Consider the following 108,547-nt stretch of genomic DNA (forward strand, 5'->3'; position numbering starts at 1 on the left):
TTTTATTGTAACTCAAAGTGAGAATTTTTTCAGCTGTTTATTGTCCAATCAATTCAGCAGTGCATGGCTAAATGTTCACTACAATGGACAAAGCATAAACAAAAAGGTCTTGGAAAAAGAAATCTTAACTGACAGGGCACCAGAACAGTAACATAAAGTGACTTAAGTACCAAAGAGTTTTGTATTACGTCTTCCTGCTTTACTAATCATCATGGCATGAAGCCAAACATCACATGGAAGCCCTATTCTACTTGAGAGTTTCAGTTAACATAATCAAATAGACAATAAACAGAATAGATTAATAGACAACAAATAATTGCAACACTGAAACCACTCACAACAAATAGACAACAGGCTAGTAGACCAAAAAAAAATGTGTGTATTTCTTGCTCTAGTTACCACAGCGGCAGAGTCTGGATCATACGTCGTCTTTGAGGGTCCCCGGGCCATTCTGTAAAAACATTCCAAAGCTGTCTGTGGGATATGTCTATTCCCTGGGAACTTTTTCCCCACTCAGATAAGTCAACCCTGACAGTGTGAAACATCATCTGAAAACACTGAGGATCGGCCCAACACATGTAGGTCTCTGTGCAGGGCCACAGAGGTCCTAAGGGCAGAACACTCACCTTGTAAATGACAGGCAGATCTTAAGGAGAAAGTGTTCTTCGAGACAATAGACTTCACCTTTGTGCTTACAGGGATAGTCATCTTTCCTGGAAGAGAGTATAAAAGGCAGTTATTTTGGAAGCAGTGCAGCACAGTCTTTAGTGCAGGTACAGACAGCAACAAACTCACTTTTTGGCTGACTTCTCTGTGAAATTAACTTAGCTAAACTGAAAACTGGAAACAGGCTGTGTTTGATAACTATACCCCCTTACTGTCACATCTAAAGCTCACAAATGTCATATTTCCTTTCAACATTTGCTCATACGACAATTTGAATGATATCTAAAGAATGACCTGAATGACATTGCATACTTAATGTAAAGTTACTTACTTAAAGTTATGTAGGTTGGGTTTAGGCAGGGAAAGACACATACGTTAGGTTTAGGAGAAGAAAACATGAAGTATCTTAAAATAACTCATAAAAGTTCACTTGGGACACAAACATCCATCTCATGGGGGAATGTCCTGTGTTTTTTTTTTTTTTACTTTTGGTCTTTATCCTACTTTGTTCTTTTGTTTCAGCACATAAGTCGTGAATGACAGCCCTGCCAAGGTGATTACATGGGACACAAATTAATTACTAGCCCAGGTTTGTGTGGGTAATAAAAGTTAGGGTACATCACTTGTTGTAGGCAGCAGTCTATGCAACATGTACTGTACTTATCCCAACATGTCACATTACCGCTTTGCACTTCATCACATAGCCATTTTTCTGTGGACTTCTGCATCTATTTATTACGTTCCCCTTATCCTTCTGCATCTGCTGTTTGCGTTCTGGGATGGCGCTATCGGGATGTCAACCAATGTACTTGGTGGGATGGCGCCACATGTGGCAACAAATGCCGTAACATCAATAAATGTACATGCTGGGCATGGATGGTTAGGCTTAGGGGAAGGAGGCACATGGTAAGGTGTAGAAAAAAAACATAACATTCAGACAGGAAGCAAACACCGAACTCCACCATGAAAGTCCAGGGTTTATTGGTGCCATAATATGTCCAGTGGTATATCTTGCATACAAGAGAGGTGCCTTTTAGCGTCACAGACTTGCGCCAAAGCGCCGTCAAAGTGACACTGTTTTACGAGCAGGCTGGTCCATGAGAACAGCAAGCTCATTTGCTTAATGCATACAAATGCAAAAGTGTAAAAACAAGTCCTGCCTTATCATTGGACAGACCCATGCTATATGTCCCCCCACTGTCTCCAATCTAAATGCTAAGCTAAGCTAAAAAGCTGCTATCTGTAGCCTTATTATTAATGGACATACTGTATATATGAGACTGGTATCAACCTTCTCTTAGCTAGAGTATTTCCATAAGCATATTTCCAAAAAATGTCAAACTATTCTTTAAATATGTCACTTTTGAAAAGAAAACAAATGTAGCTGGGGAAAAAAGAAATGATTGATGACAAGTGTGTGGATTGAAGAGGCAAGCACTGGCAGAAAATGAGCTGGCGAAGGTGTTTGTCTAAACAAGGTAACACTAGCTCCCTGTTTGATGTGTATAGAGCTGAGTGAGAGGAACATCACCCTGCTGTCTCCTCTACTTGTTTACCCCAGCATGTTACCCCATCGGGCCACCCCACATGGACCCCCACACACATCGACCCACAGCCCACACAGACAAACCAGAGGGATAAAGAGAAGGATAGTGTGAAAGAGAGGAAAGACACACCTCATTAATCTTCCTGGCACTTTCCACTCCACGGCTGTCTGTTTCACCACCAAGTTTACTTTTACGTGGAGGTGAAAGTGACTGATACCCAAACGGACGCCTTAGAATGCAAAATGTTCAGCGTCACCCACAAGTAATAATTTACACAGTTTGTAATTTAAACGCTGTCCTGTTTTCTGAACTCTTCCGTGCCCTCTGCATTGCTCTTAAAATGGAATTCCTAATATGTTTGGACACATACTTTCCTCTCCTGGCTGGCATGTTAAGAAGTGAGGCTGGTCTATTATGACGTGCTGAAGAGAGCACATCAAAACTTACATGTACAGTTACTGAGTTTTCCCTGATAAGTTTTGTGGTCTAAAGATGGCTCTTGTGAAGTGTTCTGACTCACTCTCACCAAGTTATTTTACTCAATGAAAGACTTCTGTCTGCAGACACAAACCAGGCAGGCAGACTTGTCCACGATATAAAAAGGTGCAGCATGTCCATTTGTTCTATGAAAGCAGACAACAACAAATCTTTCAAGGAAGCAGTGGTCTGGTGGTGTGTTAACAGAAGTGTCCAACATTTCCGGAAAAATGCTTGCTCGCTCTCATGCAAAGAGAAAAAGATTGCAGTGACTCTTTTGAGTCTTCGCACTCCCAAAGCATCAATATAAGCCACATTGGCAGTGTCAGTGTTAAGTTTTTGTCTGTGTCTAGGCTATAAAGAAACCTATCTGTGTCATTATTCGACATTTAGAACAATGGATGTAGTTTAAAAAGCATGAAAGTCCGCTTAAGGTTGGGGGGAAGGGAGGTGGATGGGTTTGTCAAACTCACTCAAAGCTGACTGTTTTTTAGTGTATCACACTGCCTTTCTAGCTGTGTTTGTGACACCTGAAGCCAAGTGTTTTTTAGAAACATCCCCAATCTTTTCCCAGCCGTAAAGTAGTTTAGTTGTCTAAGTCGCCGTACATGAAAAACAACCACAATCTTTTTTCAACCATAACCAAGTAGTTTTATTGGCTAAATCTAACTGCTGATAACATCTTGCCACTGACCCCTTCTGGCTCAAGATACACTGCAAAAGGCTGCATTTTAACACCAGTGGAACCTGCAGTGGCTGCAAATGCATATAATGACTAGGGGTGAGATCAATGTCAGTTCTACTCATTTAAATCTCAGCAAGAAAGTAAAGTGCATTTACCAAAATGTTGCACAATCTTCCTAACATTGCTTGTACCCACTCCTCCTAAAGATTTAGGCGTCTTTTTTAAGTGTTTTTTTTAATTGTTTTTTATTCAAATGACAACAGAGAAAGCATCACAAACACAAGAACAAGAGGTCTCAACTGAAAGATCACTTTGCAATTAAAATACCATCACAAGGCTTATTATTCTTGACATTCTCTCACACAAACAAACATGAGGACAGCAGTCAGGCAGCCCAGCCCAGTCCAGGCTCCAGTGAGGAGGGATATCAGACCTGTGAAGTGTTGTGAGGAGTCTGAATGACAATGGGAGCCCTGGAGGAGATCGTTATGGGCAGCAGGACCAGGCAGCGGCTGCCTTGTACTGGAGTCAACAGCCCCAATCACCCACCTGGAACCTGGAGCCCAGACAGGCGAGGGGGGGGGGCGCTGGCCTGACCCCGGCTACAGGCTGCGGGGACGGAGGAGCCCCAGCCCAGACGGATCAACCAGGAGTGTGATGTCTCCCTGCTTTAAGTCCCACCCTGTTGGTGACCTGCATGTGCCCCTCCCTTCCATTATATTTGCCCAAAACCAGCCTTGTTAAATTCCTCTCCATTTACTCCCATCTACAACCAGCTCCTCCTCTTCAGGACACTTTTGACCACACCCAGCCATCCCCACCTAAAACTGCTGCTCCACTTTAATCACCTCTAGATGTGGTGGGTGGGGGGTTGGAGGCAAAAACCACACATTACATCATGTATTTACTTATCCAGGGTTGGGAGCGACTGACATGGAGAGTGGAGCTGGGGGTGAAAGGTGAAGGATTCGGGAGTAAATGAGTCATGACCAAAACCAAAGGGTTGGATTCTGGGGACAAGGTTGCTTAAACACCAAAAGGTACAAAACACCTTCGCACGGACGCAAACATATCTGTGGTCGGAGCGTAAACCCTTTACACGAACACCTGGAGTTCATGTGATTGCTGCAGACAAATTTCTAACCTAATCCACAGAGGCTTCCCAGATGTACACATCTTGAACATAACACCATAATGTTTCCCAGAATACGGAGTAAGCACTTTGAGATTATTTGCTATTAATGAAAACAATTAGGGGCTCAGGCTTTTGGTAGCCTGCCAACTACTGTTTCAACATTTTTTCCTTCCTTGCAAGTGGAATTTGAACTCTCTAAATTGCTTCCCTTTAGTAACAATGCCATAAACACCCTCCAATCCCCTCTAAAACATCTGCCCATGGTCAACATCACCTCAGTAACTGCTAGTGACATGTGCCGCAGATTGGCCTTGTAGTGCGTCCAACCGCCCAACCTTAGCGAGGTGGTGCAGCTCAGAGAGACCAAACAGACCCAGTGAAGTCGATCAGCAGACTGTTCCATTTAGTGTGAGTGTGGGATTTCTTTATTCCAATCCAGGGATCCTCCATCCCGAGAAAAAGGTGGCTAAGTAAGGGTGAAACAGAGGTAAAAATGAAAGATAGAGGAGGTAAAGGAAAGTAAAAAGAAAACAGAGCAAGGGTGGATGGACTTCCACTCATTCATCTCCCATGTCCCAGCAGCCTGTCTGTTGGAGCGGCAATGGCCCGCGCGGAGACATCAAGCACATTCCAAGAGTCGGCCCAATTACGGGCAGATGAGGGGCAGTTCTCTTTGTTTAAGAACAAAGCCAGAAGTGACACAACTGGTCTTTAAAGGGAGCTCTCGCAGCCGTGGCTCAGGAGAAGGGGGCCCAGTGGATGGGGGGAGGTGACCAGCTGGTTATAAATATCTATTTGGTCAGTTACTGGAAGGAAAATTTGCAGTTTGTTTGTCATCCACTCATCCAGGTGGTGGGCCTGGCGGTTGCAAAACATCAGAGCACAGAGAGAGAGAGAGGGAGGCCAACCTGTTTCAGTTTGACTGCCAGAGATGAGGAATTTGACTAATTCCTATATGAAAGCCACATGTCATCCTGAGGTGTAAACCTGCAGTGAGAGAAAGCTCTTGGCAAGATCTCATCGCATATTTAACCCAGTAATTATTTTGGCCTTTCAGATTAGATATTACTGCAATGTGAATTTGTCTTGCGCTCATAATTACGCAATGGTGGAGCTGTTTTTAATGACTATCATCTGGAAAATGAAGATATTACAACGTTCATGTTGGGATTGCAGAACATTGTCCATTGAGCAATTTATAGCTACGAGCGTCTTTGCATATGACGTCATACATCAACAGGCTGTCCAGATGGAAGGCAGGCAGCTGGAGGCGAAGATTACCAACCCCGCACAAATGTCTGTGATTTGCGCTGTTTACGGCTGTTCCAATTCATCAAATTGGAAAAAAACAGAGACTGCTTTAAACTCAAAAAGTAGTAGGACTTAAAGGGACGAAGTAAAAAACTAAATAATGTGTCAAAAACCATCTTTAGTCTGGAGGAACGGGGTCAATCAGCTAATGTCAAACTTTGATTTTAAAGTGTTAAACATTCTTTAAGTTGGATGCAGTTACAAATTGCTGCCACAACGTCTTAATGCTTTTACCCACAACCCAGATTTTTGTTTCACTAAATCTCTGAGAACGGTTGACCTTGTAGCCTAGGTTGAAAATAGTAGCTTAAGTTAGCAAATGTTAGCTAGTAGCATTAGCCGGACAGCATCGCACGTGCAGAGTTGAAATACATTTAAAAGACAGTTATAGTTGAGCACGTTGAGTCACTTGGCCATAACAAGACAGCAGTGGTTTCAGTCATGGGCTGCATTCAAATGTTGTGTTTACCGCGATCACAAGAAGATCTGAGCACACCCCCTAATGTGATATTTACGACCTCTACAATGTTTTCAGAGATGGCGCAGGCTGTGAATTTTTAATTATTGTAATTTTACTTGTATAGAATATGTAATTTTATAATATGTCTGAAGAAAATGTACACATTCCCAACAGCCTCATCATTTTCCCCTGACGCTATGCCTTTGCATTGCCTAAATTACTTGACTCGCTGTAGTTTTATAAATTGTTTGCCTTGTTGCCTAGCAGCGGTGTTCTCACGACTTGAACCCCAAGCATGACATGTACACAGCTTCCCGTGTTGTAACTATGAGTTCACCAGCGCCATTTCAACACAGCAATGGACCAACCGCACACAAAATAACGTGAGTTATAGTGCACTAGACTCTTGTGCACTTTTAACAGATTGCTGTGTATCGTTAATAACATCAGGAGGACAAGGTAATTTGTGACAGTGATCGTGTCTGCAGCAGTGGGCAAACTGGCCAAGTTGTGGAAAACATAACATCTTTGTTCTGTATGGATCACATCTAGTGTGAGTTTCAGTTTTTGGATGATTTCCTGCTCTCTGCAGGTTCGTCCAACCCTTTTATAGCTATGTTTATCTATTTCTAGTTGACATATACGTATTAATCACTTCCTGTCCTACATCTGAATTTTGCACATCATAAAAGTGACGTTTTTTCCAGGGTTTTGGCCTTAGAGTGTTCTTTTCTACTATATAAACTTTGAAGTGCAATTATAAGATTGTGTGGGCTATGGATTGTGATAATGATCCTGGGATAACTCAAGATTGTTCTGCTTTTAATTTATCTTTTGATTATCAAACACTCCCAATGGATAATAAAGGTGCCTGTAAAAGTTTTCTTTTTAGATAGTCAGGTACAATAATTTCCAAAAGTACCACCTTTTTAAGGTGTGAAAAAACATTCCTGAAACATCTCCACTTGTGTCCATCAATAATCCCAGTGTGTTTCAAACTATCATCATTTTTGTCTAAATAGGGCTACATGCTGCTTCCACATCATTCTGTTGCCCTAAAAACATCCAGACCTCCTCCATAAACTGCATCTTGTTGTGAAAGACAACATTTTTTACAACCACCTTTAAAGCCTACAGGGGGTGCGAATTCGATACTAAAAAGACTGATCTTGGGTGGAGAAACACTTTAATAACGCACATTGTGCAAGTGGTTGTTGATGGCCAGAAGCGTGGAGTATTGGACTGCAGAGGGGCGGGACGAGTTTAAAGTTTAATTCCCACTCTGCAGTAAATTAGAACACAGCAGGGTAATGTCTGTTTATCCCAAATACAGCTGCCTGGGCCTCTCTCCTATCCCTCTCCTTCTCTCCCCACAGACCACACCATGGCCCCAGGATCACCTGGACCAGCAGTACACACACAAATGGCGCTACGCAAAACACACATTATGCAAACACATGCACTTGCATAAACAAACAAAGCGGCACATGCATACATGCATGCATATGAACACAAACTGTACTCATGCACGCAAACACAGAGATGTAAACACTGGTTGTGCTCTAGAACAGATACACTACAAATAGATTTTGGAGTTCAATGACACCAGTGTGGGCTGAACTTAAACTTAGAGGCAATTACAATGTGGCTACTTGCTTCATTTTGATTTTCATTACAGAGGATGGTTGTATCTATCTAGATTTTATCTCAAAAAAAGGGACTTTTCAGTGAGACTGTCAGAACGGCAGCGGTTTTGCTTTATTTAAAATGTTGTGGCTGCAGGAAAGTTTGTATTTATTCTGTATTGGGCTCTTGTTGTTATTTTGTCCACCCTTGTGACAACAGAAGTTTTTGTAGTTTGTAAGAGTATTTTTAGACAGTCAATTCATTCCAAAAGTAACAGGCCAGCTGGGATGTTGCTTTATTATGAGTAGGTATTTGCTGTCCTCTGGTGGAAAACCAAGTTATTGCAGCCTGTAAGTATTTAACCCTTTAACGTCCTGCTCAACCATTTGGTGGAGCACATTTTTAGTCACTTTATCTAAAAAATGTGTTGAACTCCACTCAGTCTGATTAAGCTATCTCTACCATTCAGTTCAGACACGATGGCTGTGTGTGGTGGGATTTTCAAAGGTGGATTTTTTTCGACGTTAAGAGTTTCACCTGTTTTACTGAACAGATGTATGTAACTCTATACAAAAAAATAAAAGTGCAATGAGGATCAAATATTTTTTTTATAAAAAAATCTCTATAAATAACAATTTCACGAGGGAAATATGAAAAGCAAAGGCCATATACCAGTTAAGTCTACTTTAATGGGATATGCATTAAGATACATGTTTTCAGCTTGACATGCTGGTAACACCAGCATGTCCGGCTGTTGGCTGACCCCGCTATACCATCTTAAACCAACTAAAACCAGCTACCAGCATAAGCTTTGTTTTCCAGCATGGATGAGGCCACATCTTTGTTTGGTAGAAAAAAATAATACATTTTTTTTTAAATGTATAGGTAACAGAATTCTACATATATTTTTCAGGACATTTTTCCTCCTTTTTTAATGTCTGACGATTCACTAATTTTCAAATAATTTCCATGTCACCTTTTACTATTTTTTGCAGTTTGCTCACTGTTCAAAGAAATCAATTACATTTCCTCAGGTTTTAGAGGTTTAAATGCTAAAACTTCCTGAATGCAGCACAAGAAAACTGGTGTTGATAAAAATTAATAATTGTTTGTCTCCATCTAGTGCACAGTAACAAATAGTGCATCGGATGTCGTCATGTTCGCGCAATTTCTACGTGCGCGCTCCCGACAGGGTCGTGTGATCAATGCGTCAGCTGTCAAGCCATACACACGCACACCACAGTGCTGTCTCTATGCAAGATTTGTTTGGACAACGAATGAATCTGAAATTCCTCAGAGACCGGAACACACACACAAAGTATGGTGACTGCAGTACTACGCCTATCAAGCTGGACTAAAGCGTCTCGGTGACAGTAAAGTATTTTGACAAAGGTTTGTGTTAACGTTAGGGAGAAGGAGGATAAAAGAGGGGAACAGGTTTTCTCGGTTGCTACGTTGCGGACTTGCTAATAAGCTAGCATCGGAGTTCCACAGCCGGCTTCGTTAGCTTAGCTAGCTAGCAAGCTAACAAGCTGCGGGACATCTAAGGAAATGAGGTGGGATCTTGTCAGTGGGAATTTTATTTTGTTGATATTTTTCAGATTAAAACTGCCCTGTTAAATGTTATAATAGCCGTTGCGAAGTAATGCTGAGAGCTGTGTTGATGTGAGGTGGCAGCCGAGGAGGTGGTGAGGTTGCTCAGGTAGTTATGAGCAATTTCAACATTACAACCAAAACCTCCACGTTAAGATCTTCTTTGAGCACAGACAGTAAAAGCGTCGACGCTACAAACAACAACAAGGAGTGGGGTTTGGTAAGCGATGTGTTTTCCTACTGTCACAAGATGAGTCCCATGGATGACACGATGCAGGCAGGGATGTCCTCCGTCCAACCGGGACTGGACGGACACCTGCCGTTCCTACACACCCGGCACCACAGCACCCAGGACGGGTTGTTGTTCGACCTGAGCTCCCCGGCCACCTTCCTGGACAGCAGCTCTTTGGACTACAGCGACAGCGACGGGAACAACGCGGGTCCGTTGTTCGAGAGGAGGAAGAGGTCGCGGTCCAACAGCTCCAGACACCGCTTCAACGAGGTGGTCACGGAGCTCGGTCCCGAGGAGGTGCGGTGGTTTTACAAAGAGGACAAGAAAACTTGGAAGCCCTTTGTGGGACACGACTCGCTCAAAATTGAACTGATGTTTCGGAAATACTGTGAGCTGAACCCTGGTAGAGCAGGCTCCCAGATCAGCGGTGGGGAGGAAGAGTGCGGTAATAACGGGGTGGAGAGCAGAGGACTGAACGGTGCAGTGCCGGTGGAGACGAGGACCAGCAGTGTGCACGGTGGCAGGGGGTCCCTGGACACGTCCACCGTGTCCTCGGAGGAGAGAGACCCTGACAGCATTGAAATCAACATGGAGCCTGTGTGTGTCCGGGGAGGGCTGTATGAGGTGGATGTTAAAGAGAAGGAATGCAATCCTGTTTACTGGAAGCGTGAGTATCATAAAAACAGATCCATAATTCGTTTTTTTGCTTTGCATCAGTCACACCATATGTTGCATCACTGGGTGTTTTCCAACAGGCCCTGGTTCCTGTTATGTACATGTACCTCATGTATACTTTATATTCTGCAGTATAATGTCTGACAGCATGCAGATCAATGAGCCACTCACAAGCTTATTCTGAGACTCATTGTGAGCAACATCCATCCCTGCTCCCTTAACCCTTTGAAACCACAGCAAATTGCTTTCATTTCTTTCAAAAACATGATCTCAAAAAGTTGCAAGAAAGTAAGTCAATTTTATTTTTAAAGCCCAGTATAATAATAAATCACAGATTGCCTTTACAGCATCCCTTTGTCCTTGGACCCTCACAGCGGATAAGGCAAAACTCCCCCCAAAAATCCTTTAACAGGAGAAAAAATGGTAGAAATCTCAGGAAGAGCAATTTAGGGGGAGGGGGTCCTCTTCTAGGACAGACAGATGCACAATTAGTAAAAGGCTACAATAAAATAACATAAACTTGGCACTAGAGCTGCAAATTGTAAGCACCTCCCTTAATTGATACAGGTAAAGTAAACCATTATTTAAAATTTAAAAAAGCATAAAAACTTTGCTCATTTAAACAACACCAAGTAAGTTTTTCCTCAATCGAAGCTCACAGCAACACATTGCATTATTGTATAGCTTATTAATCGATTAAATGTCACCAGTGTGATTCAGTTCTTAACTGTCAATTAACTGATTAGTGATTAATTGTTATCATCCCTACTTGGCAAAAAAAGTCACGTAAGGTAAGGTATACTTTTTTGTGCCACAGGGAAATTTACCAAGAAAAAAAAAAGCCAAGTTGCTGGTTGCCTTTTTTCCAATGCTTTTGACAGATATCAAACCACTTTGCTCGCATTACAAAGGTTTAAATGATTGTCAAAGGCACCTGAATGCAGCACAAGAAAACTGATGTTGATCGGGGTGTCCGAGGGTTAAAAGAAATAAACCAGGATATAATTATCCACTCATTTGCTGAGTCCTGCATTGTTTCGCAGATCTTTCACTGGCTACAACCCAGGAAGTCAGTCGATTGGCCTCAGCTGATCTGTGCTAACTAATTCATGGATATTTCCAGGAAAAGGAGGCAGAGTACAAATGAGGGCGGTCACTACAGAGCCACTGCAAACCTGACCTCGATGAAAAGGTTCACGGGTAGCTGGTTCTTTTGAAGGTTAACACCAAGTGACATTTAGAGAAGCAGTACATTTCGTCAATGTTCATGCTGTGGATGTAAGTCCATTTGTAGTCCGCTCTGCTCACGCTGTACCATTTCAGCTTGGCCTATAGCGCTGCAAACACAATGTCATGTTTGCATTTAAGACCTTGATGCACAACACTTGAGTTGGAAACTAATGCATATCAGTTAGGAAGAGAGAGGACAGTTTATGTAATGGGAGACATGAAGAGGAGGGGATGTTGATGCACTGTAATAGGAAGTGAAGCATCTATAAAGAGACAAAGAAGGCTTTGGAAGGTGTAATAATAGCTTTATATTCTAACAAGATGAAGAGGTCACTTTTCACCTCATGAGAACCTAAAACACCATGTTATGTGAAGAGTTTGGCTTATCTTCTCTGACCAGACATGAACCACCTTAACAAATGAGTGAATAGTTTCCGCTGTGAGCCTTTATCAGTGTGTCTTATATGTCTGTCTTTGCCTTAGCATTGTGGTGGGCCTCTCTGTCTATAAGCAAGTCTCCTTGCGTGTTTTTGTCCAACTGAGCAGTTTCAGTCTGTGCAGAAAGAGCCCTGTCTTGTGCTACATTCACAGCTCTTTAACAATCTTATTCACCACCAGAGAATCAGTTAATAATGTCACTCAAGACTGTAATCAAAAGTGGCCTCGCTCCGAGAGCCACTGAGACTTGTTCCTCCTGGATTTGTCAGACTTGAGTTGAGTTAAATAGAAAGCAGTTTACGTCATCCAGAGCACATTCTGAAAGGCAAAGTGATGCACACAGTTACTTAAAAGTGACTATACCCAGCATCGTTACATCCATTTTTACAAGCTTGCAGGGCCTTTGTTGGCACATCGTTGCATGTCTTGTCTTGTCATCACCACCTTCACATCAGTGGGATAGATTTAAACCTTTGACAGGAGTGTGCACCATGTCACCTGGACCCACACGATAGAAACTATAGGTCACTCTTTTCCTCTATCTCTGTCTTACAGAACAAGACCATATTCCAGTCATGCGAGGTCAGTGGTTTATCGATGGCACCTGGCTCCCTTTAGACGAAGAGGAAAGTGACCTCATCGAACAAGAGCACCTGAACCATTTCCGAGGACAGCAAATGCAGGACACCTTCGAAACGGATCTAGTTGTGAAGACCGTCGATAGCAAAGACGGTGAGAGAACTGGGAAGGGGAAACATAGAAAAGTAAGGTTGTATGATTTTTAAGATTAATGTGGCAGAAGAATCCAGAAGAAGATTGTTTTAAACAACGCAGCACTGAAGTGTCCATTCTGGTGACTAAAGTCTGAATAAATAAACGCAGCTGATAGCTTGATTATAACTAGATTTTAGAGTGAATGTTGTCATAGAGTCAGAGCATGGTTTGTGATAGAGACATAAGGCCAAAACACATTATTGCACACTCACCAGTGTTCACTGCTGCATTCACTAACCCTGCAGTATTTTTTATTGCAGGCAGGCAGCATCTCGTAAAAGAACACCTATATAGTGCTGTGTTGGGGCAGTGTGTCTGCCAAAGGCCCTCATTAGTGATAAATTCCATGAAAAAGTGAAGTCATCATTTTCACCATAAAACCAGAAGAAAAGCATCGAAAGTCACAAATAGTGAGCCCTGCCTGCTGTAGTGTCGATGCACAGTCGAGAGAAACAAATGGAGCAGGTGCTTCCATTCATGTGAGTGCAGGTTTTGTCATGTCATCCTCCCAACGTAAAGCAGGTGCAGTTCGTACAATCCGGCACGTCTCTCTGGCTCAAGAGAAAACCTAGCAGGCTCTAGCTGCGAGGGGCAATAAGAAAGAAGTTCTTTGATTCAGCAGTCTCCTTAAGGCAGCCAGATATACAGGACCTTCACTTGTGATGAGTGTGTGGGTGTGTGAATGTGGCAGAAAGAAAAAGATGCAGCAGCAACCTGTGAGACAATATTTAGTCTGCATCCTTAAAACAGAGCAAAGATGTGTGAGAGACATTGCGAAGATAATCTGGAAGATTTATCAAAAATTTGAAATCATCAGCCTATTTTAATTAATTGCAGTTAATCGTGGAATTACACTTATTCCTCAAACTCTGATTGGTATATATTTTAATAATACCTACGTGATGACTGAAACTGTTAAATTGCTATTATTTGCACAGAGCCTCTGCAAGTTTTTTGCTTGCCTTGTTTCGAGCACACTGCACTGTAGGTCACATGTCAGGGTTCTGTCACCCCCCCACTCAAAATAAATTAAGGCCTATAAATAAAGCCATCAACAGAGCAGAAGAAAGTGACTACAGTAGGTCGATCAGCCTTGTTCACATTGTCGCTTTGTGCCATGTACTCAAAGCTACTGAAACTTTTGGTGAGCGAATCGCAATTTTACATCAGAAGCGGTAGGTCAGGATTTGTGTACATGTACACATGGACACTATATAAGCAGTCACAAAGGACAAAGAGGAAGGGCACACAAACTGGTTGTGTGACACTTAAAGGCTCCTCTATTGCACAACAGACTGATCATATGGCCTTAGCTTGTCTAGAGGTTGAGCTTCTGCTCGGGTAAATAATGCAGAAAAGACTGAGTCCCAATTTTTGTTTACAATAACTTCCACGTAGAAACTTCCCGTGTCATGTACATAAAAAGTGGCACTGAGCAAACGCTGCCTCAATTATTTACTTTTTAGCCACCAAAAAGAAGCACACCTAAAAAAGTAAATGGCAGTTCATGTGTGTGCTATATTTAAAATATTTTTTCACCGTGTCACCTTGTTGTTGGACAGCTTTTTGCAGCGGGTAACTGAAGCAGTTATCGAAAAGCCACCAGGCTCCACTGACAAAAACCAATAATCTTACTTTGCAGAACACTGTAGTTACTGGTCTTCTGCGACATTAATTGGTTAGTGTGTAAACTAAAGCAGGGAAAATATTCCAAATATAGAGTGCATTTAAATTGATACAGATTATTTTTTCAGGTGGGTAGAGTCCATTTTGCCTGAGCCCCGTCCATAGTAGCACATTGCTTAGCTTTTGAGACGATAGATTTCATTTGTCAAAGACAATAGAAAAGCAACAACAAATCAGTGTTTAAAATAAGCACAGCAGAAATGTCAGATAGGTTGTACCAACATGTTTAACTATATAGCTTTACCGTTATGGCTGTAAATGACAACAGAAGTGATTGTTGTTAGCGCAATGTCACAGTGATTTGGTCTATAATTCTCTTCACCATATCATGTGCTAGATAAATACATACTCTTACACAACATATGTTTTTTTAAAGCGTAATGCCTGCTTTATTTTTGCACAATCTTATGATATCTTTTAATGCACGGGACTTGGAAGAGCGAGCATCTGCTTGAAAGCCTCCTGCTGCCTTTGTTGGCACATTATTTTCCACTCCTATATTTAGCAGAGTGTGAAAGCACAGTGAGTGATAGATGCTGCTAATTCACCTTGTTCAGTCTTTATCACAGGGAGCCTTTAGAGTAGAGTATTTCATCTCAGAGCTAATAATCTGAAGCAGTTGGAGCCATAAGCGGGCTACCTTGAACTGCATTACAATTGAGAAATGGACCATAAAGCCAGGGAGCCGGGCTCTGACATTACTGCAGTACATACATTTCCCCTGCTATGTCTCCCCCGCCCTGTCTCAGCTCTCTTCTCCCTTCTGTCTCTTTGTGTCTGAGACTAAAGATTAGTAAAGCAGAAGACACATGGTAGACATACCAGCATGCCATGCTGGCATAACATCGTAATGTGGGCAGGAGGCTAGGTACAAAAAGTACACAGATGTCCTTTTCCCTCATGATGCATGATGCTTATTATCATGAATCGTAAAGGAGGGAAGAACCCAAATGCATGACAAATTATGTTCTACTGCAAAAAAACAGTTTTCATATGTGAACAGTGGTTGTTTTTCACAGCAGTTTTTCAGATATAAAAAGAAACAAGGATTGCTTTGATAGCTTTTGTGAATATAAAATGTTGAATTGTCCTTCAAAAATGTTTTTCTTACTCAAAAAGAGCACCAGTGACTGTTCAAAAATGGTATCCGAAAAGACGTTTTACAATTGTCTCTCTCGTTCCAAATTTGTCTTCCTTTATTAATATTACTGTGGCTAACTTTCATTAAAGAGTGACTGCTGCCATTTGACTGCAGAGGGAAGTTGACAGTTTCCACAGATCGTGAGCTTGTGGCATCAAAGTGGCACTCACAGCTCTTTTTTCAGTTATTGAGGCTGAAAATGGCCACGAGGGCATTACTGTTGATGGATTTTACAAACTGTCTTTTAATGTTTTGATTTCCATTGGCCAACTTCGATCAGCAGAATCTTTTCTTAGCATAATGATTGCAGACTTATTTTCCAAGCCACGCTGAGGCAAATGTTTTTTTTTTTACAGAGAGCTGGATATGAAATAGAATTTCTTCAAACATTTAACTAGAAGATGATGCCATGCATTCATTTTAAGTTCCTTTAGTTTGTGTGTGTGTTTTCGTGTAGAGCAGTCAGCTTGCGGTGGAAACTGTAGGGTGTGTCCCAGTCTGTCAGGCTTCTCCGACGTCAAAGGAAAAATAAAGCCAGCAGGCTGGACACAGTGTCATCTGTCAGCATAATACTTTTGGTATGTTTGAGGAGGAAGACCAGCACGTTGGTTTGTGTACATGACATATTCAGCTGCGTATTTATTTAACCTCCACGTGAGGCTCGAAACACACTGCACGATTGATATCTAACACATGCTTTAAAGAAATGGAAGTTGCTCATATAATAATGAGCTTTTAAAATGTTTTATCTAGCCTCATTATTTCCTTATTTTTGTGCCAATACCTTGAGTCAATATGAGATCATCTAAATGTGCCCTTCGGTAACCCAAAAGTCATGTAATGTAACCTAAACCTCTAGGATGATCATAAAAAGACTTGTTCCTCAGTAGATTCATATTCTGCACATTGTGGACATTCCAGTCATTAGGGAACACCTATTTATGGATGGATCCATCAGTGTTGTAATGCACAAAAGGACTTCACTGATAGCTTTTGCAGCAAACAAACTTCTTGTGCACTCAGCAGCTCTCTGCTCCTCAGCCCTTTCACCTCTGCAGAGGAAGACACTGCTGACATTTGCAAGTCCGATGTCGGCGTTATCACGGGGGTAAAGGATTTAGTCAGATAAGGGACTTTGCTGATTTGTTTAACAAATGCCGAGGAGGTCCTTTTAAATGTCAGATCAAGACATCCCTTTACACCTGATTCAGTGATTTGCTGAACATTGATCTGCTGTAAGTGAGATTCTTATTTTAACCGGTATATAATGACCAGAGGATGATCATTTGGATATTCATTTTACTTATTATTAAAATACAGCAAACATTTATCAATATCTGTCACATTTTATAAATAACGCGTTTAATCTCCATCCATTAGTGTTTATATATGTAAGTGTTGCTTTGTGTTTTATTGATATAGTACACTAACTTGTTTTGTTTGGGTATTTTAGACTTTTTTTTAAAACAAGATGATAAAATTAAGATTTATTGAATTAAAACCATGCTCACTTGTCAATATAGAAATCCAGGTAATTTAATTCAGTATTAATATAAAGTTATTTGTATTTGTGGAAAAATGCTTTACCATTGTATCTCATATAGCAGTGCCTATATTTCAGACTCTAGCTACTGCAATAATAAAGCACAATAACAGGAACTGCACATTTATAAGAACTGATAGATCAATTGTGTTTTCAAAATTATTCTACACCAGCTTTAAGACAATATAAATAAGACATTAGCAATAAAAATCATCTTTCTCTCCTCAAAGATCATATTTAAACAAGCTACATATCATTTCTAATTTGTCAGACTCTTAGAGTGACATTATACTCTTACAGATCTGTTTGTGTGTTTGTAGTCAGTTTGTTTCTTCCTCTTTGAGTTCATTCAGCATCGGTTCCTTTAAACATCCCTAATATTGAAAGTAAAACTATTTATTAACCCAAATAGAAAGATAAGTACTGCCGGATGCTGAGGGTCACTTTGCCCCAAATCAAAAATACATCTTTTTCCTGTTATCTGTAGTGATATTTATCACTTTAAATTGTTTTGGTGTGAGTTTGCCGTGCTGGAGATATCAGCTGTAGAGATGTCTGCCTTCTCTTTAATTTAATGGAACTAGTTGACACTCGGCTTTTAGTGCTCGAAGCGACAAAAACATACATTTTAAAAAAACTCAGCAGCAATGTCTCTTACCGGAAATCATGAGCCAGCTGCTCAAGGTAATCCGCAGATTTTGCTGTGAGCACTTTCATGTAGGAACTATTTTTATGTCCACTTAACTACACTCGCCAACTGTATCATCACGCTGAAGGAAGCGTGCATCTACTGCTAGCTCACCTAGCACCACTGAGCTAGCTAACATTAAAGCTCAGCTAAGGAGGACGCCTTTAATGTTTCTTGCGCTGTCAAGAGCATGAGCCTCTTGTCCAAGAGCAGAAGTATGCTGCTTTCTTCTTTGAGAGAGGGCAGACATCTTTATAACCAATATCTGCAACTCCCACCAAAACAACCTATACTGATAAACAAAACTACAGCTAAGAGAAAACGTATTTTTGAGGCTTTGGGGTTACCTGTCCCTTTAAGGGTTTTTTTTTTTTTGTTATTTGTGTTTCTTTGCAAAGGCTCTTTAAATGTTCACTTATATATTTTTTGTGCAATTTGTTGTACAATATAGATTTTTTTGTATAGAAGACTAGCAGTGTATTATACATTCACAAAAGATTTTTTAAAAGTGCTTAACTTCATGGCATTTTAAGTCTTGACAAACAAGACAAAGATTTATGATGTAATGAGTGTAAAACAGATGCTACCTCAGTCATCTTAGGCATGTGTCAAGCAGCGCTGCATTTTGAGCTGTCGGCTTACCTACCTGCAGCCTACAGGCTCTGTCAGTAAACCAGTACGGCTCAGCGTCCAGGGCCTTCATGTGGTAACCTGATAGCAGCACTACTTGATAGACTGGCCTGTTCAAGAGTGATGACAGTGGTAGCCTGTGTGACTGACACCAGGGTAAAAGCCATTACTCACTCTCTCTTGGTTGTTAGTTCTCTCCCACCTGCCCCCTTTCTACCTCCCTTTTCTGTTCAAATGGAGTGGATATCAGACGAGTGCTAAAACTACATGTCACAAGCGCAAACGCTGCCAAGGTACTGTAAAATACAAAGTTCTTTTCTTTTTTTTAACTTCTGCTAGCTTGTTTCCTTTCCTGGTAGATCCTAGGTCCTTATGGAACTAGATTTTCCTTTCTGTTGTTGTTCAGACCTGTTCGTTCTAAGATTTAGAACTAGACCTAGGCTCAGTTAGAAACGGTTGTATTAAAATGGATTTAGGCTCCCCTCCCCTCCATTGCAGCCTTAACTGGGCCTAGTCGCTAGAACTTCTCCCTTTTGTGCTGTGACCCAGAGTTTGGTACTGCTGTTGCTGCTTTTTGAGGAAACCTTTGTATGTGTCTCTCATCTCCTCGCTGAGATATAGAGCAGACAACATGATTCACTCAGCTACAGGGGCAAAAGCCCTCAAACCAGTGGATGTGAAATAAATAAGCTGGTCCTCAAAAAGCCACCCTTCTTTGCCCCTTTTTTTTCTTTCCAGCCCCGCCTTCCACTTTCTCTCTCATTGCTCCCTTTTTCTCATCCCTTCTGGCAGTATGACCGTCATTAATGAACCACCATCGCCCGCTCTCTCTCTAAGAGCTGGGAACAAAGCTCTCTGTTGAGAGCCAAACACAAGTGATGAGCCGAACAGTGGAGCCATTGTGGCTCTTTACTATAGCCTTCTAACACGTTGTGTATAGAGTCGCCCTCTCAGAGGTCCATCACCGTCCCAGTTCTGGGTGTATTGACCCTCTCGTAAATGCTGAACAGAGAGGTCTCGGGGTCTTCATCTCATGGTAAACCCAAGCGAACATTGACCTCAACAGAGACCTGTGATTTTCCTGCATAACCCATTGCCTGGGTATTGTTCAAAAAAAGTTATAGCACTACTATCATACCAGTATCCTTTAAGTGATACAGATACCTAAAGAGTACTGCATTCAGTACCTTCTTCCGCTACTTCATTTGATACCCATCATGTGAATGGAGTACATGGAGACCACAGGCATGTTGTATAGCCATACTTTTATATGTGTTGGTAGCATCTCGGCACACTGAACTGCCAACTTGTCAAATGCAACACGCTTGACTTCAGCACACTGCAGACTGCCTGAGTTGTAGTGGCTGTGGTTGTGGGACAATCACATGTCACCCAGAGTCAGAGAGCACTTGCTGTAATTGGCTATGAGCAAAACCATACGAAGAGTCATTTTTTTAGACCTGGGTCCAAAATGACTGAGTGCAGCTATCGTTTGATAAGTTTCACTGCTTCTTGGTACTTTGTTATTTCAGTCAATACTGTAAAGGTATGGAGCACCAATACCCAGCCCTACCTCTTGGGTTGAGAGTATTACAGTACTGATAGTAGTACACTTAAGTGACATTAAATTGCAGGGATAGTTTGTATTTTCTGAAGTGGAGTTTAATGAGGTACTTATCCGTAGTCAGTGTATTACTTACAGTATATGGCTGTCAGCTATGCTTTCTTCACAGCCCCTAATATCCTTCACAAAAAACTTAATTTTACCCCACAGAACATGGGAGGTGCTGGTTTACTGCTACCTCAATTGTAAAAATTGAAATTGAATAAAGTCAACCAATCGCTTAAACAAAATAACAAAATAACTCGGCAGCAGTACATCAACCAGCTTCCACACCAGCACTCCTCACTGCTTCTCCAAACTGGGGCCATGCCAACAGACATGTACTATCGGGAATACGCTGACTGAAATTCTGCCTTGTCCTTCTCTGTAAGAGGAGGGAAAACATTATGAGGGATTTGTAGGTGATATTTTTATCATGCTACTGCTAAGAAAAAGTTCTTACTGAAATATTGCCTCACATGAGATCAAAACCCAGTACCAGACCAGCATCATGGCACATTGTTCATACAGTTAGTTTGAAGAGCCCATCCTTTTCATTTCACAACTAAACTTCCTGCATATTTCCCAAACTCTCTCTTCTTTTTCTTCTTTTACTACAGCAGTTTACTCAGTTCCTCCCCACTCTGTCACATTCTCCACCCCTCATCCCTTACTTTTTAGCCCTCCTCCTCAATCGTGGTCCCTTTTGCCGTAGCAGTGTTAGAGAACTCCCTCAGTAAACTCTTTAACCGTTTTTGGTTGACTGCCAGTTCCTCTGTACACTTTGATCCCTCTGCATTTCCCTTCCTTTCGCAATGCATTGCCTTTCATTGTAAAACAGGAAGTGACCTTGTACAGCCTAAAAGTATCACTTCATTTTACTGGCTGCACTTTAACCAATATTTTGTATTGAAAGAGTTAAACTAAAATACTCTATTGTAGCTGGACTAGTATCTCCTGTTTTACATTGGACCAGGCTGCCAGTGAAGCTCAACTGTAGTGGCTTGAACAACCCTATGACCCTGTAACAGTGTGTAGTTCTCATGGCAACTGCCACAGTCCTTTTCTTGTGAGTTCATGAGGTAGATGAGGAAAGGAGGCCACTCTGAAGTGTTTAAGATGAATCCAAACCAGGTGGTGAAAAGATCTCCTCTCTGAAGAGTTGATTGTTCCCCTCCTCTGCGAGTCATTTAGTAATAGTTTGTGTGCTGATAGAGGTTAAGCCTGTGTTTGCTTTGCAGTTGAGTGGTTTCATTTTAGGATCTGCAAAGATAAATGGAAATGAGTGACAAAGGAGACTCTATCTTTCACCTGAGGTTCCTCGGGACATCAGCTTTATTGTTTTATGTGGTTCGGGAAAACAATTTCCTTACCTTTCTTATTCCAAATGAATGCCCTTTACTCCATCACTTTTGTTCCTTGTGGCAAACTCTTCCTCCAAACCCAGCTTGTCCTTCTCCTTTAGAGGCAGCCCTTCCAGCTCAAACTGGTTGCCCTCAGAGTGAATAGCTAAGGTGCAATTACTGCTTGGCCTTGAATTACCCACCGGTCATGCTTTTCCAATAAAGAAATTAGCCTGCTGGGCTACAGAGGCCCAGCTTAAGTCCACCATGTGACTCACGAACACATAGGCTCTGATTATATATCCTATTTAATAATTCATATGGGTAATAGAAAGAGAGAGATGGCTAAATTTTTGAGCTTCTTACCTCATCCCTGTAGAACTAGCACTAAGGAATGAGTCATAAATGTCCAAATATTAAAGGATGAGTGAGAAGAAATTAAAAGGATGCACAGGTCTGACATACGACAAAAACAAGTCATCTCTTTGAAGGATATTCAGTATGCTGAAGCACCATAGTAGGACAGTGATTATATTTCTTGAAGAACTTCATTTTGCATTATTTGTGGGTCTGTATATCTACAAGTTTAGCAAGTTAATTAAAAAAGCATTCTGGAGCGTTTTATTTCTCCAAGTACTTTACGCTGTTCTTCAGGGTTTTAATCTCCAGATTGGTTCAGAGCAGTACACAAAGCAGTGACTGTGCACTGGACCTACGCCAAAGTCTGCCACCAGTCTCATCCAAATGAACTTGACTGCACGGTACATTTAAAGGACATGCTGCAGAGACATAAATAACTCTCTCAAGTCAACCAGTTTCATTTATTGCTCTTAGCTTCTGTAGCAAATGTCTCCTCCCTCGCCATAAGTCTGCTCTTACTTGCCCTTGTCACTGCATTATAGTGTGAAACAACATTACAGAGAGAAATTGAACTGAAAGTGACTTGAATTTAGAAATATATTCACTGATGACACACAAGCAGGACAGACAAGCAAGAGCTGAAATATGCAATCATGGTGTGTGGTAGTTTGGTGTGTTTTTCTTTCCAACTGCAGATCAATGCTCCAGACTGCATTTGATTGAGCTCTGTGAATAGATTGATCCTATATCTTTGCTTTTTTTTCACTGTGTTTGCGATGATCACAATTCATAATGTCTTCAATCTCTCTCCCTCCCTCTGTGCTCATCTTGAAAATTGTAACAACAAACCTTTGTACTGTTGGACCTTTTTCCTTCACCCTTTTCCCTGATCTTCCCCTCTCTTTGCCCAATTTCCCACACTGTCCTCCAATGCTCTTCTCTCTCTCCTCTGTCCATTCATTCACTCACTCACCTCTCACTGCCAACCCCTCAAACAGCCATCCACAGTCTGAAGCTGAGTCGGACCCACGTGGATTGGCACAGCGTGGATGAAGTATACCTCTACAGCGATGCCACAACCTCCAAAATTGCACGCACAGTCACCCAGAAACTGGGCTTCTCCAAAGGTCTGTAACTCACACTTTAATTATTTTTCCAAATAATAAGGCGGACAAACAGTTCCTTGAATATATTGTATATGTGTATTTGTACGTGTACTAAAACTGAATCAGTTTTAAGCCACTATTGGGACATTTAATGGTTTAAATAATTTACTCAAACTGTGTTTACTCAAAATTACATTACTGAACACATCAACTACAACTTAAACATATGGATGAGGAAACCAGAAATGTAAGGAATTTTTATTGAACCAAGTTAATGCTACATGTTTTGAAATATAAACTATTTGTTTTGTTTTAGTTTGAAGCCAAATATTGAACATTGGGTCAAACAAGACTAAGTCTGCAGCCACACTCTTGGTGAGGCTTTACTTCTGGTGATGGTTGAAGCTTAATGCTAATGTCAGCATGCAAACATGCTCACAATGACAATGTTAACATGCGGCTGTTTGGCATGTAGTTATAAGAAGGTCACCATCTTAGCATGCTAACACATGTGCAGATTAGCAGTACAGCTGAGACACATGGCAATGTCATTAGGGATGTCCTGACTGAGTTTTTTTTTTTTTTTACCCTGTTACCGATCTGAGTCATTTAATACTGAGTGTCAGCCATCACCGAATCCTGATCAGATACTTATTTTCCGAGAAACTGCAGTTGCACAGTGCACATTTCAAGTGTATTTAAGTTATTAATTAATCTAATGTACGTTATGTACAGCTGAATAGCTCTGCTATCCCTGCATCCAAGCAGGCATTTTTAATTTAACTTAATTTTATCTTATTATTTTGACAAAATAACAAAGTAAATAAATAAGAATTTTTATGGCTCTTATCACAATTCCAAATCCAATTTTTTTTTTTTTTTTTTACAAAATAACCAAATAAACAAATTAAAAGTCAATTAAAATGTCTTTACAAATAGCTCTTATCAATTCCACTAAGTTAGAGCAGTTGCAGCAGTTACTTAAATGTAGCATTGAGAGAAAAGGGCATAACCATGGCTCTGAAAGCTCCAAAAGACGCAAAAACCTGTATTCTCTACGACAGGCTGGTCATCTTTTTGGCCATTTCACTGTCTGGAGGAAAATTCTCTCCCCTTGTAAAAGTGTCCTCCAGTGTTTGTTTCCTTTGTGAATCTGTATTTCAGTGATCGTTTATTCTTAAGGTGCTGTGTAGGTGTAAAGGTGTTGAATGCTTACTGAAGCTCTGTTACTGCCACCTCACAAAATGTACACATTGCAGACATTACAAGTGGCTGTTGGACTGCTTTTGTATTCCTATTTAAAATGTTTCCGCGCTGTAGACATTTTATCCACATCCTGCCATAAATTGTGCTTTCAGTTTATGACACCTGTGTAACAGCTGACATTTAAAAAAAAAAGATCAAGCGCAATGTAGTCGACACTGATCAATTAAAAAAAATACCTTGATGAGCCCCGATACTGAAATTCAAGATTGGATCAGAACATTCCTAAATGTCATTAGTTTAGCAGGTATTTGGTCATTAACCAATGTATTCAACAAAGAGAAATTTTGACCTGATAATGATGCTAGATGAACAGCCAGAGAAAGTTAGAGCAATCAGAATCTGGTTTTTACATACATTTACATATAGAAGGAATATGACTTGGTGTTTTGGTGCAAAACAATTAACATAAAGGAGAGAATAAAAATAGAATAGAACATACGATAAAAAATATAGAAGCAACCTTAATGTATAAAATGACAAAATAGAATATAAAGGACACAAAATGTATGTACAAAAGGTGTAATGGAGGGTCTGTACTATTTCAGACTGGACCAAAGTGGTGGCCCAGCTGACCAAAGAGCAACATTTCCATCTATAGAGCTATAAGCTTCAAACCTTTGCACCTGTTCCCACTTTTCTGCCCATCTAATGCAGACATGATATAGCTGCATTCACACTGTCCCACCATCTGCTATTATTAAACAGTAGTTTAAACATGGCTGGGTACAGTTCAGTCTCTTAACTGGATTAGCGCGGAGAATCACGCAGCGTCCATCTGTTGTTCTCAGGGTCTAGTTTTGATCAGATGGCCCAAGTGTAACAGAAAAGACGGCAACTGCAGTTTGACCCCGTGTCCGATGTTTGATCTTTATGGACGACTTTAATCTGATCTACAGTCTCCCAGCCCTACGGTGCATTTTCATCTCCTGCTCCCAGATTATAAGAGGAGGGGGTGGCACCGGCTATGTCAATCTCTCTTGACACACAAATGCTCAGTGATGGGAAATCTCCTTAGTGCTATCCAGACAGCAGCAAATTCCACTGGCTCCGATCACCTTGCTGCACAGCACATGGCAGGACCAGACTATAGACTCTAAATAAGGACACACACTCAACCCTCCAGTCACATTTCAAGTGCTGGCACAGTCTCAAGCCAGATTCGTAGCTAGACTTTGTGTCTCACCTACTGGCCTCTTTGGACTCAGAACAGCATGTTTCTTTAAATGCAGTCACACAGATATTTATAGCTTTCTAGTGAACAGTGTGGGAATTTCTGTCTTGAGCAATACGGCGCATAAAAATACTGTGAAAATGATTTTCGTAGTGTGCAAAAATCACAAGCTAGATAGTTATCATCCAACCCTGTCCTCTGTCATCTTCCAGCCTCCAGCAGTGGAACGAGGCTCCATCGCGGTTATGTTGAGGAGGCCTCACCTGAGGACAGACCCCCTCAGACTACGCACATCGTCTTTGTGGTCCATGGGATTGGGCAGAAGATGGACCAGGGACGAATCATTAAAAACACTGGAATGTGAGTTTTTAAAAAAAAGGATTATTGAAATTAACATTTGTTGATGTGCATGTTTCTTGTGGAATATAAAACACAGAGTTGTTCACTTTTGTTCCGTTAGAATTTGTAAAGGCTCTAAAGCAGGTTTTCATTCATCTGCACACCAACCGAATCCAGTCGAAGTTAAGAAAAAAAGTCTCCCTTTGATGATGTGATGTTTGTATTGCCATGTTTGTTTGCTGTTCCCTTTCTCTTCTTTACGAGACACGGTCTGTCTCTCACACTTCTCTTTCTGTCTTTGTGTTTGTTCTGTGGCTTTTAGAAAGACAGCTCACTTCTTCTTTCTTTTTACTTTGTTTCTCTGTTTGTCACAACAAATCGTGATTATGTCTTGCTCTTTGAAGAAGCTCTAAACTGTGCTATAGCATTTTCTGTGTGTTCTTTGGCCTTCTGATAAAGGTTTTGTTACATGTTGTGATTTTTTTAACTGACAAAGGGTTTTAGATAGCAACCTGTGTGACCAGTTCTTGTGTTTCCAGAAAGCTTCTTCTTTAAGCATCATTGCCAAGTATGTAACTAAGTGTACTAATGGAATGCACAACTACAGTCCTCACAGAAAAATGTAGGCACAACTCATTACATAACCACAGCTATTGTTTAAGCTTTGCCCTGGTTCTGCTGACAAAAAGCCAATGAAAGTTTTCTATTGGATTTTGAATTATTACAGAATATAAGATCTGTGACAAACAACTGCTCATGATACTTAAATATTTTGATATCACAAGTGAAAGCCGCTTTTATTATTTTTATCGGTAAATGCAATTGCTAGAAGTAAAAGGCTAATGTTGGGCCGAAACGAACTTCATTATGGTCACATGACTTCAACATAACCACCACAACGAGCCTGTGAAGCCGTGTTCATGAGAGCGGTATTTACTGATGTATTTTATGCCGTAGAAGAAAATGTGAAAATTCATTAAGCTGGGTATTACCACAGACTTTATTTCAGGCATCTAACCGAAAACAAAAAAGAACATTAAAAAAACATTGACTTGATGAGGGAACTGTAAGTGCAAAAATGCAAACTCATTTCAGGGTTTTAGGACTTTTTCCTGAGGCACTCTATAAACCCAAGAACATTGATTCAGTGTTAATACAGACTGTATTAATCACTGCCCATTAATAATTATCATATTTTCCTTCTTCTGGGAATAAATGTAGGGTGAAATATGTACGAATATTTTCACCACAGTTAGTGTGGCCAGAGGGGAGTCCAGGTTTAATATTACAAGCACTGCCGCCCCGCCTTAGAGCCGCTGTTGAATGTCTCACACTTTTTCCCTCTGCTTTGTACATCCAAGGCCACCTATAGTGGAAGTTATTTCCAGCATTCCTTTTGATAACACTGCACCTGCAGCTTTTGTATTTTGTTCCCCTCACCAACGCCCCTCTCTTTCCATCTTTCTCACCCTCTTTGTCTTCTCCTGCTGTTCTCTTACAATATACGTTGGATCGTTAAATTTCCTTCTGTGCGGTTGCCAAGAAAGCACAAAGAAATTTAAGGAAACACAAGGGAACAAGGACACATAAATATGAGTGATACATTACTGGAGTGAGGCTCTGCAGCATGAGCAAATGCAGAATCAGTGGAATACGATGCAACAAAGGCACTTTCCAAAAACTTTTTGAATCACCAGCTAAGGGGACAAGTACATGAAAAAAATCCACCAGCAGGCATGTTTTTTACTGGTCAAAAATTACTATTCAGTTTACTGTGTGTGCACCAGCCAGGACTGATGGGCGCAAGCTACCTGCAGTTACCGCTAGTAACACCAACCCTTTGAATGACAGGGCCAGCTGCTGCAGAAGCAAACTTTTTTACTTTTACTGCACCTAGCGATCCACTGCTTAGTGCTCTGAGAGTGGAACAATCAGTAATCAGACGGTATATTCCAATTGTGCTCCTGATGAATGGTCCAGCTGCAAAAATATAAATTGCCAAAAAGAAATTATGTGTGGGGAAACCCTGCTGTAAACCTTCAGCTATAGATTAGCATGGTTGAATTTGTGTGTGTGTGTGTGTGTGTGTGTGTGTGTGTGTGCGCGAGCATGTGTGTCAGACTCTGACACAGACAGTAGAGGACAGAAGCAGGGTGCCTATAAATGACACCAGAAAGTGATAGACACTCTCAGCATAGTTTATTCAATTTCTATCTCTGCACAAAAATGTATCCGCCAATGTGATGAATAGCCTCCCGAGAATTGCTAAATGGAAAAACCTACAGAAGGGAAACATTATTTGAATCTAAATGAGTTGTCCGTACAGCTGGCCGTTATGCTATATTAGCATTAAACATAAGTAAAGTTATACCAACATCATGAATTCACATTACAATCTTTGCTGCCATGTGTGACAAATTAAAGTATTGAAAGCTTTGAGAAGTGCAAACAAAAATGTGTTTCCTCTCATTTTATTGGGGTGCTGGCACAACTTACAGAGATGGATATCTCACAACCTTGGCACACAAAACCAAAATTCAGCCAGTCAGCTTGATACCGCTGGCAGATCCTGCCGAGTTCCCTTTGTCTTTAAAAAGCTTGATGTTTTGATGAGGAACTTGTCAATAGTAGATATTTGTCCAGAGGCCACAGTGGAAAATAACAGGCAACAATAATCACTGTAAGAGACCTGATGGAGAAAATCATTACAATGTTCTTATGTTTTTAAAAATGAAACACCATTGTGTCGCTGCAGCTCATCAGTGAATTGATATCTAAGCCGGGAACAGTCCTTTTCTTTGTGTCTTTGTGTTGTGTACTGTAGACAGAGAGCTCTACAGGCAGTAGTACTGAACATGTGGACTCGAGCCATGTGTGTCTCTGTGTCACAAAGTTAGCGTCAGTCCACTGACTGCAGCTTAGGCCGGCTAAGCAGGTAAAGTAGACCAAGTCAAGCTGCGGAGCACTTTAAGCCTCGCTCCCAGCTCCCTGTAGATTACAGCATACACACTCTTCCCAGCCAAGAGGAAAGCTCAACCTGACACGTCTAGCCAGTTCCTTGTTTGGTTTTTATTTTTCTAACCTAAATAAGTTCAGCTGTGTCTTTTTGAGTGTCATCACTGGCTGTGAAAAAGGAAATTGTGGCGTATTCTTATGCACTAAAACAAAAACAGAGTATCTATTCGCTACGTTTTTTTTAGCTAAAACTATTATGTCAAAGCTCACTTCCCAATTAATGCCAACATAAGAGCGAGGGACTCCTTGTGCGGGTGCAGCACAGAGAGCTCTGTAATGCAGCGTTCAACCCTGTGAGCATTTCTTTCCCCTGCTGACACACTAGCCTGCAGATAGTCCTGTCAAAACCTGCATTAGGTACTCCATTTACAGACCAGCCACCTAAAAGCCTCTCTCAGCCTCCATTTGCCCGTGTAAACACCCAACCTCACCCTCTCTCTCTCTCTCTCTCTGTGTATTTAGAGTTTCTTGTGAGCTAATGCTGCCCCATATAGGACGAGCAGCATTGCAGCCACTCTGTGTGTGTGCGTTTGTGTGTGTGTGTGCATGTGCTGCATCAGGATATGCAAAACTGGTGTCATTCTTCTCCTCCTGACAGTCATTAAAGTACATAAGAGAACAAGTACAACCCCAGACTCCTTAGTCTGTCTGATAGAGCATGTTACTCATTCACTCTCCAGCTGTCATTATAATACGCTGCTGCCCACAACACGGGGTGACGGCGTTGTTCCTGAACGAACCACCTTCTCTAAATTTCCTACCTGAATGTTTTAGCATATCAACCAACCTGTGCCCTCTAAACAGTCTCAGCGTGCATTTGTTCTTACATACTGTATTGTTTTTATCGTTGTGTGTCTGTTCAGGCTGAGGGAGGGTGTGAGGAAGATGGAGGAGAAGCACTTTTCAGAGCACAATGACGAGCATGTGGAGTTCCTGCCCGTCGAGTGGCGTTCCAAACTTGCACTGGATGGAGGTAAGTGTGTGTCTTACAGACTGCTCATGCCTGTGTGCATGTGTTTATTTAGTGTGTTTGCTTTGTGCTTCAAGTGAGAGCAGTTAGTGTGTGTGTGTGTGTGTGTGTGTGTGTGTGTGTGTGTGTGTGTGTGTGTGTGTGTGTGTTGTATTTGAGTTGTTCAGTCTTTCCTGTTCTGTTAAAAAAGATGATGATGCATAGCCAGAGTCAGAGTGTGGACCCGCTTCAGAATCAGAACTGCAGCATGTAATAGCGCTGCAGCCCCGCGGCCCGCACATACGACCAGTTAGTCCCACAACATGCAAATACTGTAACAAGTATGAGCTGTTCAAATATTTGCTAAGGCAGCACATTTAAAGTACTCCCTTTGGGACATTTCAAACATTTGACACTTAGATAATATATTTAAACAAAGGTAATTCACAAAATACATTTTCAGTAATATTCAATAATATTCAATATTAATATTGAGCAGCACAACTCCACAGTTAACCTGCCTGATTGAAGCAGCTCTCATATTCCAGCTGGCACAGAAGACTAAAAAAATCTGCAGTCAGAGGATCAATACATGAAAAATGAAATTAAATAATTATTATTATAATTTCATTCAAAATATTTATCATTGAACACTTGGATCTGACCCACACATTCTTTTTTTTACCCAGAACCAAACCCAAAAATAAAATTACAACAAAATCTCACCTGCCAATCACCTTTTTGTCGGTCACCTGCAACACAACTGCAAACTAAATAATCAACATATAGTTAAATTCATATTTCCTTGATGGTATCAATACAATTTAAACATTATTATCTTTGTAAAGGTACAATTTATGGCTTAGCTGTTGTATTGGATTGCATCAGCAGTTACAGGTGTCGTTAATAGAGTGGCCGCTGAGCGTATGAATTCTGTCTCCATCATGTGGCCCTAAAACTCTTTTGTTTGATGATGTCGGTGCTTTGTTTCTGTAGATACGGTAGATTCAATAACCCCAGACAAAGTGAGAGGACTCAGAGATCTACTCAACAGCAGTGCCATGGACATCATGTACTACAACAGCCCCCTTTACCGGGATGAGGTGAGTCACACTCCTCCAGACATCAGAGTTCTCCCTGGACCAATATTTCTACCAAACGCTTATCTACTCGCCTGTCTCTGTCCAGATTACCAAGGGCCTAACGCAGGAGCTAAACAGACTCTACACACTCTTCTGCTCCCGGAACCCCGAGTTTGAGGAGAGGGACGGCAAAGTGTCCATCGTGTCTCACTCCCTCGGCTGCGTCATCACCTACGACATCATGACTGGATGGGATCCCGTGCGCTTCTGTCAGCAGGAGCATCATGCTGTGGAGGAGGAGCTGGACCTGCGCTGGATGTCCTATGAGGAGAGACACGTTTTAGAGCAGCTACGGATCACAAGGAACAGGTAGAGAATCCTAATGTGGATCCTCAGTGACTCATAGTTTGGCCTCTGACATTTACGGCTGTAAGGACACTCGAGAGACATTTGGGGAGACAGTGGTCAAGATCTCAGGGAGGCTTGAGATATAACTTTTGATATACAATAACATAATTTGAGGAAGTGGTTAATGTAAGTTTCCTTAGCACAGTGTTTTCATGGTCATGGAAAACTTTGAGAAGTCATGGAATATCACAGTCACATTTTCCAGGCATGGAAAAGTACAAGTACAAATTTAATTAGTTTAATACAACATAATGGTGAATTTATTTTCTGTAGCTGACTGCGTAATGATGATGGGGTCCTTGAAAAGTCATGGAAAAGTTTTAAAATGTTGTCCATGAGAATGTGTGGGATCCCTGTGAGCACAAAATAGCAACCAGTGAACAAAAATTACCTCCAGATTACCTCAATTTCTCTTGATATTATCAAGAAAACAAGCTGTTCCTACCTTTCAAAGCACTGTCTCCTAGATTCAATATTAAAACTTGCAATTGTCTCTTTTTTATGAGCATCACATCTCATTTATGTGTGCTGCTCATCAAATGCCCCATTTTCAGATGGCAGGTTGTGTTTCCTGTTTATTTTGTGAGGCATCAGGGTATTGTGATATCTCATTATCAAATGAAAGGGAAGAGACTTTTAATATATCTCCTCTGCACCACCCATTGTGCCGTGTGTGCAGTATCTTTTAGTGTACGCACCATTACCTCAGTGAGATAAGAAACTGCTGGAAAAGAGGTTGTTGATCTGAGTGATACTTTTCTGCTGGGAAAATGGGTATATGTGTCTTGGTAGTTAGAGGTTTTAAAAAAGCATACAGGGATGTTAAAATCAGTGTTTTCAAGCTATGGCTTCAGAGAAGTTTTTCCTTTATTAACACTTTCCCTTTCTGCCTCTAACAGGTTACAAGAGCTGGAAGATAAACTCCTCACACTGGAGGCCTCAAAACCCCCGGCACGCCCAGCTCTCAAATTTAAGGTCAGATGCTCAATTATTTTGAAAATACTTAATGCGTACCATTACAATGTGATATTACTCAAAATCGATAAATGATCTTGTTGTGAAGGTACTTGCATAGAAAGACTAAACAACTCTGTTCGACAGCACACCACCAAACGCTACGGCTAAAGTTTTGACTTCCTCGCATAATGTAAATATTTGTGCAACCTTTAAACGTGTGTTAGTTTCATGTGTTCATTTTCTATAAGAAGACAAAACAGAAATGGTTACTGTTCAAAGCATCGCTCAAATGCTATCTGTGACAAACCCAAAGACCCCACTTAACACATTTCTATCATCTGCGCACCTTTCGTTTCCCAGGTGGAAAACTTCTTCTGCATGGGTTCTCCTCTGGCGGTGTTCTTGGCTCTGAGAGGGATCCGTCCTGGTACCAGCTGCCACCAGGACCACATCCTGCCCACCTCCATCTGCAGCAGGCTCTTCAACGTCTTCCATCCCACAGACCCTGTGGTCAGTCTCTCCTGAATTCCCCGTCGCATACAGATGCTCTCTCTCACTCAGGGTTTTACACCAAATCTAGATTTCCGCTTCTTAATTTGATTATTCTTACTTTTAATTTCAACTTTACTCACACACACCAGTTAAAATTTAAGACGTGCACAGTATGTATTTGACAACTTGAAGGAGTGAAGGCATTTGTCTGTACTATAAGCTAATTGAAGTTTTATTGCTCTGTTCAGGCCTACAGACTGGAGCCCCTCATCCTCAAACATTACAGCAATATTGCTCCTGTTCAGATACACTGGTAAGACTTTTTGGGGGGTTTGTTTGGGGTAACACTAACAGAAGCAACTTACAATCAATATGCATACTTCAAAAGAAAGCAATCAGGATAGTGCATAATGTGGGATATTTGGAGCACACGAATACGCTGTTTTTAAAGTCACATGCATTGAAATTCATAGATCTGGTCAAATGTAAGACTGCAATACTCATGTTTAGAGCAAGAAATAATTTTCTTCTGGTCAACACCCAAAAAATATTTTGTGACATGGAGGCGGGGTTATAATTTAAGTGGAGAATTTGATTTTAAAAAACAATGCGCTTGTGCTTGAAACATTTCTTTTTGTGTTATTTGTGCACATTAAGCCGCTGAAAAAGCTGTGCATTCTTTTTATGTATTTGCCTAAGAATGTTTTCAGAGTATGTTTGTGCGTATTGTTTTGGGTTTCTTTTCTTATCAGGTGTAGCGCCACTAACCCCACACCCTACGATGAGATCCGGCCTACCTTCCTGAACCCAGTCAAAGACCCGACGTCCGACACTGAGAGCATCCCCAGTCCGAGCACTTCTCCCGTACTTAGTCGCAGGCATTATGGCGAGTCCATCACCAATCTGGGGAAGGCCAGCATACTGGGTAAGACACGACCACAACTCTTCAAATTATGGTGTAGACTTCACTCTGATCGTGTACATAAATGACACAGCCTTTAAAAGTTACCTCATGGGGAAGAATTCAGTAAAATACAGTATTAAGGATCTTAAAACTGTTTTCTGTTTGTCATCAGTATGATTACTCTTGAAGAGTTGTTAAAATGTTGATTAAAACCAACCACCTTATTTAGCTACTTAAAGGAATAGTGTGTAAGATTTAGGGAGATTTACTGGCGTCTAGCGTGTTTGGATTCCTCAGGGTTCATTGTTACAAACAGACCTTGTAATTAAAATGCAGTAAAAACACTGTATAAAGCAGTTTCATGTTACAGGATGACTTCATGTTACAGTTACTCCTCTCCAAAACAGACTTTGTGATTTAAACAGCCAAAAACACTGAATTAGCAGTTTCTTGTTTAAAAAAAATCAATGTTTTAGCAACACTGCTCGTTGCAGAAGGGCTTCTAAATACAGTAACCAATCAAAAACACGCATGGCCTTATCTAGCTCCATCATTTGTCAGTGGTTTGTTAGTGGTTAGGACCTGCTATGGAGATTAAAACGGCTCATTCCAAGTTAAGGAAAACACAGTGATTCTTATTTTCAGGTGATTATACACTAAAGAACCATACTTAATATATTATGATGTCCTCCAATAAATTCCCATAAATCCCACACACTGGACCTTTAAAATTGTAGAATAGACTGCTATGATTGTAAGTGTCTTGGGTGGAAAATAAAGGAGATTTTCTTTTTTTAATGCACATCATTTTTCTACAGCTGACAAAGGGAAATCATTTTCTAGTTCTGATAGCAATGAGACACCCAGAGAGAGAGCTGAGCTAGTCAAATTTCACACTGGAGATTGTCCATATTGCAGAGGTAAAGTCTGTTCTCTCCTGTGAGGTGCGATATTTGGAATAATAATGCGCATGTCAACAGTGCCACCATGTGGACAGATAGAGAATGAGCCTCATACACTTTGCTTGCCCTATCCTTTGAAGAAAAGAAAAGGAATTAAAAAATAAAGAAATAAGAACAGAAAGAAAGGTGTTAGTAGCATTACTTGTGTCTTGTTCTGAACCCCATCCCACTCAGCATTTCTCTTTTGTTTTTCTCTTTTTTCCGCATTCATTGTAGGAGCTGCGAGCATCGGGAAGGGCATCGGAGGCATCCTCTTCTCACGTTTTTCCCGCTCCAACAGTCAGCCCTCGGTTTCTTTAGGACTGGACGGAGGGGCGAACGCAGAGGACGAGGAACAGAAGCGCACAGAAAGCCAGTCAGCATACGGCCTTTCCACCATGATTCGGCCCAGCATACCCATCAGTGACACGTCACGTTAGTTCACTCACTTTTTTCAGCACAAAACAATCATAAAAAGTCAAACATTTGTCATTTGGTTGGGAGGATAAAAAGCAGTTGTAACGTCTCTATTTCTGTCTTACAGTGGAGCTGGAGCGGCGCATCGACTTTGAGCTCAGAGAAGGTCTGGTGGAGAGCCGCTATTGGTCGGCAGTGACCTCCCACACAGGTTACTGGTGCTCACACGACATAGCACTCTTCCTGTTGACCTTCATATACAAGCAGAAGACGACGCCTTCTGACCCAGAGGAAGATGCTCCGGACCCAGACTGAGGCAGCACATTTGTGACAACACATACTTGACACTTGAATGGTGTCTTAAAACCCAAAAGTGGGTGTGTCGCCTTCTTGACGAGACACGAAAATAAACCTCATGCATTTATTTTTCATGCACACAAACTGCTCAGTCACACTAACATTCTTCGCCCCCGATATCTCCCTGTGATCCAGCTCTTTTAACTCTTGGGAATCGTCATCTACAAACTGACTTCATTCCAAGATGTGCATTTTTTTTGTCTCTTTTTGTGTAGTTTGTACGCACTTGCACACCCTAAGGGTGACAATTTTGGACAAGGAACCCCTAAGGAGGTGCACCCTTTGCCAGTATAACTACGAGCTACATATAAACATGGAACAAGATGCAGGAGAGTTGATCGTTCACCCTCAAGTCCTCAACCTTAAACAGCTGCAGCCTGTTGATAAAGTGTCCATACGTTTCCTGTTCAATGCTTAAATCCCGCTCGCAGACTCATCATGGAGCCTTGTGACACTCTTGCCTGACCCTCGGTCACTGAAGTTTCGAGTTCTGTGTCTGATCTCTTTAACTTTTTTTTTTTTTTTTGTCTTAGATGAAGCAGAGAGAAATAGAACTGTCAAAAAATTTAGTTTTATCTTTAAAATAAACCTTTAGCTACTACATCTGAAAAACTTAATGCAATGCCTTTCAAAATTAGCCAAATAATATTACTCATGTAGAATATTTCTCTTTAGTTTTTCGGAACAAAAACTCCGGGCATTATCCCTTTAATAATGTTTTGGAAGTGTGAAAAAAGACATAGCAAACATCACATTTTTAGTTAGTTTTCCTTCTCTTATTTTTACGTTTGCCTCTTTTTAACATGACTCTTGAAATAGATATGTACCAAATATAACAAAAAGCACCACTTTTATACACAGTCAACTGAAACAGAATTTCCGTTTGGTTTCCTGCAACTAAACTGTGCAATTTTTGTCAATATACCAGGCACAAAATGTCTCTTTACGAACAGTTACAGCTCAACATCCTGCAGGACATCATCAGTTCCCATGTGACATTACTGTACATACAGAGGTTTACAGCCACATGAGGCTTGTGTCATGACGTTCTTTATCTAAGCTCTTAAACAGGAGTCATACATGTATAGTTATTTTCTTACACCCGGCTTCATTTTTTAAAATCTCTTGGTGATGTCATTTTCCAGACAAGAGGTCTCACCCGCAACAGTCATTACAACAATGCTTCTTTATTAAGGATAAATCTTGGAGATAATTTTCTGTGCTATATCTTTATATTGATATCCAAATGAAAAAAGTGGCACTAGATGTATTTTTTCTTAAAAAAAACAGAAATATTTTTCCAAGTGATTTTCAGGCCCTTGCAGATATAAACCTGGATCTCATCTCTTGGAAAATGGGATTCAAACTGGCGGCCATATGACGTTTATGTGTCTAGCTTATTAGCTGTTCGGCAATAGTAATTCTAAGGCAACCTCCAAGAAAAAAATATGTCTAGGGTAAAAAAAAGCTTCTTTTTAATTTTCGTGTATTTGTGATACACTTTAAGCAAAAGTTAATAGTATCTCTTTTGCCTTTTCTTGTGACCAATTCACACATTTCCTCATTTGAGCTTTGAATATGTCAGCGTGACTTTTTTTTAATGTGCGAAAGAAGAAAGAAGAGTTTCTTTAATCTTAAAAAATAGTGTATTCTTAAGCTACTAGACATGTGTCATTGCTTAATTGGCACTACTTGCAAATTTCCTCCAAAATGACAATTGGAGACGGCAAATCATGACTTTTGTTTTCTAAATATAACTTTTGCTGCCTTTGCTTTGTCAGAGCAGTTACTTTTAAAAATAATACTCCTGTAATGATGGATCGTACGAATGTCGTCCTTCAAAAAAAAAAAAAACACACCAGTCATGATTCTGCAGAAGTTCGAACACGTACTCACTTTGCATGGGGTCATATTAATGGTGTCATATTAATAGTAGATGGATGTTGGAACAAGAAGACATTGCAGAGAGTGCCAACACACATTTAACAAACTGCTCTGTGTTCTTTATTGATTGTTTAATGACTAATAATGAAATAATTTGTTAAACATTTTGCAAGGGATAAAGAAATGGAATCACGGCCAGATTGGAATTAGACACACATAATTATTGCCAGTGTCAAATTTTCTTGTGACAATATTGTGGTTATCAAAGAGCTTATTTTTGATTTTCTATGGTGCAAGCTGCTGCTTTACTGTTCCACACAATCAAGGGCTGTTGTTGACTAGTCCACCACTGAATGGAATCCATTTATTGGCATTTAATGTCTATGTTATTTATGCAAAGGCCTACTGACTGAAACCAGGCTGCCTCTCAGATGACCGGAGAAAGCTGGGAAGTGGAAGTAGGGACAAATAAGGGAGTGGAGTAGCAAAGTGTTTCTATATTTGACCTGGTGGATCTTGTCCATTCATCAGCCATGAATTGCACAGAAATTCTGCAGAAAACGGCCCATTGTTGATGTTTGTTTTCGTTGAGCATGTGTAACTCTGCAGCAATGGATGCAGAAAGCGATTTTAACGTGTCACATGGGCAGTTGGCATGCAATTTCCCTTGGGGACCTGAGACACGTAATGCAAAATACAAGGACGTTGTTGCCTCTGCATCTTGTGTGGGTTCAGACACTGGAAATATGTAAGAGTGCGGACAGACTATAGTAACACTAACAACAATGTTTTTGCTAGTGTTTCTGATTTGGTTGAGTTTCCAAAATGTACACGAACTTTGCACATTTTCCATTATAGCAATTCAAGCACAGATTTTTCAACTGTGTTCACGCTGCTTACAAAAAAAACAGCAACTAAACTGGAGAGCATTCAAAAAATATTGAAGATACATTGTACTTTTGACCATATGAGCATTTAATGCACAGCATTTTGAATGATGACAGTATATTTTTCTTGTTAAAAGCACCACAAGCATCAGGGAAACGTCTACTGTTATGTGTTTTGTCGATTCAACATTGCTGTTGACACCAGTTTGAAGCCATTATTGAGTAAAAGAATTTGACGCAAATGAGGAAGGGCCTACAGCCATATGTAATCAGTCAGTGGGTGAGAAAAAGAAATGAGCAGTGAAATTAATCGTCAGTGTGTTGAATGAAATGTGTTTAATTTGTGCTCTAACTTTGAATGGATGTCTGGAAAAGTGTTTTTGTCTGTCCTTAGAGCTGTGCAATAACCCATGCCTGTAATGGACTCTAACTGCCATCCAAAGCACTCTATTTATTTCCTTTTATTAAAGCGTTTCCTTTTTTTTTGGATACGATGACTACTTTTTTTCAAAGTGGAGACACCCCAGGTGTATAGGGTAAAATGAACATATAGATATCACCATGACAATTCCCCAGTTGATTACTTACAACAAGACAATTATTTTTATGCTACAAGTTTTCTGAAATGTTCTGTTTATATATGCAAATTATATATGATCTAATAAAGTATGTGCTGATTTGCATACATCTCCAGAACAAAAATCTGAAAAGGTCAGGTTCAGTATAATTGTTTTATTTTATTGACACATAAGAAAGTCCCTGCAGGATTTTGCAAGCTGATTTTGGGATTGTTGCGACCTGAAATGAGTGATTTCCATTTTGCCATGCATGTTGCAGCATTTGTAGGTGGGCGGTTTTTGCGATGAAATTGCAAGGGCAAGTGAAAATTGCAAAAATAGCTACAATGCTTTCCTGGATTTGGAGCTTATTATTATGGACATTCAGTCTGAATGCTCATTATAGTTTAAATACGCTGAAATTAGATTTTACCTGTTTTAAATGTGTTAAATTTGCAGATAAGTTGATGGACACTGTTTTTTTAACTGTTTAACTGTTGCAATTGCAGCATCCCGGACAAACTAATTAGAGACAAAGGTTTTTATAGAGGGGATGTGGGATATCTTTTTCTATCACTCCATAAATCAGAAAATACTGTCAACAACCCCCCCCCAAAAAAAATAATTTATCACCATGTTGTTAGCAATAAAATGTCTTATAAATCAGGCTATAAATGATACATTAATAAAAGCACTCTTATAAAAGCTTTAGATTATGGAAGTTTGGTGTATGTAAGTGCTACTGAACTGGAGATTTTTGTATTGTAAAATTCCACATATTTTTAGAACAAAAACAAGATACTACAGACGTATAGGGTACTTTTTTTTTTTTTTTAATTAAATTTATTGAATTAGGACAATACATATTAATCAACATACCAGCACATCAATGTAAATTTGCTGGAATTAGCACAATAGCTAAATTTCATCCATAGTCCTAATAAATATCATCATGAAACTTCTCCAGTTGATTACAGATATTAAGATCATTTTTAATGTCATTAGTAATAAACATAATATAATATGTTATATGTAACATATTATATTATGTTTAAATATGTAAATGATTCATTATCTAATTACATGTACACTTTTTACATATATTTCCAAAACTAACCTAAATGTGTATTCGTGACGTTTTCTATCCACATCTGTAAGAGGACATGTCATAGAGGCAAAATAGGTCAAAATCTTAAAATTGACCCGTGCAATCATGTTGTCACCTGGGATGACTCGCCTTTATCTGTCATATGAGATGAATAATAAGAGGGGAAAAATATCTGAATTGGACTCTGTTTATGCTGTTGCATAGAAGGACGAGGAGGTTGAAATCTCCAGAGGAAGATGGTCTCATTGCTCATTTCCAGACTGATTTTGGAGGACAATAGAGCTATTTGTTCGTCTGAAAGTCAGATCAGATTCCTTCCGAGGCCCCCTGATGTGAATAACAAAGCTGACTTTGTTATTCACAAGCAGCCATGGCTTCCATATGAGTTACTGGTGCTTTAATGCACTTTAGCAACATCTGCAAAGGCAAGGCTCACAGATGGGGCCATTTAGTACAGAGGTGACACTCATAAATAATGCATTTGGCCCTGCTGTTCTGTGTTTGACCAGAAGAGGTCAGTCATCTATTGGTAATACTGGAACAAAGACTCCATTGACCATCTGTTGTCCAGTCAGTGTGCTTTCTCCTTTCCTATTTCCATTTAATGACCTTTAATTGAACTATTTTGACACTTAATGTTCCCGTTTTTCACTTGTAGGACTTGATGAGTTATGATTTTAGGTTGTAAGATAAAATGTCAAATTGGCATTAAAATGAAAAGAAAGTTTTACACAATCAAATGTCACCAACTACAGTCCATAGCAGAAAAATAGATTTATGTTTTTCCAGAGGTGACCCCAGCAGACAATAAAAACCTTTTCCTTCTCCCCGCACCTCCTCCCTCCTCATCCACATCAGCAGCCAAGCCATCTCTCCTTCCCCTTCTCCTTCTCCTTCTCTTTCTCCTTCTCCTTCTCCTTCTCCTGCTCTGCATCTGACTCAAATGTTTACTCTGCAATTAAAACACAGCCTATAAAAGGCAATGGGTCGGGTGCCAGACACTGACGACGAGGTCGGAGCTGCAGGGAGAGAGGTTATAAATTGCTTTGATGCTGAACGTAGTCTGAAGGCCCAGATTCCTGAGCTGGAGGATTGGAGCTGAGCGAGTTCACCAGGGTACCGAGCCAGAAACACTGATGATTCATGGGTCTTTACTGCGGACCACTTGTGTGTGTTGTGTTGAAGTGTGTATTGTGCTGCTGCTTTGGAAAGAAAGAAGACGGCAGCCTTTTTTTCAATCCTTTCCCTCCAGCTGATCATTTGTTTGAATGCACTCATAAAACGTCATTATTCATCTGCAGCGGTGGAGACTCGAGCACCAACCTGCAGACAATATTATCTTCAGTGTCTTGCATTCAGTGGAAAGCTATGATCCTCAGACACTGACGACATGCAGTTGCATTGTTTTACACCTCCATTACAAACCTGAATTTGGTGCACAGGGAGAAGAAAACATTAACCTGCACAAGATAATTTTCTCATAGTTAGACGGCAAAATTGGGAGACTGCTTCAGATGGTTATAAATGTCTCTGCACAAATCAGAGTTTTAGTATTTTAAAGAGTTTCTGATGCACTATAATGTTGTTGTGTAAGAGCTGAATATAGTTTGTACATGCAGTAGAATAAGTTTCATAAGTGAAATCAGGTGAAGTAATAACAATAAGGATAATTATGTATTTACTGTACTTTAGGATAATATGGAAATACTGGTACTTTAGTTTTCATCTCTCCATTTTGTGAGACGTTATATTTGTTATACCTTTATATTATATCCAAAGCAGACATTGTATTTTTCAAATACTTGTCTGCAGGTATACATATTTTATAAGGTGTTCAAATTTACACTGTGATTTATGTCAATATAAATTATATATATATATTTAGCCCAGAGCAACCACCCCAGGGATGCAGAATTTCCTTATACATTTTACAAAATTGTGCCTTAAAAAACTTAAATTGTTAGCAGACACTTGTATGTGTTAAGGAAGTTTAACACACAAGTGTGTGTGTTATTTTATACCAATGGAAAAACGTCACAAGCTACCCCGCTCTCCCCTACTTTCTGTGCTTCAGAGTAAGATTTTATATTAGATAAAGCGATGAAATATGATGAAATTCTTTACTTTAGAGCTCCATAGAATATGTGAGGTCACTTTGATAAACTTCCACATGGAGCAGCTACGACACTACAGTAAAATGCTCCTTGAATATATGTGATGTGTCAGGAATGAAACTAGATATCTGTATACCTTGGCTAATTTCTAAGGCTTTATAAAGGAATTGGTCTACACTGAAAAGAAAAAAGGAGAAGCAGTTATTAAAACTGTAAAAGTGACAAAACCAAACTGCCTTGTTATTTTGTGCTGTTACTCCCGGGGCTAAAGACCCAAAGGTCCCTGGATGTTGCTGCTGCTGCAACGTTCAGCAGCACTATTGCCATAAAAGGCAGCCTGAGATCTTCACTGCGTGTCCATTATCCACACAGCGTTGAATTTTTGGTCCGTAGAGGGCTGCAGTTTGATGAAATCTGCACTAAAACACAAGCCTGTCCTTTTTTTCATAATTACATACTGTACTACTTAAAATCATTTTTAAAATTTATTTTATTATGTTTTACCAAGCCAAAAGTGAAAATGACATTAAAACTCAAACAAATACCTGATTTTGGCTGATTGTTCTTAAAAGTAAGTCAGTGTTATACGTCAAGAGGTAAATATTATAGTTTGTATTACTTTTCTGCACCTGTAATCACTATTTAAACCCTATAATAAGATTCAATATTCAATCAAATGATGAAATATTATGAATTTCTGTATTTAACTTTCTCCAACAGTATGTGATTTAGGGGAGTTTGGGGTTGGTTGGAACGCTTTTCACCTTCTCCCGTATTTCCCGCATAGAAATGTTATGAAAATTTGAACCAGGAGCAAATAAAAGCTTAAGGCCTCTGTTATTAATAAAAATGTTTTGATGTACACAAATGTTTCATTAAATACATGTTGTGTATTTGTACCCCATCAGGGGACAGCTGGACATTTAACTCAATGCCGATTTTGAAAATAAACAACATTTTAAGCATTTTATAAGTAGGACGGTATAGTTACCTTTTCCACTGAACATTGAAAATAATCTTTTAAAAAATCATTAAAAAAAAAGTATTTTAAATCTTTTGAAATAGTTGTAATTGCTCAAAATACATTTATAGTTACAACTGTTCATTTTGCAACCCCCCAAATCAGTGTGCCATCAGCCGTGCTCACATTTGACTCAAAATTGTGATGAAATTAGCCTAACACTACTCATCGCAGACTTAATAAATCAGAGTTTACACTTTTCTAATATCTCTAACTCAGTTTTTTGAAAAAAGAAAAAATTAGTCTGTAGACCATTTTTTAAATAACTGAAATGTCACCCTCACCCTTATAAAAGTCAGCAAATTACAGATATTTTAACATTAAAAATAACTTCAGGTGATGAAAGCAACATTTTTTTTTTTTTTTTTACTTTGACCAGAAAACACCTGTGTGCCAAACAAAAGCTAAAAACAAAAGTCAGATTGTTTTTGACAGTTTAAAGTGTGTTTAGGCTGACTATCACACCAAATTACATGTCAAATGATGATAAAAACACTATTCTTACAAAGTGGCTTTCTAATGAACAAAGAAACGTCAGAATGGCACAAGTAACCCACAGTCCCCCTCACAGGTCCTGAGTGTGTGTGTGTGTGAAGTGTGTGAGGTGACAGGGGGGCCAGTGGGCGACCAGAAAAGCTCCCAGTATGAAAGGAAAAGTGGGATTGGAGCAGTGACGTTATCCGCTGCTGGAAAGAGGGAGGGAGAAAGAGGGACGGCTGGACTCCATTAAGCCGAAGCCTGCAGGAAAACTGTTTGGGATACTTCACTTCTTCAGCGAGTTCTTCGGGGATTTCTTTCTGTTTTTATTGTCTAAAAACTCTTCATACATGATTTAAAGCGGGGGAACTTGTTCTGAACCGTGTAGTCGACTGTTTTAGTGCGGTTTTTTTCGTCTTTGTGAAGGTGAGTACACAGATTTAAATGTTCGTCCTCAAAGCTTTGCTAGTTCGCCGCTCAAAAATATGAAAACGTTTTTGTCTGTCGCACCGCTTTTCTTATATTTACCTTCATTTACAACTCTTTTCCTCATTTGAGTGGTTTAAAACACTTTCTCGTGAACTTACCCCCCTTAACGACCGACTGAGTGAGTGTGCATGTAGCCGGGGAGCTCTTGTACGGACTCTGCTTACATAATTAACCCCTCCGCCTATTTGTAAGAGAGCCTTTACCGTTATTTTTAACAGGTGAACCGGCACTTTTGCGGTAGGAATAGCTGCCAAAGGTGCTTATTGAAGTTGTAGCCGCAGGCCTGTAGCCTTTGTTCGGCCTTGTGTATCGATCAGACGGCTGTTTTGATCGCCAGGCCACTTTGTACTGGACAGCCCCACAGATCACAGGATGACAGATCGGCTATAATGTAACTTTTTGGCAGCGACTTCACACAACAGGGCGCGTCTTGTTCCCAGCAAAGAGCATGAGGAGAGCCACAGTGATGGTGCTGTTAACCCTTATTTTTCTTAGTCATCATTAAGGGTCAAATGTTCATTAGTGAGCTGAAATAGTAGTAGCCTATTTCTATAACGGTGTGCTATTGTTGGAAGAAGTACATCTTACTTTTCAAGAGTTAAAGTAGCAGTACAAGTTCTGCCTTCCAGTATTGTGCCAAATCAGCAGATACATTTATTTGCAATACCATATATTTAAGAAGTTGTAAGTACTCATCGTTAAGGGTAAACCTCCTTAGCAGGGTGTCTACAGGTTAAAAAGATTTCAAATGTCTTAAATTTTGTTGATATTAAGCTTAAAAAGTCATTAAATAGTCTTAAATTTGTCAGGTGTTAATTGCAACATTTTATCTAATTCATTCATCCATCTTTACATTTTTTCTGTCAGACTTAGTCATGCAAATGTCCACATTTCTGATGTTACAAATCTTTAAACCTACCATTGATGCTACTGCTGGCGCTTTTAACTGGAGATAAGCCAGTACACCATCATCTGTATTGACATCTGTATATGTTCAACTAGCTTAATTATCTGTACCTGTACTCCTTATGTTCGGGACCTTAACTAAAGTTGTTATTTTGAGCCTGAAATTAATCTAGGTTGATCTGAAATTGCTATGTTTTTATTTTTCAGGAAACAAAATGAGAAAAAGAAATGAGCTTTATATCTTTCTTTTACTATCACAAAAGTAGGAGATTTAACACAGGTTTAAGGTTTTCCCTTCATTAGGAGTACAGGTTTTTTATACTTTGATACTCGAAAAAGTGGGCTACATTATCTGTACCAGGTACTTGTTTCACAGGAGTATCTGGCTTTATCCTACTTTTACTTTACTCTTGCATTTATTTACCATGGCAAAATGTAGATTAGCCTAATTCACTCTTAACCATATTTCTGCATAAAAGCTACATTTGCATGGGACCACATGTCCTTACCTTTACACTTAACTGCAATGCCTGGATAAGAGGAAGAGGATCTGTCCAAAAGTCAGTCTAATATTTGTTAAAAATGATCTTAAGAACGTCTTAAAAAGCATAAAAAGCATTAAAAAAATCAGTGTAAATGTCTGACACTGACACCCTGTGTAAGGAGTGGACAATATAACATGACATAGCTATATATATGAAAATATCAATGGGAAATCTGTTTATGGATAAATTAATTAGATGAACATGTCTCTATGTCAAATCCAGTGTACTCTATCCACTAACTAACTATCTAAGTTAAGAAACTTGATTATCTTGATGCAAAATCTTTAAAAAATGTACAATATTGTCGACGTACAGTGCCCAACAAATGCCCACGTACTGTAAACCCCACACCTCCAGTCTGTACCACAGGCTTTCGATGATAAATCTGTAATTTCAGTCCCAAGTTTACTGACCGTAACCCTGATGACATCACTATGACATCATCATGGTTTACAATTACTTTGGAAAAATCCTCCAGACAAGTGTTTCTGCAGGAGCAGCACCATCCATACTGTGAGCAGTCAGCTGATTTTAATGTGCAGTATGATGTGCACTGCAGTGCCCTTTTTAAAAAGTATACCTAGCATAGCTTAGGCTAATGGTAATGCAAAACCTCTGAGGGAAGACACATTTACTGTTGTCCTGTTGTCCATCCAATGCCTTTATGTATAAGCATTATTTTAGTGGCGTGGCATGTCTAAGTGGTGCCCAGTCCAGCTCCTTTTTATGCCATTGGTTTGGTGTGCATTGCTCTATGACGTAATCAAATATGTTGAATGTAAAATGTTAATCTGCAAAGTAACCAGCAACCACAGCTGCCAGATACTTTAAATGCAATGGACTATAAATGTATAGTTTCCCCCAGGTAGAGGGATATATATGAAAGTACTCAAGTAAAGCACTGTGCTCAAGAACTTGAGTAAATATACCGAGTTAATTTACACCCCTGCTAAGTACACATGCACAGAAATATCAGCTGAGTCTGCTTGATATCTAAAAGTTTTTTTCCCAAGACCTTGCATGCGTGGGCTTTGCACCGCATATATTCATTCCAGAGGGTCAAAAGGTTTCATTTCACTCCAGTGTGGCAAAAGTTTAGCTGGACCTCTTCCCCTCCTGACTGTGGGTCTGTTTGACAGGATGGCGCTGGACGGGATCCGGATGCCCGATGGCTGTTACGCCGACGGAACGTGGGAACTGAAGATGCATGTCACTGACCTCCACAGGGACGTGTCGCTGAGGGTAACTGGGGAGATCCACATCGGCGGAGTCATGCTGAAACTCGTGGAGAAACTAGGTATGCGTGCATGTTCACTGTGGCTTTTTAAAGCATTAAACAAACTTGATCTTAGTCTCAATTAACTGATTTCTACACATGACAGAAATAACAGCAGTCTACTGTGCAGATTAAAGATGGATTCCATTTGCATTAGAGTGATATTGTTGGCGGTAATTAAAGTCCTTTCCTTTAATCTCTGATCCTGTACCATCTTGCTAAAGCAGGATTTTGTGTGTGTCAGTGGTGACTTTGTATTATCTGTTCATATTTGTGGGGCAATAAATGCCTCTTTTCTCTCTCAAAATAGTTGCCATTCTGAGAAGTGAGATTCCTCTAAGTAAACACCACTCTTTGTGAATGTGCAGACTGTTTTTTAATACTTGCCAAAGTTAATAAGAGCATACATTCTCCAACTCAATGCTGAGAACTTAAAAGTATGCTTTCTGACAGAAACACTAACAGAAAACGTATGAAAGCAGAGGTTGGGAAAAAGCCACATTATTGTCTTTGGAGACAATTTAATGAGTATGGACCTTTGTTGCATGACACCCGCTCAAACTCCTCTTTCAGGCTTGAGGACTTGCCTCTCAGGGGTTAATGTTCCTCTTTGTTACCCAGCAGTGTATATAGGTCAGTAACCCAAGGTATAAAGAAACCATACACAGCTTCCCTCCCCCCTCTGTATCACGCACTGTTCTGCAACTACAGTTACGCACTTGACAAGTTTTGGGTGCAAGTAAGCATAAGAGTCCTCTGTTCCAGCCACTTGAACACTGCCCTGCTTCATGGAGGCTGGAGAAAGTTCAGTGGTGGCGGCAGTGCGATTTGGGAGTGACAGTGCGTTGTGTGTTGATGGCGCTTGAACGCTCAGCATTCCTGCAGCGCTCCCAAGGTTTTATTCCCTGCCCATGGTTCCGTTTTTAGCTCTCTTGTTGGAGTTCCACATAATTGAGGTCTTTGTTCTCTGCGGTCGTCTGTGCTGCAGAGCAGCATCTACACAAGGCGAGTGCAGTGTTGCTGCCGCGTGTGGGACGACGTGAATTTATTGGTCCAACTCCACTCAAGGCTTGGCCTTATCCATTGTTTGACTTGTGTTTGCCCTTCTTGTTAAGGTCTGGCTGAAGGTTATGACCTTTCTTGATGTGACACCTTCTCTGAGGTGTAGTGTGGGGAAAGTCTTTGAGTTATTCGTGTCATAAAAGTTGGATAATTGATTTATAACAATGTTGAACCTTTTCAATAGATTTCTATTGTTGTAGAAATAACATTTGGCCTCACGTGTTTGCTGTTGAATCAGTTGTATCACAGTTATATCAAGTTGACATGTTTTCAACCATCATGCTGTGATGGGAGTTGACTGTTTTTGTTTTCATCATGCCAAGATTTCTTTTTTCCTGTCTTAAGGATGACTTGTCCTTTTTTATCGGCTCAGGATTCCGGTGGTTTGAGATCTTGACATCCGCAGTTGACAATTGTTGTGATTTGTTGACCATAGTTGGTTGTTGTTGCGCCAAAGTAAAATAACAAGATGTGGGTGTGTATGGTTGCTCCACTGTCTTATCAAAATAGTACTGTAACTCAAGCCTTGGTTACTATTCTTAAACATATTTAAAATCTGTCTGCATTATTACCAAATTACCGTCATTATTGCAGAATCAGAACTGGCATTAAAATGCTCTGTGAGTTTTTGAGAGTGTATTTGTGCCTTTTAAAAAAGTTTCACAAAGTGAGTGTGGGGACATTTCATTTGACTGCCATCGTCCTCCTACCCTGAGTCAACAGGTTGCTTTCCACTGTAATCATTAACCCACCGACCACATGGGTTTTCCACATGGCCACACGCTGCAGGAAACTGTACATTATTCATGTGATACACTGTGTTCTGTGTTTGGAACAGGCAAAGTAGATATGCTTATGATAGTCCAGAAAATAAACATTTCTTTAATAAACATTAAGAACAGTTTAGACAAACCTCTTGATGAAAATTTGTCAAAAGAAATAACATATTACAGGTTTTTTTTTGTTTTTTTTTTTAGACCTTCTTACATAAACCAACCCCAACTTACAATTTGATATAATAGGAAACAGTGAAAGTTAATTTGAGTTACTTATTACAATAGAGAAAATAGTAAGCAAACTGTCACCCTTTAACACTGGCATAATGCAGCCCCAGTGTTTGATTCTAGATAGCATACTGGTGTTGTGGAGGCAAAAGAGATGTGACGTATAACAAATGCATCGGCATCGCTATCTAAACAATAACTCTCTTTTACCATGTCTATTATATGGCGACTGATCTTATCCACTGCTCTGACGGTAAGGAGCTCCCGTGTCTCATTGTTTTTCCAGTTTGCGGACATTTACGGCCATTGTTCTTCATCTTTGATTTAGCCGCTAACTGCTGCTAGCTGCTTTTTAGATCTCCTGCAGTGGGTTGCATGCATTACGCATCATCAAAACACACGTGTTCTGCACATGATCCCATCCTGCCGCTCTCCTCTTTATAAAGACACTGTTTCAGGGCTGTTACTACCTGTAGTGGCAGCTCAAAGGTGAGACAACTCTGTCCCCTCATTCCGTTATTGTACCTTTACATAAAGAGCGGCGAGGCGTCAGAACGGTGTGGTATTCCTGTCTTGAGCAGGCAGTTTAAAAGAGGCTATTGTCTCCCCAATTTGTTGACATTTTCAGTCGCTATTCTTCTTTAGCCTCATTCCCACTGCACAAAAAACCCACTAGCACCCGCTAACATCAGGCTCTTTAATGCAATGGGAATGCGTACAATCGGCATTCGCACCCGGGTCAATTGACTCTGCAGTGGACAGGTTTTTAATCGTCTCCGGCTCTGATCGGCATTGATGAGAACGCAACACCCGGATGAACGCACGCACGCACACACACACACACACACACACACACACACACACACACACATCCACATCCACACCAGCTGACAGAAAGTCTGACTCCCTCTCCAGCAGTAAATGTGGCAGTGGGAAAACAGACATTTAACGGGGCTACCCGTGTTTAAAACCCCGCATGCACCCATTAATTGCAGTGGAAATGAGGTATTTGAGTCAGCTGCTAACTGCTGCTAGCTGCTTTTTAAATCTCCTGGCAGTTGGTCACACACATGCAACATTGTCAAAGCGTCATACCTGTCCTGTCCTGCTTGCTGTCCCTATTACACAGACAATTTGGTGCTGCCGGCTTAAAACTGAGAAAACTCTTTCCTACAGGTTTCCTACAGGGCTACAGGTGACAGTGCTGCACAGTCCTCACCGCACACCTTGGAAGTGTTGTCACATATCCACTTTTATATCTGCTGATTGCTTTGACATGGTGGTTATACATAGATCTGTACACGTGCAAATGCACATGCACATGTACATGCTGCTGTGAGAAGGGACACGTAGATACCACAGACTTTTGGCAGGCAGTGCGTCTGTCTTACATTGAAAGGACATCTTGGTGCAATGACACAACTCTCTCTGTCCTTCCCCCCTCTCTGTCTGTCTCTCGGTCTCTGACACTCCAAATGAAGGACCTCCTGTGATTCAGTACTTGCTTTCTTCAAGACTTACAGCACTTGTTTCTGTTTGCTGTTTTTCGTTGTTGTTTTTTTTAGCTGTAAACATTTGTAACTGTTTTCAGAGGCAGTACGTGTTTGTGCAAGAGTGTCACGTCAGCCGTCTCCTGCACGATAGCCAGTGTTCTCATTAGTAGTATTGTGCGCGTGTTTCCACACGTGAGCAGGGTTGTGTGGGTGTGTCTTGTCCACATGCGTCCTGCATCCATCTTTCAGCTCTTCCTGTGAGCTGCAGGTCTTTCGCCCACATTGCAGGCTCAGATGGCCTTCGATAATAGATTAAATAGACAAATGCCAGGAAGGCACTTAGCTATTGATCACGGGAGCGAACGCTGCTTCCATTTCCTTTGCAGCACTCCAGGAGAGCAGTATTTAAAGCCAGCTGATTCACCACCCCCCTGGTCCCCCACTCCTATAATCCTTTCAGTCCTCCCTGCTTACCATCACTGCTGCCTTCTCCAACTTTGTTGATGTTTTCCAAAAGTGGTGCCCTCCTCTCTAAAAGCTAATATTGCCATTAAGAAGGGAAAACAAATATTGTACAAACAACATTAGCTGGCGGGACTTGGATTCAGAGGGATTGTTCCCAAGGTACACTGCTTTTCAGTCTGGTAAAGTGTTGCTTACAGTAAAGGCTTAAGCTATCAATGTTTCACACAAATGCACTGCTACTTTGCACATGCTGAAGGTGGAAAGGAGAACTTTTTTAGTGATATTGTAGGACTTTTCCATGCACGTGCTTGGTTTGACTTGGGTCGTACCAGCTCAGCACGACAGGTATTTGCATCTTTGCATGATGGTGCACTCGTGGACCAACGATGTTTTAAAATTTGATCGGGTTTCGTTGGACGTTCAGCATGAACTTGCTGTACGCTGTAAATTCACCACTTCTAAGCAGAAGATCTCTTTTCTCCAAAATATTCCCAGAAGCACAATGCACAGCACGCTGACTAGCAAAAAAAAAAAACTGCTCTGTGCAATTTAAGTCAACTTAGGGTGTCTGACTGATGATTTGACTCTCTGGTAAAGCAAACAAACAAACAAAGTATCATGCAAAAAACCCATTTCAGCTTAAAGGTTGCTGATTGCTGCTGGCAGCCTTTGACCGGCACAGGGAATTAAATAATTTTGTCTCAGTCTAGAGCTTGCTAACTATATGTGAAATATAGATCCCTTTTGTTTCTCAGTTTCATTATTTGCTCTGCATTTATTTAAATACCAATGCACATTTTTGATTGCAATGCAATCATGTCACTGAATGTTGAGGCTGAATAATGGTGACAAAGACAATCTGACGTCATCACAACCTGTTTGGAGGTGGTTGACCTGTCTTGGCACAACTCGGCGCGTTTAAGCTAGTAATGGAAATGCAAAATGACGCAGCACAGTTTGACTTGCGTGGAAATGGAAAATCCTAATGTTGAACTCAATAACAATGATAGTAATAAGAATTCTTTATTGTCACGTGTACATTGTACAGCGAAATCATGAGCCTGGAGTCAAGGCCTCAGACTATCAAGCCTGTCAAGCCTTTAGATAAGAATAACACATCTTATCTAATGGTGCAGACCACTGAAAAAGCAAGTTTTGAAATGAGCTGCGTGATTAGCTGGTAAATGTAAATGATTTGTGAGAATGTTACACTCGTACTACTGGAAGCAGCCTGGCCGTGTTGGCTCTGCTTAGCCTCACAAAAGACAGCTGAGGGGAGAGGGAGTGGATGGGGAAGAAAATGGGAGGGAAAGAGAGCGATGGGGTGGGGGTGGGCGCTGGGGGGTTGCGTGGAGTGAGAAAGGCCCGAGCTTTCTCTCTCCGTCTCTCCCTTCTCGTTGTGACGTTAGCCACGCTGCTAGAATTCCATAAAAGTCTTCGATGAAGCAGGAAATGACTTCCAGGGTTTGGCATGTTGTTCTCTGGTCGCTGCCGTCATTGCTGGATTCTCTGCTGCCTGCTTCACCCCCCCTCTCTCTTTGTCAACTCCCTCTTTTTCCTTCTCCCCCCCCCCTTCCTCTCACCTCCTCTTCATCTAAATGTTTGACATCAGCCATGTATCAAGGCCATATAATCAATACACTGAAGTACACATTGTTCACTTTCTCCCGGTTTCTGAACCAGGTTCATGTCCGCCGACTCTTCGGCGTTCCATAAATAGAACTTGAGCAAACTAATTGGTCTAGTGTGACTCTGATAGTTCGTGCGGTTGTTTCCAGTGTGGGGCCTGCAGTTTTTGGCTGCCGCACCACCAGCCAGCCGCAGAGAACTTTCCCTGCATGTCAGAGAAAATGTGTGTTTTGTATTTGCGATGACCTACATATTCACTTCGCAAAGTGAATTGGCGAATCATCCCGCATTCACTTCAGTTTCGTTAGAGCAAATCATTTCGGAAATGTGAGTGCAAGTAACCATAACATTCATTTTTTTTATCCCTTTATTCAGAGGCATTTCTAACAAAAAAGCAAACACCACTTAAAGTTCTAGTGTTCAGTTAGTATTGATTTAGAGCGACTTTTGCTTGAGCAGCTTTTGCTTTCAAGATGCTTAATTTGTCGGCTATCTGAGTTCTGTGTCCTTTTTGCGATGCCAAAATGCTGTCTGCTGCAGGTTATGGTAACCAGAGGGAGATGGCTTGGGTTCGACAATGGAGTGCATGTTTCATTAGGAAACAGACGCGATTTAACACAGGATGCTGAACTTCCTCTGGGCTTTTTTTATGCGCCCTCTCCCTCGTGCCTTCCTTGCATTCCCGCCTTCCTGCCCTCTCGGTGTTTATGGGAATTTCTGAAGGATATGATTCTGTTTTAGGGGAGAGATGGGTCCTCAGTCCCTGCAGAGAGGAAGATGAAGAGCTTAGATACTGTAGTCGTATCTGTCCTGAGAGCTGTGAACATCTCTTGACATTTAATATCACACACCAGGGCAGTGGGAGATTTCTTTGATTGACGGCTATAACCACTTTCCCTCTCCTCGTGTCAGCTTGCCACAGTTGAGATATATCACCATGTGTAATGAGACGTATTGATTGCGACTGTGGAGCCATCCTAAATGTCTGGCATTACGAAGTGAGAAACGGCCTGGCAGCCTGTGTGATCATCCAACTCTCTAATCTCTCTGACAGGAAGTAGTTAGCCTAAGTAGCGGTCCTGCCCAGGCCAGAGCTTTCCTGTTTCACTAGCAAGATGCTACAGTGATTGCGCTGCTGTTCTTGCACATGTGCTCACACACCCTCGGCCTGTATATTTACATAAATACTTATTGTTCCCCATATATAGAGATTTAATTTTAGTAACTTGCACAAACTACAAGGTTTTTGAACTATGTTTATTATTTCTAGACCTGTCACGATAATAACTTATCGCCTTATCATACGATATATGGACATAACCTTAATCATTTTGCTGACCTATATATTGTCTGTTTGCATGTAAGTTTGATGACATAAGAAAGTCACCAACATTTAGGCAACACGATGGCAGAATAAACAGCAGGGTTTTCCCGATTATTAAAAGACTTGGCACAGCTATTCTTCTTTTTTCTCTCCACCCTTACCTACTTGTGCGAGTTTGAAGAAAAATAAAAGACTTGCAGCCAACAGGTAGCCTGCAGCTGCACATTTGGAGTGGAAGATGCACAGTCCTGATAATCATTAGCTTGCCAACCCCTGAAACAAACCAAAAAATCTGTAGTTTGTAGTTTTACCATCCAACAACTTAATTGCCCACTCTGTAAATCCACCTGTAAAACCCGGCTGTCTATCCACAGCAGCACACCGTATTTTCTGTAGCTGTCGACATCATTTCATATGCATCTCTGTGTGACAGTGTTTTGTTTAGGATCACGTACCTTTCCTCATTTTCTCCGCACAGTCCATCTCTTCCTTCATGTTTGCCAGCTAGCTGAAATTAGGTGTGAATAGTTTGACATGTGTAAAAGAAAATCACCTGGCAAGTTTGACAAGAAACATTTTTTTTAATTATGAGTCCTTGAGAAGTCATTCAAAGTTGTAAAATTTTGTCCATGAAAATGTAAGGGAACCCTGGGAAGTACTTACAATGATCTCAGAATGACTAATATAGTTAATCACATTTATTTCTGAGGCTACAAAAGCAGTTTGTCTTCACAAGCGTAAGTATTTCTTCTTGTCAATATTCTGCTTGGCAGTGCAGACAGTGGAGAGAGTTAAGTTAGTTAGAATTTCACTTGAGCTATCATATCTGTTTTAGTAGTTTGATAACGAATTTAAAGAGACGATGAAAAGAAAATAAACCAGCTGTGATGGTAAATCTGTACTGTCCTGCTGAGTTAATATCTTACACATTATGTTTGGAAAAGTTTCCGTTAAGACTAAAATAAACTTTGACAGCTGTTTGTTTTGATGCAGTTCCTTCAGTAAGAGTCATACGAGAACTGTATCAGCTGCAAATGCTTCATTGTCACTTGATGAATTATTCGAAAGAAGACATCTAGGAATTTAGCAATTTTTTTTGCAAATTTATGTTTAAAAAGCATGGGATGGCATCTTAAAAATGCAGTGAAACAAACATTCATGGCTCCTCTGGGAATCTGATGCCTGTTGCTTTTTGTCCCTCTCACCTTCCTGTAGTGGCAGGCAGCACATTGGAAGGAAATGTTAGAGCAGCACATTGTTGTTGTAACACCACACACCTGTGTGTCACTGGTGTAAACTGATATGGAGTTTTTGTCTGTGCTCTCGGACCTCATTTCATTCATTTGAACGTGTCCCCGCCTCACAGTCTGTCTCGGCGCTCTCCCTTTTACATGCAAAGGGGGAAGAGGGGTGTTTGTTTTCATAACCGCGGGATGAGGCTTTTTTAAGGCAGTTTTGACAGAGCATAAATTGTTTAAATGATTTCATTACAGCTCCGTCACACTTGAAGTTTATGCATGATTTAAAAGCCAGCTCATTTAAGTTGACACTGTTTTACTTCCATTTCATTTTCTCATTTGCTTGAAAAGTGTCTCAAAATGGTAAAAATAATCATTATCACAAAACGTAAATGAATACTGATTTTGTTTGACCAACATGTAAAAAAACGTACAAAGCAGAAAACTTGAACAATTAAATCTGTAACTGTAAAGATTTTTGTATTTGCACCTGCATTATTGTCAGATTAGTCTGTTCATTCATTAATTAATAAATCAGCCAATTGTTTTGTGCTGTTGCAAATTGTCCAATAATTGAACTTAGCGACCTCAAGTATAATTTTACTTTGGCTGATCTCCTCTGGGTTTCTGGAGTAATTCATCCAGAAGCTGGGGAGCGACTGCTTCCTGTTCAACTCACAGAGGCATCAGTGGGCCGGCTTATCACAGTCCTGAGGGGACGTCTGGCAGGCAGGATGCATACATGGATAGAAGGACAGATGAATATTGCCTATCTGCTCCATTGATCTCAGTCTCAGAGTTTCTTTGTAATGTCATTACTCCACCGGGCCCCTGAACACTTAATTGCATAAAGCTGTGTCAGGGCGGAGGGGGAGTACCTCCACTGTTTTGCTGTGTTTGTATTATGACACAAATGGATACAAACTATCTGTCTCTAAGGAGGTTTCCTCTAATAGCCCTCCTGGCCTCTCCTAATGCATCAAAGCCAGCACTGTTGCACTCTTTTCTTACCCCAACAGGCTGCATGCTGCTAGATTTCCTGATTTCAGACTCTCTTACTGTGTTGTACAGGATAAAGGGGCTCTTTCTGCCTTTACCACTTCACCTGTAGAGCTCAGGTCTACGGGTTAATCTGTTCCACCAAAGCTGCCAGGTGAAGACCTTAACTGTGAGCCTGAGTGTTACAAGTGTGTGTGACAGGGCTAAGGGATGTGAACATTAGTTGGTTAACTGCTGAGAATATTTTTGACTGTTTACACATGACGGTTCATAGGTTAACTCTGCTACTATTCAGTTTACTGTGTGTGCACCAGCCAGGGCCGATGGGCGCGAGCTACCTGCGAGTTACCGCTAGTAACACCATCCCTATGCAAAAGCCTCAATCCGAGCTGGTCAGTTTGATGAATGACAGGGCCAGCTACTGCAGAAGCAAACTTTTTTACTTTTACTGCACCTAGTGATCCACTGCTTAGTGCTCTGAGAGTGGAACAGTCAGTAATCAGACGGTATATTCCAATTGTGCTCCTGATGAATGGTCCAGCTGCAAAAATATAAATTGCCAAAAAGAAATTATGTGTCGGGAAACCCTGCTGTAAACCTTCAGCTATAGATTAGCATGGTTGAATTTGTGTGTGTGTGTGTGTGTGTGTGTGTGTGTGTGTGTGTGTGTGTGTGTGTGTGTGTGTGTTTGTGTGTATTTGTTGTGAAACCGGACAGCATGTTTGCCTTTCAAAATAGAAGTTATCAATAGTTATAAATTTGGACTGGGTGTCTATATAGTGAAGCAGTTGTGGCAGGAAAATACTGTTGAATCAATATCTGCCACAGTGTTCCCCAACTCCTTGTAGGCCAGCCTTGACCTCAAAGGATCTTTGATATGAGCTGTGTATCACTGAGAGAGGGCTCGTCCTCAATCAACATTTTGTTTCTTATTTTTGGAGACTAAAAAGCTCTTATGGCCGCATTAAGCGTCCTTTTGTCTAGCTGCTTTGTCAGGTAAAGTTTGACAGCTTGAAAGGGTTCAGGCGTGTTTGTGCATATTTAATGCCTGTGATAAATGGCGTGTTTGATTGACTGTTGGCAGGAAGCTGAGCTATAAGTGACTGAAATAAGCTCAGCTAACCTCGCTCAACTCAGGTTGTCAATGAAAAGCACTTGAGATTTAATGGTATTGGTTAGAGGAAACCTGAAGGACACAGCTGGAATAGCTCAAAATATTAGTCAATGATTTCACCTTTTATGGACGTCAGAGTCAGGAAAAATGATTTGTTACACACTCTTGGTGGTGTACCAGATTAAACAGATGCATTCTGGGTGTAGTTTATCAGTTGATCGTTCGTCTTGAGTTGAGAAACAAGTTTGTCTCCTCTCTCGCTGCCACTTCTGTCTGAAGGACTGTATAGTGATAATCTTCTACTGTGATCCCATGTGACTCTATCTCATGTCTGCCATACAGATATTGTCATCACCTGTCGCTATCAAACTTGTTTTACACATGTTGGTATCTGATGTTGATACTATCTACCACGACTGCACATGCAAGTGAGTGCCTAAAGGTCATTTACAGTAGATCTAATTTAAGGACAGTGCAGAACAGTTGCTTCCTGTATCTTTGCTTGTCAATACCGACCTTCACCCTGCCTCAGACGCAGAATATATTTAGAAAGGGAAACGCTTTCATGTTGTAGAGGGAGGATAAGCTGCATGTGTGTGACAGAGAGAGAGAATAAGACTGACAAACCTGCAGCTCTGTAGCTTTGTTGTGTATGAAAACAAGTTTTCGCCTCGCACCACTGCCCCCGTGGCGTCAGCCAGGAGTCACCAAGGAAACGGCATGACCAGCCTCACCCTGCTGTAATGTTTTTATCAGCCATTGGCTGAAAATGACAAAGCCTCGCACAGCGTGGCCATGGTTATCACTGATGGATAACAGCATGGCACTGACAGCTTATGAAAAACATTTTCAGACTTACTGTGCAAACACAGAGAGAACGTCCTGACCTGTAAGTGTGTCCGCTCTTGAATCACCTCCACCAATGATGCTAGAGATGAGCCTGGATTTTTCCTTTAGGCGTCAGCTGACTGTCACTGCTTTGACGCCAAATAAAGAGTAAATATGAGTCACTGAGTGCACATTTAACAGCAAGGATTTATTACTTTCTAACCCAATGGTTCCCACAGATCCTTAAAAAGGCATTGAATTTATTAATCTGAAAATAAGGCTTTAATTGGTATCAAAACATCTTAAATCAAATCTTTCAAAGGTTCTAAAAGGGCCAAGACATGGGAGGTAAAGAACTAATGAAAATCTCAAAATAATATGTAACATCTGTTCTTTTGATTATTTACCGAAGGCCTCTCACATTAACGTCAGACAGACCAGGACAGTGGAACCAGCTACACTTATGTTTGTTTCTGGCTGGGATTCTCAGAGCAGTCGACCCACTGTCTGCTAGCTAGCTGTCACTGTAACCCGGAGGACATGGAGGAGGATTTCAAATTTAATGAAATTTGGCCATTTACCAAGATTTCAATGCACGGCTGAAACTAGTACAAGAGCCTAAAATATCCATCGTCAAATCTCAACAATGATTAATTGTTTTTTCCTCATTCAGCATTTATTATTGGCATTTCAGCTCAGGCAGCACAATTAATAGAAATGTCTTTGTGGCTAAGTGCAATACTCAAATAGCACGAGCTGCAATTTTTTCTATAAAGTTAAAATACCATTAATAAATGAAGAGTTGCGGTGCCACAGAGAAGCCCTGGGCCACAGATCACATTCCAAACATAAGGGAACATGCTTGTTTGGTACAGACCCCAGCAGAAATCACATCATCATCCAAAAAAAACATATTTATATGTGGATTTTATTGAAATGTCTTATACAGACAGCCATAAATCAAGTATAATGTTTTTCAGCAACAGATGGAAACATGTCAGCTGGCAAACAGTAATTTAGAGAAAGCTTTTTGTTGGAAAAATAATCAAGTGCTGTTTACAGGACAGTAAGCCTATAATGCAGACAGCTGAGGGTGTCATCAGTTACCAAATCTGTGCTTGCACAAGTGTTTAAGCAACAAGTAGATGCATGCTGTCTGTCTGTCCTGAGCATAAAGGCTAGGTTTTCAATTTTATGCGTTAAAATCAGCGATGCTCTTTACATGTTAAATATTATGGCATGTAAACTCTAAGTCTGACTTTCCTCTTCCTCACACTTGCTTGCTCTGTCTCAGATTATTGTCCTCACTTAAATCTGCTCCCCTGCCCTGTGCTCATCCTCCTCATGTCTCCTCTTTATGCCCTTTCCCGTCTTCCTTCTGTCTCATCCTCTCCTCTGTCGTCCCCTCCCCCTCACAGACAGACCTCCATAAACATAGCTGCCTCCTAATGTAAACACAGCAGATACTCTGAGTAGGAGGGGAGGGATGGAGAAAGCAAAGAGGAGTGATGGGAAGAAGGGACAATTAAGCGTCCTTTATTTTAAATAATGTGAACAGGGTATTTTTGTGCCTGCTATGCAACATTTAAAATACAATTTCACTGCATGCTATTTGCCTTTTTGCTTAATCGTTTCGCAGACTGTTCTGCATGAATCCAAAGCAGTATTTCTCGCTGTGGTATCTGGTGCTCAAAGCAGAGGAAGTGGTCTTGATCGAGACCTGTGGTGGTGGTGATGGTGGTGAATGAAAAGAACCCAGTTTGACAGAATTTATGGATTAATTTATCTTGTTAAAGGACACACACACAAAAACACACACAGCTAATGTAGTTAATGGATGGATAAGAACACCCTCCCCTCCACAAATCCCCAAACGAGCACACAAACAATCTCTGTATCATCTTTCACATCCTGCAGAGGTCATAAAACATGGTTTTCCCATTCTGTTTCTCCTCCCCTTGTCTTTCAAGCTCGCTTTGTGTGCACACGCACACATACATGCACACATATCACTCTACTGAGAGGCTGTGGGTCCACATTTAATGCACCCAATTACTTAGGCCCCCGCTTCTCTTGCTGCTGCATTACGTCAGGCTTTGGCAGGCTGTATTTTTAGCTTGGAGATGCCATTGGCCCTCTCTCCCTCCCTCTGTGTGGATTGAGTTACCACCTTGTTGCTGAAAGGGCCCAATGGACGCCTACGCGAGCTGCCTCCGTCCAATCACAACACATCGAACCACTGCGTAATGACACAAGCGAGCAGAAGGAAAGGCTATGTCCATTAAGGTTTTGGCAGTGGGCGGTGACGAGGAAACGGCGGAGCAGGGGCCATTGAGAGCGTGTTGAGGGTAACTGGACCAGCAGAGACGTGCATTCATGCTTTGCCACAGACTGTATGGTGGTCATGCATGCTGAGCATATAGGACGTGGTCTGTGGCGAAGACGTGAGTGCCAAACGTTAATGCTAGCTGTTCTGCGTCGCTCCCAGACACCAGAAATTACAAGGTTGTAAGAGGAAAAACTGCGAGCAGAGTTATGAAAATACATTCAGGTCTATTTTCAATTTTCCTCTCCTTTACTCCCTCTCATTATATCAGCCTTTAATAGCTGCAGTGCACTTAAGGGAGCCGTTTCTCTGATGGTTGCAATGAAGTTGTGTCGTGCACAGCTGAGGCGTCAGAATGGGGCGATGACAGCTAGACCCCCGCGCTGCCAGAGTAACTCACACAGGGTCTCAGGAAGAAAGCTTGGAATGTTTTCTCTGAAGTGTTTATCCCCGCTGTAAACAGCACAAAACCCAACAGCTTGACAAACAACTCCTCCCAGTCTCCACAATGACAAATGCATTGAGATGCTGGTGGCCACTCTTCCTTCAAAACGTCCCTTCCCATCTTAATCACCAGTGTAATCTCTTCCTCATCCCAGTTTGCTTTACTCACATCACAGCAGTCTTGTTTCCTGGTTCTGAGCAGCCGATTTCACCCGCTAATCCCATTCATTCAGCTTTTAGACGGGATCAGCGGGAGAGTGTCAACAATGCATATGGACGCCCCTATGTAAAGTTAAGGTCAGGGAAAACAATAGCAGCACATGGAAACAGAGGGCCACTCAAGGTTTAGGTTACCATGACACCAAGATGTTTGACAGATGGAGGAGGTCAACGCAGGGCAACTTTTAAGATCGTTCCCTCCATCTTTAAACATTGTTATTTTCCTTTCAGAATGAACAAAAGCAATGTGCAGCACTCAGTGTTGGGTTATGATGTTAAAAAGTCTGAGGTGTGTCCTCTTAACTGCTGTTTGCTCACCATGTTTCCTAAAGTAACAGTAGTCTATTATGGCTCCAGTTTGTCCATTAGTTGCTGTGTCCTTCCTCGTGTAATGAGTAGACTTAATGTGTATATGCCACGTTTATATAATGTGCCACCAGCCTTGAATACAAAGTAGAGTGGTGTTTCTTTTTGAAGGTCTAAGTGCAGCTTTTGCCTGATTTTAACCACAGCGAGGTTCAGCGTGTTTTTGCACTAAATGCAGTGATTTCTGGACCTAAAGTGTGGATATTTGGGTTATTTCTTTTAAACTTATCCGTAAGATACTGCTCAAGGAATTAATCAATTAATCTGTTAGTTGACTGAAATAATATTACTTATAATTTATCAAGGGAAAATGCCCCAAATTTACTGGTTTAAGCCTTTCATTGAGAGATATAGCTGTGAAGTACGTTTTTTTTAAAGCGTTTTTGGTATTTCTATTGTCTGGCCATGATGCTGCGATATGATAACCTCTTAATCTTAATCAGGGTACATGCTTTTAAACACTCCTGCTGACACAGCAGTGTACGAGCTAAAACAGCTCAGATCGGCTGCTTTGATTAAAGGATGACTGAGCAAACTGATGTCTGTGCTTGGATGCAGAGGAGAGAGAGAGGGAGACGCAGAGTAAGACAGAGGACAGGCTGGAGAAGCGATGAAGGGGTATGTGGGTGGAGGAAATGAGACACCGCTTTGGGAAGTGCCTTCCTGGAGTAATGCCGGAGTAATGACATCACTGCTCAGGGGGGGACATCTGAAAGTATAATAGGCTACAGCGGACTATGGGCCTATTCTCTCCTTCTCAGCTATCACAGACTGCTAAGGCCATTACACAAAGTAACATTATGTACAGCATTTGGTACAGCAGATGGATATTTTTAACTCTGCTGAAGTGAACTGAGTGAAGAAAAGCAAGTCCATGAGCTAGCTGGTCTGCTGTATGTTATGACTGCATCCCATGAAGTTGATACACAGATGAGAAATGGATGCAAAGGAACTCTCACTCTCTCTTTGAGTGTGGAAGATGCTGCCTTTTTTTTTTTACTTTTACCTTTTTGCCTTGATTTGCAACGTAACACTTCAAAACTTCAGCCCAGACGGGGTCGGTGCTGCTGATACAGAAACCAGAGTAAGGTGATCTGCAGAAACAGCTGTTTTGAGTTCCCTTAAATCCTCACAGTTTTCACCTTCCCCTTGAAGTGAGGCACACACCGTGAGGCCGCAGGTCCGTCCTCATTGTTTCTGAGCCCCTGCGGAGTGAAAACCTGGGAGCTATGTGGGGTTTTGGGTGGCTTGTGTCTGTTTTAGAGGGATCACAGTATGACTTTTGAACAAAGAGGGAGGTATGAACCTGATATCCCCACAGTGTCTCACACACACACACACAGCCACGTCTTTCACACACTCAGCCGTCTCCTCCCTCTCACTTTGACTTCACCCCCCCGTGCAAACCTTTCCTGTGCCCATCCACAAACCCTTCACCCTAAATGTGACCCTGTGCCCTGGAGGGACTTATTTGGTGAGGTGAGGTCAGTACAGTGTGGTGGATACAGACTGGGTGCTCTAGTTACACTTTCCTTTAGCCAATAATATCTTCACCCCAAAAGATTTTAGTAAAAAGCTAGAGGTGAGACAAAATATTGATACTGTGATGTATCACAAGACGTTTTTTGGAGACGTGATCAATACACTGGCACTAAAATTTGTTATTTGTTAAACTGACACCTCAATGCAGGGAATAATTGCTTAATTAATGCTTTTTGTCTTTTGAGGGGTATTTTTTCCTCTTTAGTCGCAGATATTGCGATGTATCGTAGATGAATTGTCTTGCAAATGTCGATTATCGCAGATAATCGGCATCACAGCATCGTTACAGAAATGTTATCCTGGGCCAAGTATGTTGACCGTATCGTATCATGAGTTACCATGGTGTTCCCACCCCTAGTAAAAATACAAGCAGCCAGTCTTTTGCTGTGTTTTCTTTTGCATTTTTGCAGTTTATAAAACTCATCCACTCCACTTTTTCCCTCCTCTCCTTAGATGTGAAGAAGGACTGGTCAGACCACGCTTTGTGGTGGGAGAAGAAGAAGACATGGCTGCTGAAAACCCACTGGACGTTGGACAAGTACGGCATCCAAGCCGACGCCAGGCTGCTCTTCACGCCGCAGCACAAGCTGCTGCGCCTCCAGCTGCCCAACATGAAGCACATGAAGGTCAAGGTCAACTTCTCGGACCGCGTCTTCAAGGCTGTGTCCGACATCTGCAAAACTTTCAGTAAGTGGAACGACTGACTCATTTACAAGACAGCAGGCGAAGCAGCGTCCTTAATTTTAGTCTAGATGTGGAAAATGGTCATAAAGCAAGTGCGCAACGAGGTGTGACTGATTGGCAAAGAGTCACGGCAGTGAGCGTAGAGTAGTGGTCCAGTCTGTGGCCACCGAGCTGAACCAAAAACATCTCCCTGTAAGACTATTTCTGGAACAGTTCTGGAAATGTTCTACATCAGACTTAGCTGATCATGTCCTTCCTCTCACTTTGTTTTTATCCCTGGCAATTTGAGGTGTTTATTAAATACACTGAGCTCTGCATGCTGGACTCACGTCTCTGACTGGTAGTTTTCTGCTCGCTCTGGAGTCGTGTCCTTGGAACCTGGGCTCCATCGGTCTCACAGTAATGTTTAGTAAACAGAGATTATCAATCTGTCCAGGCTTATAATGCAGGCACACACCAAAAAGAACAAATTCATGTCCTGTGAATAACTCTGGACTGGAGGTTGTTAAATATATTTCTGTACTGGTATGGCTGCCCCATGAAAGTTGAAGATTCGAATCAGCAGTTGGTTACCCTTCAGTCAATTCAGATTCCTCAAGGCGAGTAGTAGGTTTTTTTTTTGTTGTTGTGAAAGACTCAAATGGCAATTACTTTGCTGTTAGTTGGCCAACTGATATATATAACATAACATCATATTTTATTAACTCTTTTCATGTTTTTAATAAAAAAATCTTAATTTCTAACATAACAAGTAACTTAAGGGGTCAGATAAATGTCATAAAGTTAAAGGTACAAAGTGCCATGAAAAGTAAATACTCAAATAAACTACAAGAATCTTAAATTTGTACATAGATACAGTACTTGAGTAAATACACTCAGTTAAATTCTACCACTGCATAAAAGAATCAGAGTTCAGTACTCAGCCCTGCTAATATCATGTCCCAATTTAACTGTCCCCCATGGTGTAAGCAGTACCCAAGGGTCACACACACACACACACACACACACGCACACGCACACTATCGATGTCCATCATCCATGGCACCACTGTGTCCTTTCATAGACGTGTCAGAGGTCACCTCAGTGACCTCTGACCCACTAACGCCCACTTTTCCTTGGCTCAGACCTCACCTCTTGGCCCTGCCTCTGAGTCACTGTCTCCAGTGGGGTTTGCAGGTTTGGAGAACCTCCACCGATATAAATGCTTCCATCAGACAGGGTCACAGCACACCTGTTGTGTCTTTGTCACTGGACTGTGTTCAGCAGACAGGATCAGAAGCTCCAGTAGCAGCTCTCCTGTTTTTATTGGCTTTTACAGGTAGCACTCGACCTCGTTTTCAGTTTGGTAGGAATGGAGCTTTTTATTTTTTCAGCAGGCTGCGGAGTCATAAGACGCAGTTCTGTGAAATGAAAAGAACAAATAGCACACTTTATTTAATGTAAATATACAAGGGGCTGTTTTTGAGAGCAGAGGCGAGGAGACGGGGGAGAAAGAGTCCTGTAGCCTTTCAGGCCTTGTTAGGAATGTGTCCTCTGCTTCTGTAATAAATCTTATTTCAGCTTTGTAGGAATTCGGACAAACTGCTTTTGGCTGACATGGCGCGTGCCAGGATGTTGCAAGATGTTGTACGGTGGCTGTAAAGGGCCCCTCAGTGTGACAGGCTTCTACTGTTGTCGTATCACTGTGCATTATTGCTTCAGAAAAGCAGAACTTATGCTAATGGGCGTTTGAAAAGTACTTAACTGTAACTGCGGGTATGACAGCTGACTTACAGCTGATCTGGCCTGGAAGCATTTTATTTTTTCTTATCCGGGCAACTTTGAGTTTTACAATTTCCTGTGTATATTTTCTGCTGACTCCCTTTAAGCTGCACAGCACAGAGAATCAGATGGGACAGGAAGAGACGAGGCCTGTCCAACTGGCCTTCGCTCCAGACAGCAGAATGGGAGGGGCAGGGATACTAGAAGATAAAAAAAAAAAGTCGATGGAGATTTTTTTTTTTTGTTTTCAGTACTGTGAACTCACCTCTGGCCCAAGTTCTTTTTCCCATACTAATTTATTTCCAGGTTTTTTTTGCTGTGGCGTATCCAGTCAGTTGGTCACACAGAAGCTATTTCCTGTTCCAAGGCAGTTCAGTCCTCCAGTGTAGTATTTGGTTGTTTTTATTCCCCAACTCTCCATAGTTTATTGTTGTTGTTACATCGTACGGTTTAAGAATGTAACTACGCTGTGAAACTATTATTCGGACTGTAACTTTGTAATATCATGATACAGTTTCTCTAGCACAACTCAAAACTCTGGCAGTGAGTGTCCCATACAGTGGGAAAAGCATAGAAAATCAGCATAACACTCCAAGTCAAAAGTATAAAACCAATTATCACCGCTGTTCTCTTCTCCCATGGCAGCTGTGTCCTGACACAGACACAGTCCATCTGGGCTGGATGGGAACCCAGAGGACTCAGCAAAAAGTTCATGCACTGAAATTCACGAAAATCACTCAGTTTCACTCCTGTTTTGACCTCTGATTACATTTGGCAGCTCTCACATCCTGTGCTACACTGCATCAGGGAATTTCCACTTTAAGTTGCGAGATAACATTTTTGAACTCTGTCAACAATTCTGAGAATTTTCCGAACCCAAGTTTGTGCGCTGTTTGAAGTCTTAAGAATCAGAGACATTGCAGTGTAGTGCATTTTGCATTATTTTTATTTGGTTTTTCATTTTTGTTTTAAATTAAGTTTAGTTTCAGTCTGAGGGGTTTCCTCATTTTGGCTTAGTACTTACTTGTTTCAGTTTTATTTTTTTGATTATTCTAATATGAGAGGTATTTGTGAAGGGCAACAGTCAAGAGGTTCAGTTTTTACCATACACACAATACTTTGTGCTGCCTACATGACTCGGGGTCGATTCACAAACTCAATAAACACATGCACCAATTCCTCCTCGTGCTTGTTGGCAAACCTGACCAAATTTGCAAAGACTAATACTAAAGACATTTCCTGTATATTTTTCTTTTATTTAAGTCAGGTTTTTTCCAGTTTAGTTTTAGTAAACTGTAAAAACCTTGTTAATAATGTCTCAGCTATAATGTGTTATAGTGTGGGAATGCTGTAGGGCTGCAACAGATTATTCTTTTGCTTAACAAATGAAGCTACTGAGTGTTTTTTAATATCAGGAAAAAAAAAAGAAAAATGCCTGTCACAATTTTCTGGAGGTTGGCAGGTTTTTCCCAACAACAGTTAAAAATAGAAAGACATGAAGTTTATAATCAGAAAGAACAGAGAAAAGCAGCAACTCTTAACATTTGAGAAGCTGGAACCAAAGAATATTTGGCCTTTTTATTAGATAAATTATTTTGTGATTGGTAGAATATAAGAAAAAGACTATATTCCGTTAACTTACTGAGTGATTTAATATTTCATTTATTTTATTTATAAAGACAACATACATTAGTCAACATTTCTATTAATGCACCTGTGTTAGCATCATCTAATTTTCAACTGTAGTCCTTCGGCAAGATGTTTTAAAACCTATAAGATGGTAGAAATTTCAGCTCTGAAATGCTGCATTAAATGCAAAAAGTCAGGTCTGTAGTAACGAACCAAATGAATGGCTCCTCTGAGTTTTGTAGAGGTTAATTTTCCCCAATGAAGATTCGCAGTCAGACATGAGCTTGTCCTGTCTAGACAGCCTGGACTCATTTCCAGCACATTAAATACACTCATACACCTCCTCCCTCGACTGTTTTACTCTTCCTGTGAGCCAGCACACAAAATATACTCTCTCCACTACTGACTAACACATGACTGTGGACCTGGGGGCCTGAGGTGGGACAAAAATGAGGCTGCTTCTCTCAGCAAAGCACCTCTTCCGGGTAACAAGAGTCAGGCTGCTCCACTTAAGCGCTGCGGTTTTTAGTAAGCACTTCTTTGCAGCCATGTGTGGGAGAACTGAGACAATACATTAGTATTCTCTGGAATATTCAAGGGTCAGCAGCAGTATTGCAACTTTTGGCTTTTGTCAGCATTGAAACGTTACAGCGAGTCAAATAAATAATTAGAGAAACAGCTGAGCAGGCAGGAAACATCCTGAGAGGATGTTTGTCAATATCGCACAGGAGGAGTTTGAAGGATGGTGTTGACAGTTGAGGGGGTGTATTGCAATGAAGGGTTTGGTCTTTGTCCTCCAGAAAGCTTTTCAGATTTGTGTGGGACTGTTGCTTCATCGTTTCGGTCCGGCAGATTTATGGCACATCAACCTGTGGTCTGCTGAACTGGCCCGAGTGAGCTGGTCAGTGTTGTCACAACACAGCAGGAGTGCGGTTTGGCCTCAGCTCCAACCCCTAAATTAAAGAGCGTTATTATCCTTTTTGAGCTGCCTTTTCGCACCTTTTTAGCTGCCTGTCTTATAGATGAAGAGAATATCTGAGCCTCACTGCTGGAAAGTAGGTCTTTTAAAAGTAACTAGGCTGTCTTTGCAGTAGAAAGACTTAAATACTTTCGAAATTGATTCGATGTGAACAGAGAAATCAGCTGTGGCATCGTTTAAAAAGTGAAAAAAAAACTCAACCTACAGTTATCGAAATGCACTGTTATCACAAAACAGGATGAATGCAGTTTGTCCTGAGTTCCAACCCCTAAATGAAAGTGAATATTTATCCTTATTGTGCACATTTTAGCCAAATCTTTGACACTAAGCAGCTGAGGTCAATCAATTGTGATCTGTATCTATTTGTGTGCCTCATATGATAATACTAAGGTCACATCCACACTAATACGTTTAATTTTAAAATGAAAATGAACTCTGTACATAGTACTATTTCAAAAATAATCTCCATCCACACTCACATGCCTGAGAACCCGTATCACATGACCGTTCACACACACTGGGCATGCACGTGCTGATGTAAACAGGAAGCAGGTTGTCTTGTCTGCAGTTGGACCAATGGTGAGGTGGAAATGATGCGAGTATAAGGCAGTCAGGACGGTAGAAAAAATCGATTTGTAGTCATTGCAAAGCAACCATGGTGACACTGTAAAGCATTACCACAAGAGGAAGTCATGGAAATGAAAAAGGAGTACTCAAGCAAGAAGAATGAAATCACAAAAGGATATTTTGTCTTGACACGTTGTGACTCATAAGACCCAATCAGTGTGCTTTGTTATTATTTTGAAAAGTCTCCGTTTCAACCCGTTCAGAATAAAACACATCCCCAGAGTTTTCAAACTAAAATGATGTCAACAGCTTTTTTAAAGGTCTCCGTTTTAGGGGGTCCTAAACGCCAGGGTAGTGTGGATGCTAGGCGTAAATGCAGTAATAGTTATGTATTTTAAAAATGAAACTTACAAGTGTGGATGTCGTCTGAGTCATAGCTACGCACTCTAGATGCCAAAAATAACTTCAATGTACTCGTCATCAGCTTGATTCTTAAATCTTAAAACATCTACCTCGTGTACATTCTTATTATTGTCTGTTTCCCGTCAGACTCGACACTCGGTGTGAATCATCATTTACCCCAGGATTTATTTTGTCTTTCCTGAAACATATGCTTGATTTACAGTTCTCGAGTATTGATCAGTCAGCCTCTCAGTCCAATGACTAACTCTTCATAACATTAAGAGGTATGCAGGGGGGAAAACAGAAGGTGAAATCACTCCTGTTTAATTTTTTTGTCCATGTAGGGTCTCAAACTGTTTGTACGGTAAACTTTAGCGCTGTAAAATTAGACTGTGACGGTGTTTGTGATTTCTTCGGCTGGCCTTACTCACTGCAGTGAATCATGTGTTCCAAGGAGTAGATCTTTCAGGCCCAGCTGGCTCTCAGTCAGCCTTTCCTCTGGCTCCCGGCCTGGTTACTGCCACATGTCTACAGGATGGAAGATCGAGGTCTTATTGTCTAAGGTGTCATTTCTGCTAATGGAAATCAACCAAGCTTTTGTAAGCACTTTAACCGTCACTCACCCTTCCTCCTCCTCCTGACATCAGCCACAAGTATGTGAGTGTAGGGGCAGCCTTTCCCACCAGATCGGGATTCTTAAATTATAACTATAAACATACAATTCAACACTCAACTGAATATGTCAGCAGAAATTGAATGTAGTGCTTGTCTGTCAGAGAAAAAAAAAAAAAACAAGTGGATTTTTCCCCCATTAGCCAGATCTGGCCATCTTTATCTGTATATTTTAGATGGTATGTATACTTAAGCAGACACGAAACCTCCATCATATCGACTAAACCAATACTCCCTTCATTGGAATGATGAAAAATGAAAACCTGTCAATTTATGTATCCCACCCACCCATTTCCCACTCCTCTCATTTCTAGGCAATTCTGTAGAGACACCTAAAATATCACTTTTACAGGAACTTTTTCCCCCTCTGATAATGGATCCTAAACCTGTCGCAGAAAATGGATTCTTGCTCTACTGAGTAATGGTTTGCTGAGGATCGTCTCCATTTTTTTTTGCTTTTGAGCCACAGTTAAAATGTGAGGGTTAAAATGTGTGAGGAATGTGTGAGGAAGCAACAGGTCCACTGGAATAGGCCTAAAAGATTTGTTATTTTTAGTTTTTGTGTGTATGAGGTTGGTCTTGCTTTGTAGAAATTTGCCCTTTAGATAATCCTGCAATCTACTGCAAATCGGTAGTTGATCATTTTAAGTTGTTATTCCAGATTTCTCATCTAAATGTGTCTCATGGCTTCTGCACAAGAAAATAAATCTGTGTTATAAGTCTGTCAGCTTTACAAGTATCTACTCAGGACCTATATATATTACCACAGCGCTATTTGTAAATTGCAAGTCATCTGTCTTGCTCATCTTTGCTTAGTCAAATAACATACAACAGCTTAAAACTACCGCTGACCCAAATTCTTCGATCATTACTATGATAGTCGATATAGTCTCTCTCTCTATATATATCTGTACATACTATATGCATTACCTTAAAAAGCCCATAAATTAAGAAATAGTGATCCAACAATATACATTAAGCACCAACATGAATCATTATTAGTTATTTCCAGAGAAGGACATTTAAATAGGTTTGTGACTCAGACTCACTCTCATATAACGTCACTTACCAGCAGTCCAGCGCTACAGAATTTGGGACAGTTTGACCAGACCTTACACACTTACAGATGCAAGATGTCAAAAAAGTCAACCTTATGGTATAGTTTCATGTTGCTGATTGTCACATTATTTTACAAGCCAGTCTGAGATCCGCATGCTTGAAAAGACTTCTATTAAGCACAAATCAAAAGAGTTGAAAATGGAATAACAGCTACAATGTTCCTACAGCACGTTTCATAACACAAACAATACATAAAGTAAAAATTGTATGAAAATGTAATTCTGTGGAGGGTTCATGCGTGGGCTGCCATGTTGCTGTGACGTCAGGTGTGTTTATGTCAGCGAACTCAGGCTAGATGGATCTCTCAAAGTTTCCAACTTGGAATTTAGACTTAAATATCTGTTTTCTTGCCCTTTTCCATGCCCAAGATTTGTTTGTTTTTTTTGTAGAGTTTTGAGTGATGCATCGTTAAGTTTCTCGGCATTGGTGACATCGTAGTAAAACGCCACATTCCTCTGCAGTGCCTCACCAAGAGACACAATCCTACCCACGTACGCAGTTCGATGCACACTTCAGTGTGTGTATTGGCCTCCTCGCGCAGCTCAGTGGGGCTAAAGCTCGGCAGCACGCCTGCTACTCACATGGCTGTATAAGGGCACAGCGATTGTGCTTCACTGTAGCAGAGCGAGAACGAAGAAGGAGAGAGGCAGAGAGAGACACACAGAGAGCTCCCATCTGGTAGTTCTTAAAACTCCTGGAATGCTTTTGCTTTAGTTACACAAACCAAACAAGCTTTCTCACCAAGCCAAGACGTTCTCTCCCCTCCTGCTCGTGCTTTCTTCAACACCCTCTTCAATCAGTCTGCAACACCTTTCCAATCCTTCATCTTTAAAAAAATAAAGACAGAGAGAAAGAAAAAGGGATTTAGTTTTGTGAAAATGAGAAAATGAACCTTTTTTTTCAACAGTCCTGCACTAAACAAAGTGGAAATAATAAAACGAGGCTCTCGAATATCATCTCATTTAATTGATTGATATGGAATCTTAGGAAAAACCATATCCAGCTGAGGATCCAGATGTGCTCGCTTTCAGACTAGCATCATCTATTCTAGTCCTGACACTTTCTGGCCGACTCACTACTACATCAGAACCATCCCTAAGCCCATCTTAAAACATCATTGCTGCTGCTGAGTGATGGTTCCCTGGCCTCCGCGTCTGAGGGAGGGAGTTAAAGTGGGCAGAGAAGCTGGGGAGAGAGTCTGCTCTGTTTTACTCATTATATTCAGCGTGGTGTCGTACTGTCTGATTGTGATCTTTGCATACGGCTCACATACTGTTAGGAGGAGGTTTCATTTATGGTATCTTCAAGGATTTTTTTCGTGTTTTTGTGAAAATTGTGCTGTCCTGTTACTCGCCCACAGCAACTGAATATTGTGTGAGAGGAATGGTCGGAGATAGGAGGATAAGAAGGAGATGGAGGTTGTGTCTGCCCCGTCTCAGTTGGGGATTACAGTTAAAGCAAGATTTGTTGGGGCCCTGAGAAAAGGGATTTGCAATTTTCCACCACTCGTGTGCACAGCTGTCTACAATTCATACCCATCTCCTCAGTCTCAGCCTTTTTTCAACTTAAAGGAGACATATTATTCTTATTTTAAGATTCGTGTTTGTATTTTTTTCTGCGCTGAAACTCCGTATTTACCCTTTGTCTAAAAATTCTCAGTTTTAGCACCTGTCTCTTTAAGCCCCCCCTCCCAAAATTTTCCGGTCTTCTCGGATTGGTCAGGGTTTTCAGGTCAGACAGTGATCATAATCTGCACGCTGCATCACCATTGACCGCTGCACTGTGCACACGTAGACATAGAAGGCGCTTTAAATTTGAAAAATTACCAATGAATGCTTTTGAACCAAAATCTTCACAACCGGACATGTTTCAGCAGGAATGTAATCTGAAATTGGGGAGAAATTAACAACATCGGCGACCATGACGTTAGCACGTAGCTACATAGCATTGCAGGCTACATAATGTAAACAGTAGCGTGTCTGGAGTAAATGACCACATCAACAAATCTGTCATAAGATGACGTTAGCTTGTAGCCAAAGATATTTGCTCACAGGGATTACTTTTACATACTTTTACCTCGTTATTAAAAACCTTGGCCATGTCTTAAATGAGCATCCAACATTGTAGCAGTCTATATAAGACAGAAAAAAAGGGAAAAGCATTACAGGTCTCTTTTATGTTGCCCTGATATCTCTGTTTTCACCTACATAACAGGCTCTCCACATTGTCTGTGTGCTCTGTGAGAGGTCATGTGGTTTATTTGAAGCCTGTAGTTTAAAACACCCAAACTGTATGTTTTTTAGGGACTTATTGGTCTCCTGACTTGGCTTTGTTGCGAGGCAAGGCCTTGTTTATGTGACATCAAATGAACTTTTCTTGCTCTCCTTCCCTCCAGATATCCGCCACCCAGAGGAGTTATCGCTACTGCGTAAGCCCCGTGATCCCAAGAAGAAGAAGAAAAAGTTGGAGGAGGCAGAGGAGGATGATCTGGAGCTGGAGGGTCCGCTGCTGACTCCAGGATCAGGTGAGCTCATGGGTAGTAACTTTTCCATGGAGATAAAGCATTTATGGCTCCAGAGCATTTGTTACAGTGTTCGCTCTAAAATGTTTCAGCTGACTGTAAAAGTTAGTAGGAAAGAATTATAATATTTTCTGAAATAAAGAGGAGAGTGCAAGTTTCGCACTTACTGTATTTAACTCCTTAAATCCTTGGTAAATGTCTTTAAAAAAAAACAGGAAGAAGTCAATGAGCAACAAAAGAAGAAATTACTCAAAAATTAGCAAGAAATCTTTAAAAGTACAAGAAATTACCTGAAAGTTTGAAAAACAAACAACACACTAAAAACAAAACAAAAAAACAACAAAGTAATGACTTTTTACCCTGTTTTTTTTTTTTTTTTTAAATATAAATCTACCCATTTCTCGCAGTGCAATTTGTGGAACATTTCTTACCAAGTTGCTCATTGCCTTTTTTCCCCTGTTTTTTTTTTTTGTTAGAAATTGCACCAATTTGCTCAGGGTTCAAAGGGTTAAGGCTCATGCAAAAATTATTCTGTGCACTCAGTTTTTTCAAGGTCTACTTAAAAGTAATTATGGAAAATGGGGTTTTATTTTTGCATTTCATTTTGAAAAGTAATAATCTTGTTTCCCTCAAGCAGCAGGTTGAATAACATGTTCCACCAGCTGCTACAGAGCGTCCTCCATTCCTTTTTTTTTTTTTGAGTCTGATTGCGTCTGTGGTTCGAAAACCACTAAGATAACTCCAGATTGCTGCCCCTGCTTCTAGTGACCAAATATGAATGTGTGAGTTTGAGGCCTGCATGGGATCCACAGCCCTGGCTCCCAGCTCCTTGGCAGGGTGGACGAAGAATGGTTGAGATTCCACACATAGTTGGTCACGCTGCCATTTTAAACCCAAACCAGGCTACACGACTGCAGTTATACAGGCCCTCCTTCCTCCCTCCTTCCGCCAGGGATGGGAGAGTTACAACCATGTGAGCAGGGAGGAGCAGAACAAAACAGGCTGTGCTGCTGTCACAGAGTTAGCATGAAGCAAAACTGCTAACACTATGAGACAGGGTGAATGGGACTCTTTGTGTGGGTCGAGTCTCTTCTTCCCCGGCCCCCGGTCTGTCCGCTGGCTCCTCAAAATGCATATATGCACTCTCATGTGAGTGGAGAGTGGGCCGACCATCTCTGTGAACTTGGTAAACCATCAGAATTCCTACTGTCAAGAAAATCGTAATCCTTCTGGCATGCTTGCAGCACAGACTTTGTGTTTATTTGCCCGTACGTCGAAATAAAATGAGTGATGGAAAACTCAGTTTTTATGATCAACACATGATGATCACACCCAAAGTTGCATCATTCCATTTCAAGGGCGGGCTACGCTGATGCCTTCAGTACAGATGCATTTTGTTTTCAGCAGGCGACTGTGGTCACACTATTAGGTGTTGCAGGGAAACAGAATTTCAACAGGAATGTGCAAAATCTGTTAACTGTCACACTCTCCCTGTGTGTCTCTCTCGTGTGTGAGTGCACACACTCAAACACACTTCCTGCATCCTCCCCATCAGATCACATATATTTCATGGCCAAGTTATAAGGCGTTATTCCGTCCCTTGTGAGGAAGTGCTGGCCTCTTAGGTTAGGTCTCCTGACAGGAATCACAAGGTTTTGAAGATAGACAGCGATGCAATCGGATCTACAGCTTTCCCCTGTGCAGCCAACTGCCTCTGCATGCTCCACAACGCCGAGGACACGAAGAGTGGAGGACTCACTGAAGCTCACCATGGTCTGACTTAGCCGAGTAAAGAAAATTCTCTCCAAAATACTTCTGTCATAATTAGAGCTGCAGTTATCAGTCAAATAATCGATTAGTTGTTGACATTAAAATTAACTGGCAACTATTTTGATAAGCAGTTGAGTAATTTTTCATGCAAGAAATTGCCAAAATATAAGGAATCCAGCTTCTCAAATATGAATATTATCTGATTTTCTTATTGCAGGTGTTCACAGAGGTGTTTTTTAGATGCAAGGGGTTGTGCTGCCTCACAGTCTTGAAAACTTGATGGGTGTGTCACTTGACATGTGGTCTGTCTGCCTCAGGATTTCAAACAAGACCAACATGGTGGCTTGTTTGGCAACTTTCCCCTGTATTGCGAAATTATTTCACTGAAATGTGTCTCTGAAAACATCTGAGGAGAGATATAAAACATACAGTTGATCATCTTCATTTGAGATCGACAGTGCTTGTTACAGTAAGGTTTTTGGGTGTTTCCAGAGGGGGCAAGTCTTGCCAGAAGTCCCTGATTTGTGTATAAAAAAGATTGAAATATAAGTGAGGAACAGACTCTGGCTCTCTCAAAATGCAATGCAGTTCTACCAGAATGCATTGCACGGCTGCTTACGTAGACATTAAATGGGAAGCGTGGAAATGATGGTCCATGGACACATAACTTTAGTCTCCTATGATTGTAAGATGAATATGTTTTGATTGTTGTTCAGACAAAACACACTTTTTAAGACATAACCTTGAACTCTGGGAACTTGTGAAAAGCAGTTTTTTTTGTAGACAAAATGATTAATTGATTAAACAAGAAAAGATTAATTCATACTGAAAATAATCTTCAATATTTCTCCTTGTTACTTTTAGATTTAATTGGTCTTTTGTCTTTGCATCACCATCTTTTTGATAACTTGTTTGTGTTTGACACTGCTGATACAACATACTGATAGTAAGAAATAAATTCCTGACAAAGTAGCTCAGATACATACAGTGCAGAGTGTACATATACTGTACAGGGAGGACCACAGTGACCTCTGACGCAGATGACATGGGTGGTAGGTGGACACTGAGGCAGTACATGACCAGTCGTTTCTACTTAAAGACTGGCAATCCCTTTCCAAAACCTCAAACTCTGTCCTTAAATGTACCACTTAGGAAAGTCCATGTCCCCTGTCTGTCTGCACACTCATGTCAAGTACCCCACAGAATTGGTCATTTTGGTAGGTAAACCACATTACTAATCCTCAGCTGTTGTCATGACTCAGACATAAATCCATGTTGCCCATGATGCCAGTCCATCGAGTCCCTCTTGGGCTTGCCGCATCTTGACGTGCCTGCCGTATCTAATTATCTGTCCTGTCGGCAAACATATCTCAGACAGCCAGTACTTTTATATTTGCGTTGCAGTTGCTACACGCATGGCTGGGTCACGTCGACCAACGCCTTGCCTGGGTTTTCAATCAGTCATGCTGCGTCGGATTGCTATGAATGGGTGGATGGAAACGACAGAACCTCACTAGTCATTTCAGGGTGATCTCCCTGTGCAGAGAGGGTAAACTGAGTCATCCACTCTGAGGTTGGCGGTGCCCATGGAAATACCACGGATCTCCCCATTCTTGTATTTCTCTACTTTTTTGTCTTCTCTGTTTCCTCCTGTCCTTGTAGAGTATCTTAAATCTGTCCACTTGATGTTTTTTGTTCCCATTTCGCTTCTTCCCTCCACCTCTTTCCTGTCTTTCCTGCTCTTACTCTTTCTCTTTTCATCCTAGCCTCTGAGGTTATATACATCGGACCTGTCAAAGGTAAGCTTTCCTCTTCCTCTGTCCTTTACTCTTCAGCACTGCTTCCTCACCCCCGTCTACCCCCCACAGCTGGAGTGTTGAGGTCACATGACATCTTTAACCTTGTGGGACTTGCAGCCGAGTCACCTGACTGCTCCTCAAGAGGAAGTCAGCTGATTCGGGTGGTCACATGATAAAGGCTTTGCCTCGCATTAGAAATTAATTCAAAGCTACTCCAGGCCTGCTCACTGTGACTGCTGACTGTTTTGCAGGATAGTTGATCACTTTTAGCCCCTGAAAGTGGTGGTTACTAACTGAGATGATGTGTTATTAGATGTTTTTTTTGTTTTTGTTCAGCCTTTTTTTTTTTTAAAGAAGTGTAGAAATCAGACACTTATTGGTCCATAAACAGCCAATATCTCACACAGAAGCTTTGCGTAAAAATCAATTCCACAAGAGACACTTTAATTTACTGACAAACCTCTCATGGTTTACCTCTAGTCTTAACAGCCCATGGTGGTCCAGTTCCATCCATCTGAGCCCTCTATGAATCCCCAGTGTGGGAGCATTAGGGAGTCAAGTCATGTTTAACATTCTTTGTGCCTTTTCGCCTGCATCTGAGAGTCAGTAAACAGGATGGAGGAGTTGTGTTTTTAATGGGCTGCCAGCTTTCACCTCATAGGATGGTCTCTCTGGATATTTGGGATTCCTCAAGAGAGATGGAAGCACTCTCCCTGACCTAATGCACTCAACATTAAGGGAGAAACCTTGAAAGAACCACTGAGTAACACCCTTCCCCACAAGGGATGTGTGGCCATAGCCTGCACCCTGTTCTCATGACCCCAGCTCGCAAACACAAACATACATGTGCACACTCACAAACCGAGTCCACTTCCTGGTTTCAGAAGGGATTTAGTGGTTTAGTCAGTGTTGCTTCTTGACCTAGGCCCCACAGAGGGAGAGAGGGAACGGGGGAGTATGGGGCCAAAAATACTACCACAAGGCCAGCCAACAGGAAATGCAACAAGCTTTACTTTGGTGGCTTGCTGATGGTTTGCAGCTAAAGTGCAAACTAATTGAAAAACTACGGGAAAAACAAAAGCAAACTTTTGAGCCCTTATTCATTGAAGATATAGTCTGAAAATTATGTGGCTAATTTTTTCATTATCCTCCCTTATCTTTACATTCCCCCTCTCCACTGTGTGGCGAGTGTTGCAGTAGTTTGCTGTGTGCAGTGCATTCCTGCAGGTTTTTTGACTGTGACTAAGTGGGTGACCCTGATCATGTTCTGCGTCATCTGCATGCTGATCCACATCAATCTCGCCATCAGCAGGAGGACATAGTTCAAGCCACTCATCTGCAACGTGTGGGCTGGTAGTCACGTAGTGTTGTTGACCGCTAGCTGGCCTGGCTAGGCTGCAAGTGTGTGTGTGCTTTATGAAAAAGGTTTCACCCTACTGTTGATATTGATGTACAGTATTTGTGAATGTGCACTTCTTTGCTTTAAAATTGAAGTGTGTTTGATGTTTGAAAACTATTGTATAAAAAAAAACCAACGATGTAGTATTGTTCCTTTAATTAATGTGATCATTTCCTTTATGATCCCTGGTACACTACAAGGGGCTAACTGTTGACTTTGTGTTTTCAGGGAGCATCTACTCCAGTCCAGGATTGTACAGTAAGACTATGACGCCCACCTATGACTCCAGAGACGGCAGCCCGCTGTCGCCCACCACTGCCTGGTTTGGGGACAGCCCCCTCTCTGAGGGTAACCCCAGTATCCTCGCTGTCAGCCAGCCAATCTCTTCACCAGATATCCTGGTCAAACTCTACAAGCCCCAGTCCTTGCTGGACAAAGCCAAAATCAACCAGGGGTGAGATGAACTTTGCTCAGTGGTTAGATTGTTTGGTTAAACTGTTTATGGTCAGAAATGCTGTGGTGTGGCTGAGCAGCTGATACAATAGTAGTAAAAGGCTACAGAGAGTTTGGTTGTTTCAGAAGGCATTTTTTATTTTATTGACTGTCTTTGCAGGTGGTTGGACTCGTCCAGGTCTCTGATGGAGCAGGATGTAAAGGAAAATGAGGTGCTGCTGCTGAGGTTTAAATACCACAGTTTCTTTGACCTCAACCCAAAGGTACGTACCATAGACGATGCAGTACAATTTAATTTCCCTAAGGACAACTGTGTGTCCAAAAATGTTGTATAAGTGCAATGCGTCATCTGTGCAGTACTCATTTGAGTAGAGTACTTAGTAGAGAGCAGTCATGATACCATTAACCGCATACAATTTCTAACTAGTGCATCACTCAAATCTGGTTTTGTCTTGTTTGTATCAGAGTGTAAGAGAGCGAGAGGATCTGTGTTTACTCACTGTTTGTTTATGCATGTTAAACTCTGTGACAAACCTCTCCACAGTATGATGCCATCCGAGTGAACCAGCTCTACGAGCAGTCCAAGTGGGCCATCCTGCTGGAGGAAATTGAGTGCACGGAGGAGGAAATGATGATGTTTGCTGCCCTGCAGGTAGAGACTGTGTGTGTTTCTGTGTGTGCCCGCTTGTGTGTGTGCCTGGTCTTAATTTTCCTGTTTCAGCATTCATTTGTCAGGGTCAGAATTTGAAGACCTGCAGTCCTTTTTTCATTGGGCAATGGGCACTTTGCCTTCTTAACCACAAGCTAATGAATTGGGTGGGCTTCCAGCCCAGAGTTGAGACATATGGCTGCCAGTTCTGCTGCAGCACGCATACTGAAACGTGACTATTGCACATTGATGCAGAATGAGTTAATGAAGGCATTTTCACACATATTCCCACAAGGCTTATCAAAGTGCCTCAGTATCAATTAGTTCTTGTTATTTCTGTCTTCATAGCATTTATAGAAAAAATCGACTCATTAGGCTTTTGAACAAAAACTTCTCCCGTGAATAATTAATAACAGCCATCTTAGAAGACATTAATGCATTTACCCCACGTAGTTAAAAAGAGTGATGTGTCACTTCTAATGGAAACCAGGCCTTATGAGTCATCATGACCTAGAAATAAAAACATGCTGTTTAAATATTCTATTTGATTTTCATCAGAGGCCTAGTGTTTTGGATTTATAGGGTGATATATTAGCAAAAATGGAATATAATATAATAAATATTTATTTATTAAAATAGGAATTGTTGTGTTTTCATTAGCTTAGGATAAGCCATCTATATCTGCATAGGGTGTGGGTCCTTGTTTATGGAGATCGCCATGATGCACCGTCATTTTTTTTTTAACAGTAGCCCAAAACAGACAATTCAAACACAGGCTCCAGACAGGTTCATTCACATTTTTGCATTGAAAGCTATAATAGTTAGTAGCCCCTTGATGATGAGCAGAAATAAAAAGCTGATTTTTCCTGTGAAACTGTGTTATTCAGTGTTTATATCGTTTTAAATCACCTGTACCATTTGTTTTGAAGAGGAAGAGACCTCTGTGGATAATTTGACTCCTGGTAAAAACATCCTGAACACTGAACACTGAAGGAATCCTAACCAGGAGTTCATGCTTGGCACATGGGAGAAGTTTTAGTGGGTTGCACTCTGCAATCCCCACTGCTAGATGCCACTAAATCCTACACACTGCTCCTTTAAATGTTCTTGTCTACATAAAATAACCTGTAGAAATCCCCAGCATTATATCCAACATTAGATTGTCTCACGGACACTAAGGGATTTCATGCATGTTTGTATATTGGACAAAGGCTATTCAGCTTTATGTGATCAAGTCATTTCTGCAAACCTTGAGGCAACTTGCTGCCGCTGCTCATACAGAGCTGGTCCGGTCTAGACTTTGGAGCCACACTGAACACAGTACGTAACTTTTTTGAGACAAATTTAAAGGTAGATCAAGAGTAGAAATGGAAGTGATATACAGATGTTAGGCCCTTTAGCCCCCCTTAGGTAGCCCCCCTGAAGTCTGGGGGTGGTGCCCCTGCTATTTCTGACCCTCATAAACTGTGGGTGCCAAGACCTGAGGACGCCACCCTGTCCTCACCCCTGAGGTAATTATAGAGCATCTCGGGCCACAGGACCCAGTGTCCCGACCCAGACCACCCAACCCCAGCGAGACACGATGTCACAGACCTGCTCACATTCCTCCTGAAGCCCTGTTACACTGTGAGGTGTTAGGTGTGTTTCATCAGACTGGTTATAATTGCACTTAAACTGGTTTCTTGTTACTCCTCCTGAGAGTGATGCTAATCCGAGATGGGTGTTTAGACTGGCTACCAGTTTCACTGTCGCTGCCTCTCCGTTAGCACCTTGGTGGCTACTATGTTTCAGCGGGGTCATATGAGCTCAGTGTTTTTGGCAAATGTTTCACTGGTGAGGATACACAGTGTCTAAATAAAGAGCAGTGATTGTCCACATCCAGTATGCTGCTGGCATGCTATCACCTGGAGGTTTTAATTTGGCAGGACATAGATATGAGGTAATAAGGAGACAGGAACAGTAACAGACCTCATCGTCACCGACTTGAGGCACAGGTTGTCCTTGCCACTCATGCACACAAACAGGAAACAAGCCCCCGCTCCAGCTTTGCAGATTTTAAAAGACTGTCCGAGTGGAAGAGGCGGAGGAATGGAGTGTCATGGCGAGCCCTTTGTCCCACATTCTGTAACCTTAGCTGGGCTAAAGCCGCACATATCTCTCTCAAAGTCTGCATCTCTCACTCTCTCGACAGCTGTTCATTCATACATTGGTGGGGGGTTGGTGACTGGTTGACATTATAAATACCATTTGTCAACAAGTTGTATTTAGTGTCTGTGACGCACACTAAGAGGAAAACACAGTCAGGTTTTCATGAACGTCCCCATCCTGCTGAATATGGGTTTCAAGTGTTTGTAGTCTCACATATGTTCCCAGTAAAAACAATTTCATAGCCTTTTACAGTTCGGAGACATGCTGAGAACACATTGTTCAAATCGTACCCCTTAGTTCTTTCAGTGAATCATCATCACTGACTCATCCTGAAACTCCTCATCTTCATCTCCGTCAAAGATTAAAGTCTTAATTTCATCACCTGTATGGTGCACACTGGCAACACTTGCTAACATAAATGCCAGCACATGTTAAAGTATTTATGTGGCTATTATCACAGACTACTTCACTTTTATAAGATTAAGTTGGAGGGATTTTGCACCGGTGGCACACATAGCAGGAAACTTTATAGAAATTAGCAAAACTGTTGACAAAGCTGTTGAGGTTGGAGATAGAGCTTAAAAGCAGCTGTTAGCTGTTACCTTTTCAGTCAATACATACAGTCATCAAGTCAATACCTGGAATTAATTTCTCATCAATAAGATTTCAATGAATCTAGTAGATAGAAATATTTAGTAACTGGAAGACTGTAGGTTTTAACAGAAGATAACAGCAGGGCCATGCTGCCTGCATGACCAGTGCGTGTGCATTGCAGAACCTTTTGGAGTTTTTTTGGTGCCTTTGTTAACAGTTTAGAGCAGCCACACTAACCTCATTAGCCACACAGCTCAGCTGAGACTCAGCTGCTGTTCAGCTGTGGAAGATCTGAGATTTGGTGTTTCGCAATTTTTTTTTTCTTTGATGTGAGCATTTTTTTCAGCAAAAATAAATAGTGAACATGGTGTTTTGAAAAACACTGGCATCATACCACCTTAACTACAACTTCAGTGACTATATTTGTCAGACAAGAAAAACATAATTGTAATTTTTAATTGTAGAAATATATTGGTCATAGCAGCCATTATCAAAGGAAAGCTCAATAAGGAAAGATAGAGCTGGCAGGCATCTTTGCAGCAACACTTGGGAGTTGATCGAGGTAGCTGTCACACACTGCTCATGCCGGCAGTGTGGCCTGGACGTTAGACTAAGACTTGTCCACAGCACCACATGCTTTGCTACAACTAGTCTCTGATCTCCAAAACATCATACTGAATATGTCTAAAAAGAAAATTTTGAAAAATAACATTCTTAAATTTCTCTGTATGTAACTAGTTTAAATGAATTACTCAGTAGTCTGAAAACAAGGACAAATAAACTGACACTTTCCAGACCGTGAAAAGGTTTGGAGAGGAAAAGTACAGATATTAAAAGTCTGGAAATATCATGTAATCTAAAAATAGAAAATTAGAAGCCGTGGTTTAATACAGCAAATTAAATGCTGCAAATTAAAGAATTTAAAATAAGCGGGGTGATCTCTCTTTCTTTTCCACAGTACCACATCAACAAGCTGTCAATCATGTCTTCAGACAACCACATGAATAACAGTGAGAAGGAGGTGGATGAGGTGGATGCTGCCCTGTCAGACCTGGAAATAACTTTGGAAGGAGGAAAGACGTCCAACACACTGGTATGACAACAGCGCCACTTCTTTGCAGTCATGACAGGAAATCTCTTTTGGTTGTTTGTTACATGTGCTGGGCTCCAAACTCATTATGTGATTATTTGTTTCCCAAATGCAGCAGCTTGGCAGTGTGTTTGGTCCTTTGTTTCTCGGTTGTTTTGTGATGAAGTGTCCTTTCATCAGCTGTATTAAACAGGAGTGTAGACCAACACAGACACTGTACACTGACCCCAGGGAGGGGAAATCACAATGAATCTCGCTGGAAGTGCTAAATTTCACACAGTTTTTTATGAGCCCTGCTTCTGACAAAAGACTCGGGGTGTGAGATATTTGACACTTAAACAAACGCAAAAAAGGCTGCATGATACAAAGATACATTTAAAATATATGTCCCTATTATTACAGCGGTCCCGCCTCAAGAACTTAAGTTTATTCAGCTTATCAGAGGAAACGGAGCTTTGAGATATTACATAAGAAGTGTTTTCTTTAACCTAATCTGCTGAGCTGTGACATTGAAACTGTGCAAAGTTGAGCCCGAGGTCATTGTTATGATTATATTTAGTCGTGCATTTATATCAAAATCTGCCAGGTTCATATTAACAGTGTTTTTGTTTTTTTTTGACTTCCTCCTACAGGGTGACATCACATCTATTCCCGAGCTAGCGGACTATGTCAAAGTCTTCAAGTAAGTCCACATCCAGAGCTACCTCATCTTGCAAAACACCCCTGAGTGCTTGCAAAAATTGCATTTGTCCAAAAGATGATCTGAGTCTATCAAAGAACCAGGAAAGAACATTTTCTGGCTAAATGAGAGACCTGTTGCCTGGTGTGCATCAGTGTAATAGGCTGCATTGTTTGCCAAAGGACATTTACAGGCTGAGCTTTCAGTTTAGCTTCTTTAAAGTGATTACAGTTGGACAAAGCATATTTTTTTTAACCATATTCATTTTTGGCTTTCAGCCTTTGCTGACAGGCAGGTGGCCCCTGTGGCGGTTGTCTCATAAAATGTATAAACCGGGGGGGGGTGGGGTGCTATCAAGAGGCATTTCCTCTTTAATGGTTTTCCGTTAATGTTCACATCCAATTCTGGATCCTTTCCTATTCACCTTGCTGAGTTAGCACTTAAGAAGCTCTCCGTCTTTTTCTTTTCTCCACTTTGCACTCACTTCTGATCTCCCCGCCCCCGCGCTTCCTCTTGACCACTAATAAAGAAAATGGCTGGTTTTTTTTTTTTGCCTTCCGACATGTCTCCATCTGTCTGTTATGTGTTTTCCAGACCCAAGAAACTGACACTGAAGGGCTATAAGCAGTACTGGTGCACATTCAAGGATATCACAATTTCCTGTTACAAGAGTAAAGAGGAGGCACACGGGACGCCTGCTCACCAAATGAACCTCAGAGGTGAAAACACACACAAATAATGTCATTTCATGCCCGTGCAAGAACATAATGCTCCATTTTTCTGTCTAAACAATGGGTGTGAACTTCAACCTCTCCTCCCGCTCTGCACTTGGGCTGCCATGTGTAGGTTGTGAGGTAACACCAGATGTTAACATCTCGGGTCAGAAATTCAACATCAAGTTGCTAATCCCCGTGGCCGATGGCATGAATGAGATCTGGCTTCGGTGTGACACGGTAAGACTGAAGTTGGTGCACCACTTATGTTGATTTAATGTCTTTTTAAAAGTTTTTTTTTTTTTTTTTTAATTATCAGCGTGTGATTTGCAGTGGTGGTATGTAACTAAGTACATTCACTCAAGTACTGTACTTTTATTTCACTTTATACTGCACTTTATTTCAGAGGGAAATATTGTACTTTTTACTTCGCTACATTTACCTGACAACTTTAGTTACTTAGCAAAGTAAGATTTCCGTTTAAAATCCAAACAAGAGTTTATAAAATCTGATGTTTTGTCATGAATTAAATTACCAAACAGTTTTTACATGTTCAGCTGAAATGAGTAGTTGATTAATCAATAAGCTAATTGACAGAAAATGAATTGCCAGCTATTGTGATAAACAAAGTAAATTATCTGTTTTTCGATCATTTTTAGGTTTTTGGGGTGTGTTTTTCTATATGTTTTAGAATTTTGATTTTTTGGGGGGTGTTTTTTATTTTTTTAAATCTTTTTTTAATATAATTTTGAGGGGGGGTTTTCTGGTGTTTTTTTTTTTTTTAAATTTGAGGGGGTATTTATTTCTATTTTCCTTTTTATATTTTTGTGGTTTTGGAGTGTTTTTTTCAGATAAAATTTTCTTTAAATTTGTCTGCCTTGGGTTCTTTTACTCGAACACTATATGTACATTTTCCTGATTATACTTACTTTTACTGAAACAACTTTTCCAATGCAAAAGTTCAACTTGTAACAGAGTATTTTCACTGTGTGGTATTAGTATTTTTACTTAAGTAAAGAAACTGAATACATCTTCCACCACTGGTGGCTTGTGTCTCCAGGAGAAACAGTACGCGCACTGGATGGCTGCGTGTCGCTTGGCCTCCAAAGGGAAGACCATGGCTGACAGCTCGTACAACCTGGAGGTCCAGAACATTTTGTCCTTCCTCAAGATGCAGCACATGAACCCTGACCCTCAGTTCATTGAGCCAATCACCACCGATATCAACCCAGAGTGCCTGGTGTCCCCGCGTTATCTGAAGAAGTACAAGAACAAGCAGGTAAGTCGTGCGTTTCCGTAATCATACAGCCTGTGAATGCTCTGTAGGCTGTACACATGGAAGGTGAAGTGTAGTTGCAAAGAGACAGAGGTAACTATCTGCTCTAATGTGTATCTTTGTGAGGTTGTTTACTTGTTTGATGAGTTGGTTGTTGAGTTAGACGGAGCAGCGTCTGATGCTTCCCAGATGGGCGCCTCCTGGCATCAGGCTTGTCTCGCATTGGAATGTGGCCTCCCTCTACTCCCCCTCCTTTACGCTCCTCCTCGCTCCGTTCTCTCCCCCCTTTGTCCGAGGGGAAACCAGGACAGCAGACGTCCAAACCACTAAACATGCTTACAGTTGGAGTTGCTCGTGTCAGTCTGTTATGGATACTTTGTCTGCTTGTGGCCTTTGTGCTTGTAGACATAAGTGTAAATATCTCAGCCAGCGGGATTGTAAGTGCTCACTTAATCTGGTAAAAAAAAAAAAAAAAAAAAGACGCGTGGTCACTTCTGAGCGACAGCAGCACGCCATCAGCAAACATCTTGATAACCAGGTGTAGAATTTAAGCTCTAAAAATAGTTTAATTCGCTTGTACGCGTTAGGAAAATTCTCCAATGTGCCCAACAGATTTGCAAGTAAGCAACAGGCTAGTGTGTGTACACTGGAACAGCTGAGTATACAGCTGCCATTGCTGTGTTAGCTGGGGATGGGTGAGGGGGAGAGGGAGGGGTTTTGCCTTCCCATAGCTTACTCACATAGTCTGGTTTTGTTTAGGTTGAAGTAGAGAAGAAGAATGTTGCTTGAGGAGTGTTTTTACCGTTAATGATGATTCAGAAATGGTCTTGACGTGAAAAGTTCTGAGTGTCAGCATTGCTGGTAGAGTCTGTAAGCTGCAGGTACTTAAAAAGTTCCTCTAGTTGGCCACAATAAAAACCAGACTTCATTGTGTCTTTGACACAAATCTGTTTTTAGCATGTCCAGATTGTAACCAGATTGATTTTAGAAAATCTGGAAAGCAACAAAAAAAAAAACCCACAAAATGAGATTTTTGTAAATTGGCCTGGAGGTTCTAAAATGTGATTCCAATCAAATTTCTACCGATGAGTCTCAGTCCGGACGCTCCGGTCTCTCAATTCAGAAAGTCTTTTGCATCGCTCACAAGGCTACACATGACAGTGGCTATGGTTACATGCACACCAATATCCCTCTGTTATTCAGAATATGACAATATTCTGAATTTTGTGGGTCATATAAACAGCATGTTCCATTTGAATATTCTGAATTAGGATCTTTTCCTAATTTACCATTTTCTGATTAAGACATGAATATGTGTCTGAATTGGGGTTTTTACTACAGTTTGCAACATGCAGTCTATTTTCTCTGTTTGTGTAGTCATGGATACATTACATACAAACCAACTGACCAACAGTTTGCACGGCTTTGGGGTAGATTCATGCAGAAAAGCCCTCATTTCTGGTCGGAAGGAGAAACACTTCTGCTCTCATTATGAAAGACTAAGGTATCATAGTTTTTGGATATGTGTGAGCCGACTTTTTGTATGTGAACATACTCAATGTCAAATACAAAGTGACGGAAATGCTGAGTGGACTTCATGTTGCTACGAGCAGAGCCCTTTGGAGGACAGCAGTCTGTGGTCAGACGCTGGAATAAATTGTCGGCTTGCACTTTGCAGTGGAGGAGTTCTGCTCTGCAACTTGTCAGTGCTTTTGTTTGGAGCGTGAAATGATGGACCTCCACTTCTCATGCTCCTGTGAGGTTAAGCCACTTCATTCTATGTAGCTGCTCATCTCTACGTTGATATCGCAGCAACCCATGCAGATGCTAGGTTGATGTTATCTGGAGGACACAGGAATTTGGTCCGAACACTTGTAAATGACAGCATGGACAGTCTGTCTTAAAGATCTGATTTGAGAAACAAATCTGATTTGTGTGCAGTTTGACGCAGGAAAGTTTGAGTATGACGCGGTTCGACTGAACTCATGCTGTACTCATTCATAGAGACCGATGTCACAGGTCATCAGGTCCCAAAATGTCTCTGCTCTGTTTGTTCTACAACTGTAGTTACATTTACGCACAGCACTGCTAAAAGTAAGATTTTATCTACAGTTAAAGAGTACCACATGCAGTTTCAGATCTCTCTTTTTCTGTACGTCTCCCTTTTTTATATTTTTTTTAGATGATAGAAAACCCCTTAAATATGGTTTGGATGAGTAACATGAAATCAGATCCCCATTTTTAATAGTAAATCCTGTCTGTCAAACCTGAGGAGTGAGCAGTCCATGTTCAAGTAAAGACAAGCTCATGATGCTCAGTCACATGACTCACATTGAGCCATTCAGACCTGCCAAGCTGTGGGTTTAACTAAGGGAGAAAAACATCAGGCCCAACAATAACAATAATATCAAAATACTCAAGTCATGATACAGTATCATTGCAATTTCATAGGTGTTGCATTATGCTGAGTTTTGCAATAAAATATATTGCAGTTTCTTGCCTTTTTTTAACTGCTAGTTATGTCCCCGAAGGAAAATATTCAAGTTTTCAATCTGTTTTTCTCACTTCAGTCATTTTTATTGTAGCAAAATGTATCTGATGGAATAAAAAAGCAATTGATTTTCTTTTTAATTTTAGTAGGCTACCAAGAGTTTATTTTTATTTCCAATTTTAATGATTTTCACATAACAAGAAAAAGCAATACTTGAGTACCATTTAACAATACAATATTACTACACAAAAATACATCGATACTATGCCGTATCGATTTTTTCTTTACCCCTACCCCCGAGTTTAACCCAACTCACTAGCTTTAGCTCCACTGGCGTTTGGATCTTTATAAACTTTTACGGTTGTTGCTTTCGAGATACATTTTTCAAAGTTCAAAAATAAGGTTGCTCAATTCAATCCAATTACACACCTCTTTATAGCATCTCCTCATTTTGTTTTTTTATAACTTTATTGAAAGAAATCATATACACGACATAAGGCAGGTCAGCTATACTAACAAAGTATATGGGCAGGAATCTGGAAGAAAGAAAGAAAGAGAAAAATAGCATTTAAAATAAATAAAGGAAAACAGATTAAAAAAGAAGGAAAAATGAATAAGTAAAAACAAGATACTTAATAGAAAATATAAAGATGCAAATCAATTATAAATAATACAGAAGATAAATACTGGTCTTCATTTGAGAGTAAACATTTTTCAGGGTCTGTTAAATTCTAAATTTCTGCACTACTGAGCAGTTCATTTAATTTCATTAGATTTCAAACATTTTAGGGATTCGCATCACAACAAAAAATCATTATAGAAAGCTTTAAAAGTGGGTAATGTTTTAATGAATTTAGTTTTGTTTATGTAATATTTGGACATGATGATAATTCTGTTAGTCAACACATTTTGTTGTCTTTCTTTCATAACTTCTTTATACATAACATCCACTGGATCTGTATATGCTCTGCTTTGCAGTAGAAGTTTTTTTTTTTTTTCATTTATTTTCCTGGAAAGCTAAAAAGTGATACCTGGAGGGCGACCTCTAGCTGACCTGATAGAGCGTGGGCCCCATGAGGGCTGAATCCTTTGCAGCAGCCCGGGTTTATTCCAACCTGTGGCCCTTTGCTGCGAGTCGTCTTCTCTCTCCCGCCCCCCCTTTCCTGTCACTCTACAGCTGCTCGATAACAAAGGCAATAAAAGCCCTCTGCACTGAAACTGGACAGTAGTGACAGAAAAGTTTGAGAAAAAGACCATTTTTAATTAATATTAAGCAATCATAGTTTTGCTGAAGAACTACCCCTCCCATGATCCATGTTTGTGCTATCAAACCACATGGGAACCATAGTTTACACAATACTCTTTGTTTTATCTCAGTTACAATCATTAGCTGACCCGTTTTCTTTAGAATATAGACAGAAAACTCCAGTATCATGTTTTTTTCTTTTAGAGACACATGGTAAAAAAACTCTGTGGTGTAACACATTGCCTGGAAAAGAGGCTAACTTGAGCAGTGGGCAGGACTTATCCTTTTTAGGGTTATTAACTCGGCAGGGTGCGTGTCCAACTGGGGCCGTGGTTCTCTCTGGTCGGGCTCCAGCCTCACTCATTATCCCAGTCTGACAGGGGGTATCCCCAGCAGGCACACAACATGAAAGAGCTGTGGCACATGTACAGTATGTGCGTGCATCTGTGCAGTCACACATGTGAACTCATGTGAGTGGGCGCGGAGCATCAGGAAATGAGCCGTGCCTGGGAATGCTGCGCGGGAAAACTGTCTGGGAAAAGCCCGTTCACTCAGTCATCTGCGACCCCCTCCCCACCTCCCTAAAACTGGACTTCCTGTTGCAAGACCGGTCTGAGGAGACTTCCGCGCAGCAGCTCCCAGGGGATACACACACAGGATTTTTTAGATTACTCGGAGCAGTGTGGTCCGTGGCCAAATCGATACATTTACACAAGAGAAAACAAGCATTAAAGACACAATAATAAACTCCCGGAGACATGGCACTCCTACAGTTTGGTGCCTACAGTGTGATGCTTGGTGCATACTGCCATCCTGAGGATGGAAGGGGAAGCTGTGTGATGATTTTAATGGCCCATTGTGAAAAGTATGATAAAAATAAACAGCCATTATCTAGATCTGAAACGTACAGTTCCAGCACCTACTTCCTTAATGTGAAACCACACTAATGTTGTGCATATTCCCTCTTTTCCCTTAAAAAAAGCATCTGACTGCTGCTATACTTTCTGTTGTTGTGGCTCAATACTGCATGACCTCCAGACTCCAAAACCCCACTTTGTTTCTTTCATTATTAAAGTTATGACCTCCTGCTTTATTGTTTTGGCTCTTTCCTCCCTTGACATTGATCTTACTTGCCTGTTCTCTTTGTCCTATCTTTCTTTCTTTTCTCTCTTCTTGTTTGCATCTCCTTCATTCCTCTGTGCCCTTCTCCCATCCCCTCCTCCCACCTTCAGCCAGGCTATATCAGGGACTTGGTAAGTTGAGTTATGTGTCCACTGGGTGCCTTTCTAAGCTTTAGATACACATTTGTGCATGTTTGTATAAACTCTGAACACTGTTTGTGTGCGGGTTGCCTCAGCTAACTAGGGATGCACTGATGCCAACAACAGTATCAGCCTGATGCTGTTCTCATGTACTTGCGATCGTACTCACTAAAATGACTTTGATACAACGGTACCTGATGCCACTTGACGGCAGCGTGATGTTAACCTTCCATCAGTCGATGATGATGACAAAAGTAGAGCAGCCTGCAAAACACGCTCTGCTAGTTTGTCAAGATTAAAGAAGCAATGTGATAAAACATCTGAAGAAACAGCGTGAAGCAAAGTTCAAGGAGCTTTTCTAATGCAAGTGTGGAAACAGCAACCAACTATGCAGCGAATGCTGGAGGAGTGAGCCAAAAAATCCAGAGCAGGGTTGATGATTAATCGTTATTTAAAAAAACATCTAAACTTTTTTCATTTTAAAGAATACCAGATTAGTTATATCCTCAGTCAAAGCTCACAGCAACATATTAAATATATTTTGATAGGATTTCATGTTGGTTAATCAAGTAAATTTCACATGTTCAGTTAAATTCTTTATGACCAGTTAATCGATCATTGATTAATTGTAATTATCCATATGCCAGAGACGAGGTCTGAAAAGAGTGGTATTGGTGCATCCCTATCCCTAACAAAAGTAGTGCAGCTGTGTAGCGCCATAGCGGCTGGTAGCTGGTAGTCAAAGTAGATTAGCTAGAATATTTCTTGTTAGTTTGTTTGTCCGTTGCTTGTCACAAGCTTTTATGTTTTCAAGATGCTATAAGACAATAAAATGACACATAACTCTATTCAAACAACATTGGGCCGTCTGTATTATGTTTGTGTGTTTCTTTATGTTACCAGTAGGGGCAACTTATAGTACAATAAACACGAAATAAATGGACCCCGCAGGTGTTTTTGCATGTTTTTAGCCCATTTAACAAGACTACATTAAAGCTGAAGATTTATCAAAGTAAACCCCAGGTTTTTAGATTAAGGGAAGCTTTAATGTGTTTGTGAGTAATGCGTTTTACTTTCTCAGTCTGTAAAATAAAAATGCACAGGCTAGAAGGTTGCTGAAGGTAAGTGATCCATCATAGTACAGCTCCTTTATTTTGTAGTTATTTTATTGTTTAGGCAGCTGAGCAGGAACTGCTGAATCAAAGAGTGCTGCGTCCGAACAACAACAAATTTATCAACCTTGTCAATTTATTCCCGATACACAAATTTGCTCCGGTTTTTCTTCTACCTTTGATTTTTCCGATGAATCTAAAGAACGCGAGACACCAACATGTGGGAGGCTGGCAAAGTGAAGTTCACTGTGATGGATTACTTACTCTGGATGTCTCAGTTACGCTGTTGAATTAGTTGATCAAATGTCGGGCTGCAGCCTTAAAAAGGATGTAGGTCCAAAAGGGGAACACACACATGCATGCACACTCACAAACTCGCACATTAACCGTAGTCCGGCTTCTCAGGGGCTCAAAGGGTTACATTTGTTTGTCTACTTTGTAGCTGTGTGACTTTTACTGTGACAGCTCTCTGCTTATTGGCTGACACTGTGTGTGCTGATGGCTTAATGGAATTAGCCACAGCTTGTTTACGCACTGTGTGTGTGTGTGTGTGTGTGTGTGTGTGTGTATGTGGGTTTGGGTGCATCAGGTGGTTTTCAGTGTGGTGATGGGATGCATTTGTTTACGGAGGGGAGTGTGTTAGTGTTTATCGAGACTCCGGTGTTAGGGGGTGTTCTGAAATGTCTCGTATGTTTAATGTGTATGATTGTGTATTTGTCAGATTTCAGCCCGGATCCTTGAAGCCCATCAGAACGTGGCTCAGATGAGTCTCATTGAGGCCAAGATGCGCTTCATCCAGGCGTGGCAGTCCCTGCCTGAGTTTGGAATCACTCATTTCCTTGCCAAGTAAGCTGATGTGTCTTCACGCTCAAATCTCCGTCACTCACTCTCAGTTTTATGTGCTGACAATGACTCATATTTTCATTTCGTCTGTGCATTTTTATTTCACAGTGGATTTTCTTCTTCTCCTCTGCAGGTTTCAGGGTGGAAAGCGGGAGGAGCTGATCGGCATCACTTACAACCGTTTGATCCGAATGGATGCCAGCACTGGAGATGCTATTAAGACCTGGCGCTTCAGCAACATGAAGCAGTGGAACGTCAACTGGGAGATCAAGATGGTGGGGAACCCATTGAATGTGATGATTTTAAAAGTAACAGGTTTCTTTTCAAAGTTATTCGCAGTCGACTCTCAGTGTTGGAAGTTGTTTTATAGTGTTGAAACAATTAGTTGATTTATTGTGAATGCCACCATTTTTTCACTTCACAAGTAAGATCAATTCAAGTTTTATAACGCCTTTCGTGGCTCCAGAGGAAGCTATGCAAAGTCCGACAAGCTGCCTCAAGTGACACTTGAGTTTGCATCAGTTGGAGATGACGACTACAAGTTAGAAGAGAAGAAATATCTGAGGGGTGGAGTTAGAAAGAAATGAGCTCGTCATACCTCTGCAGCCTGCTCTTCATCTCTGCTTGAGGCTAGCATCCAAGCAAAACACACGCAGATCTCCAACTGAAATCTTGGCAGCAGAGCTGCATTGTGGGTAATGTAGGCACTAGGTTTTAGAAGGACAAATAATTTGTGGAATATGAAAGACGATATCTCCAGTTCTGCTGCATGTACTTTGATACTCTGTCCAACAGTGGTTTAGGAGGGCTTTTGCTAAATCTGAGTAGTCTTTGTAGCTCTTTCTTGATTATTAAATTATTGAGTTATTATGGTTAACAAGAATTATTGAGGTCATATCCATACATTTAATATTGCCCTTGAGTTTATATGCATATCATATGAGATGAGATATTTTGCTGTTATTACTGGTCATGCTGCTGCGCACATACACGCATTTAAAAAAAAATTAATCTGTTTAGCATATTTTAATATCTTTTTTCACAGTCCAGTTTGAATGTCAGAGTACTCTTAAGAATTAAAAGTCCATTGGTCTTTGAAAGGGTGTATTTGCATTATTATGCAATTATATTATCATTATATCAGTGGTGTTAATTGGTCTTAAATGACAGTTAAAAAAAACAGTGCAATTGTTTCTGGTGCAATGTGAGGTTAACTTAACAGGCCTAACTCTTGAAGAATTCTTTAAAGCAATCACTAGTATTATCAGAGCAAACTAAACAAAAAACGTACTGGTTCCAGCTTCTCGGATGCAAATCTGTGCCTGTTTTCTTCTGAAAGTCTTAGATGATAAATTGAATGTTTTTGGGATTTGGACTATCGATTAAATGAATAACATGACTGATGTGCTCTGTGCTCAGGTGACGGTGGAATTCGCAGACGAGCCCAGTCTGTCGTTCATCTGTGCTGAGGTGGACTGTAAGGTGGTCCACGAGTTCATCGGCGGCTACATCTTCCTCTCAACGCGTGCCAAGGACCAGAATGAGTCTCTAGACGAGGAGATGTTCTATAAGCTGACCAGCGGCTGGGTCTGAGCTGCCCCAAACCACCAGGGGCCAACGATTGTAGGTCAGGGGCCAGGAGGGAGTGGCTGGGGTGGGTTTTGGGAGGGGGGTTGAACCACAGTTTATGGGGTTTATTTTATTCTACTATTTCTCAGTCTGTTTAATTGTTTGGAGCTGTGCTGAAGAGTCCAGAGCAGCACTAAAATTGCCATGGCTGACACCGTTTTTATCGTTATAGTTTTTTTCTGTTGCATTAACGCTGACGTTAAGTCATTTGTTACAACACTAATATTGTGGTGAATGCAGTCCAGATGAACTTTTGAATCTAAACTCCTGTGGTTGAGCAGAAGCCTTACACAAACCTGAACCGCGAGGTTCCTCTACGACCACCTGCCTCCTCTTCTCCTGGACTGATGGCCATCAAGTTACGTCCATGACAGCCCTTTAAAAACCAATCAAACACCAGATTTAATCCCAAAGAATCTCTTTTTCCCTCCTCTTCACTCGTTCTCTCACTGCTTTTTTTCTCTTCTACAACTGGACTAAAGGAGCTGACATCAAACTGTCTTTAAAACAATTAATCATAGTGCCGCAGATACCTGCCGTCGTATCGAAATACTTATCCTGAAGGACGGACTTCATCAGAGTCCACCAAAAGGCTATCTGATGGCAGCACTACATGTCCATCATATCCAACCTATGAAGGGTTTAATCTCTTTGAAGTCACATGTAAGCACTTCTACAGTATACAGTCCTCGTAATGAATAAGCTGATTTTAAATTTGCATTCGATGTCGTCTTTGTTTCGGAGCTCTTCCGGAGCCATTGTCTCCTCTGTGTCGAGTCTCTTTAATGAATTGTATTAGCCGGCAGGTGTGACTTTGAGAGTTTTGTTTTGTATTTAATGGACTGCTGATAGTGAGCATGTCTGGAAACACTACAGTTCAGTGCACTGGGATGAGTGTCCTGTGGGTTTGAAAATCTTTCCCCAACTGATTTAAATGCCCTTTCTGCAAAATTGTTCATCTTAAACAGTCATTAATTCTAGTGTTAAGTATAGCTTATATTTGAAGTATTAAAGGTCCAGTATGTAGGATTTAGGTGGGTATATTTACAGAAATGGAACATAATATAAGTATGTTTTTCTTAAGTGAATGATCACCTGAAAATAAGAATTATTATGTTTCTGTTACCTTGTGAGCCGTTTAGATCTACAGAGGGATCAGGTCCTTGCCCCAGGAGTTTGCGATGTTGCGATGTGTTTCTACAGTAGCCCAGAATGGACAAACCAAACACTGTCTCTAAAAAGGGACATTTACTTTTTCGCGTTGGCCACATAGTAGCCCCTCTGTGACGAGCAGCATCAAAAGAACACTGATTCTCAACATAAAGCTGCTTCATTGGGCATTTTTACTGGTTTAAATTGTCAGGGCTGATGTTTTGGAGGGAAAGAGACCTCTGCAGATGATTCCACTCCCACAAAAACCTCCTAAACGCCGTGAGCTTATCAGAGAAAAGAGGTAAGCACTCATTAGCAGGTGCTGGGCTTGCATCCTGTCTCTGACATGCCAAACAGCATCCGAGGAACACTTATGTGTAACGCGAAACTGCTTTTTCCGTGTTTTTACCAGTTACAATCGTCAGGTCTGTTTGTTTAGGAGAGGAAGAGACCTAAGGATAATCCACTTCTGGGTAAAAACCTCCTAAACACTGAACACAGAGAATTTAAACCAGTAGAAGTTTCAGCTGGTTGCAGTCCTCACCACTAGATGGCACTGATTCCCCCTAAATCTCACACACTGTTCCTTTAAAAGACTTTCATCGCTTGTTGTTCAGCTAGGGCAGATCATGTGTTCATGTGTATTTAAAATATCTTATCCCCTTGTTTTTTTAAAACAATAATGAAGCCTCAACACAAAGCAACTTTTTAAGATGTCCGTCTTCTTTTCCCGACTTTAGATAGGAAAGGTGTTTTCTTCTTCTGACCTGGCAATCAAAAACAAAGTGCCAAAGGGCATTAATATTGTAGCAAACATGCCTGTTAAAGGCTGCTGTCCTGACGGCAGTTGCACGTTGCTAGATCTCAACAGCATGTTTGAAATTTCATCCAAAGATTTGAAACCCCTGACACCTCATTGCTAAGTGCATGTGCACTACGTAACAGGAGGGATTGTTACTCCCTTATACCACCTTTTTTCTTTATTCCCATTCTGTCTCTCACACCATATAGTATTATTATTATCATTTTTATCATTACACACCAGCAAAAGGTCACCGAGTTTGAAGAATGAATATGCAACTTTTTTTTCTCTTCTGTCCTCAGTATGAAGGATTAGTAAATGAAGTATTATTTTTTGTAACTAATGTAAAAACACAAACGTTTTATAGAATTGTACAGTTTTTTTTCTGCTTTTTGGGGGTTTGGAAGTTTTTCCTTTCAGAGACGAGGGGGGAAGCCATGTGTCAACATGTGTAGTATTCAAAATTGTGCCTGCTTATGTTGTGTCCTTACTGAGTTTTCAGATGAAGATAAATATGAATATATATATGAAGATAACACTAGTCTCAAACTCCAGGTTTGATTAAGGTATTTGTCGAGTACATATTATGTTTTTTTAAAAAAAAAATACAATTACGTATGCCTTTTCAATGTGCTCTTTTTTTTTCTTGCATTTCCGCTTCGTTTTATTAATTTTCTGCTCCTCTTCTGTCCATTTGTGGCCCTGAGTTGTTTTTAGCTCATTCTTTAGACTGACCACGTTACCTATTTTTTGCTGCAAATTTGATTTGCTCAGCGCCTTTTTAAAATACTTCACGTTTTTGTCTGGTTTTGTCACAACTGAAGTGTGCCATTTAATAATGTCCATGTGAAGGAGACCCACATTGTTTAGACCCTGGAGTTTGAGACAAATCGGCAAAAGTGGACAGAGCTCAGAGAAAACTAAGCCTAGTGTGTTTTATTTTCTCTGATGTTGTTTTTGTTTGCCTCCAGTGTCAGGAGCAGCAGTGCATGTCCTGCTGCTCTGATTTCTGACTGTAAAAAATGCATTTATTTTAAAAAATAAAGTAATTTTTATTTAATGACGGCGTCTTCTGTTTAGTTATTGCCAACAAATTTTAAAAAAACAAAACTGAAAACAGCAGTTCATCAGAGTTTTCTGTCTGTTCTGTTCTGTCTGTTGCAAAAAAGGGAAATCTTAAAAAAAAAAAAAAAAAGGGTCACAAATGCAGTTTCATTTTTATGCCTCTGCACTGGCAATATCTGTGGCTGGAGGCATTATGTTTTTGGGTTGTCCGTCTGTCTGTCCTTCCCATTCTCGTGAACGCGATATCAAAGGCATCGAGGGAATTTCCTCAAATTTGGCACAAACGTCCACTTGGATGCATTGATGAACTGATTAGATTGTGTGGTCAAAGGTCACTGTGACCTCTGTGTTTCTTGCGATAATGCAGGCACTCGTAGATTAATTTTGACCAAATTTTACAGAAATGTCTAATAGGATAAAAAGAAGAAGTGATGACATGTTATATCTAAAAGGGCTAACAGCTCAGCTTCACTGTCACATCATAATGTTCTGCAAAAAACACTTTTCTTGCTATTACTCAATGCCATTGTATAGCTCTGTGCTGTTTCTGATATTACTGGATTTGAGGTGTGTGTGTGTGTGTGTGTGTGCGTGTGCGTGTGTGAGAAAACGCAGTTTTTTGAGAATTTGAGCTTCTTTGCGGCAACATCCATCTTTGAAGCATTATTAACAGTCATGGCTATATATGAGTCTGGACAAACATGGATGCAAACTAACTGTTTAATTTAACTTTAAAAATGCTCAGTGATTTCTCTTTAACACCTGGGCTCTGTTCCTATTCTTTATTTTATCACTATTTTTTCACACTTTTTTGTGGTCTTGTGTTCTATTTTATTTTATTTAAGGTTTTATTTATATTTTTGTTGTTTTTATCTCTGTGTGCTATTTTGATCTGTAATGCAGTTTGTAACTGTGCTCTGAAAAGTGCTATGTAAAATAAATAATTATTAAAAGTGCAAAATATATATGTAAAAAAAAAACTTCCTACATGCATGCTATATTTGTGCTGGCTATGTTTTTCCACTAGAGGTCATTGCACAACCACTTGTTCTCTCCCATCTCCCCCCTGTATTCTCTCACTTGCTTTTATCACTTCTCCAAAGGTTTCTCTGCCCAATTCTGACATGTTTACCTGGCATCCCAGCGGAGAACCAAGTGCCAGATTGAGGAGGAGATTAGATCAGAGAACGCCTGCAGACAGACTGTCTATTTGCATGCTTTGGACGCCGTGCACGACCGTCTGTCACCTGCTGCGCAGCTTGGATATGGATGTTTTGGTGGTGGTGGTAACTGGGGAGATGCTCACACCACCTGATGTCCATAGTGGTATCTTATAGAATGGCAGCCCAGGCAACATGGGTTAAATAAGGGATGTTTTTGAAAGATAATGATGACTGTGAGCAGTGAGCAGATTGTGAGCACAGGTGATGATTTAATGGTTGGACAATTGCTAGATGAGGTTAGATAAACAGCATTGGAAAGGTGGACAGTCAACAAAAGAACTCATAAATGACATGAGTGCTGCTCATTCTCCCTTTCATAAAGTGTCAGTAATAATACTATGGCAGCGACTCCAAATGTATAAGGAGTTTCATTACAATCAAAAACTACAATAGGCTCATGTCTGATCTTCTCTTCTCCGGTTGGGGTGATTAAAACCTCCAGAGTCTTCGGCTTTGATGCCACATTCTTTGAATCTGAAATGTACATCTACCATGCTATTGTGCACATTTCATCCACTAATTTAATCATACAGTAGACCCTTACAATCAACCCTAAAGTGTTGAATCATTAATAGCTGACACTGCGTTTCAGCAGCCCGTGAGCTTGTATCCACCCTCTTGTGAATTGTGAGATCAGATGAGTGTGCAGTGGGAACAATGAATATCTGCAAGAACATCCTGTTCTTGTGGGTCCCAATCCGACATTTAAACTGTCACTTTTGACAGCAGTACCCTCCAAGAAAACGTTTAACGCACAAAGTGAAAAATGACTCATTTGCACATAGGATTAAGACATGGAAGCATACCTTTATGTAACTATTCTCCTGCGGCCTCTGATGTTCCCCATATAGCCCAATCCCAAGTGGAATCTGGCCCATTGTGTTAACGATGTGAATGGGAAGTAATGACGTCCCAACGATTGGCTCCACCTCGTGACGTGGAATTCCTCAGAACTCTTGGGAGGAAGAGTTGGATGATGGTGAGACTTCAGGATGACATTTATAGATTGCACTGCTTTCAACAATTAACATGCGGGAAGTCAAAACATAAAAGGAGTAACACAATACAGGGCGCAAAGTAGCACCCATTCAAACCAGCAACTTCCTGGTTGAACCAAGCGTATAGTACAGTTTAAAGGAAGTACTGCTCTGCTTTCCTCATTCCTGAAGTTCACAGCTGGTTAAAATCATTGTTAATGTCTCTCTAGAAAAGCATTTCTGACTTTCACCCCTATCGCCTGCAGTGAATGGACTATGGATAATGTCAGCCATGACAGCAGATGTGCTGATAGGCTGGTTTTAGATAAGCCTTAAAATATCCTTTAAGGAAACTATTCTCTTCAGACCGGTGTGTTGACCTTGTCTGGATCAATTCTTTTTTTATTCTCTTTCGCTAACTGCTGACAACAACAGTCAGGAGGTATTTGTATTTATACTTCATAACTGAAGGTTAATATACTTGCTGCTAAGATGATAGAAACTGAGGAGATCTTGCGGTTTTGAAACCATGCATGCTCATTCATGGTCCCCATGAGGATAAATCCTTCTGATTTTGGTGTTCCTGGACCTTTCATCCAGCACCACAAGCAGGTTGACAATTTTTGTTTTTATTGCCACGTCTTGAGAACTATGCTATGGATTTGTTTAAGATTTTGAACGGACATCTCAAGTTCCCAAAGAATGATTTCTACTGACTTTGGCCATCAGCTGACTTTTCAGGTCGTGTCATTTGCAAGCTGAAATTTTCCCTTGTCCGGGTAAATTTCAATAAATTGGCACCAACATTTTATACGCAGTCATGGCAGAGGATAGATCCTAATGACCAATTATTCCGTGATTTTTCCTGCCATCAGCAGACTGAAGTTTTCACTTATCCGATAAAATATCTAATTTTTCTCAATGAATTTAGTTTTTACATATGATGATGGTCCCCAAGAGGATAAATCCTGCTGACTTTGGTGATATTAGAGATATTAGATATTTCATCCATTGCCACCAACAGGTTGACATTTTTTTTGTTTTTTTATTGGCATGTATTGGTAACTTTGTTCAACATTGTATCCTACTTTTGTGATCCCCTGACTTTCCATCTCGCCATTGACAGTGCTAAGTTTGACTTACCTAGTGAAATATTTTGTGTACTCAGTAGATTGGCACCAAAGTTTTTACATACGTTCATGGTCCCCAAGAGGATAAATCCTGCAGACTTGGTGATTCACTGACTTTTCATCCAGCATAACAAGCAAGTTGAAATTGATTAGGGTGTACAGACTTTCATGGTCCCTGGATGATAAATGCTTTGGTGAACCTTTGGCTTTTCCTCCAGCACCACCATTAGGTTTTGTGTTAAATGTGTCTACAGTGTCGGATGATGAAGGATGATTAACATGACATTTGGTTGCAGACATTCTTGTTCCCCCTCCAAATGAAATCCAATGACTTTGTTGAGCTATTAGTGCTCTGAATGTTTTATAAACACCTCCTTTTTTGGTTGTTTTTCTAGGCCATTTCTCTTCCATTTTCTTTCAATATAAAATAACATACTTTATCTTCATTTTTTTTAATCAATGCCATTATTTAACTTGGCAAAGTGAATGTTTTTTTCAGCATAATTGGGGGCCATGGATATTTTGCTTTGTAAATCAACAACAAATGGCATAAACTTTAATCATTAAGTAGTCTGATGTGTTTCCAGTGTGTGTGCTGCATTAATTCCCTTATGTGATTCCTGCAAGCCAAACCATTTTGGACGCCTGTACAGCAACACTATTTTTTCCTCCTTGCTGGAAAAATTAATGTAATACTCAGGATAATGAAAAATCTTTCTCCTTAAAAGGCAAAAGGCGAGTAAACAATGTACTTAGTAGGCGTCATTACTTTTTCCAGTCCCTTTCCATTTGTTTTCAGAACTTTCAATTGGCCATGCAACACCACTACATGCAGTTTATGGGCTTTATGGGTTCATATGCTTGACCTCTTGGATTCCCATATTAAAGCATGAAAAAATCCACCCTAAAAAGAAACTCACATATGTTATTCTCATTATCTTGGACAGTTCAGTCTAGATGTGTTTCCATGGAGAAGGCCCGGTCTGGGCCAAACATTGAAGGGTGCCAAGACTCTTATCTTGATGTCATCAATTACACTCTGGAGCTGCTAAACAGACTTTAAAGGCTGCAGGAAACATATGTTAAGGTCAAAGCTCTTTGGAGTTCAAAGTTTAAAACATCAAATCTATAAACTCTGAAAATTCTGTTCATCATTGCCGTACATTAGGCAGTTTGTCAGACTGGTATTGGTGTGTTCTAGCTCTTAACAGATGTAACAGGCCTTTCAGATACTCTGGGGGGATTCTATTTTAGGGAGATATTATGGAAAGATGTTGGGTCTTTGTCCTAAAGTCTTTGTCACTGACTCACACATGAAAGTTTTCTCATTTATTGCTACAAAATAGGTTATTCATCCTCTGTTCCTGTCTTAATAGAGACATAAAAACATTGTTATCCATAAACAACATCTGACAGCACTACATCTCAGCTGTTGGATGATTACCGAAAGCCTTAGGTCATCCACCTTGTTAGTCTTGCCTTGAAGACCGGGACATCACGCATGCAGTTGCAGAAATTATAACCATGTCATTAAAGTCTCAGAGCTGATCCGGAGGGTGTCCTCTCAGCTGATGAGGTCATGTCACATGGTGTTTATAGAGATGAGATGAGCCTGTTGTGAGCCAAGGCGCTTGCATCATCACTTTCTGTAGCACGCAAGAATTTTATGGTCATGCATACATTCAGTACACAAGTATACACGAATTGTGTGTGCAAGAAATTAGAGCTAAAGCTACAGATGTTGTGTCTTCTGGCTCACGTAGCATTTTAAGTTGAATCTTCTCTCAGGGTATTTGCTGTTGGAGTCTTTTCTAAAGTAATCCACTTCTCCCCCGGGGACCCTTTGGCTTTAAGCACTGTTGCACAAAATTGGTTAATTTGCATCGCCTCGCTCAGTGAGACCTGTTTTGTTTGGGCTAAATCTTGTTTTTCAGATGAGTTAATGCAATTTAAAGGGCTGTTGTTGTTAGGGAATACGTTTGGGACAAACAGACAAGTGTCAGATTCCTTTTTTTCCCTCCCCTTTTCATTTAAGTGGAAGAACCTGTCTTTGCCTGAGGCATGATGGGAGCGTATTTGCTGACTTGTCTGACACGGAAGAAACAGAGGTATCCTGGGAAATATTTTGTCAGAATTATGACACTGAAAGAATCAATAGGAATCTTGCTTTTGAAAAATAAGGAGCAAACTTTAAGGAAATAAGTAGGTTCAAACAGGACACGAGGGACAGATTTCTCTTCAATAAAGGCATTTATTTGGTATCAAGTACACCTCATTGTAACATATTGAGATCTTGGATCGATATTAAAAAAGCTTTTATGCCGTCACCCTCCTGGACCTGGACCTTGTTGGTGCCTCCACCCTCTATTTCAGCCTCCTCTTTATTACCTGTTTGCCCTTCTCCTCAGATATGGAAACATAATAAGAAATAAGTCAGTCAGCACCCCCTGTGTCCATGTATCTCCACATTATCTCCCTGTGGCTTTACGGCTGTGACAGCGTCTGCAAGTGACACCACTTGTCCTGCCGACAATAAAGACCAAATTGAACTTGCAAAATGAAATTGGATCCTTGGTTCTTCGTGTTACCCAGAGGGCTCTGCTCATTGATCGGCTAATTTAGCAGCTTTTAACCAAGTGGATTAGTGGCAGGGAGGGACAGAGGACAGAGGAGAGACAACTCACACAGACAGAGACTTGCAGTTGTGAATGAAACTTTCAACTGAATGAAAATGCAGAGGCACATGCTTTAAATTGAAGGGGTCGTGTCTCCTGTGTTGTCCCAACCCCTGAAAGCTGTGGGCTTTGTTTCAATAGTCCTCCACCAAATTTGTTTTGTTTGTTTTTACACATTTTTGAAAGGGTTTTCTGCAAACCTGACAAAGTCAGTACAGTAAATACAGAACATGGCAAAGTGTCTGTGACAGAAAAAAATACTGAAAAAAACAAGAACCTAACACCATCCCACTGACGAAACATTATTACTCAGAAAATAAAATTAAACTTAAAGTGGAATAAGATGATTATTAAATACAAAAAATGAACAAAAACAAACAAACAAACAAAAAAGATAATATTTTTAAAAATTTCCTTCATAATACTGATGGAAACATGTCCTCTGCGTCCCCTAAAAATCTACACCTATGTTTATGTATAGGAAAGCTGATATACATAAGGCGTCAGACTGAAGGACTTCTTCACTATAATGAGGACTGAGAGACTCCAGTGAGACTTTCAGGCGCCTGAATCATTTATAATATCAGAGGTGACTTGGTGTATTAAAGAATACCTCACACAATACCCGCATTCCACACGCCCATCATTCAACTGTCTGACTGCCATGATGGAGATGGATGTAGTTTGTGTTGTTTAATGGCGCATATCTCCATTACAGAGTCTTTGGCTCTGCAATCTGACTTCAGCACACCCCAGAGTATTAACTTTGATTCAGGATGCGTTCTCCTTCTGAAAATCCTGTTTTCACTCCTGACTTAAGCTGCTGCCCGTAGGCAAAGCAAGATTAAATGTTTCTCCGGCACGACGCGGGATAGTAGGCGAGGGTAAAACAGAGAGGACTGACAGAAACACATCTCACTGTTACAGCGAGGCATGGTGTTTTGCATTCCACATTGTGTTTCCTTTGTACTCCCCAGATGTGGAAAATTAACAATTACATTCATCATTTTTGATGTAATTTGAACTGCATAGACACTGCTTTTATGTTATAATGCCAATCTGGCAAATGCAAAATGAAGATAATTGCACCTCTGATTAGTTTCAAAAAGTGGAGTTTTGTCCGTTTAAGGTATATTACTGCAAGATTAGCGAGACCTCCCTCTTTCTCTCACAAAACAATGATCTGAATTTAATTAAATATTGATTCTTTTAATATTAAAACTAAATGTGCCATTGATCAAGCAACCAGCTTTACATTAGTAATGCAGAATTCAGAACAGGGATTCAAAGCAAATTTCTATTCTATGTTTTATAAAGCAACAAAGCAGCTATGATTGATCTGAGCATGAAAGTCATTACTTGTGGTTGGCTGTGCAGTCAGATGATGAAATCTAATTAAAGTGACTGTCTTTGGCAAAGTAATATTCCAATGACTGGTCCCAAAATTCACGCTTAGAAAAGCAAAGCGTTGTCAAAAGTGATGTCAGTGTGAGCCAATGTATGAGTAGTTGTTAAAATAATTTTAAAGAAATGACAGGTCTCTCTGTTTCATAAGTGCCTGAAAGGTCACACGGGTAATTCTTATAATCTGACAGATCAGATGAAGCCTTTTGAAAACCATCGTCCCCGAATGACTCATTGTAAAAAGGAAATATTCCTTAGAAAGTGCAAAAAAGCCTTAAAAGTATTTCTGCTAACCACAGAGCTCTCTGTGAAAATGGAAAGACAAAACAGTAATACAAAAAAAGTATTAGAAATGTGACATCATGACATAAATTGGATTCTTGTGTATCTAATGTGATTGGTTAGAGACAACATGAGAGAGATGCTCTATCAGGCAACAGCAGGTATAATCAATACCAGATCCGAGATCAAAATCTTTTCTTATTTCACACTATTTAAAGACGGTCAAAGTGGATTATTACACTTGACCTGTTTCGATAATGTTAAATGTGAACACACACAAGCACACATTTATTCCTCTCTAAACAAGCATGAAGCTGAACTGGCTTACAGCGCACAGGCCCATTAGGTCCAAACTGTCAGGGCCCCCTCCTGGCCTTCACTTGCAAAAAGTCACTCAAATTAATCATAAAACAAGGAGAGTGGGGAGAGACTCAAAACAACCACAAAGAGACACAAAAAGACCATAAAGAGGTGCAAAGGAACTGAAAAGAGACAGAAACAGCTACAAAAATTGGAAAAACAACCACAGAGATACAAAACGATCACAAGGTGACACAAAACGACTACAGCGCAACACAAAATGACGCACTGCCTCAGAGAAACATTATTGCCTAAGTAAGAACAAAATTACATTGAAAACAACCAAACAACTACAAAGAGACACAAAACAATTAAAACAGACACAAAATAACTTCAAAAGAAACAAAACAACTGCGATTGGAAGCAAAATTATTACAATGCCACACCAATTTACCAAAAAAGTTGAAAATTACCCCAAGAAGACACAAAATTACCTCAAATACACTAAAACCACTACAAAAAGGCATTAAAAAAAAACACCAAATCAGACACAAAATGATGACAACGAAACACAAAATAACCACAAGGAAATGGTCAAAAAAGATATAAAGTTACTTGAGAGGTACAACATGACCTCAGAGACCTTAACAACTACCACGCAGAGACACAAAATGACTTCAAAACAACACAAAACAATCTAAAACATATCAGATGACCTCCAAGACCCAAATAACTACAAAAAGACTCGATACTACCACAAGGAGAGACAAAATAACTAGAAATAACCTTAAAAAGATACAAAATAATAATAACACATTGACCACAAAAAGATGCATAACGACTACAAAGAGATGCAAAAACCTCCTTAAAGTCCATGTGTCTTGCTCCTATGTGGGATAGGTGGTGGGGCCTTTTGCAAATCTTTGCACAGAGGCCCATTTTCTCATAATTCACCCGTGCTGACAAGTGAAACTTAAGCAAAAAGTTTCAAACACCCCCTCCTCACATAAACACACAGTCAAACTCCCTGAATGTGAAGAGTTCAACAAAGTCACCAAAACCACCAAACAACTCCGATGACAGAAAATTAAACATGCGCTCTTTGATATTCTCTGCTTGGAACATACTGAAAATCTCAAATGCAAGCGTGCAACAGCTCACACACTATGGACACACATTTTTTGAAGTAACTTATGGATGTCGGCTCGACCACAATGAGGCATGTTTTTCTCTCCAGTGAGCTCTCATGCAGCTCTGTAACCAGCGTCTGATGTGTGTGTTTCATGCCGCACGCTGAGAAGAGTAAACAACAAACCACATGAATTCAGTGTTTGATTAGTGCTGCAGCAAGACAGAGAAAGGGAAAAATATATAGAGACTAGTAGAAAGAGTACTGGGGTGTGTGTGTAGCAGCCATCTGGCCGTGTGGGGAGATGAGAGGCAGCCGGTGGTCGGAGCAAAGGGTCCCTCGCACTGTTCCATTCCTCTTTCGTCAGATCTCCATGTTTACCCTGCGCACCATGGGGACTGAGGCTCCTCGTTCTCCCAATCCAGCCAGCCTGCAGAGCGCCTTGTCTGACATCACAGGCTGGAAGGATGTTTATGTTTTCCAGGATTTTTTGGGAGGGTGTGCAAAGAGAGAGAAAGGGGGGAAAGGGATGGAGCCAAGGGAGAGGGAGTGCCAGGTAGAGCTCTGACAGTAGCTTCTGCCCGCTGTGGGGGTTCTACTGATGGAAACTGATTGTATTCACTGAGTCACAGTTTACTTCTCAAAACCCTGCAGATTCTTTAGTGTGTTCATCAAGTTATGCAGACGATCTTTCCTCAAGTTTACACAAGCTCTTCTTGAATTCCAGACAAGATTCCAAGGTTTTGAACGATGCCATGCTTCATACAGATTTGCAAAGACGTGTTAAGTAATGCACAATTTTCCATTTCATGTAGCTAAAGGGGCAGCGCTAAAACAGGAATCTTGGCTATAAATATTTCTCAGACTGTGAGTGTGTGAAATATGCCATCCAGTTTTAAAATGCGGATGTTGCACAAGTCTTTAAATGCTTCCTCTTAAAGTGATGGTGTAGAAAAATGAAGTTAAGATTTGACAATAAGTGATGAAACAACAGTGAGGAAATTCTTTAATGCTAGTTGATGGAAAAACAGAGGGGAATATTAGAAACAGCAGTTTTGAGTGAATAAACTGCGTTCAGGTCTGAAGCAGAGTTGCTCCTGAAAATAACTCTACTGCTATTTTTCTATGATGTTGACTAACACATCTGTGTCACAGTCTGCTCTGCCTCTCTCCTGCTGCTGTGGGATTGTTTCCACTTACTTCAGCCCCACCTCTCTCTCCACCCGGCCACTCCCCCTCATCAGCCTCATCACCTCCACCTGGTGTTCTGTTTTATCGTTCAACATGTTTGTGCCTTTTTTATTTCTTTAGGAGGTACTGGAGGATGACTGATGTAACTTTAAATCTGCATAAAAATGCACAAATGGGGGGCACTTAGGGACTGGACACACAGAAACTGAGATCTGTGTGGGTACATGGAGAGAGGAGAAATCACACGGAGCACCATCAGCGGGTCCAGGAACCTCGCCTAGCTGATAGTCGGTGTAAAGTTTACTGTAGGATGTTAGTGGGTTTGTGTTGTACAGGTAGTGGGTGCAGTTTATTGGGAACATGTTGGGTAGGCTTCTAATAGAACATGGCTGCAGGTATACATGTCGCCTCTATGATGGGAGTCTTATGGGTTTTTTAGGGAAGTGGCAGTGCAGGTTTAAGAAAGATTTAGTTTTACAAGTAGTTTATAGCTGTCATTGCAAAATGTGTTAATATCAGAGGCCATCATGGGCCCCTATTCCCTTTTTTTATTTTTATTTTTTAAAAGAGGCCCAAACTTTTGCCTGGTTTGCCTCTCTAAATGGTACACCACTGCAAATGTTCAGTAAACGGTATGAGCACTATATAAGATGTTCAAGCAAATTCACTAGAATAGCTGCAAGTGGTTACTTTTCCACCTCTCACAGATTCCAGTCCTATAAACACATCGCGGAAACTTCATGCCACATGTGCAAAACCTGAGTGATGTTTCAGCCTCTGTGGTGTGTCACGCATCCAAAAGCTAACCTCAGCGCTGAATTGAGCAATGGATGTCAAAGCTTTCAACATCTTTATTGGGCAATCGTTTTTCAGATTGTTATTGAGACTGGTAGTGCCATATACTTTTACTTGGTTCTGTGTTTTGCTTCTTTCAACAGACCAGTCTTTCCCTAGAGATACCCAGCTGCCTGAATTCCCAAACTCTTCAGCAGGAAACAGTAAATGCCCTTTTAACCCTCTCTGCTTGTGTGCGCCTGTGTGGTTGCATGTGCGTGTGTATTATTTTTTCCCTTTTGGCCACTGTCTCTTTTTCCCTCCACCTGGAAAAAGTGACTCATTACAGCAGTGAAAGTTTTTGCTCATGTGGGGGAGCGCAGAGGTACAGT

General features: G+C 40.8%; 2 protein-coding genes across 5 annotated transcripts; both read left to right on the forward strand.

The window, feature by feature from the left end:
- Window positions 1-9,124: 9,124 nt before the first annotated feature.
- Window positions 9,125-38,507, forward strand: ddhd1a (DDHD domain containing 1a). Of its 2 annotated transcripts, XM_042500136.2 has the most exons (14): window positions 9,125-10,399; window positions 12,631-12,807; window positions 18,729-18,830; window positions 22,842-22,970; window positions 25,599-25,746; window positions 29,604-29,713; window positions 30,686-30,792; window positions 30,878-31,140; window positions 32,079-32,154; window positions 32,497-32,646; window positions 32,877-32,941; window positions 33,381-33,553; window positions 34,711-34,908; window positions 35,018-38,507. In XM_042500136.2, exons 1-14 carry the CDS (start codon window positions 9,616-9,618, stop codon window positions 35,203-35,205), a joined length of 2,670 nt encoding a protein of 889 aa, XP_042356070.2. In that variant the 5' UTR covers window positions 9,125-9,615; the 3' UTR covers window positions 35,206-38,507. The 2 variants fall into 2 exon arrangements, with proteins under 2 accessions (XP_042356070.2, XP_042356071.2); XM_042500137.2 differs by lacking the exon at window positions 18,729-18,830.
- A 4,981-nt stretch (window positions 38,508-43,488) lies between these two features.
- On the forward strand, window positions 43,489-94,068 carry fermt2 (FERM domain containing kindlin 2). 3 transcript variants are annotated; one of them, XM_042500495.2, is made up of 17 exons: window positions 43,489-43,721; window positions 46,375-46,532; window positions 63,018-63,251; window positions 72,773-72,901; window positions 76,435-76,467; window positions 78,095-78,320; window positions 78,480-78,582; window positions 78,864-78,971; window positions 82,669-82,803; window positions 83,433-83,482; window positions 84,074-84,198; window positions 84,326-84,432; window positions 85,253-85,471; window positions 90,438-90,458; window positions 92,301-92,425; window positions 92,556-92,697; window positions 93,842-94,068. In XM_042500495.2, exons 2-17 carry the CDS (start codon window positions 46,376-46,378, stop codon window positions 94,013-94,015), a joined length of 2,088 nt encoding a protein of 695 aa, XP_042356429.1. In that variant the 5' UTR covers window positions 43,489-43,721; window position 46,375; the 3' UTR covers window positions 94,016-94,068. The 3 variants fall into 3 exon arrangements, with proteins under 3 accessions (XP_042356429.1, XP_042356431.1, XP_042356432.1); XM_042500497.2 differs by lacking the exon at window positions 90,438-90,458; XM_042500498.2 differs by lacking the exon at window positions 76,435-76,467.
- Window positions 94,069-108,547: the final 14,479 nt, after the last annotated feature.

The sequence above is a fragment of the Plectropomus leopardus genome, chromosome 14, assembly GCF_026936395.1.
Source record: "Plectropomus leopardus strain MGB_pleo_1.0 chromosome 14, ASM2693639v1, whole genome shotgun sequence".
Classification (NCBI taxonomy): Eukaryota; Metazoa; Chordata; class Actinopteri; order Perciformes; family Serranidae; genus Plectropomus; species Plectropomus leopardus.

What these genes read in the sequence shown, in the direction of transcription:
- ddhd1a (XM_042500136.2), top strand. Translation starts at nt 9,616, where the DNA reads ATGAGCAATTTCAACATTACAACCAAAACCTCCACGTTAAGATCTTCT. An exon ending in ATCATTAAAAACACTGGAAT is followed by an intron (nt 25,747 to 29,603) that starts GTGAGTTTTTAA and finishes GTGTCTGTTCAG; the next exon opens with GCTGAGGGAGGGTGTGAGGA. An exon ending in GCTCCTGTTCAGATACACTG is followed by an intron (nt 32,942 to 33,380) that starts GTAAGACTTTTT and finishes TTTTCTTATCAG; the next exon opens with GTGTAGCGCCACTAACCCCA.
- fermt2 (XM_042500495.2), top strand. Translation starts at nt 46,376, where the DNA reads ATGGCGCTGGACGGGATCCGGATGCCCGATGGCTGTTACGCCGACGGA. An exon ending in GCTGCTGACTCCAGGATCAG is followed by an intron (nt 72,902 to 76,434) that starts GTGAGCTCATGG and finishes TTTTCATCCTAG; the next exon opens with CCTCTGAGGTTATATACATC. An exon ending in TCTTTGACCTCAACCCAAAG is followed by an intron (nt 78,583 to 78,863) that starts GTACGTACCATA and finishes ACCTCTCCACAG; the next exon opens with TATGATGCCATCCGAGTGAA.